The following is a 115,000-nucleotide window of genomic DNA, read 5'->3' as shown; positions in this document are numbered from 1 at the left end:
GAAATACACAAATTCTCTTATGAATATATAGTTTTGTATTTTTTATGTAAATGTCATATGTACATAACAAAGTTTGAGGGTATTTGTACAGATATGAAAAGTAAAACAATAAAAGTTTTTTTTCCCTTATACTTCTGTTGACTGTTGTCGTTTGTGGATATGCATGAATATGACTTTAAACAAAATAGGGTGTTTTTAGGGGTGTGAGGGGTTTCCCCAGGGAATGTGCTTTATCAGTATCATGCTTCTAAAACAGGGGTCTCAAACACGCGGCCCGCGGACCAATTGCGGCCCGCGAAACGTTATTTTGCGGCCCCCACCTTAATATGAAAGTTTGATGTTAGTGCGGCCCAATGAATGGCGCTTCACAGCGTTGTGTGTGGTGCTGAAGGAATCTACCAATCCCCCGGCGCCACTGTAAACAAAAGACGAGCCCAGTAGCTTCCGAAGCACTCCGCCGAAGGACCAAGCGACAATACAAGACTGTGGTGCACCGGACCCCAGCGCTGATACTCCGACAGAGAGTCGCTGGGCTAATCGGACGTGTAACGCGTTAGTCGTGATGTTAGCCCGTTCGGGGCTAATTGTGCTACCGTAACTGTAAACTCCACGGCGAGGTCCCCCTCGCCCCTCGCCCGTTGGCTCAAGACAGAGACAATTTTTGTTATTTGGGTGCAAAATGGCTCTTTCAACATTCTTGGTTGCTTACCCCTGCGTTATTGGAAAAGCAGCAAATGAGTGAAAGCGACAGAAACGTTGCCATGGAGACAAGGCTTTTCTTACGTGCCTGGCTGCAGTCACACCGCGACACCTGTCCGTCAGTAATAACAGTCCCCGATAACCTGGACCAATTCAAACCGTTATTTTTTTTTTATTATTGTTTAATTTGCATTACCTCCCTCAACGAACACTACATATATTTCTATATGACGCCGGATAACACTCCGGGAGGCGTCACTTTTTTGCACTCGCTATTATCCGCCGACCGCCGTGTCGCTGTAGGTAGGAAAAGCGGATATAACATTATTTTCCGTGTGTTGGCTCAATACAAATATATCCCACAATCCCAAACATATCTTCTTTCAAAGCCTGCAGTGAAGAAAAGGGTTCAAGATGTGCAAAGACAATTCCAGGAAAAGTGGGCGATGCAATATTTCTTTGTTGAGCACAGGGGCACCCCTACGTGTCTTTTTTGCACAATTTGAAACGTCATTATACAACTACACATGCTGAGGGGTATGCAATATTTTTTTAAAGAAATTTTTTCTTGTGGCCCAGCCTCACCCAGACTCTACATCCAGTGGCCCCGAGGTAAAGTGAGTTTGAGACCCCTGTTCTAAAAGCAGTGCACTACAAAGCATGACCATGGACTTGACTTCCTCATTTTGATTAGGAAAAAAAAAAAAAAAAAAAAAAAAAAGACGTCCATTCATCCATCCATTTTATACTGCTTGTCCCTACAATTGGGCGGAAGGCAGGGTACACCTGGGTACACCAAATAAGTCGCAATTAGCACAAATGTTTTATTTGTTTTTGTTTTGTAGGTTCATGTGTTTTATATAGTTGAATAATGTAGCTGATCAATTTGAATTTGTTATTATTTATTGACTTAAAAAAATATATATTGTTTTTTTTTATTTCAGGCTATTACATCTCTTATTTTACAGACTAAAAAACAATGTTAATGAGGTTAGTATTTGTTTTACTTCTATTTTATTCAATGTTAATAAGGATGCATTGGTTGATTGGCAACACTAAATTGGCCCTAGTGTGTGAATGTGAGTGTGAATGTTGTCTGTCTATCTGTGTTGGCCCTGCGATGAGGTGGCGACTTGTCCAGGGTGTACCCCGCCTTCCGCCCGATTGTAGCTGAGATAGGCGCCAGCGCCCCCTGCATCCCCAAAAGGGAATAAGCGGTAGAAAATGGATGGATGGATGTTGCGCAACCCCCTCAACCCCGAAAGGGACGAGCGGTAGAAAATGGATAGATGGATGGATGTTACGCAGAGGTGCACTTAAAACAATTGTATAAACAACCAATATTATTTATAGTAGCGGCAGCAAGTGTGTGTGGACACAAATGATGTTCCAAATGAAGATAAGATGACTGGTGGTATTAATGTTAGTCATGATGAAGGTTTCAGGTAAGATGGAGCCGACAGTATCCCAGCTGACTTGGGTATAGCATCGACTGGTCACATAACACACTAACTAGGGCTGGATGATTCTGGCAAAAATTATGATTAATTATTAATTAATTTGAAAACATGAATATTTATTGTACCACCAAAACTTAACTTTAAATATAGTTAAAAAATAGACTGGGTATAAATTAGTAACGAATAAACCACAAGATGTAAAAATAATAATAGCAATAACAATACATTTAAATAACAATAGCAATATAAAAAAAAAAAAACATTCTGTTTATCTATATTAACTGTTTTATATTCTTTTTTTTTTACCTTTTGAACTTATTTTACCACCAAAGACTTTTTCTGTAAAATAAAATGTTATCAAATATTTGTTAATTAAAAGCAAAAATCCTCACATTTATTGGTGCAATACAACTTTGGACAATTTTGACCAGTATTTTTAGATTCAAGCATAACATTTGTGTAAATGTAACAATAAGTGCTTTAAGTTTACTATGCTTGTGTAAAGTATGTTTTGTTAATTGTTATTTTGTTAGCGCAGTCCGACCGGATGTGGTACACCGCGCTATTATTGTGAAGGGGGGAAGTTTGCTGTTCTGTTGTTCTTAGCTTGACAATTAAAAAGGCGACTCCCTGGAAGCTGTTAATAAAAAAAGAGAGCACCTCTCAAGTTGCGAGTGCTGTTTGTACATTGATGTTATGTCCATGATTTCCTTCACAACACAACGGATGATATGTGTTGTGTATGTATGATTGGTTGTGCATTGATGTTACATCCATGATGTCGTTCACAACAACACAATAGACAACATGTGTTGTGTGTGTATGATTGTTTGTACATTGATGTTACATCCATGATGTCGTTCACAACACAAAAGATGAGATATATTTTGTGTGTATGATTGTATGTACATTGGTGTTACATCCATGATCAACACAACAGATGAGATGTGTTGTGTGTGTATAATTTTTTGTACATTAATGCTACATTTGTTATGATCCACGCAGCGGATCATAATCTGTTTAGGTTTTTCGGGTCACGTATGTTTTTCTGTTAGTCTTGGACTCCTTTTGCTCCTGTTCATGCACCTGAGTTTGTTACCATAGCAACTTATTACTTTCACTTGCCGCTTGTGCTCCCGACGCACACCTGTTTGTCATCACTGACATTATTATTTAAGCCTGCCTTTGCCGGTCTGTCGGTCTGGCTTCTTTGTTTTTGCATCACACGACTGCCACATAAGTTTATTCTTGTCTTCCTGCCCCTGCTAAGTATCACAGTCTGTGCTAAGTATTAGCCTTAGCTTCCGGTGCGCTCGGCACCTCATCAAGTCGGGTTGTTTTCTGTTTTTGTACCAGTATTGTTATTTTATAATTAAATCAAGTTGCTACCTGAAAGTCGTGTCCGGTTTTCGTCCTTTGCATCCTGGTAGAACAAAAATCCCGCATCATCATGCGACCCGCTCGTGACAACATCCATGATGTCGTTCATAACAACACAACAGACGAGATGTGTTGTGTGTTTGTGATTGTTTGTACATTGATGTTACATCCATGATGTCGTTCACAACACAATAGATGACATGTGTTGTGTGTGTATGATTGTATGTATATGTATGTTACATCCATGATCACCACAACAAATGAGATGTATTATGTGTGTATGATTGTTTGTACATTAATGTTACATCCATGATGTCGCTCATAACAACACAACAGATGAGATGTGTTGTGTGTGTATGATTGTTTGTACGTTGATGTTACATCCATGATGTCGTTAACAACACAACAGACGAGATGTGTTGTGTGTGTGTGATTGTTTGTACGTTGATGTTACACCCATGATGTCGTTCACAACATATGAGATGTGTTGTGTGTATGATTGTTTGTACGTTGATGTTACATCCATGATGTCGTTCACAACAGATGAGATGTGTTGTGTTATGATTGTTTATACGTTGATTTTACATCCATGATGTTGTTCACAACAGATGAGATGAGTTGTGTGTTTGATTGTTTGTACATTGATGTTACATCCATGTCGTTCACAACAACACAACAGAGGATGTGTTGTGTGTGTATGATTGTTTGTACATTGACCTTACATCCATGATGTCGTCCACAACAATACAACAGATTAGATGTGTTTTGTGTGTATAATTGTTTGTACAATGATGTACATCCGTGATGTTGTTCACAACAACACAACAGAAGACTTATTGTGTGTGTATGATTGTTTGTATATTGACGTTACATCAATGATGTCGTCCACAACAATACAACAGATTAAATGTGTTGTGTGTGTATGATTGTTTGTACAATGATGTTGCATCCATGATGTTGTTCACAACAACACAACAGATGACATGAGTTGTGTGTGTATGATTGTTTGTACATTGATGTTACATCCATGTTGTCGTTCACAACAACACAACATCAATCAATCAATGTTTACTTATATAGCCCTAAATCACAAGTATCTCATAACGCTGCACAAGCCACAACGACATTCTCGGCTCAGATCCCACATCAAGGCAAGAAATAACTCAACCCAATGGGATAACAATGAGAAATCCTGGAGTGGACCGCAGATGTGTGGACCCCTTAAGTGCCAGAGGTGGGTAGAGTAGCCAGAAATTGTACTCAAGTAAGAGTACTGTTACTTTAGAGATTTATTACTCAAGTAAAAGTAAGGAGTAGTCACCCAAATATTTACTTGAGTAAAAGTAAAAAGTATGTTGTTAAAAAACTACTCAAGTACTGAGTAACTGATGAGTAACCTTATTACGGCAACAAATAATGCACAAAAACATAAAAACAGCAATGAGCAAATTCAGAGCCAGGAATATCTCTTAAGCAACTAAAACAATAATATATATTAAATAATAGTACATTAAAATAAAATAAAAAAATGGCCCATTGAGCCACAATAACTTAACAGCACCATAGCCTCAGTAGGCATTCATTGATTTGATTGATGGATTAAAACTTGTATTAGTAGATTGCACAGTACAGTACATATTCCGTACAATTGACCACTAAATGGTAACACCCCAATAAGTTTTTCAACGTTTATCAATTACTTAGTAAAGACCAAGTTGAGGTGATCTACCTCATATATACATATACATACACACACATATCATTTATACACACACATATCATTTATACACACACAAATCATTTATACACACACAAATCATATATATATACATACATTTATATATACAGTATATCATTTATTTTGCCGTTTTTGTTCACATGTTGAAGGTGTTTTAATGAATATACATGCATGTTTAACATATAGATTCCCATCTTTCATGAAGACAACAATATAAGTTAGTGTATTACCTGATTCTGATGACTTGCAATGATTGGAATCAGACGTCCACGTTTTCAATTGGAGGAGAAAAAAAGTTCCTCTTTTCTGTCTAATACTACATGAAAGTCGTTGGTTTTTGGCATCTTATCTGTCCAGCTTCCATATTCGTTTTTATACACTTTACAAGAAATACATTGGCGGCAAACTCCGTAGTTTGCTAGCTTGTTTGCACTGGCTTTCGGAGACTCTTATTTTGTTAGCGCAGGCGCGATGGAGCGGCACTTTTATTGTGAAGACAGGAACTGTGCGATCAGTCTTTAGGCTTTTGACGGGAAGTACGGTTGAAATAAAATGTGTCCTTTTTCCTTTAGACTTTTGATTAATTGATTGAAACTTTTATTATTAGATTGCACAGTACAGTTCATATTCCGTGCAATTGACCACTAAATGGTAACACCCCAATACGTTTTTCAACTTGTTTAAGTCGGGTCATGTGACCGCCTGGCTCTGTTTGATTGGTCCAACGTCACCAGTGACTGCATGTGATTGGTGAAACGCAGGCATGCATAGATTCTACTTTGAAGCTCTGTCATTACCAAAACAAACATTAATAGATCGATAAAAAAATGTAGCGAGCTGAATAAATGGAACGGAGTAAAAGTAGCGTTTCTTCTCTATAAATATACTCAAGTAAAAGTAAAAGTATGTTGCAGAAAAACTACTCGTAGAAGTACAATTCATCCCAAAAGTTACTCAAGTAAATGTAACGGAGTAAATGTAGCGCGTTACTACCCACCTCTGTTAAGTGCACAGGAAGCCAGTGCAGGTGAGCCAGTGATCCAACTTTCTTCTTCTTGTCAAAAGTCTAGCAGCCGCATTTTGTACCAACCGTAATCTTTTAATGCTAGACATCGGGAGACCCGAAAATAATACGTTACAGCAATCGAGACGAGACGTAACGAACGCATGAGCAATGATCTCAGCGTCGCTAGTGGACAAAATGGAACACATTTTAGCGATATCACGGAGATGAAATAAAGTCTCATATCTGTCTAATTCTGTGATCAATTGTTTCTCTTTTATTGCTCCTAAGGAACCCTTAGGAGCAATAAATAAGCTAAAAAGAGACAAGACATCACTGAGACAAAGGAGGTTGAGTTGAGAAAACCATTTGAGCAATATTTGAGAAGTGGGATACACAGAAGAGAGCTCATGTATGTATGCCATTGATCTCAATTATGTCTCATTTATTTTAAAGGATAATAAAAAGATAAATAAATGAGATGTATGAGCAATAAAAGAAATCTCATGTATGTCTTGATTATTTCTCTTAACTCAAATTTGAGAATCATGAGAACAAATTGAGAGTGCAATTTAAATATTCAACATCTGACTTAATTAGAAATAACACTAAACAAATACTCAAATATTGAAAGGTGTATCACTTTATTTGGCTACACAAAAATACAAAATATAATATAAAAATAGATTAAATACAAAAATTAGGACATACATAATGTACATATTGACATTCACAATACTTAAAACAACATAGAAAACAATATACAAAAAATAAAACAAATACAAAATAAATGAATTTGACCTTAAGTACTCACTTTGTTATTGTGAAAAAGTCAGGTGTAGTTTTTTGACTCCTTGTTGAGCAAACCATGTACCTTAGTTAAAAAAACACTTGACTTCATCTCAGTAAAAGAACACTTGACTTCATCTCACTAAGAGGGTGAGTAAATGACCAAATTTCCATTTTTGAAATATTCCAAGCAAAAACTGAAATACATTTATAAAATTGTAACCGTGCTGTCTGGAACTGCTCTACATACAAAAAATAATCACACATTGAAAACCAGGGATACTTAACATTTTTACCTTGGGGCACGACCAACTTTTCCAGTACACAGGGGTCTAGGGCCAACTGAAATATAAACACTGAATTAGTCATCTTACACTAAAGTGTATTACAACCGAGTACCATTGCTGCTCATATGGACGGACCACAGCTAAGAAACAGATATTTATTGACGGCTTCCAAGGGGTACTCGCAGCCAAACAGTGGGCCCCAGCTCTATGATTAAGAAACACTGTTGTAAATAGAACAGCTTCCTGCGATAACAATATAATATTTGGTACACAAATGATCATTGAAACATTTTGAAATTGGTTACAAAAGCTACTAATATACCTGATTATGTAAGCAGTAACATACTGCGTCATTTCCGGTTGCATTATTTTTTTTATTTGGAAAAAACTTTGCACTGTGAAGGGATATTAGCCGCTAGCTTGTTAATGAGGTTGCATCAATGCCAAATTTGCTTGACACAGCACACCTCAATATGCATTATCACAGAATAACGTGGTACTAAAAGCTACATCATAGGGCAATTTTTTACAATATATACTGCGCAAACCTAGACCAAACTATTTAACATGTTTACCAAGGAAACATCCTACCACAGGATGAACTTGACAGGTACAAGGGCCTACTTAAAACCGGCTCTGGCCCGACATTTGTTTACCAAAGCTTTATTGAACTTGGCCTCAATATTGTCCCAATCAGGAAGGGTACCGCATCGCAGGACATACGCTGCAAGGCAAGAACATAATAATCAGCCATTCGTAATTTTGTCCCACATCAGTTTTTACAGGTATCAAATCTATGCAATGCAATGCAATAACAATAATAATGCAAATTCAAATGTATTGCTTTTTAATGCAATTTTTTTGGTACTTAAAAAAATGTAATGCCCATGTGCGACTGTATATAGTTTTTTTTTTTTTAGTATAGTAAAAAGCTTACAATTATCTGTATACATAGTTGCAAGCATCAGACAAGTTAATTAGTTAAAAAGTTTACATTAACTGTTACTATCTAGTGTATTAGAATTGGCTTACAAAGCTGTTTAATTGGAGAATGTATTTTTATTTATTTATTTTTGTTGAGTAGCATCTGGTGTTTTGACTGTGTGCATGGCCGTAGACAATCGCTAATTAAAAGGTTCCGACTATCAAAAATATTAAAAGGAGAACTGCATTTAAACCCTCTAAACAAACATCCCATTCTGCATCAGATGATCAATATAATATACCCGTTAGCCATTTATTTAGTTGTGTCTGTTTGAAACATGCTGTAAGTATATATACATTCTCTGAAAATATGACTTATAATAGCCACAAACTGGAGGATACCATTTTTAATCAGGATACAATTTGCTTTAAAATAGTTCAAAGGTTTTATGGAATAATAAACGAACATCATACCAGGATTGCAAATTATGCATGTGTTTGGAAATGGATCATCGATTTAAACATTTTAGAAAAATACAGAACAATATTGGTAAAAATGCCAATAAGATGCATTTGAAAAAAGGCTATGGCAATTAAACATATTGAATTTATTGTATTTTACACCTTCTCTGTTGTTTAAAATGTTTATAGTAAATAACAAGTATGTATCAAGTGTCCGGCAGCTGAAGGAACATGTATTCATTTATTGTGGGAATGTCAGAGAATAAAAGAGTTGTGGTCTAATGAGAAAATTGCCTTGTTTGTCCATCCTAGGCTAGCGTAGATCACTTGAGGCACTTGCATCACAACAGTTGCTAATGTTAGGCAAGTTAGCTCATATGTGTTGAAGTGGAGATGATTGAAATAAACGACTCAGTGTATGAAAAAAGCTCAGCTTCTCCATTATCCTGACATGGTGTCACAGTTAAGGACTACATGCCTACAGTAACCAAAGAGTGGAAAAGTTTATGCCCCCGGAGCAGTTTCATTTTGCTTTATTGAAGCAGTGCTTTTGTCGTGTTCCCACCTTACATTACCTCTTGTATGCAGTTTGACAGCCGCAGTTAAAAAAAGAAACACACAGACGGACTAAAAATTTCGATGACCGTAACCCTCTTAAGTTAATTTTCATTTACCGTTTGACATATTGATTGTCCGCCATGTCCTACAATCATATTCAATTTTTTAAATGCCTCTGGGCAATGCATTTAATGCTTTTTATTGCCGTTTAAAGCCTTAATTTACGCAAAATCATTAATACACACAACCACACTTCAAGTTGATGGACATAACACTATATTGCTCATCATAACGCTAGTTTTTAGTCAATCACAAATTGTAATTATGTAACATTCAGTTATGCTTCCAGTGAACTGTAATCGATAATGGATCAACATTTCTCATATTGAACTTCTATTTAATTATTGTTACCCAAATTTGGCCTGAAAACACCCTCAGTTTGGGAAAACTTACTTAGGATTCCTTCAACTTTTTTCCGGTCAAGGATGCGCTTTCGTGTTCCTGCAGGTTTGTTTCCAGGGCGACCAAAAGGAACACTCCTCTACTGTAAAAAAAGAGGTCAAAAAGTGCGTGGAATAAACGCATACATTTGGGTTTTGAAGCATGTCTCATGGCAGCAAGGCGGAACGATGATATGAATACGCCGCTCTCAGGAAAGAGCTCTTGCTGGTCCGATTGTTGAGGAGGGCCGTCGCTGTATTTGTCTCCAACGAGGTCACAGAGAGTTTGAAGTACTCTGACTTGGCCCGGATCTGAAAGGGAAAAAATAGCACAAACAATACCAGAATGACAAAATAATGTGTTCAAGGCCCAATCACAAGTTTAAGTAAACAAAACAATTACATCATGAATGAATTGGCATTAGGTACTTACCTATTTTCAAGAGGACTTCTTCGATTCGTTGCTTTTCTCGCCGGATTTTTTCCAACTCCTCCCTACATCCATCACATGGCGTCCATGATTTTTCTGCCTGTGGTTGATAACAGATAGTGTCCTCAACAGATGGGTTGTCTGCATCTTTCCTGCCTGGTGCCAGGAAAGCTGCGTTATTATTCTCAGGTGGATTCATCCGGCTAGGTGGCAACCTTTTGTGTATGCCGGGTGAAGGACCAGAGGTGTTGTGGACATTTGGTGATGGGCCAGCGTTGTTGAAGTCGTGTGGGGATGGGCGGGGTGTACAGCCTCCATAGTGATCAACCTTCGGTGGTGAGGCCATTGGTTGATGGGCAGGATGCATGGTCTTCGTAGGGAAATGGACCTTTGATGTTGAGACCATATGGCAGGGGTGTCCAAACTTTTTCCACTGAGGGCCGCACACTGAAAAATCAAAGCAAGCGGGGGCCATTTTCATATTTTAAAAAAGTCCCCCGTCACTTGATAGATTCAACGCTGTAATATTATCATGATCAGACAGTGGGTTCTGATCTACTGTAATAGTGTCAGACCCTGATGTTGAATGTGATGGCTCACTGGCTTCCAACATATTTAAAAAGGACTCCTGTGGAGTTTGGCAGCCTTTTGGTGACTGAGTCTGATCTTTACCTAAAATATATTCAACAGTTGCCCTATAAAATTTACCATCTGACCACTTTGCTAAAACAGAATCTTGACAAAATGTCTGCTCCTGTAAAGATTTTGCCGGAATAACCGTCCTCCCATCTGACGAATGCCAAAAAATCTGAAAGAAAGAGTGCAAAAGATAAAGTGTTTAAAAGAGTTTGTTTGAGTATAAAAAAATGGACTGGTATTTGTCATCTCATTTAGACAACAATGTTATGATTATTCCCTCTCCCCATCCCTATTTGCATTTTAAAGCAGATGCAGTAGGATGAGCTTGCCCATCGCTGTCTTAGAGGTGTATGGCCTCATTACAATTAGGGTACTGTTACCTAACTTCCTTGGGGCGACTTTCCCAAAGTGGCATTCTCAGCTGTTCATTAAATGCTACACAAACTAATAAAGTCCTTTTTCCAGTTTGTTAGCTACATGTACTGCAATTTGGCTTAAACGTAGTCTGCTTTGCCACACATACATAGAGACTTACCAGATTGCTCAATTGGGGGAGGATTATTATGCAGGTCCTTCATTTTCTTTGTGGGAACTCTTAACCTCTTTCTTGTAGTTGTTTCCTTTTGGTCCATGCTGTAAATGAAAAAATACATTTTGGATCACAAACTGAGGATAGGTTGATTGGCAACATTAAATTGACGCGGTGAATGTTGTCTGACGATCTAAATTGACTAGTCCATGGTGTACCCCGCCTTTCGCCCAAGCGGAACTGGGATTGGACATAGCACCCCCACGACACGAAAGGGAAAAGCAGTAGAAAATATATGGATGGAACTATAATATAAATGGAAATTATTTACATATATGGGGTCACTCCATATGGATGTTAACTTTTAGGGTGAATCATATTTAACTTCTGTTAAAATCAAGTAAACAAAATGATTGTTTAGGATCGTTCTGGCTATAGTAATTTTTTTTTTAAACCCAGAAAGTTTAATTCTTATTTTAATTCGTATCTATTTTGAGGTGCGGTGGGCTTGATGGCACCTTTATATAATGGGGTACATATTAAGAAAGTTATAATATTTTTAACAAAAAAGGTCATGAATATAATCTCAAGCCCCAATGACTTTGTATTGAAGAGGTTGACCATAATTAGTGCATTTTGACCCGGTTAAAACAATCATAAGTTTTTAAACATGTATCACAGGAAAACTATTCTTATATCATGTTGCTAGTCTTAACAAGACCGGTCTGATAATACCGGTTTCATTTAATGAATGTTTAACATTTTACACACATACCTACTTTATTTTCCTAAACATATGCAGTTTATACAATCGATAGCTTAATACAAAACATACTCGGCCACTGCCAGCGAGTAAGTAAATATACTGCTGCTTTCAAAATGGTGGGGCAAATTGGTTAATCATTGAATACTTTTGGATGTAATCTCTTATTTATTGCAAATAGCCAGCCTTACCAATAAAATGCAACCCGGACCTCCTTTGTCGATTGTCACTTTACCTACAACAGCATTATAAAACATTTTTAAGTTAAGCCCCCCAAATTAATATGCACTGTGGAATCCAATTGTGAAGGTCATTATGTATTCTAACATAACTTGTTGGGCAGACGCCATTAGCGTTACCGCAGCCTGCTAAATGACCACTCCGTTGTCACAACAGTTAAATATTTTCATTTCACAACATTACATGGTTGACCAACTAAAAAATATTAGCATACTTACCTATCCAAGTGTCATGTCGCAAGCGTTGCGGCCATCGTTTGCAAAAACTTTCCCGCTTCTTCTTCTCTTTCTTCTTGGCTTTTTTCTTCTTCCTCGTTTTAGTTTAAGGTATGCGCACAGACAACGTTCAAATGTTACGCCACCTACTGTTTCCCAACCTCTTCTTCTTCTGACGTTAACTGATGGCAAACACGCGTCATGTCCGCCGCCGTCTGATAGAAAGCGTAAATTTTCTAAATTGCCTTCCTTTGAAAGTTACTCATAGCCAAAAATGGCTATTTTCAGATGGTCATATAAGGAGAAAATCAACTTTATCTAAATTCTGATATGTGGATCTCAACAACACTCTCGCGAGATTTGGCACGGCGCCCCATGAATCTGTCCAATCATATTTGCTCTACCTGAAAAACACGCATGCGCATTTAGTGGGTGGATGTGACTTGAACAAACAATTCGGCACTGAAGGAAGAACAACTGCAAGTAATTAATACCTTTTATTGTTTTTGTTTTGGTATTTAAATTACTTTAACACACACGAGTTAGTATTTATATAAACTACTGTAACAACACTGATTTACGGAAATATAGCTTTAAATGCCGCATTCAACGGCACAACCACCTTGCTAGAAGCTATGTTAGTTACCTCCACCGAGGCATCTCAAGTGATAAGCTACACTTCATACATCCCATTGTGAAATAACAATGATAGAAATAAATGTTTAGATAACATTTGAAGTTGAACAATATAAATTACTGAACATACACTGCTTCAACATAATATAGAGTTTTACATTTACAAGAAGTTCCACTGTATATTCCAGCAACCTTTGTCTGTATTTACATAGTATTGGAGGGTCGAAATGACAAAATGAAAACCTGGAAAACGATGGAGAATAACTGGTAAAGAAGTCGACTCAAATAAATGATCAAGAAGGACTGTAAAGTTGGTGAGTAGACTGGCATAGTTGTGGTGCATTAAACTGGCAGCAGATATAATATATGATATTTTATTTTTCTTCCTGCTGTCATCCCATCCTGCAACCACCTATGTGAATGTGGAGACTGATGAGCAATGGCTAAGTAAGTTATATGTATATGCGTGTTCTTTGTTTTAGTGAATTAGTTCTGATTGAGATTTACAGACCAGATAGAAGGATAAAAAGCTGTCCACAGTTTGTCAGGAACAAGCATAGAAATATTGCTTTCTTTTACTCTGATTACAGTAGCACGTATGAAGAATGAAACTTGAAATATAAGTAATCTCAGCATGTGTAATTAATGTTTTTTGAACCTTTCACCTTCAAGTTAAGGCTGGTAGGTAACATCAGGTCATGATTAAGGATGTAACAATACCAAAATTTCACGGTATGATATCGTCACAGTGTTAAAGCCACGGTAAGATACTGTTACAAAAATGTCAAAGTCCAAAAACATGCACCTGGGGATAGGTTGATTGGCAACACTAAAAAGTCCCTGGTGTGTGAATGTGAGTGTGAATGTTGTCTGTCTGTGTTGGCCCTGCGATGAGGTGGCGACTTGTCGAGGGTGTACCCTGCCTTCCGCCCGATTGTAGCTGAGATAGGCACCAGCGACCCCAAAGGGAATAAGCGGTAGAAAATGGATGGATGGATGGTGTTAAATGAAGTGGCAGGAATGTTTAGGATAAACACACTTACTCTAATTGAACAAGAACATAATGTTCATATGTTGTAATCATATTTATTATTATAAACAGGTATTTTATGTGCAAAGAAATGGTGCAGAATTCCAGAATTTCAAGTAACGCACAAAGACAAACAAAAAACAAAACTTTCAAATATGTGTCTTTAAACAGACATAAACAGTAAACTTGCAGTGTAACTAATGTAGAACAATAATGTTTCTTTTGCCAAGAAACTATACTGTGTTTGTCCGGTATGTTTTTTTTTAAATACAACTTGGTATTATTGTGGGTTTGATTACATTTTTAGCACATTCAACAATACTGCGATTATAATGCAAACAGTGATCATTTTGGTCACAGTAACGGTGATATGACATTTTGGTATTGTTACATCACTGCTGTTTAGTTTAGTGTTTTTTTTTTACTTTTAACTTCATAAAAAACTGTCATTTGCGATGGAAATGTTAGTATTAGATAGATTAGATTAGATTAGATAGTACTTTATTTATTCCGTCAGGAGAGTTCCTTCAGGAAAATTACAATTTTCAGCACAATCCCATTCAAGATCAGACAAACATTACAGGGAGACAGAACAGGATTAGTTTGTAGAATACTGATTCTTAAGAATTAACTAATAATTTGACTTTTAATCATGTAAATACCTCACAAATGGATATTGTCCCTTGCTGACGTCTTGGTTTCACATCAATGATATTTTCCAAACATAGGTTGTAACATATAACTCATTCTAATATATTACTCATATTCCCTAACTTATTGTATACATTGTGGTGTGAAGTGTCGGCAAATTTCTTATTTTGTGCATGTACACATTTCCTCTGGTGAGCTGCAACAGCTCTGGGTCGACTTGGAAATGGTCTGAATGAACGTGGCATGCTTTACCTTGCAGTATGCAGACTTTATTTAAGGTTAAACTAGCACGACAGTTATAGGCTCAGAAATATTTCACAGCAACAATTCCTTGGATCATCGAAGCACAAACGTTCCCGTCACTCCTGCACACTTCCACTTTTTCGCCCCTATATAATGTCCCCTGTTTGAACTTTGTTGTCCCACACTGCGCGGGTTATCATGGGAGATCGAGTTGACTTCTCAGATGAGCCCACTTAATATTGTCAGAAAAAACACACCCACTGGAGTTCTCGTTTGATAGCGTCACACATCACGGCATTATTGTGAGAATTTTGAAACCAAAATAACGTAATATTTACAATAATGTTGCATCCCTTGTCAAGGTCCTTTCTCATAGGTTTGGTTTGATGCTGTGTATTTACTAATGATTGGGATTAGCATCCACAACTTTGTTTTAATAGTGTGTGTTGTATTGTGATGAGTTACATTTAATACTGTGGATTATGTGTTACCACAAACACAGAAGATATGTAAACATGAACTACAATGCGATCAAGATGTGGGGAAAAAGTAAATGCATTCCATTAGCTGGATTTGTATAATGTGTTCAATTTATGTCAACTTGCTTCTTGTTTGCATGTTTTTGTCTTTTAAAAAAAATATATTTTAGTCTTTTGAGTTTTTTGGTTCCTCTTCTTTGTGTCAGGGGATAGCAGCAGAATAACACTGCAGGAGGCGGTGCCTCCTGAAGGAGCCCAAAACACTGCTCTTCAAATGGAACACATCCAACCTTCAGGTGTCCATGCAGGATGTACCACTCTGGAAAATCAAGCCTCTCCCTACCTGTCAGGTACACCCACCGTCTTCTGTGTCTGACTATTGTTTTGTTGTGAAATTTGTCACAAAGCAAATCCTGCTAAAATATGACAAACTTTTGAGTGTAAGAATGTGAGCGATATGCTGAGATGTTATACGTTTTGCCTTGTGACAAAATGTTATAAAAAACCTTTAATGATTTGTATTCTATTTTAATTTCAGCACATGAAAATATTTCTACTTCTGACTATCAAAGACAATGGAAAACCATTTTCCAGATCAGCCCTCACAGATCCTCCTGATGGCCTAACAACTAAACTAAATGTTGATGCTAAGTATGATTCATCTCAATCATTTGAGGAAGCTCTCCCTGATATAGGGGATTGGATGTACAATGACGGACATACGTTTAATGAAGGATTTGAAGATAGTTTGAGTGAGGAGTGTGCAGAAGAGTCAAATTTCAAGGACACAACAGACAAACCAATACACGACAATGCATCAGAAACCATAGCAGAGTGCCTTCTGATCATCATGGGTTATGTAAACTGTCATAAAGTCACTGATAAGGCCCTAAGCGATATGCTCAAAATGTTCAAGTTGCTTTATCCCGATAGTCTGAACACAGACTGCTTAAACAGTGAGCAGAAGTTCAAAAACTTTTTTTTATCCCACTCTGCATCATCGCTTATTATATTACATAAATCCTCCAGTACTTGTTTTGGGCCAATAGAAAGTAAACAAATAAAATGCCTGTTTTGTGGGACCAGTGTGTCAGAAGAAATATTCTCATCCTTTTTTTTTTAAAGTATGTACAGATTGATTTCTTCTTTACCATAGCACATTCATGTGCCAAATGGGCCCTCGTTCGTGAATTTAAACATGCAGGTTTTTCTTTGCTGCAAGATAGTGTAACATATGAGACATGGAATCATGTTATTCCCCTATTGAAAACCTCTGCCAGTACAGTAGTATCCTTGGATGACATATTGGGTAAAGTTGTTTTCCTTGACTTCACATCTATGCCTGACATTGTGTTTGCAGTTCATTGGCCCAACACACTTGAAAAGTTTTAAATAATTATGAACTGAACTGGCCTAAGAAGCCACAAATCAAATTTTTGATCATTGTTATAAATGCTCTGAAAATACACACTGATGTGATCTTGCCGTGGATGCTGTAAAAGTCTGTAAATATGTACTGTATATGGAGTATCATTGTTGATTATGTTTTTGCATTGTGTGTAATATTTCAGTGGCCAATTTATAAAATTTACTTGTTTAATAAAACCACTGTCTTTTTTCAATGAATACATAGGTCTACTATGCTACTGTATTTTAATATTAGTCCTTATGATGGTGGTTGGAGAGCTAAATATCTTCTGAAGTGGTACTTTGTTAAAAGAGTTTGAGAACCACTGCTCTAGAAAGTTCACAAATGTTAAAAGCTCTTAAAAAGTGTCTTGTGATCATATCAGTATTGTTTGGGTTCAGTTTTAAATCTCACAATTGTAGTCACTGAGTTACTGTACATGGCGTGCGGATAAGAAATCAACAAATTAAGTACAAAATTATTTAAATAAACCATTTAGATTACAGACCATATATCCATATTGCCTGAATTAATTATTTTCTCCAAATGTTGGCATGAGATAAACTGGAGTATGGTTGAGGTATAATTAAATTGTGTCAATTAAAATGCATTTTTGAAATTATTTTTCCTAAGACAGAAAACGGGTATATAACAACTCAAATAGTGAGCAGTGAGAGACAAAACCAAGTACATCTCTCACTCAGACATCATTGAGACATATTGAAACCAATACCCATTGATTGTCTTTTTGCCGAAATAGCAAAGAGACATCTGAGAACTCAAACAGTGAGTAGTGAGAAACAAAACCATGTGTATCTCTCACTGAGTTATTATTGAGACATATTGGAGACCAGCTCATTCATCTCTCATTTTGGTCTTAGTTGAAATCGGGAAAAGAGATAACTGTTAGACAACTTTGAGATCTCTCACAGTGCTCACTGCGAGCCTTATTTCTCAGGAGCTACATTTAACTACTTTGGTCTACATTAGTGCTCGTTTATGTCTAGGAGATATACATAAGACATACATGAGATCTCATCTTCAATTTTGCTTTGCTATGGGGAGGATGAATAACCGCTTTTTTGAATGCTAGGGCAACAGTGCCACAGGAAAGTGATATGTTTATAATATTTAGCACCGATGGTCCTAATATTACAAATAGTTCCTCGATAAGTGGAAGTGGGTCAAGTAAACATGTTGTTTGTTTTATCCCATTTACACGCCGCCGGAGTTCCTCTAATATTATTTCATCAAAAAGAAAGACACTATTTAACATATGGGATGATTTGTGTTTGTATGGATTGTTCTCGCTAGCGTTAGCTTTGTAGTTTAGTCGCTGTTTTACGTGGCCAAACCTTGACATCGATTGTTTAGTGTCAGGGGTAAATGGTAAATTATTCAACCTTTATTCACTTCACAATGACAACATTTCACCCACATTGAAGTCAATTTTCCTGATATTATTTTGCATTCATCAACAGATTCCGTTTTATTGGCCTGTGACTTTGTCCGCAGAAATCTTTTGACTTACGTTTTTCTTGAGTTTACTGAATATCGATTAGGCATACTAGCCCTTTGTCAACAAAAAAGTAGCAACCATGGTGAGATCCCAAATTTCTTGTATTCATGTTCTTTTTTTCACTAATTCGCTCCTAATCTGTTTCACTGTCGTAACCTCTGCAAGTTGTATGCACGTTGTGCGGCCCATTATCTTTTTTTTTGGTTATTATATTTTCATAATCGTGAGAAGCCATTATCGAAATCGAAACAAAAATTTGATGAATTGTCCAGCCCCAACACAAACATACTCACACTGACATTCACCTCCATTTGACATGTTTTCGGAAAATGGAAGAAACACTGTAAGTGAGACAGCCTAACCATTATTACACCATGTAATTAAAGATACAGCATATTTTAAGGTATGCTGGGGTTCATTAATTAAATCAATTGAATCAAGTAATTTGATTGGACAAAAATATTATGTTGCTTCGATGTATTGTTTAATGAAAATGGTCATTGTTTCCGCACGTCACTTTTAAAGCACACATGAGAGTGGTTTTCTGTGTGGGTATACACATTTTCTATTTTATTTAAACATTTTTACTAATGTACACAACGTTAGAAGTGCAATTCAGTGCAAGATAAAGTTAATGATGTGCATTTACTTAAAAAAAAAAAAAACTCCATCCATTCATCTTCTTCCACTTATCCGAGGTCGGGTCGCGGGGGCAGCAGCCTAAGCAGGGAATCCTAGACTTTCCTCTCCCCAGCCACTTTGTCCAGCTCTTCCCAGGGGGTCCCCAGGTGTTCCAATGTGTCCTGGGTCTTCCCCGTGGCCTCCTACCGTTTGGATGTGCCCTAAACACCTCCCTAGGGAGGCGCTCGGGTGGCATCCTGACCAGATGCCCGAACCACCTCATCTGGCTCCTCTCAATGTGGAGGAGCAGCGGCTTTACTTTGACCTCCCCCCGGATGGCAGAGCTTCTCACTCTATCTCTAAGGGAGAGCCCCGCCACCCGGCGGAGGAAACTCATTTCGGCCGCTTGTACCCGTGATCTTGTCCTTTCGGTCATAACCCAACGCTCAGGCCCATAGGTGATGATGGGAACGTAGATCGACCGGTAAATTGAAAGCTTTGCCTTTCGGCTCAGCTCCTTTTTCACCACAACGGATCGATGCAGCGTCCGCATTACTGAAGACGCCGCACCGATCGGCCTGTCGATCCCACAATCCACTCTTCCCTCACTCGTGAACAAGACTTCTAGGCGCTTGAACTCCTCCACTTGGGGCAGGGTCTCCTCCCCAACCCGGTAATGGCACTCCACCCTTTTCCGAGCAAGAACTATAGAGTGTGTTTTATCCAATTAGACGATTAAATTGAAAAATTCATCAATAAATTACTAAAATAATCGATATTTGCAGTCCTAATGTAGGCATTTTCTTCACATAGCCGACAATAAATGCCCACACTTTGGCAATACAATTATATTTACGTCATTAAAATACCTATAATTTCACAGGCAAAGTATAATTCAAGCCAATTTATTAAATGATTTAAGAAATACATACCAGTTATATTAGTTGTATTGTTTGGCTTCTAACTACATGTATTTGCTAGCATACATACACTTGATGAAATATATATATATATATATATATATATATATATATATATATATATATATATATATAAATAGTTACTGAAGTGTAAATGGTCAGGTTTAATTCTAAAGTATCACACACAGTCACACACAATCATCACACTAGTCTACAATATAATTACTTGTATTTGCTTTTAAGTAAATTTGCAAAATAATTTATAAAATGTCATCATTTTAGATCAATCTAACTCTGTTAGTCAATTAAATTGATAATTTCACTTAATAAAAAATAGAATAGAGTAGATGTTTATTGCCATTTGCACAGGTACTAGACAGTACTGTCACAACGAAATTCTTGTGCATTCCTCACTGAGTCAGTTTTTCCAAAAAACGTGAAATTATATATAAAATACAATATTAAGAGAAAAAAGAGTTCAACAAGTTGGAGTAAAATAAATAAGTTGTATTAACAGCTAAGGAAATGTAAACAAATTGTGGAGATGTTACACACCAGGGGCGTCGCCAGACAGATTTCACTGGGGCATGTGCCCCAGTGTTGATCTGCAGTTCCCCAGTAAAAATTTCACCAATAAAAAAAAACGCTTCAGAGTTTTAAGTCTACATAACATAGACAACAGCGCACATACTACTTAGTATGGTAATTGATTGCTACTGTATTCACGCCACGAAACAATGAGCACATGGCTGAATAATATGGTAATTTATTCACATGTCGATCGAGACTTCGGTTGAGAGAGAGAGAGAGAGAAAGAGAGAGAGAGAGAGAGAGAGGATGAGAATCACTGCTGAGGTAGGTAACGTTAGCCAACAACAATTTGTTAATTACATTATTTTGATTTTGATTTGACTCAAACTGTAACTCCTGGATGGATTTAAGAAAGTTATTCGCCCGCAGCAGGGAAGAAGCAGCAGGAATGAGAGATGTAAGTGAAGTCCTAGCTAGCTAGGCAACATCATTGTCTTAAGTTGATGCTAAGTTAGCTAACGTTATTCCTTGTATCAAGACAAACATATTCATTTGCTGTACGAGCTGTCGGGGGAATTTCCAATGAACATAAAACATAATGTTGGTTATTGTCTGCTGGTTCTGCATCAATGATGATTTGGAGTAAGCATGTGTGAGTTGAGTGCTTCTCAAATGGTTTATTTTCAGGAAGAAAAACATTTTTCCATATCATCAAGTCGTGAGCCAAATTTTTAAATCATTCAAGTTTATTTCACAGAAAAATAGCACAGTAGACTTGTCTTGTTGATCGGTGTGACTTTGACTAAAATAATCTTGTTTTGTCACCAGAAAAATGGCTACAGCTAAAGCATCTGGTTTTGTTTCCAGAAAAAATAGTAACATTTCTGTATTTGTTTTCAGAAAGATGGCTGAAAATATTGTTTTTTTTTTGCCCCATTTATATTTAAAAAAAATATTTTTCCATGTCTGTCCTGAGTCCTCCTCCAACTTGTTAGTCGGTTTGCCTTTTGCTATAATACTCACTAATAGTCACTAGAAAAATGACTAAAAATATCTGGTTTTGTTGCCACAGTTGGATTTTTTTTCTCCCTAAACTTTTTTTTTTTCATGCACACATCTGACTGCGACTTACTGAAAATGACACACAATCCACTTTTATGTCACGACCCACCAGTTGGGAACCACTGGTCAACTGTATAACAGTTACTGTAATATTTCTATGTCTGTCCAGAGTGTTTGACCACTTTGCAAAAATGAAAACGAGACGTTACAGTTTATTTCTCAGAAAATGATTCCCTGAACAGACACACAACAGTTGTTCATTTATTCTACTACTGTGGCTTTATTGTTGTGTGTATATTTTATAGGTTTGTGTATCTGAAATAGGATTAGCCACATTGCCATAAACGGAAATTTAATAATATAAAAGAACCCAAAGATGTAGGGGTGCTTTACTTTTTGTTTTAATTTTGTAGATGTTAAATTTGCAGATGATTACTGCAATATATATTTCAAAAAGATTCATTGCTCTTCCTTTTTGCTTTTACCAGTAGCAGTTTAGAAGTCTGGAGTAAAAAAGTGCACAAGTAGGTCAAATGCATTAGTTAATTTCGGGTGGTTAATCAAAGATCCATACAACATATTCTGATATGATTTCATAGTTTAAAGCACTATTTATGTATTTTTTATGATAAATAAGTGCTATAAATATTTTTGCTTGCACGCTTTGCACGCTCACATGAATTATTTGTGCCCCAGTACAGTAGTAGGTTTAGTGACGCCCCTGTTACACACTGTATTCAAGTAAATATATATTATACAAAAAAAAGTTAGCTAAATTTTGCAACTCAACGTGAAATCATTTTGTGTAAGTATATTATTTTATTCAATTCATCTCAAATATGAGATAGGCTTCAGTACCCCCTACAAACCCGAATGGGACAAGCGGTAGAAAATGGATGGTTAGATGGATGATAACATTGAACTCAACATGAATTTGCACTTCAAAAATGTTGTATATGATTGTTATTTACACACTTCAAAATCATACTTTGGTGTAACAATTGCTCTGAGAAAACACTGGAAGTAATGAGTCACAAAAGTCGTCATGCGTGATGTTTGTGCATTGAAACATTACATTACATAATTTAAAACATTTGTATGCTCGTACAACACTTAAAACCTTTAGTATATCAGTATGTGGAATTAAATGATGGAACAGATTAACCAAAGAAATCAAAGAAAGCACCAATATGATTCAGTTTAAGAGCCTTTTCAAAGTACAAGTGTTCACAAAGTACCCAGTGCAAGAATTATGATAAACATCTTGAACCCTTTGTTTTCCTTTTTTTATTGAGACAAACATTATTTATGTATTGAATGTTTGTAGGCTTACTATGGTATATTATTTATTTATTATATATTTATTCACTGTTCTGTTACAGGGAACACGGAAATTGGATAAAATTGCAATGGTATGGTATGCTTCTTCCTACTCCTTTTCGGACGTGCTGTAATGAAACAACTGGAATTGTGTGATGCATTACATTGTATCGTATGTATGTTCGAAATAAACTGAAACTGAACTGAAACTGAACGGACATTAATAAATGTGTCATTACGTCATTCGCTCGCACTGTTTGTCTTTTTGCGGCTGCCGTATGTCGTTTTTGCGACCGCCGTATGTCTGATGACAACAAACATGGCGTCCTCAATGTCACTTCTCGGACTGGGACGTTTATCCGTGCTCAATGTGGCTTCTAAGATGTTCCTGAGCCCCCTCAGGTAATATGAAACCGATAATTGGACGTTTTAGTTTATTTAATGTGTGCATTACCAAGAGTAGCTTTGTTGGAAGTGTTACGTTTATTCGATGGGGAACGCAGCACCCAGGCAATGTGGCTAGCATGTCAGCGGCTAACGGCAGACTCAAAACACGGTCAAGTCCTTCAAACAAAATGTTGTGAATGTATGTTGTGAGTGTAAATTAAACGTGTAGTTTCAATGATTGCGTCAATGACAAGGATGCGTCACACTTCACGACGTACTTCAAAGGCCTACTGAAATGAGATTTTCTTATTTAAACGGGGATGGCAGGTCAATTCTATGTGTCATACTTGATCATTTAGCGATATTGCCATATTTTTGCTGAAACGATTTAGTTGAGAACATCGACGATAAAGTTCGCAACTGGAGAAAAGCCCTACCTCTACCGGAAGTCGCAGACGATGACGTCACATGTTGATGGCTCCTCACATATTCACATTGATTTTAATGGGAGCCTCCAACAAAAACACCTATTCGGACCGAAAAAAACGACAATTTCCCCATTAATTTGAGCAAGGATGAAAGTTTTGTGTTTGAGGATATTGATAGCGACAGACTAGAAAAAAAAAAAAGTTACAAAAAAAAACGCGATTGCATTGCGACGGATTCATATGTTTTTAGAGACATTTACTAGGATAATTTTGGGAAATCCCTTATCTTTCTATTGTTTTGCTAGTGTTTTAGTGAGTTTAACAGTACCTGATAGTCGAAAGTGTACGTCCCCGGCCGGGTGTTGACGCGCAGTGTCACAGGGAAGTCGACGGCAGCTGTATGGGCGGCACAAGCTCAGCTGATATCCGGTAAGAAGCGACTTTTTAACCACAATTTTTTCACCGAAACCTGCTGGTTGACATTCGATTGGGATCCATGTCTGCTCTGATGCATAGTAAAGGTTTACCTCTGTTAATTTTAAACAAGGAATCACCGTGTGTTTGTGTGGCTAAAGGCTAAAGCTCCCCAACTCCGTCTTTCTACTTTTACTTCTCCAATATTAATTGAACAAATTGCAAAAGATTCAGCAACACAGATGTGCAATATAGTGTGTAATTATGCCGTTAAAGCAGACGACTTTTAGCTGTGTGTTTGCCCAGCGCTCATATTCCTAACAGCCCGTGACGTCAAGCGTACATGTCATCATTACGCGACGTTTTCAAGAAAAAAACTCCCGGGAAATTTAAAATTGCAATTTAGTAAACTAAAAAGGCCGTATTGGCATGTGTTGCAATGTTGATAGTTCATCATTGATATATAAACTATCACACTGCGTGGTCGGTAGTAGTGGGTTTCAGTAGGCCTTTAAAAGCTATGAGCGAGTCAACTAAGTAGCTGTAGACCAGACCTGGCCAACCCGTAGCTTGCGAGCCTCCTGCGGCTCTTTGGCTGGTTTCATGCGGCTCTTAAAGGCCTACTGAAACCCACTACTACCGACCACGCAGTCTGGTAGTTTATATATCAATGATGAAATATTAACATTGCAACACATGCCAATACGGCCTAAATTGCAATTTTAAATTTCCCTCTGAGTTTCTTGTTGAAAACGTTGCCGAATTATGACGCGTGCGCGTGACGTCACGGACTGTCAGGAAATATTAGCTCAGCACCACTGACGGCTAAAAGTCGTCTCTTTTCATCGCAGAATTACACAGTAATTTGGACATCTGTGTTGCTGAATCTTTTACAATTTGTTCAATTAATAATGGAGACTATAAAGAACAATGCTGTTGGTGGAAAGCGGTGCATTGCAGCAGCTTTTAGCACCGAGACACTGCCGGTGTTTCTTTGTTTTTAACACAGAGCGGTCAAGCGAACATGTTTCTCTACGTCAACCAGCATGTTTTTGGATGGGACAATTGTGATATATATCTTACCGAGACATCATTGGATTATTCGTCCTCCTGCAGTAGCTGTTTGAAAGGCAGCTGTGAGCTTGACTCCTCGGTTTCTCTCTGAGACACTGCGTGTTCACCGCAGCCATCCGACCTCGAGGTATGTCTTTACAATCTCACTAAAACATTATTAAAATAATAAGCAGATAAGGGGATATTCCAGAATTATCCTAGTAAATGTGTCTAATTACATCTGAAACGCTCACACTGCCGCCGCCCGGAGCCGTCGCTTTTGATTTTATTGTGTTACCTTGTTTTTTTTTTCTAGTCTTTCGCTATCAATATCATCATCCACGAATCTTTCATCCTCGTTCAAATTAATGGGCAACCTTGAGAACTCCGATTTCGGGGGGCGGAGGGCGTGGTCGGGAGGCGTGGTTGGGGGCATGGTTAAGAGGGGAGGAGTATATTTACAGCTGTTGTGTGCACAGTTGTGCACTGCACTCTCTAAAAGCCGTAGATGTTATTGTCACATATGCATGTTGATTTATTGATTGAAACTTTTATTAGTAGATTGCACAGTACAGTACATATTCCATACAATTGACCACTAAATGGTAACACCCGAATAAGTTTTTCAACTTGTTTAAGTCCACGTTAATCAATTCACGGTACAAATATATACTATCAGCATAATACAGTCATCACACAAGTTATTCATCATAGTATATACATTGAATTATTTACATTATTTACAATCCGGGGAGTGGGATGAGGACCTTTGGTTGATATCAGTAGTTCAGTCATTAACAATTACATCAACAGAGAAATGGACATTGAAACAGTGTAGGTCTTATGTACAGCGAGCAGAGAACATAGTGAGTTCAGATAGCATAAGAACAAGTATATACATTAGAAGTACATTCGATTATTTACATTAGGTTATTTACAATCCGGGGAGATTGGATGTGACAGGTAGTCCCTGGAAGGTGGTATGTATTTTGGGTTGAGAGTTTTCACCCAATCCCTGCAAACATAAACAAACATGTAATGTTGCTGTTACTGTTAGCCAAGTATCAATTAGCTTAGCTCTAACGTTATTGCTTAACTAACCTAAATGTTGGAGATTCCACCTCTGAAAAGGGATGCAGTCTTTTGACTATGTGTGCAGTGACCTTTCTGTGGCACTCTTCCGTCTGTGGCACCGACATCTTCCCCATTGCCGCTACGGTGAAGGGAGTACGCTGAGCACATCGCGGAGCCTGGCTAGCAGGTTGTAAATTGTCTATGAAAAAATACGCGGGCTAATTTGTTAGCTGCCTCAATGTTGGCGCGAAACACATTATTTATTGCATATATATTGTTTTACTTACCGGATTCAGACTGCAGTGCAGTCACCGAGGTGACAGAGGAAAAGGGAGAGGAGGATGGTCGGCGCAGCCCGTCGAAGACAGGACACGCATTTATTTGTACTCCATTAGCTCGGAGGTGCTTCATCATGTTCGACATGCACCCTCCTAAGCACGAAACTGTCCTGTCGCACGTGTTAAATTTCGCCGATATTTCATTTTTTTTAGTAAAATAAAGCCACACTTTCGACCGCTGACGCCCGCTACCCATGCTTGACTGACTCGCTCGGCTACATAGGCTCGGCTATGCTAACACTTCCGGCGGTGGGCGCTTCTTCGTTGGTGTTCAGCGGCTTCTTCTTCTGGTCGGCAGACTTATTCTTTTTTTCCGGTCGGGGGACTGGGTATCGAAACTAGGAATCGAAATTTAAACTTTTGAACGATTCCGGGAGAATCGGAAAGTTAGTCCCGGTTCCAATCGATACTCGATACTCGATACCCAACCCTAGTCAGGGGGGGGAAGTGCTTCAAATGAAATGGACCGAAACCCCCGTACCGAAACGGTTCAATACAAATACACGTACCGTTACACCCCTAATATATGTATATATATATATATATATATATATATATATATATATATACATATACATACATACAATGAAGAAAATAAGTATTTGAACACCTATTTTGCAAGTTCTTTCACTTAGAAATCATGGAGGTGTCTGAAATTTTCACAGTAGGTGCATGTCCACTGTATGAGAGGTAACCTAAAAAGAAAAATCCAGAAATCACAACCTATGATTTTTTTTAACAATTTGTTTGTGTGTTACAGCTGAAAATAAGGATTTGAACACCTGTCTATCAGTTAGAAATCTGACCCTCAAAGACCTGTTAGTCCGCCTTTAAAAGTCCTCCTCCACTCCACTGTATTATCCTGAATCAGATGCACCTGTGTGAGGTCGTTAGCTGCATAAAGACACCTGTCCACCCCATACAATCAGTAAGACCCAAACATTCAGCATGCCTATGAGCAAAGAGCTGTCCAAAGACACCAAAGACAAAATTGTACAACTCCACAAGGATGGAAGGGCTCTGGAGAAATTGCCAAGCAGCTTGATGAAAAAAGGTCCACTGTTGGAGCAATCATTAGAAAATGGAAGAAGCTAAACATGACGGTCAATCTCAATCGGAGTGGAGCCCCATGCAAGATATAACCTCGTGGGGTCTCAATGATGCTAAGAAAGGTGAGGAATCAGCCCAGGACCACGTGGCATGACTTGGTCAATGACCTGAAAAGAGCTGGGACCACGGTTTCCATGGTCACTGTTGGTAATACACTAAGACGTCATGGTTTGAAATCATGCATGGCACTGAAGGTTCCCCTGCTTAAACTAGCACATATTAAGGCCCATCTTAAGTTTGTCAATGACCATTTGGATGATCCAGAGGAGTCATGGAAGAAAGTTTTGTCGACAGATGAGACCAAAATTGACCTTTTTGGTCATAATTCCACTATGTGTTTTTAGAGGAAGAAGAAAGCTGTGTACAATCCCAAGAACACCAACCCTGCTGTGAAGCATGGGGCTGGTAGCATCATGCTTTGGGGATGTTTTTCTGCTCATTGCACAGGACGACTGTACTGTATTAAGGAGAGGATGACTGCAGCCATGTATTGTGAGATTTTGGCCAAAAACCTCCTTCCCTCAGTCAGATCATTGAAGATAAGTCGTGGCTGGATCTTCCAACATGACAATGACCCAAAGCACACAGCCAGGAAAACCAAGAAGTGGCTTCGTAAGAACCATATCAAAGTTCTGGAGTGGCCTAGCCAGTCTCTAGACCTAAATCCAATTGAAAATCTTTGGAGGGAGCTGAAAGTCCGTGTTACTCAGCGACAGCCCAGAAACCTGACTGACTAAAGAAGATCTGTGTGGAGGAGTGGGCGATAAATACCTCCTGCAGTCTGTGCCAACCTTGTGAAGAACTGTAGGAAATGTTTGACCTCTGTAATTGCAAACAAAGGCTTCTCTACCAAATATTAATGTTGGTGTTCAAATACTTATTTTCAGCTTTATCACACAAATAAATTGTTAAAAAAATCATAGATTCGTCATGCTATCAACATACTGGTCAGCTGTTTATAAGCTAAACGGCACTGGAAGCTCTTAGTACCTGTCTAGTGGTTTTTGTGTGCAGTGTTCTTGTGGTATACAATATCTAAAAGATACACTCAATACGTAAATATTATTCCCTCATTTACTGGACAAGCAAGTTGGCATCCTAATCGCCAGCAACCTTAAATGCTAACGTCAATGTAACAGACATTACCGCCTTTCCCCATTAACAAACCACATACATATCTAAACTTGTAAAATAAATTGCTGTCTGAGCGACGACTCTTTGGGTTTTGTTGGTTTGTGTTTTCAATGTGTTTTCCATTCTGTATATTTTCTACATCTATTATCCCACCGATTCTCGCTTTTAGTTCTTTCAAGTGACGTAAAAATGTTACAGTAAAGCTGTTACATTAGCCGTAACCCAGATGTTAAAATCACTATATAAACAATAGAGAATAGTATCATAAGATAGATATTTTTATGTTGTACGAAAAGTATACAAACAGATAATCAAAGGAACACTGTATTTTGTTCTTTGGGGAAATTGGACAAAGTGGTAAATGGTTGTACTTGTTTAGCGCTTTTCTACCCCTTTTTAAGACAAGTTGGACACTTTCTTTGGGAAGTACTGACAATTTCATGGAACTGTTGGAGGTCACTGCCAAAACTGTAAGATTTAAAATTACGTTATAATTAGTTGTTCTTTTTACATGAATGCAAATGATTTGGAAATGTTTTGTTATCAAATATTTTTGTTCATTTAATTTGATGTAAATCTTTTCTACTGAAATATCAATGGGGCCGTATGAAATCCAATTTTTTTAAATTACATGTATTACCCAATCTCTGTTTTACTTTTTACAATTTACCACCATAGTGTGCTTTTGTGTTATCAATTCAATGAAAAAATACCTTCTATTTATCAGTGCAATACATCTTTGGACATTTTGAACAGTATTTAATTTTGTTTTTAATTAAATGTTTTCTCAATTCCTGTTTTACTTTTAAAAGTGTACCAAATTGAACGCAAAAAATCCATACGTTATTAGTGCATTACATAATTTGACATTTTTTAATAGTATTTTAAGTCAAAGCATAATAATTTTGAAACTTAACTGTGCCAATGACAGCTTTAAGTACAAAGTGTTCATGTAAGATAGTTTTTTGAAACCTTTATTTTGTTAGCACAGTCAGACAGGATTTTGCGCGTAACTAGGCATGCAACAATTAAACGGGTTTATTATAAGTTTAAGTTACCAATGACGATGTTTAAGACACTACAATCCCTGGTATAGGTGGTGTCGTGCAAAAATATACAAGTGGATTAGATGTGTTGCAGGTTGTCATTGTCATGTTGGCTTTGTTGTTTGTCCACAGATTTAGCCATTGTTTTCAATTTCAGTTTTCGACATTGTTTCATTTGGCTGAAAAAAACAGTACAAACATTTACAAATTATAATGAATAGGTTGATTGTAGCTGAGATAGGCACTAGCGCCCCCCGCGACCGCAAAGGGATTAAGCGGTAGGAAATGGATGGATGGAAGTTGTTTTAACAGTTAAGTCAATTTAAACACATTCTGCAGAATTTATACACTATAGTAGAGTAAATACATAATAAAAAGAAAAGAGTGAGCTAAAATGTGGCAATTCTCTCTAATCCAGCATTAAAGTACTTCAAAATCGCAGACATATACTGCCTCTTCTTCACACAATCGTGTGTGTCTTGCTTATATGTATGTCATCACAACATCCGGTTTCGGCAGTGTTTTCGTTGTTCAAACGTTTTCTCCGGCGACCAAATTTTCGGTGCATCAATAGTGCGCAAATTATAGGCAATATTTCTCCATTCACACATTAGATTACTTTAATTAGTTTTTATGTAAATAAAAAAACAATTTTTAAGGTGTCAATTACATGTATGGGAACCCCTTATATCACTTGGTAATGTTACTGTCGTATTTGTGTAAATTCGCCCATTTGTTTACATTCCAAAGCTGGCGCTTGCGGTTAGCTGTTAGCATATCCTCCTATGGTGTCTAGTGTAGCATGTTTAGCTAGTCCTCGTCCTCCAGTACTTGTAGGAAACTTATTTTATTTTTTGCAATGGCTGCGAGGCTTACTGACTTAGAAGTGGCTTTCCAGTTGTCCTGTGCACATAGAACCAGACTACACACGCACGCACGCACACACACACACACACACAAGCAGACTAGCTGTTGCATGTTGTACTTTTATGATAGAACAGGTGTTTACAACCCATTCAAATTGTCTTTTGGCATCGACAAAATTACGTTTTGTAAATTTCCAGTGTATTCCCACGAATTCCTGTTAATTCCTCTATAGTTTATATCAAATATGTTGTGGCACAGGGGTTAGTGCATGTGCCTCACAATACGGAGGTCCTGAGTAGTCCTGGGTTCAATCCCGGGCTCGGGATCTTTCTGTGTGAAGTTTGCATGTTCTCACCGTGACTGCGTGGGTTCCCTCCGGGTACTCCGGCTTCCTCCCACCGCCAGAAACATGCACCTGGGGATAGGTTGATTGGCAACACTAAATGGTCTCTAGTGTGTGAATGTGAGTGTGAATGTTATCTGTCTATCTGTGTTGGCCCTGTGATAATGTGGCGACTTGTCCAGGGTGTACGCTGCCTTCCGCCCTATTGTAGCTGAGCACCCCTGGAGACCCCAAAAGGGACAAGCAATAGAAAATGGATGGATAGACGGATGGATGTTTTCTACATTGTACTGTAGCACATCCGTCGTTTTATTGCCATAGTGAGAAATGATTTCCCAAATACTTAAAACCCTTGGTTTTAATGCACTTTACTGACTATTTCCAATAGTATTAAGTAAGAGCTATAAAGGTGCGATGCACAAGGACAAAGACCCACACAGTCAGTCCTCGCTGGATAGTTGACTACAGCCAACGTGAACACGTCCTGTCATTAGGATGACAGCCGCACTCTGCCAGAAATTCACCAGACAGAACTAATAGGTGGCGGGGTTTTTTAGTTTTTTTTTCTGCAGCTTTTTCCCACCCACCGCTTTCTTCGAGACTACTCTGCTGCTTGTGTGCCGCGTCTTTCTGCTTTGTGTGTAACGCATATCTAATGGTTTTAGGTATACCAGCACATCAACACAGAGGCTGGCAGAGAAAGCAGGACAAGGCACGCAGCTTATTACGGTTGATGAGAAACTGGTAAGGATTCCTCCCTGTTACAACGTGACAAAACAATTTGATGTTTGTCTCGTCTCCACAAGGCTTTTATTTGGTGCCAAAGCAATTATGCTTTTGTGGAAAGAAGAAATTGTTGGACCCTCTTCTAGTCTGCTGCCACATTGACCTTGGAATCACTCAATTTGGAAACTGTGAAATGATGACAAACGCTATAATTATGCTCAAATGAATTTTTGCTAATGCGGCATGCTCAAGGTGAGGCAAAATGAAACTGACTGCAGTATTAAACACATTTGCAGATAGTTTTTTTAACAGTACATACAGGAAAAATGATAACCCTTAATTGAAAACAAGTCAAGGATGTGCTGTATTTCATAAAAATACAAAACCCAAAACCAATGAAGTTGGCATGTTGTGTAAATTAAAAAATACATGGGATTTTTCCGTCTAAAGTCGGAATTCCGTCTTTTTTAATCTCGGGGGGAAAAAATTTCGACCAATCAACTACGGCGTAATATTATTACGCCGTAGTTGATTGGTCGATATGTTCCTTGTTATGAATGATGACGTTATCACCGTCATTTTCCAAATGTAAACGATGTCGGTTCTCGAGAGAAAGGACGCTTCACGATTAAAAGAAATTGATAAACATGTCAAAAATAAGTTTCGATGGGACTGGATGGAAAGGGAAATCAGTGATACTGTTGGGAAGAAGGAAGTTATGACTTTGTTCGTCGTTTTATTCGGAAAATCGATCGTTCCGGAAAAGTTTTGTGCATGTGGTGTCATGATAATATTGACTATGGATCACGAGGTTTCAAGGCTTTGGAAGTACATGCGAAACGCCAAAAACATATAAAACAACTTGAAGCAAGGAAAACGAACTTTTCACTAGTTGGTACTTTTGGATGTCAACCGAAAGTGAGCAAACCTTACGGACTTCATCCTTTGTTTACATCGACAACTGTCGTAGACATCGAGAGGAAAGATCAATCAATCAATCAATCAATGTTTACTTATATAGCCCTAAATCACTAGTGTCTCAAAGGGCTGCACAAACCACCACGACATCCTCGGTAGGAAAACTCACACCCAGTGGGACATTGGTGACAATAATGACCCAGTGGGACGTCGGTGACAATGATGACTATGAGAACCTTAGAGAGGAGGAAAGCAATGGATGTCGAGCGGGTCTAACATGATACTGTGAAAGTTCAATCCACAATGGATACAACACAGTCGCGAGAGTCCAGTCCAAAGAGGATCCAAGACACAGCAGCGAGAGTCCCGTTCACAGCGGAGCCAGCAGGAAACCATCCCAAGCGTAGCAGCGAGAGTCCCGTTCACAGCGGAGCCAGCAGGAAACCATCCCAAGCGTAGGCGGACCAGCAGCGCAGAGATGTCCCCAGCCGATACACAGGCGAGCAGTACATGGCCACCGGATCGGACCGGACCCCCTCCACACGGGAGAGTGGGACATAGAAGAAAAAGAAAAGAAACGGCAGATCAACTGGTCTAAAAAGGGAGTCTATTTAAAGGCTAGAGTATACAAATGAGTTTTAAGATGAGACTTAAATGCTTCTACTGAGGTGGCATCGCGAACTGTTACCGGGAGGGCATTCCAGAGTACTGGAGCCCGAACGGAAAATGCTCTATAGCCCGCAGACTTTTTTTGGGCTTTGGGAATCACTAATAAGCCGGAGTCCTTTGAACGCAGATTTCTTGCCGGGACATATGGTACAATACAATCGGCAAGATAAGATGGAGCTAGACCGTGTAGTATTTTATACGTAAGTAGTAAAACCTTAAAGTCACATCTTAAGTGCACAGGAAGCCAGTGCAGGTGAGCCAGTACAGGCGTAATGTGATCAAACTTTCTTGTTCTTGTCAAAAGTCTAGCAGCCGCATTTTGTACCAACTGTAATCTTTTAATGCTAGACATGGGGAGACCCGAAAATAATACGTTACAGTAGTCGAGGCGAGACGTAACAAACGCATGGATAATGATCTCAGCGTCTTTAGTGGACAGAATGGAGCGAATTTTAGCGATATTACGGAGATGAAAGAAGGCCGTTTTAGTAACGCTTTTAATGTGTGCCTCAAAGGAGAGAGTTGGGTCGAAGATAACACCCAGATTCTTTACCGTGTCGCCTTGTTTAATTGTTTGGTTGTCAAATGTTAGAGTTGTATTATTAAATAGAGTTCGGTGTCTAGCAGGACCGATAATCAGCATTTCCGTTTTTTTGGCGTTGAGTTGCAAAAAGTTAGCGGACATCCATTGTTTAATTTCATTAAGACACGCCTCCAGCTGACTACAATCCGGCGTGTTGGTCAGCTTTAGGGGCATGTAGAGTTGGGTGTCATCAGCATAACAGTGAAAGCTAATACCGTATTTGCGTATGATGTCACCTAGCGGCAGCATGTAGATGCTGAAGAGTGCAGGGCCAAGGACCGAACCCTGGGGAACTCCACACGTTACCTTAACGTAGTCCGAGGTCACATTGTTATGGGAGACACACTGCATCCTATCAGTAAGATAAGAGTTAAACCAAGACAGGGCTAAGTCTGACATACCAATTCGTGTTTTGATACGTTCTAATAAAATATTATGATCGACGGTATCGAAAGCAGCGCTAAGATCGAGGAGCAGCAACATAGATGACGCATCAGAATCCATCGTTAGCAATAGATCATTAGTCATTTTTGCGAGGGCTGTCTCCGTGGAGTGATTTGCCCTGAAACCGGATTGAAAGGTTTCACATAGATTGTTAGACGCTAAGTGTTCATTTAACTGCTCCGCAACAATTTTTTCAAGGATTTTTGAAATAAAGGGAAGGTGAGACACCGGTCGGTAGTTTACCATGAGGTCAGGATCGAGGTTAGGTCTTTTAAGAAGAGGATGAATAACCGCTTTTTTGAATGCTAGGGGAACAGTGCCCGAGGAGAGTGATAAGTTTATAATATTTAGCACTGATGGACCTAATAATACAAAGAGCTCCTTGATCAGTTTCCCAGGAAGAGGGTCAAGTAAACATGTTGTCTGTTTTATTCCATTTACACGTTGTAACAATTCCTCTAATGTTATTTCCTCAAAACGAGAGAAAGTATTTTGGAGGGCAGTATCCGCCGTATATACAATCGTGTCAGTGTTAATAGAACCCCGTTGTAGCTGGGACGCATTGTCTTTAATCTCCTTTCTAATGACTTCAATTTTCTTACTAAAGAATTGCATAAAGTCATCAGCTGAGTGGGTTGAGCTACTGGAAGGAGTCCCTTGTTGGGTTAGCGATGCTACCGTACTAAACAAAAATTTAGGATCGTTTTTATTACGGTGGATGAGATTTGAGTAATATTTAGCTTTAGCTAAGGTAAGCATGCGTTTATAAGTTATTAAACCATCACTCCATGCTTGATGGTGCACCTCAAGTTTAGTCGTGCGCCATTTGCGTTCCAGCTTTCTACATAATAATTTCTGAGCTCTAGTGTCTTCTGTAAACCACGGGGTGCGCTTTTTTGGAGCCTTTTTTAACTTTAGCGGTGCTATGTTATCAATGGTTTCGCGCAGGGCGTCGTTAAAGTTGTTAGTGAGGTTATCAATAGAGCCCACATACTTTGGGAATGGTGCCATTACCGAGGGCAGTAGGTCAGCAAGAGTTGTCGTTGTGGCTGTATTAATGTTGCGGCTGCTATAGCAGTTATTATTATTATTAGTTTGACGAACATGCGTCTGAACCTCGAATTTTATAAGGTAATGATCAGACAATACTTTAGTATACGGGAGTATCGTAACTTTGGAAACGTTGATGCCCCTGACAAGCACTAGGTCTATCGTATTACCGTTGCGATGCGTGGGTTCATTTATTATTTGTGTGAGACCACAGCTATCAATTACAGTCTGGAGCGCTACGCACGGTGGGTCCGATGGGGTATTCATATGGATATTAAAGTCCCCCATTATGATTATATTATCGGCGTGTGTCACTAGATCAGCAACGAACTCTGAGAATTCATTAATAAAGTCCGAATAGGGCCCTGGGGGGCGGTAGATAACAGCCAGGTGTAGAGGCAGCGGTGTGACAGACCTCATAGTAAGCACCTCAAACGATTTATATTTATTATTTATGTTAGGACTAAGGTTAAAGTTTTCGTTGTATATTAGTGCAACCCCCCCACCCCTTTTGAGCGGACGGGCAATATGCGCATGTGTAAAGTTAGGAGGACATGCCTCATTTAGCGCAAAAAAGTCGTTTGGTTTAAGCCAGGTTTCGCTGAGACCGATGACGTTAAGATTGTTGTCTCTGATAATATCATTAACTAACAACGTTTTAGGAGACAATGATCTTATGTTTAAAAAACCTATATTATAGGTAGTGGGCTGTTTTAGGGAGTTTTTGATCAAATTATCCGTAGTAGCAATATTAATAATGTTGTGTTTATTATGCCCAGTGCATTTAGTATAGTTACGACCATATCTAGGAATTGATACGACAGGAATTTTCCGATTGTTTGATTGTTGCTTTGATAAACTGCACGCATCATGGTTAGCCACCTCAGTAACGGGGATTTTCCGATTGTTTGTTTGTTGCTTTGATAAACTGCACGCATCATAGTTAGCCACCTCAGTAAAACACATGTCCAACTCTGAAACACTCAAAGCAGAAAAAACTTGTTCTAATTTAACTGACTCCTTACCCAGACCAGTAGTCTCGCATTTTCCATCTAAATCCGTCCTCAGGGTGGAGGAAAGTGGTGTTCTGTGGGGATTAGCCTTCTGCTTTGTTTTTAGCCCCGCTCGGCATCCGCGTTTCCGATCACACCGCTGGCGTCTGCTCCGTAGACGGCCCCCGCTGCTACTATACTCCCCTGCTTCACAGGCCGCTGGATGTAGCCGCCGATGTATTCCCGTGCTAGTTAGCAAGTCTAGCACGCAAGTGTCTATCGGTCCAAAACGGCCCGATGTGTCCACATCCAGAAGTGTCTGGCGGTCGTACGTGATCACGGAGTGACCACGATGTGAGCCAGCCATTAAGTTTGTGGAATTGTCCGGTATTTCTGCCAAATGTTCCATCTTTAGCAGGAGCTCCTCGAGTGCGCAGCCCGTCCGGGCGCCGCCATCTTGGATAACAACATAAATGACCAGAGAAGTTTTGTGTAGGATAACAACATAAATGACCAGAGAAGTTTTGTGTAGGATAACAACATAAATGACCAGAGAAGACCGCAACATGTATGAACAGGTGCATGTCTTTGGAGGTGGGATCCACCCGAACAACTCACTTCAGTTGCAGACAGGGTAGTTAATAATGAGGTAAGCTAAAAAAATATTTGCTTGCGGAATACGCATGTTTGTTTTAAATATTAACCAATTATTGCTTTGCGAAATATAAATGGGTTTTCCCCCCCCAAAAAAGCCACGTGAAAATATATTATGAAATGACAGAAATTCAAAGAGTGGCATTATTGATTCCAGTTAACAATTTATTTGAAATAAATTTGCATATAATACTAGAGGCAGAAGTTGGCAGTGAAATCCAAAGAAGAAGCTACAAAAGCAGAGACCAAAAGGAAAATGCAGGCTGCTCAGAAATTTGCAAGGACAGCTCATGTTAGGGCTCTCCGAGCAAGTAAATGTGTGAAGTAGGGGTGTAACGGTACACAAAAATTTCGGTTCGGTACGGACGGCGTGGCGCAGTGGAAGAGTGGCCGTGCGCAACCCGAGGGTCACTGGTTCAAATCCCACCTAGAACCAACCTCGTCACGTCCGTTGTGTCCTGAGCAAGGCACTTCACCCTTGCTCCTGATGGGTGCTGGTTGGCGCCTTGCATGGCAGCTCCCTCCATCAGTGTGTGAATGTGTGTGTGAATGGGTAAATGTGGAAGTAGTGTCAAAGCGCTTGGAGTACCTTGAAGGTAGAAAAGCGCTATACAAGTACAACCCATTTATCATTTATTTATTACTTCGGTTTAGAGGTCACGGTTCGGTTCATTTCCGGTACAGTAAGAAAACAACAAAATATAAATTTTTTGGGTTATATATTTACCAAATTTGTAAACAATGGCTTTATCCTTTTAACATTGGGAACACTATAATAATTCTACCCACATTAATCAACATTAAACTGCCTCAAGTTGTTGCTTTGGTTAAACAAAATGACAAAACCTTTCTTCTAAATATAAAAAGTGCAACATTAAACAGTTTCAAGTCAACTCATCATGCTTAATTTATTAAAGCATTTGGGAAGCCTGTAGTTGACTTTCATTATACACACACACACGTGCACACACACACACACGCACGCACGCACACACAGCAAAATGAGCTAACGTAACGCTAAAAGCTAATAAGCGTTCACCTCAACCCAGAACTATGAGAGAGCTGAGCTGCAGTTTAAGTTTCTAAAAAGTCAACGGGCTCCTAGTGATGTTTGTAATAGTTGTGACTGGGAGGTGTTTTTTATAATTTGGGGAGTGTACGATGTCAGCTGCTCACCTGCTAAACACATATCTGCTCATCTCGATGCCGGAGCACTGACAACATGCGCTCTGAATACGCACTGCTGATTGGCTGTTACATCTCTCTGAATACGCACTGCTGATTGGCTTTGTATGTAACCAATCAGATGGTTGTGTGGGTGGGACAATGCTGGGTGCTCACTGCTCAGAGGCAGCTGCAGAGCAGCTTGTTAAGATTTAAGTTTACAAACTCGTTCGATACACCCTAGTACCAAACCAAAACCCCCGTACCGAAAAGGTTCAATACAAATACACGTACCGTTACACCCCTAGTGGGAAGTGAACTGAAGTAATGTGGTGATACTGTAAATCAACTGTAGATAATAACACTGATCAATGTGACACCTGTGGATGTGAAATGAACACAAGATGTAAATATTAGTGACTAAATACTGTTGGGACTGAACCATATACAGTGATTCATTAGGATAATTGAGGTATGTATGTTCTAATAATTATGTTTTCATGTCTTTAAACACTAAAATATTTTCTTCAAATGGTGCTGTCTTTGTTAATTTTAGCATGTTAGATTGGTGAAAAACCAGGAGCTTCGGGGGGCGTTGCCCCCCTTTTAGCAACCCACCAGGGCACCGCCCTGGACCTGGCTGGGGGCCTTCGTCCCCCATACCCCCGGAAATGTTTTCAGTCTTTTTCATTGTGGTCAAATCACATGCCTGATGAAAACAGAATACAATGATTGCAAATCCTTTTCAACCTATATTCAATTGAATAGAATGAAAAGACAAGATACTAACCGTTCGAACTGAAAAACTAAATTTTTTGCAAATATTTGCTAATTTGGAATTTCCTGACTGCAACATGTTTAAAAAAGGTGGCAAAAAAGACAGAGAAAGTTGCTCATCAAACACCTATTTAGAACATCCCACAGGTGAACAGGCTAATTGGGAACAGGTGGGTTCCATGATTGGGTATAAAAGCAGCTTCCAGGAAATGCTCAGTCATTCACAAACAAGAATGGGGCAAGGGTCACCACTTTGTGAACAAATGTTTGAGCAAATTGTTGAACAGTTTAAGAACATTTCTCAATGAGCTATTGCAAGGAATTTAGAGATTTCATCATCTACGGAACGTAATATCAAAAGTTCCAGAGAATCTGGAGAAATCATTGCATGTAAGCCCTAATATTACAGAACTTGGATCCCTCAGGCGGTACTGCATCAAAAAAATGACATCAGTGTGTAAAGAATATCACCACATGGGCTCAGGAACACTTCAGAAAACCACTGTCAGTAACTACAGTTTGTCGCTACATCTGTAAGTGCAAGTTAAAACTATACTATGCAAAGCGAAAGCCATTTATCAACAACACCCAAAAACGTAGCCGGCTTTGCTGTTCCCGAGCTCATCTAAAAGCCAAAAGTTCAAAAACCAGCATCTGTGATGGTTTGGGGGTGCATTACTGCCCAAGGCATGGGTAACTTCCACATCTGTGAAGGCACCATTAATGTTGAAAGGTGCCATCCTAGCCAAATTATCATGTATGCTCCTGCTTATTTAAGCAAGACAATGCCAAACCAGCGTGGCTTCATACTAAAAAACTGCGGGTACTAGACTGGCCTGCTTGTAGTCCAGACCTGTCTTCTATTGAAAATGTGTGGTGCAATAAAAAACCTAAAATACCACAGCGGAGAGCCTGGACTGTTAAACAACTTAAGCTGTACATCAAGCAAGAATGGGAAAGATTTCCACTGAAAAAAGCTTCAAAAATTGGTCTCCTCAGTTCCCAAATGTGTTGTTAAAAGGAAAGGTGAAGTAACAGTTGTAAAAATGCCCCCGTGTCAACATTTTTGCAATGTGTTGCTGCCATTAAATCCTAAACTAATGATTGTTTGCCAAATAAGTTTCTCAGTTCGAACATTAAATTTCTCGTTTTTGCAGTCTACTCAATTGAATACAGGGATGGGAATTTTCCGCGGACCCGCGAATTCCGCCGATTTTTGCGCCGCCGGTCATTTATATAATATTATGCCAATGTGTGAAGGTACCAGATTGGCTAGCTCTACAATCAGATGACGACATCAACCAATGAGGTTGCACCCGTCGTTTGCCGACAATATCTAGTCCCTGATCCTCAATTATTGTGAGCGTTTCTGAACTCGTATTCTTATAATAATATATTATATAATTCGTTGTAATAGAAGAGAACAAGATGGCGCCGGTGTGTCTGGTTCGCCGCTTGCCTCTGAGCACTACTGTCTGTTTTGTGGTTATTTTGACGTGTGTTTTGAGGACCATCGACTCACTTCTAGTGTATGAACCCCAGGAGTTGTTGAGGATAGGGGAGTCAGTACGGTCATGTGAACTTTACAATGCAAGAGACTCGGATTCATTTTTCCGTGCTAATGCTAACCTACCCGAGTGCTTCCGTCGGGTGGACACAACGCTGCCCAGGAAGCGGAAACGCCAAAGAGTGCGATCCGGCCGACTGGTAAAAGTAATAGCTTGGTTGGCACTTCCTGACGCGGTGAAGATCTCTGCACTTCCCCTGGAGTACAGCAACTGTTTTGGTCGCTATTTGTCGCGGCGGGCGCTTCGACTGGTCGGCGGGACAGCGGGAGTATCTCTGCGCACTGCGCCCTCTTCGCTCATCTCACCGGGGCTCAGATGGCGTGTCCCTGGCTAATCTTCGGCCTCAGTGCTTATATTGCAAAGACATTGTGAACTATGGATCTCGGGGAAAGGTGGCACTCTTTGACCACGCAAAATCGACAAGGCATCTAAGTAAATTGAGTTCACGGAGAAGTAATTTTTCACTGGGATCTGCCTTCAAGCTGAAGTCAAACATCGTCACAAATGCAGCCTCAAATCAACACCTCCGACTCGGCTCCACTCACACCAATCTATGACAGATGAGTCCATTCAGAGGTACAATACACGATCTTATGTGTTTCAAAATTTTTATATTTTGAATTCTGGTTAATCCATTTGTAGGCCTATTTTCGTCTAGAATCCAAAAGTGTGCAAGAATTTGATATGTGTAAACTTGTATACATACATTTCATAACATGATACATTTTTATGAAATATTTCCTAATAAATGTGAACATTTGGTCAGGAGAATATTGTTACATTTTGACTCAAAATAGCAGGAAATGCATCCTAAGCTAACATAGCTCTGTGGCCTTCCACAAAGCGGTGTTTTAGGATTAAAACATTTTCAGCTGATTTTGTAAATCTTCATTCCCATCCCTGTGAATATAAGTTGAAAAGCATTTGCAAATCTTTGTATTCTGTTTTTATTTACGAATTACACAATGTGGCAACTTTACTGGATTTGGGTTTTGTAAATACACCCCTCACATTTGTTACCATTTTCTATTCTCAAGGGACAATACTCATCCAAAGAGGTTCATTAGGTCTTCAAAAAATTATGCAATTTTGTTATATTTTTTATAGCCAGACATGTTTATTTCCATACCTGGCGGTTTCGCCACAACTGTTGCCTTCCTCAGAGGTTGCCATGTGATGTTCCTCTGAGGAAGGCAACGGGTACAGAAAAAACACAGGATTGGCTATAAGAATAACAACATCGGACAGTACTCAGTGTTTTCCATAGGTTTACAGCTTTTAGGGCATGTGGGCACAAACATGCGCACTTTGTAAAACATTTAAAAGCTATCAGTAAATGGCTTCCGGTTGTATCTGACCCTATAATAAACATAACATGCGGTGTGTATACAATAGAGGTGGGAAAAGTGATAGATTCTCCGATGCATTATGATTCCATTCAATCAATGGACAAATGTACAGATGTCGATGTTGATTATTGACATGTGAACTATTCAAGATTATTATTGTCAAATGCTTACAAATTGTGTGTGTGTGTGTGTGTGTGTGTGTGTGTGAGAGCTTTTGACTATGTATAATAACTAGGGCTATCAAATTATACATTTTTTAATCAGACTCAAACTATTATTTGATCGCATAAATACAATTTGCTAAAAGAAAATACTCCAATATTTGGATACAAACACACTTTGGTAGTCAGAATGTCATACAGGAACATCTTTCAAATGTTTTACTGATTTGCAAGTCATGATTTGCTCAAAACTTTGTGACAGTAAGTATAGTAAGAATTAAGTGCGCATTCTAAAAGTTTTTGCAGTAATATTGCAAACAAGGTACAGTTACTAATCAATATTGTAGTAAACACACTTATAAACACCTTAACATAGTGCACCGTTTATATTTGCATTTACTCCTCCTTAGTTTAAACAGTTGTTGAAACAAGACAGCAAGGTGGTACGTGTGCCTCACAATTTTTGTGCATGATGTAATAACTAAGATGACATATCAAAACAACACTAAATTAAAGTGCACTTTTTGTGCGAACATTATTAAATTCTGGTTGTTGACTAATGTTTTCGTATGGTGTGGATCTGGAAATGGTTGCTTTGACATTTTGTGGGTGTGGCACCGAACGGAGATGTTGACATGCAGAGTTTCAAGCACTTTTTTTTTTTCTCTAGCAGGTGACTTTTCAAATGCTACAAATTAGCAGTAGGGTCTACTTTTTGTGATAACGCTTTTGCCGCATACTTGTTCAACATCTTCCCGCTTGAAGCCAAACCACCGCCAGACGATGGACCCCGTGCTGTTTTTCTTAGGAATTAATTTTTGCTTCATTTGTTACCAGATTCGCAACTTCTTTCTCTCGTATTACCACTCACACCACTCCGATAGCAACACAGCTAATGTTACCCATGCTGCTACCCCTCTGCTCAACGAAGGCGTATGACACGACAGTATGTGACGTATGTAAGAAGGTGCGCTTGTTTTACGTCTCTGTGAGAAGGAGAGACAAGGAAGAGGGAATAAAGCCTGTAGTGTAATGCCCGCAGCTAAAAGCAACTGCCTGAGAACGTATACTCGAATATCACGATATAGTCATTTTGTATATCGCACAGAGACAAACCCGCGATATATCGAGTATATTTGATATATCACCCAGCCCTACCTTGAAGGTAGAAAAGCGCTATGCAAGTATAACCCATTTACCATTTAGTAAATAAAATGGAGGGATGGATGAAACAAACAAGCTTGTTTAACTTTTTCAGATGATCTCCGGCCGTTCAATCAATCACAACTGGACTGCTTGGTTTGTCTTGGAAGAGGTTTCGCCGTTCATCCTTGTAGGCTTCATCAGTTCATGCTCATAGACTTAGATTGGTTAGATCTGGTCCAGCAGTTGGCGCCAAAACCCCAAATGACTTGGGGAGCACGGCGTGGCGAAGTTGGTAGAGTAAGGGTTAGTGGTTCAATCCCCACCTTCTACCATCCTAGTCACGTCCGTTGTGTCCTTGGGCAAGACAATTCACCCTTGCTCCTGATGGGTCCTGGTGAGCGCCTTGCATGGCAGCTCCCGCTGTCAGTGTGTGAATGGGCGAATGTGGAAATACTGTCAAAGCGCTTTGGGCTCCTTAAAAAGAGGTAGAAAAGCGCTATACAAGTACAACCCATTTACCATTTACCACTTGGGGAACTTTGGCAAAACCTCTTCCAAAACAAACCAGGCAGTCCAGTTGCGATCGATTGAACGGCCTGAGATGAAAATGACCTTGATGAATGAAAACCTTCGTAGAACTTTCTCAGATGACTATGATGATCTCTTTTTTTGGTACAATGCGACCCCAGCTCCTTGTGATTACTTACAGATGTCCAATGTTCTTCAGCGATCAAAAACATTTTTACATTGAGCCCATAGTTGCTCTTGTTTGTGTTGTACAGTTGGTTTATCCTTGCTGTAATTATCCTTCTCCAAGGTATCAGATTAGGTATCAGCAGTGGTGATATGAATGGCATCTTCTTGCAGGACTTGTTCTTTACAGATGTTCAGTGTTTTACATGCGGTGGCTGTCCGTTTAGTAAAGGCATATGTTGAATTTAACTGCGGTACTTTTGTTCACAACATCAATGCAGGTAAACTGCCAGCATACTTTCGATGAGTTATTCATGCTAGTGGCACCATCCTCAAGCACATGATTTAAATTTTGCCTGTCTTTGCTTTTAAATGGACACAAGTTAAGTAGCATAGTTACAGTATAGATAAATATTCTTGAATGAATTTGTCATCTTTGTTGTGAGTTAGCACTTGCTGAAAAAATAACTCAAGCGGAATTTAAAAGTTAATGGCTAAAGTAGAGCTGATTAGTCCACTAATTATTAAGATAGTATCAAAATAGTTGCAGCCCTAGTTATTAACTTGCAAATTAAGATTTTTAAGATGCTACAATCCCTGATATCACGTCAACATCTGTGCTTTTTATTCGGCTTGTGGACAACAGATAGTTATCAGTTTTGTAGAAGTACTTTGGGAACCGTTCATTGTAGTATGAGACAAATGTTCTTGTTTTTTTTTGCATTTCATACACATTAATTCAGTTTTGGCAACTTTCCACCTTTAATAGTAGAAGTTTTTTGGCCAATTCCGTGATTCCATCTGCCACGCTAACACAAAGATAAAACATTACCCAAACAATCCACGCTTACCAAACTGTGTCAGGTCAACCAAACCCATCACATGTTTTTCATAAACCGCTCCTTCACTTAAGTTTGAACATGGAACAGATGATTTCCGACAGTAAAAATAGAGTTGGAGAACAGCAACAGATTCTGTTCATCATTCCGGTTGCGCTGTAGGGGCGATAGCAGAGAACTAGGGACTTTGGTTGGAGTGGGAGTCTGTGGACTTATTTTTTGGGGTTTGTTGGGACGGAGAGCTAGAAAAGGGGGGTGCTGTGCCGTGCTGTGTGTGTGGGCAGCGTCATTGTGCTTTTTTTTTTTCCCGCAGCAAAGCTGACCGTACTGGCAGACAAATCTTTGGCTGGGTGAAGTGTCTGTCTCTGTCCTCTCAGTAGGGGCTACTGAGAGCAACAGCCGTGAGGAGGAAAAAAATGGGCCTAAAAAAATGAAGAAGAGGGGGCTTTGATGGTAAAAGAAAAGAAGAAAAAAAAAAGATTGTTAGACACCACAAGATTTACAATAACAGACAGTGGCCACTTCAGTGTTGTCGGCCATAGACGTTCCTTTGTGGACCAGCTGTTGCTAGCGACAGTGTGGAGAACTCCCAACGCTCACTCAGACAGGCCCAGAAAAGAGGACCTACAGCGGTCCCTGTTTCACATGGAAGAGGCCAGTGAGAGCACTCTCCCTTTTTTGCATTCAATCAGGGTTTCCCGCAGTGCTTTGTTGTTAAGGCGCCGCCTAAACTAAAGTCTTAACAAACTGCTCCGCTTCGTTTTGCATCTTTCTCTGTCAGTACTCTCTGCAGAACCCAGCATTGTCCCACCCACAGAACCATCTGATTGGTTACACGCAGAGCGGTAACAGCCAATCAGCAGTGCGTATTCAGAGCGCATGTAACAGCCAATCAGCAGTGCGTATTCAGAGTGCATGTAACAGCCAATCAGCAGTGCGTATTCAGAGCGCATGTAACAGCCAATCAGCAGTGCGTATTCAGAGTGCATGTAACAGCCAATCAGCAGTTCGTATTCAGAGCGCATGGAGTCTGTGCTACAGCGTCGTGATGAGCAGATAGGTGTTTAGCAGGTAAGCATCAAGCAGCGGACTCTTCCCAAATTATAATAAACACCTCCCAGTCAGCTTACTTGTAACATCACTATGAGCTCGTTGAAATTCTAGAAACATAAACGGCAGCTCAGCTCGCTCGCTGTCCTTGAGATGAAGGCTAATTAGTTTCTAGCCTAACGTTAGCTCATTTTGCGGTGTTTGTGCGTGTGTGTGTTACGGACAGCAAAGCTCTGTCTGTCAGTTATTTCACTTTACCTTTTTATGTGTTGATTAAGCTGTGTTGCAGCAGCAAAAAAGGTCTTATGTTTAATGAAGAGTTTCTGTCTCTGATAGTTGATGATGTAATGTAACTGCATCATAAAGCCTACATGAACTCCATGGTGTCCGGGGATGAATAGTCTCTCCTATTGCTATTGTACTATTTTTTCAGCTATAGTTACATTAATCAGTAATGTAGCAGCCTAGTTTTGAATGGCAGGGTCCCTGATATCACATGTTGATAAAAATATAAAATTTACTTTATAAAAATCAACTACAGGCTTCCCAAATGCTGTAATAAATTAAGCATGATGAGTTGAGCATATGTCAGCATGTGGCATAACAATAACATACTTAGTACCGTATTTTTCGGAGTATAAGTCGCACCTGCCGAAAATGCATAATAAAGAAGGGAAAAAACATACATAAGTCGCACTGGAGTATAAGTCGTATTTTTTGGGGAAATGTATTTGATAAAACCCAACACCAAGAATAGACATTTGAAAGGCAATTTAAAATAAATAAACAATAGTGAACAACAGGCTGAATAAGTGTACGTTATATGACGCATAAATAACCAACTGAAAACGTGCCTGGCATGTTAACGTAACATATTATGGTAAGAGTCATTAGAGTCATTCAAATAACTATAACATATAGAACATGCTATACTTTTACCAAACAATCTGTCACTCCTAATCGCTAAATCCCATGAAATCTTATAAGTCTAGTCTCTTATGTGAATGAGCTAAATAATATTATTTGATATTTTACGGTAATGTGTTAATAATTTCACACATAAGTCACTCCTGAGTATAAGTCGCACCCCTGACCAAACTATGAAAAAAACTGCAACTTATTGTCCAAAAAATACTGTATCTCAGGTAACTGGTACTGTTTTGTTTTTACTTTATGGAAAAAATATATAGGTATATATCGTATCAAATGGAGCGGAAAACACAACAAAAATGTTAGTCTTCTTTACGCGACAAAGACTTCACCTCAGTCCGTAGTCTATTGCCCCCCAGGCTATTTGGTGGCAGCGACGAGGTAGAGACGTGATTGCGACCGGTCGAGTTACACCGATCCTTACACCCACCCAGCCCCTACCCCAGTCTGTCCGCCAGAAAGACACCACCTTAACTAACACATTTTCTGGGGGAAACACTGTACGTGTAAAAAACTTCCTCGTCGGACCAATCAAACCAAATATGTTTGAGAAGTTATGTCATAATGAGCAGACTGACGAGAAGGTGTGGTGTGTCGCCAACATTTCTGAATAACCTCATTTAGATGAGGTTGCATTTTGGCCCGGGAAAACAATCTTTTTGAATTGCCGCCAAATGTCTCGTGACATTCAGTATCTTGCTCATTGATTTAGTCTGACCAAAATAATGCAAAGCTTGCATCTGCACTTTGTCTAATGCTCATCTCCATTACAGACGGGGTGTGGGTGGGGCTTCTTTGCTTAAGATTTACCACAGCTCAAAGACTATTTAAGTTTGAAATTTTCAATGAACAAAAACTAATGCCAAATATGTTTCTATTCTACATGCTGCAAGAAGAAAAAGCATACAGTATTAGGTAGGGGTGTAACGGTACACAAAAATTTCGGTTCGGTACGTACCTCGGTTTAGAGGTCACAGTTCGGTTCATTTTCAGTACAGAAAGAAAACAACAAAATATAATTTTTTTGGTTATTTATTTACCAAATTTGTAAACAATGGCTTTATCCTTTTAACATTATATTATTTAACATAATTCTGCCACGTTAACCCACAATAAACTGCCTCAAGTTGTTGCTTTGATTAAATAAAATGACAAAACATTCCGCCCGATTGTAGCTGAGATAGGCGCCAGCGCCCCCCGCGACCCCGAAAGGGAATAAGCGGTAGAAAATGGATGGATGGAACATTTCTTCTACAGATAAAAAGGGCAACATTAAACAGTTTCAAGTCAACTCATCAGGCTTAATTTATTACAGCATTGGGGAAGCCTGTAGTTGACTTTTATTATGTAAATGTTATATTTTTATCAACATGTGATAGCATGGATCCTGCCATTCAAAACTAGGCTGCTACATTACTAATGGTTAATGTAACTATAGCTGAAAAAATAGTACAACAGAAATAGGAGAGACTATTCATCCCAGTACACCATGGAGTTCAATGAAATAACAGCCAGACAGGGCTTTGCTGCCCCTAACACGCACGCACGCACACACACACACACACACACGCTCACACACACACAGAAAAATGAGCTAACGTTACGCTAAAAGCTTATTAGCCTTCACCTCAAGCCAGAACTGCGAGCAAGCTAAGCTGCAGTTTAAGTTTCGAGAAAGTTAACGGGCTCATAGTGATGTTTAGAAACTAGTTGACTTGGAAGTGTTTGGTATAATTTCGGGGGAATCCGCTGCTCTCCTGCTAAACAAATATCTGCTCGACGCTGAAGCATTGACTCCATGCGCTCTGAATACGCACTGCTGATTGGCTTTGTATGTAACCAATCAGATGGTTGTTTGGGTGGTACAAATGCTTGCTGCTGAGACAGAAGCAGAAAGCAGAGCAGCTTGTAAAGACTTACAAACTCGTTCGGTACGCCCGCGTGCCGAACCGAAACCCCCGTACCGAAACGGTTCAATAGAAATACACATACCGTTACACCACTAGTATTAGGTAGGGCTGCAACTCAAGACTCTATTAATAGTTGACTCATCATTGACTATCTTAACGATTAGTTAACTAATCGGATTATAAAGGGTACACATTTTGAAGGGCTTTTATCAAGCCTTCGAGTTTTAAGTTCAGCTCGATATTTTGCTGGTTAGCCCATCTTAAAATACAGATGACTACTGTAATTCCTAGGCAATAGGGCACACCTGTTTTTAAGCCATAGCAACCTGATTTTTTGACACATTTTATGTTGGACATGTATTGGGCGCATGCGTCTATTAGCAGCAGGTGTACACATTGCAACATGAAATGTTTACACAATGTTAATTCACACATTTGACAGAAGACAGTGCCTTTTTAGATGTTGGAGTTGAGGAGACTCAGGGTTGTTTTGTCCCGCAGTGTGGGGGCAGCCCCAATCACTTTGCCCGTCAGCGGGTAGAACTAGGGTAGTGCAGCCAAATGGACAGCAAGGAGGAAGTGTTAGTTGTCATGCCAATGGCATAGTCTGTGGTTTTAATGTTAATGAGCTTTATTTGTTCATGCCTGTCTCTGATTGCTGGGTTGCATATGATGTCATGTCCGTTTTTTTTTCTTCGCGGCTTAATTTACATGATGGTCAAGCAGCTCGAGTGTAGCATTGAAACAAGTGAGTGTGAGTGTTTAGTTTTAACAGAAAATGCGATAATGCTGTTCTGTTTTTGGGTCTTTCTATCGTTCAAATAGACACAGTGTTGGCGTTAACGCCCTTCTTGTGTCTTTTTACGCATTGTAATCAGAAAGGGCTTGCAATTCCAGATGCCCGCAAGTCCCCCGACGCAGATTTAAAACATTTTTTTGTTCCCTGCTTTGTTTGTTTTTCTCATATGATCGATTATCGCCTTCCACCTGTGTTTACCATGAATTGATTAACGTGGATCCCGACTTAAAGAAGTTAATAACCTATTCGGGTGTTACCATTTAGTGGTCAATTGTACGGAATATGTACTGAACTGTGCAATCTACTAATAAAAGTATCAATCAATCAATCAAAGTTTTTTTGTGTTTATATTTTCTGGATGAAATTTCCGTCCCCGTTTTTTGCATTTTTATTGGTCGTAAATTTTGATTCGCCGAAAGTTTTATCCATGACAAATACCGCCTCATTTTGCACTCCAACAACTATATCACGAGGGTCTGTCAAAAGAAAAGCTTCATGGTAAACACTAAGGTGACTGTAAAGTCAACCTTTTTAACTTCATCCTATGCCATGTATCCAGTAAATGACTTGTTTTGGTCTTTGTGAGTCCATGGAAAATTCACTTTTATCACCCGCTGAAGGTTCATTGTTCGAGGATGGAGACAGGCTAGGTGTTAGCGTCAAGCTAAACAGCACCCGACCAGACTCCTCTGAATATGTTCCTTTTGAAGTGTTAATGTGCGAGGAGTGTTCAAAAGTAGTCTCTTGGAAAAGTGGCTGACAAGTTAGCAAGTGTCACTCGCATCGCTGACAGTGATGTCATTACCATCATAGTTTACTAAAGCAGAGATGCCTACTGCATTATGATAAACGCGCATGCGTCGCCAGGCTCTGCTTTTTATCGATAGACTTATCAGATTTAATTTCTTATTATCTTTAACAAGGGTGTCAAAAATGTGGCCTGGAGGCCATTTGCGGCCCGCAGCTAATGTTTTAAAGGCCCATGGCACATTGTGAAAATACTATGAAAATATACAAAACCATAATAAAAGTGGAACTAAAAAAGCTTACAGGTGAAATTTAATTGAGAAAAAGTTGCAATGTTGACTAATAAAACAAAGCTGTTTTTTTTCTTTAAAACTGTCATTTCTCTCCCCAAATTTTTTTTAATCGAAATCAATGTTTTTATGTATTTTTGACCTATGCAAGGCTCCCATTACTTCACATCAAATATTCCACTTTGAAAAATATTTTTTGTGGAAGATTATGCATATTTTGTGTATTTGCCATAAAAACAGTGTTTACTTTGACTAAAAAGGCAGAAAACAAACAAACACAACAACAACAAAAAATTGACGGATAGATCTGAAGTTGATGTAAAATCTAGAGATTTAAGTGTTAAATAAATAGTGTATGTATGCCCTGGCACTTGATTATCATAATTTCATGACCCAAGCAAAAAACTTTGTACACTTTTGTACTGAAATAAATACACTCACAACTTATCAAATACGATTATAGAAAAAACTACCGGCAGCAGTAATGTTAAGATCAATTAGCTAATTAATTTAAAACCTCTTCTCACTCCTGCGCTTACCAAAGGCATGCGGTAAAAGTAAGCATGCGCTAATTATTTTAAAACCTCTTCTCACTTTGGCACTTACCAAAGGCATGCAGTAAAAATTTGAGTGTGATGTAAGGATACCATCATGAAAAGCACAATTAATAAAAACGTTATCATGGTTATTATTTTCAGCATTGAAGGCTTAGAATAACCTACAATCGAATATTCAACTTAAAACTCTTGTTACATTAAATTAGTTTAAAGTTTCTGTGAAAGGATTGCAGTCTACATTGTTTGTATGCACATGTGTCATATGAGCAAGTTTTAATGTTGTAAATGTGATGTTTTATGTGTTTACTGTTTTTAATGTAACCTTGCTGCTGCCCTGTTGGTCAGGTCTCCCTTGGAAAAGAGATCTTTGATCTCAATAGGATTTTACCTGGTTAAATAAAGGCTAAATGAAAAATAAATGAAAAATGGTCTTACCTTTACTTATAAATGAAATCCATGCCAGCTCCTTCTGATCAAAATCATCGATAACTTGTTTATCTTTCTTCAGTTTTAAAAGTCTCTCTGTCTCGATGGAGATCTTCCTTTATTACCTCCTGCCATGATTGAAAGTCCAGTTTAGAAAACTGCTATAAGACCGCTGCTATCAGTTAGCTCGGGTGCGGGCGATGACAGAGTTTTCCTCGAACAACTCCCCCCCCCGTTCTGCTCCGTGAGTGTTCTCTTTATCCCACCGTTGCCAACATGAATGTTATTGTATAAATAATACACTGGGTATTTAGGACTGGAACATGCTTTATTTCAGCCCGGTTGTTTACAAAGCCAGCAAAGGTCCGTCGTGCACCCGCCGCGTCATATCTGTCCCAGCACAATCCCGTCACTCATTTAACTTCTTCTGCAGCCGAATAGTCGCAAGAAGGATCACTAGCGCCCTCTACCACCAGGAGGCGGGAGTCATTTAATGACTAATATTTAACAGATGCAGCTATGGTATTGTGACTGTCTCAAGCCGTCGTTTTGCTGGTTCCCAGGACCATCAAGGAAGGACATGGCTTTAGCAGTTTGACTTTGTTTATTTTTCAATAAAACATCAGTCCAGGTCGCTCTTCCGCTCATCCTCTCCGTTCGCTCGCCGCCATCTTGGGCAGGGCACGCTGCCTGTCTGTCGGACCATCGGCTCCATAGGTATATTAATAAAACATAGCTGCTTACTGTTCTTTTTAGCATACCGGTATTCAATAGCTAGGACCTTAAATCCTACTGAATAGCTATCAATCTTCTTCCCTTTATGCGATTTCAAATTATTGAAATCAGCCTCCTCCATTTTGAAAATGATGACAGGGGAAATGTCACTCGTGACGTCACAAATTTGACCAGGCGGTAATACTAAGCATGCGCTAATTATTTCGCGAAGCGAGTTTGACCCGACAGTAATTCAAGGCAGGCGCATACTATATGCCCAGCGGCAATTCAAGGAAATACGGTAAGTAACGTTTATGACAACCTTTTTCCAAAACACAATATAGAATGTGAGATACAACAGGATAATGCATACATTTAGAATTTGTTTTCAAAACGCCTACAAAAAAGTGGAACCCCAAAAATTTACTGACTGCCCGGTCCGCCAGCGCCTGCAGTATCTGGCACCACTGGCGGGCCTCCTCGAACTGCTAGTGGCTGTTCGCTGCCAGCATATCTGCGAGAGCCGTCAGGGGGTCGTCCTCTCCCGTCTCCGGTGGTCCAGCCAAGTTGGGCGCCAAATTGTGGAGGTCTTGCTCCTCCGGGTTCTTCAGACCACCAAGAATGGACATGACAGCCTCGTTTATCGTTGTGAACAATAATTTATTTTTCAATAAACAGTTCTTTTCAGCCATCATTTTGTCGCAGTTATTCTGCTGCCTTTAACAGAGAGACTTAGACTTAGACTTAGACTTAGACTTCCTTTTTATTGTCATTCAAATTTGAACTTTACAGTTTAAATAAGAATGAAATTTCATTGCATTAGCTCATGGTAGTGCAGGATAAAAAAAAGCAATAAGGTGCAGATAAATATATAGATTACTGTACAGATAAATATATTGCACTGTTGCATATGCATCCAGGTTTATGGATGTATGTTATATTGTCTTTTTATTCCAGCGAGTTAATCCATTTTGGGGGGAATTGAGGGGATAGTTATGATGCGTTCAAGAGTCTTACGGCCTGAAGAGAAGAAGCTGTTACAGAACCTGGAGGTTCTTCTTCGGAGGCTGCGGAACCTCTTCTTAGAGTCCAGCAGTGAAAACAGTCCTTGGTGGGGGTGAGAGGAGTCTTTGCAGATTTTCTGAGCCCTGGTCAGGCAGCGTTTTTTTGCGATCTCCTGAAATGGAGGAAGAGGAGTCCTGATAATCTTTTCCGCCGTCCTCACCACTCTCTGGAGAGACTTCCAGTCTGAGACATTGCAGGCTCCAGTCCAGACAGAGATGCTGTTGGTCAGTAGGCTCTCTTTTGTGCCTCTGTAGAATTTGGTTAGAATGGGGGGAGGTAGCTGTGCTCTTTTCATCCAACGCAAAAAGAAACTTGGTGCTGCTTACCATCTCCACCGTTGTGCCGTTGATGAAGAGTGGAGCGTGGCTGGACTGGTGCTTCCTGAAGTCAACGTTGATCTCCTATGTCTTGTCGACGTTCAGATCCAGGTTGTTGGTTCTGCACCAGTTAACCAAATGTTTCACCTCCTCCCTGTAGTCCATGTCGTTGTTGTCACGGATGAGGCCCATTACTGTCGTGTCGTCCGCATACTTCACAATGTGGTTTGTAGTGGACCTGGCGCAGCAGCCCTGGGTCATCAATGTGAACAGCAGCGGACTCAGGACGCAACCCTGGGTTGAGCCGGTGCTCAGGGAGATGGCACTGGAGGTGTTGTTGCCCACTCTCACAGACTGGGGTCTGTCTGTAAGGAAGTTGCATAGGGTGGGTACTGAATCCAAGGGAGGCCATTTTTTTCACCAAATGCTGCGGGATGATTGTGTTGAATGCTGAGCTGAAGTCCAGAAACAAAATCTGCACGTGTGTGTCCTTTCCTTCCAGATGTTCTAAGTTTAGGTAGAGTGCAGAGGAGAAGGCGTCCTCTGTGGAGCGGTTTGGGTGATAAGCGAACTGGTATGGGTCAAATGTGGGGGGGGAGTCTTTACCAGCCTCTCTAAGCGCTTCATTATGATGGGGATGAGTACCACGGGGCGATAATCATTGAGGGAGGAGATTGTGGGTTTTTTTGGCACTGGAATGATTATGGCCGTCTTAAAACTTGATGGTACCAAAGCCTGGGTCAGCGAGATGTTGAAGATGTCTGTGAGAACCCCCGCCAGCTGGTCTGCACACCCTTCAAGCACCTTGCCCGGAATCAGGTCCCGGTGCTTTCGGGGGGTTCACTCCCCTCAGGGTTTTCAGGAAATCCGCTGTGTCCAGGTTGAGCGGCTGCTCATCAGGGCAAGGGATGGATTTTCTCGCCGAAGTGGTGTTAAGTGCCTCAAACCTCGCAAAGTAGTTGTTTAGGTCATTTAGGAAGCTGATACTGTTGTTACAGGGACGGGGCACGGCTTCATAGTCCGTGATGACCTGTATGCCCTGCCACATTCGTCTAGTGTTTGTAGGGTTCTCGAATAAGTCCTACACTTTCTGACTGTGAGCACGCTTTGCAACCTTAATGGCCCGGTTCAGGTTAGCGCTGGCTGTTTTTAATGCTACCATGTCGCCAGACTTAAACGCCTTGTTCCGAGCCTTTAGCATTGCACGTACCTCACTGTTCATCCAGGATTTCTCGTTGGCCCGTTTGGGGATGTTCTTGATCCAACTAACATACTCCATGCACTTCTGAATGTATGCGGACACAGACTCTGCATACTCCTCCACACGTGTTGGGATTATCGGTGACGGCTTCTTTGAACATGTCTCTCGGCTTCTTTGAACATGTCCCAGTCTGTGGTTTCAAAGCAGTCTTGTATGCTTCCATTGCTCCCTCTGGCCAGGTCCTCACCTGCTTCACTGTAGCTTGCTTCCTGGTCAGCAGGGGCTTGTATGCAAGAATTAGCATCACAGATAGATGATCTGAGGAGTCAAGGTGGGGGCGGTGCGGCTTTAAACGCGTGTTTAATATTGCTGAACACCATGTCCAATGTGCTTCCACCCCTGGTTGCAAAATTCACATATTGATGGAAATGAGAAAACACAGTTTTCATGTTAGCTTGGTTAAAATCCCCTGCCACCATGAAAACTCCCTCTGGATGTGTAGATTGCAGTTCATTGATGGACCAGTACAAAGCATTCAAAGCTTCTTTGGTGTTAGCACTGGGGGGATTTGTACACTGCTGTGAAGATCATAGCACTGAATTCTCGGGGTAAAAAAAATGGCCTGCATTTTACAGTTAATATTTCTACATCGGGAGAGCAGTGACATGAGACTATCTTCCCGTTGTTGCACCAGTTGTAATTGATGTATATACAAACACCACCTCCTCGGGATTTACCAGTGAGAGTGCTGCTCCTGTCCGACCGAAAAATAGTTAGCCCTTCGATGCTAACTGCCTCGTCCAGAACGGATGGTTTCAGCCACGTTTCTGTGAGAAATACATCGCAGCAGTCTCTCATCTCGCGTCTTGCATATAAATCCAGCTTCAGGTAGTCCAGTTTGTTCTCCAGGGAGCGGACATTTGAAAGCAGGAAGGAAGGGAGCAGTGTTCTGTGAGGATTAGCCTTTAGCTTTGTTGTTAGCCCCGCTCGGCATCCCCGCTTCTGCTTCCGATCACACTGCTTATGTCTCCTCTTGTCTACGGTCCCCTCTGGTACTAGGCTCCGCTGCTTCACAGGCCGCTGGATGTAGCCGGCTTAGTATTCCGAGGCTAGCGAGGAGGTCCAAGAGCGACAGGTAATTAGATAAACGCGTCAAGCTGGGCCATCTCCGCACCTGTCCTTGATCTCAAAGCCGGTCCTGGCACTTCGCTTCAGGTCCGAAGGGCAACCTCCAAACCCAGACTCGTCCATCAGATTGCCTGATGGAAAAGCGTGATTCATCACTCCAGAGAACATGTCTACACAGCTCTAGACTCCAGTGGCGACATGCTTTACACCACTGCATCCGACGCTTTGCACTAGACTTGGTGATGTATGGCTTAGATGCAGCTGATCGGCCATGGAAACCCATTCCATGGAGCTCTCTGTGTATTGTATGTGGGCTAAATGGAAGGTCACATGAAGTTTGGAGCTCTGTAACAACTGACTGTGCAGAAAGTCGACAACCTCTTTGCACTATGCGCTTCAGGTTCTGCTGACCCCTCTCTGTCAGTTTACGTGGCCTACCACTTTGTGGCTGAGTTGCTGTTGTTCCCAAACTCTTCCATTTTCTTATAATATTTAGGAGCGAGGAAATTTCACTACTAGATTTGTTGTACATCCTATGACAGTTCCACACTGGAAATCATTGAGCTGCTGAGAGCGGCCCATTTTTTCCACAAATGTTTGTAGTAACAGTCTCCATGCCTAAGTGCTTGATTTATACACCTGTTGCCAGGCCAAGTGATTAGGACACCTGATTCTGTTCATTTGGATAGGTGGCCAAATACTTTTGGCAATATAGTGTATATAGGGCGGCAGGCTCATCTTGCTAGGGGTGTGTTAAAGGTGCCCTTATGTCATAAAAACTTTAAACTTTAAAAAGCAAAATAGTGAAACAAATGGTTTGTACTTGAAAGAGTACTGAAAATAAAAACGAAAATATAAAAAGTAGCTTTTGCATAATAGGGGACCTATTTAATGTATGAAATGATATGAATATAAATGCTATGTTTTGTCAGTTAATGTATTTTTTTGTTCAAGGGAAATATTCAGCGCATTAAATGACACAAGCATAAAATGACCTTTAATCCCGCAACACTTTCGTACTAAAAGTGCATTCTAAAAGTTAACATTTCATTCAGCACATTTTCTAAAGCCCCTGAATTTGAGAAGTAGCCAAAAAAAAGACCTGCGTGATGGCGCCCCATTGCCCAGGGCTGTTCCCTAGACTGCCCATGCCGACCTGCTTTTGTTTGTAATTACTGTTTGATTAAGCATGCTGGGCAGCTCCCAGCGTCCGGCTGGCAGGCCACTGATACACGGCTTTACACGGAATGTCTGCGACCTTCCTCCCTCCCTCACTTGCAGGCCAGCATTCCGCTTTCATTTCTCGCACCTCTTGGCTGAGATATTTTGCGGCGTTAGCCTCAGAAAATGTGTAAACTGTGCGGTAATTCAATGACACCTAAATATGTCTGAGCGTCCACGATGGATTTACATGTGTGGCAAGCGCGCCCTCTCTCCCCACATAAAGACAACACCATAATCTTAAAGTGCTTGTGAAGCCTTGTTATAGAGTTCTCTAAAGGCACTTGGGTTTTACAAGACAGAGTAGACGGGTTATTGCAGGGAATTGAGAGGGGAAGCAAAGAAGACAGACACTGAAGCATGAAACTAGTTGGCCTGTTTGATGCTTAGCACGATGAGTCTTCTAATTGGGAAATATTTAGTTTCTTTTACATTTAGAGCACATTTTTTTGCAGCGCATCTGGACTAAAGATGTTAAGTTTCTATTCTGTAGGTGGTGAAGTCGAAAGGCAGGTTGATGTTGTCTACCCAACCCAAATCAGAATGACACATCCCACCGTTGTCAATCAAAATAAATCCTTTAAAGAAACATTCTGTGGTAGATTAAATATTTGACAAGCAAACTTCGCAGATAACATCAAACTAAACTGATCTGATTGTGACAAAGCACACCATTTTCAAAAACACAACTTTCTTGGCGCCAAGTCCATGCCTTCTTGTTATGAAATACATGACAGCTCCAAGATCCATCCAATTACCACCGTCCTAATTGTGTCACAATCAATCACGCGTTTGCTTAGTTCGTATGGAGTTGGAAAGTTTTGGACGGTGCCGTTATTGCCTCTGCCAGCAAGGTTATGTTCTCATGGTTGTTCGATTGGCTGTCAGCAGCTACTCAAAAACCTTAGAATCATTGGACAAGATGTAGTCCAACGATGTGGTGTGGTGGTTTGTGTAACTTCATGGATCACAAATAAGGGACACTTATGTGTTTCCCACAGAGGTCCATATATTTTTCTTGTCACAATATACTGTTTTGCTGTGTTTTGCAATTGTTGTTGCTTATTATATTACCACAATGTTACAAAAACAGTACACCTGAAGGTAAAATGTTACCTTCCTGTCTCGCAAAAAAAAATATATGAATATTTTTTCTTTGTAACGGCTCTAAATTGGCTTGTGCAGGACCACTACAAGTAAATTAATGTCTGGGAAACACTGCACTTGATCAATCTGATAGTACCCAACGCAACGACCATAAACACTCAACATTTTATCTAGGGTTACGTTCATTTAAGAAAGAAGTTGTTCATTCAGAATTTTTAAAACTCATATTTGACAACTGTAATACATATTGGAGTGCAGAGGGTACATTTATTTTATTTATTTTTTTAATGTTATGTATAATTTATTATTAAGTATTTGCTTAACACAGCAACAACAGAACCAATGTGGTAGTGATAAGAAGCAAACTGTTCAAGCTGATCCTTTCTATGTAAACAACAGTAAGGCACACATTTTAACACTTTAAAGCGCATGTAGAGATAGATGCCGAACACTCCTAAATATTTGGAATCCACTACCATCATTCTGTAGAGTTAATTACAACTACACCAGGAGGCTGCATACAGCTACAGCTGTTAAAGCCTTTAACGTTTTTGTACCCGGCGCTAATTGGAGACCCCAGTAGTTATTTTGTGTTACCACATATAGGAGACTCGGACTTCATAGTGTTTACAGTGTATGACCACTCCCTGATTTGACCATAAAATGCATGGTATTCAGATTTAGAAATCATGCACTGTTATGTGGTTACATCTTGCCTCTGAAACTCTTAATAGAAATAATGGAAATGTCTCAATCTGTTTAACAAAAACATGTACACCTAGGGTTCTCAACCTTTTTTTTTTTTTACCTCAGGGCTTAACTTTTCCAGAACATAGGGGACCAGGGCCCACTCAAATATTAACATTGAATGAGTAAACATGATCTTATTTGTACGTATATTCAATTATTAAAAATAACAGGTGTAAACCTTGCCAAACGATATGAAACCATATAATAAAGGATGATTATTTGTTTAACACATAAACCTAAAACCAGCACAACAAAATGCTGAACAAGGCACAGGTCAGGTTGATTACAAAAGTAAATACTGATCAAATATATTACAAAAGAAGAGACTTATTAAATATTTTCATGAAAAATATATTTGCACACAATTATGCAGTGCTATAATGAATTATAATTAAGAAATAATAATAATAATAAATGTTATTAATGTCTCTGAAATAAACTAGCAAAACAATTACATTACAAATATCTGTCAATCTGTGTTGGCCCTGCGATAAGATGGCGACTTGTGGTCCCCAACCACCGGGCTGCGGGCCGTGGCTCGATTGGTACCGGGCCGCAGAATAATATTTTATAAAAAAAAAAAAAAAAAAGTTTTTATTTTTTTATTTTTTTATTAAATCAACATAAAAAAAACACAATATACACTTACAAATAGTGCACCAACCACAAAAAACTCCCTTTTTCATGACAAAAACGTCCCTTTTTCATGACAAAGAAGAAGAAAAAAAAAAGGACACCCCCCCCAGGCCGCGGGACAAATTATTAAGCGTTGACCGGTCCGCGGACACAAAAAGGTTGGGGACCACAATGCAGCTGAGATAGGTTCCAGCACCCTTCGCAACCCCAAAAGGGACAAGCAGTAGAAAAATGGATGGATGGATGAAAACACAGCCTTACAAATTCCAAATTAAAACATCAAAGAGATTTGAACTTAATTTTCCGCTCAAGAAACTTCTCCATGACTTCTGCTCCAGATTCTGCTTGTTTGACTTTATTTGCATCACTTAATCAACTTACTGACTCATTACTTCAGGTAGTGGTTTTACAGTGCATTGCAAATGAGTACAGCTGAGGTCCATATAGACCACAACTGATAAAACTAATATTTTTTTCACAGCCCTACTGTTAAAAAACACTGAAATACCAAAACTCTATGGCTAAGACTAAGATAATCATTACTATTAATCAGAATGGTGTATTATCTTTATACATTGTTTTGTTAGATCTATGCAGTTTTTTGGCGGTAAGTATACCGTGGACCTAGGTCTTGTAGCAATAAAAACAATTGCAAAAACTAAAAGAAAATGTGCTTTCTTGACGGAAATCTGCTATAAAACACAAGCTTTCTGAAGGTGGTCTATATTTAGCCCCAGCAGTATAAGTCTGCAGTACTTTGGGGTGTATATTCTCTAAGCCTGTCTAGCCTGAGACATCGAGCACGTTCGCAACAACAGACTCAACCCCACCTCGCTCCCACCCGAGACCAGTGAAGTGTGTTTTGTCTGGTCGCCCCCTCGGGTGGACGTGAAAAAGAAAAAAATCTCAGCTGTCTTTGTTAGACAAGAGGCTTTAATGCATCATTCGCTTTATAGTATTTCATTCATTAACACTCACTTCCATAGAGACTAAGCCTCTGAGAGAAGTCCTTAGCCCGTCAGTGACGGCTAGTTTTAGGAAGTCTCAAGCTGCTAAGTGTTGTGTTTGCAGAGCGAATAAAAAGCTTTGCGCTACTTCTGTTTACTTATTATTCACTGGATAGAAGCTCTGTTTGCACCTGGTAATACTGGTTATAGTCTGTCTGAGTAAACGTGAAACCTTGTGTTCTTCCCTTTGTTGACTATCATTGAATAAAAAGACTCTTCTTGGAAAGGAAAAATCCACCAAAGAGTAATGAAATGTATCACTGCTAAATCTGTTGGAGAGGACTGTGTTCTAAAGACAGGCAGGATTAATAGAGGACAAAGTCGTAATAGCTGGTGCCATTTAGAGTTTGGTTTCAGGTATTTAGACACATGAAGCAATCATTCTAAAAGACATTTGTGCGCTAATGATCATGCGCCATCGCTGTGCCTTTTATTGGTTGGAGTCCACTGTTAACCGGTTGAAATGTATCTCTGTACTTTGAAGAAGATATTTGAATCTGTGTTGTTTTAGTAAAGACGGATGCTTCAAAGTAGTCTTGGCAGAGACTGTCCCAAAGGACATTTGAACCAAGCGTGTAAGAGATGCTACACAGCACACAGGGTATTCACAAAGGACCTCATCTGTTCGGCTCCTCCATCCTCGTCGGTATGCGTAACGTGAGATTCGAGATGACCCTCGCGCCAGCTGTTTCTCGTTCTATCAGGCCAGACCACTCCCACGCATGAGCAAGCAACCCAATATTTGTTTCTATTAGAAACGCCCCCCAATGTCCAATCAGTAATCGGTACGCTTTTTACGCTTCAAAGATGTCGCGAAGGTGGGAACCGGCGGAGGTTGATGAGTGAGGATCGAGGTCTGGGTGCAGCATGGACACCGGGGGGGTTAAGGGTGATGTGTTTGGCCTTTCAACACATGCTGACTCAACATGATTCAGTTCGACTGAACCCCCGACTTCTCCTGGCTGCCAAGCTTCTTAGTCGTGCGGATGTTTTTACTACGATAGCCTGACCGTACTAGTGTCATACAAGCGGTCATGGTGTCTGCCAATAGGTGAGATGAGTTTTGTCAAGGAAGGGTTCCTTGGTTTTAGAACCATGCAGATCAAGCTTTAAAAATAGCATGTTATTGTCCGTGGTGGGAGGTGGAATTTGTTCAGGTTTTAATACATTTGCTCATAACAATTTTTCCCTTAGGAGTAGGACATAATGGTAACAGCAATAATCTGTTTCACAGTCAAACTGTCACCGTCATAAAACCCTCTTTGACTGTACAAACAAAGTCGGAATTTCTACATTTGCACAATTGTAAAAATATGTCAACCGCAGTTGATATTACAACTTTAAACAATGAAACATATTCTTGAATTATAGGTATTGTCCAGTGGCTCACGTCAGGCGTGTCATTTTATTCTGACATTTTTAATATCATGTCATTGTAGAAAGCGGCAACCGAGGTAAAACGTTAATCAATACGTGCACTCAACCTTCCAAAACAACAATATCAAAGAGATAAACCTATGTTGGTTACGCAACAAAAAGTTTGAAAATAACCAAAGAAAAAACTAATCTATTAAAGAGGAACTGCACTTTTTGTGAATTTTGGCCGCCAACAATACTCCATTAACATCTAGTGACATAGATATTAACCAAATAATATTGATATTGTTATAATAAGCCTAAGGCAGACAATCACAGAGAGGACTTTGTCACATGGTGGAGGACTGGTCGAGGACTTTGTCACATGGTGTGGAATGAACCACCTCCAGCTCAATGTGACGAAGACCAAGGAGCTGGTTGTGGACCTGGGAAGGATGAGGAGTACTCTGGCGACCCCTGTTTCCATCAGGGAGGTCGATGTGGACATGGTTGAGGATTATAAATACCCCGGGGTACACATCGACAACAAGCTGAATGGGTCAAAACACACTGAGGCCCTCTACAAGTAGGGACAGAGCCGCCTCTACTTCCTCAGGAGGCTAGGATCCTTCAACGTCTGTACAAAGATGTTGAAGATGTTCTACGAGTCGGTGGTGGCAAACGCTTTCTTGTACACCGTGGCCTGCTGGGGCAGCGGGCTGAGAGTGAGGGACGCAAACAGACTGGACAAGTTGGTAAAGAAGGCCAGTAACGTGGTGGGAGTGGAGCTGGACTCTCTGGCGGTGGTGTCAGAGAGGAGAAGTCTAGCAAAACTCCTGGCCATTATGGACATCACCTCCCACCCACTACACTCGGACCTTGCGGAGAGAATGAGCACGTTCAGTGGAAGGCTCAGACTCCCAAAATATAACACGGAACGACACAGGAGGTCCTTCATACCGACAGCCATCAGACTGTATAATGCATATGTTCCTTCTTGACTGCACTTAAATGTAGAATATATGTAGAATATATTTATATTATTCATATATATTATATATATAATATATGTCATATATTATTTATTATTATTGTTTATTGTGAGCAAACTGTGGTGCTGAATTTCCCCTAGCTTATGCTGCTATATTTACATATTGAGCCAGTGAGCTGCTGCATCACCTCCTGAGTTGGTGAAAGTGAATTATTGATCATAAATCATGCCTCTCACATGGATGTGGCCATAAAAAAAGTTGGTCAACTTTGACATTCATTTAATATGCTCGTTTGCGGCCACCTTTTCTTTTCCTTTTACCTTCAGGTGGTTTATGATTAATTTATTATCTAAATGGGAAACCATGCACATCCCATTAGTCCACATCACAATGAGAGCAGACCTTGTACAATAAGTGATTGCGTTATTACATTGATGTTTGCATTTCTTGTTTAGCACTTAGCAATAGTGCTACTTGTCGCTTGGTGTTGAACAGCTTCTAAAACTATCCTGCTTATGTTCAGGCTGGAAAATATGAGGTCGTTGAAAACTGGCAGGTTAAAAACAATATAAGATTAATCGTAATAACCTTTTTGGCCATATCGCCTAGCCCTGGGTCCCACTCTAATTGTGTTCCTATAATTGTATTAATAAATGAAGTCATCTGTATCAGAATGAATGTTGATCCAAACATTCCCTTATAATGTGTAGTAGTAATAGTAACGTTGTGCACGTCCACCATTTGGCTCCATCGTATGCAGATGATTTTGTAATAATTGAGCCGTCAAGGAGCAACGCAAGAACAGATGTGAATTTTCTTTTTATGGTTTGTTTTAGGACTAAAATAATCCTCTTTTCCCAAATAGCCGCGGTGGGAGTATCAAGTGGTTGGGATAGAGAGACAGAGCTAAGCGAATGAACAGTAACGTATGACGCTCCTAGTTCTCGGCAACACTCTGCCAAAACTCAGTGAGGTCCTTCGGCATTAGCTGCTAGTCGGTTCCCCCCACGCATTTTTCTACTTTCATCCAACTTGGCTGCTCGTAAATCTCAAAAGAATTGTCTAGTGCGTTCTCTTGGATGTCTTGGCTTAAAAAATACTTTTAAACCACTTTTCTTTCCATCTACGCTCACCTAAAAAAATTCTTAAAATGTCCCTTCCTTTTTTTTTAAAAAATAGATCTGCAAATGATATCAGCAAGAATGTTAAGAGCAGATTTGATATCACAGAGGAGGTAAAACTGGGTTTAAATTTCCACTGTATGTAAACTGTGGGAAATACACTAGAGGAAATATGAATGTTCTTGTGTAAATCTGTCACACAATGTGGACATGATGTTGGCTTGTTGTACATTTACTTTGCCTTGGGTCAGCCCTCTAATCTAAGTCTTCATTTGTTTTAAGCAGATCTAAAAGTCAGACATTAACGGCAGATCGGGCATAACCAGTCAGGATTAAGTAGCCACTGAGGTCACCCAAGTCCAAAATAACAAAATGTTTGTTTGGTGTAAAATGAGCTAAACAAAATCTTGGATTTCATGGAACCTTAATAGAATGTAATAAATTATTTTAAAAAAAATCCCACTTGTGTTATTTTGTATAAACCTGCAGCTAAAAAGTCACTCCACCGATGCAAACTGCTGCTTGTTTTTGTGTGTGAGCAGTGTTTATGCAACTGGTCCTATACACTCGGGTGCCATCTTTTAGTATTGTGGTGGACCCAGGAGCCCCACAGCGACAGGTCCCCTGTGCTCTTTATTTGGCACGCAGCCCGGAGGTGTCAGAAATACCGACACGCTTTCACGTGACGGAGACTTTAGCACCCGTGTAACCCCCCCTCTCTCTCTTAAGCCCCATATTCTGTCTGCGCAGCCAGGTATTGTCGGGCCCGTTAAAAGGCCTTGTGAATAGTGTCAAACTTGATAGTTCTCATTTTGCTTCCTGTACGTGGCGAAGAAGAAAAAAGTGCCCACCGTGCTGGTTTTCCTTTTGTCAGGGGCGCTGCCTAGTCCTCCTGGGAACACACCACATTCCAGCCACAATCGTTCCCTTTGTGAATCCCTGTATTGTGGCCTGGTCTGCCAGGCCGATAACCCTGTGAGTGTTCAGTCTCATGTATGCAGGCATCGTCTAAGTCTAGACTGCTACTTATGCTAACAGTGGCGGATAATGAGCTAGGAGTGTTTGCAGTGCTTGTGTTTTGACATATCCTACCACCTTTGGATTCAAATACATAGTAGTAGACTTTCTCCTAAATCTGTCCTGACCTTAGAAAAAGATTTTGAGTTGTTAGCTGAATGCTAAAAATAATTTGAATTCTGTTGGACTTCAGAACATTTGGTACAATGTTGAAATTCAAGCATAAACACTGCTGATGTTGTGTGGCAGAAGGTTTTCTGGTCTTGTTTTGAAAATAAAATGTGCACTATTTATGGTGTGCATGTTGGGATGTAAAGATTACTGGTACAATGATAAACCGCGCTAGAATTCCCGACATTACCGCATTTTGGGAAACTCATGGTGATAGTGCTCATACTGCTGTGCCGAGAGGCGCAGCTCCGGTGCTAATCACTAACTTGCATAAATGCTACGGTTAATACAGTACAAGCCACATTCCCGTCTTTCCTCATTACAAATGTCATACCCTAATCTAAGCTTGTGCTAAACCAGTGCGTCTCAATTATTTTCTGTTATGTCCCGCTTGGAAAAAGAAAATATTTTATGTATATAATTTGTCTATAAAATTGTTATAACTATACTTCTGCATAACATTATAAGCCTAATAACGTTAAAGGAAACGACACACCAATCTTAGGACAGAGAATTATGGGAACAGAATTTTGGAATATCTCCGAGTTCATTCAATAAGCTCTGTGGATTAATGTAAGGAGTTTTACATCGGTTTTACGCCAAACTGTTAACCAGTTTGGAGTGTACCAATGCAGCGTGAAGAGGTTTGTGTACGCTTTATTCTTTCCCTTGTAATAATATACAGTACCTGCTTAATTCTCTTTCATCTCATTCATATTTTGCTCAGGAGACATTCTCCATATCCTTAGCTACTTTCTTAAATACCGTATATTACCAAATAGCAGCCTGGGCGTTTATTTCACAAAATCATTTTTGGAGACGGGCGTTTAAAAGAAGCAGGCGGTTATTTGCACAAGGCTTTTATTTATTTTTGCACCAGCCTGCACCAGGCCATTATTTGTTTACAATGGTTACTGACCAGTATTTTTTTTGTATAAAAAACTTTAAATGTAAAAGCTATTGTAAACATACAAACAAAAATACAAGACTATCAAAAGACAAGAGATCAACAAGGCCTCAACATGGCAGTAATGCAACAATTGTCAAATAGAATACTATTAATGAAAATAGTAGCCCGGGCAATTTATTTCACAAAATCATTTTTGGAGACGGGCGTTTAAAAGAAGCAGGCGGTTATTTGCACAAGGCTTTTATTTATATTAAAATAAAGGTAATGACTCTGTTCCGGTTGAGTGAACGCTTGTGCGTGCTGCTGCCGCTACTCATCGGCTTTATCTCTTGCCTTAAGTTGTTTTCAGTGCTATTGAAGTTCCTTTTTGACTCAATAGGCACTGGCACATGCTCACTTTTACTGCACTTTTAACTGATTGTCTTGTCATGGTAATCTGAGAAATTCCTCACCCGCTGATCATTGGAGTTTGGCGAACGACGCCACTTCTCGTTTGCCGCCACAATGTGGATGACCGGATCAAGTGTTTGGATCCCACTGATGTGGATTTTTTTGACCCACGTCATTTTTCCGGTGACTGCTCTTCTCCAATATTCTGCTGCCGACCTCCTGCGACTCCGTTCTGGGCTGTTTCGTCCCCAGCCAGTGACACTTCACCTCCATCCGGACATAGCCTCCAGCCTAAACAAAGATACATCCACCGTGGGTCCCGCAGAAATCACCATCTCAGTAACAACACGCCAATAAAATCAATTTGTTCCAATCCTCGTCGCCCGCCACGTAACATTGGTTGGAGAGTCGATCGCAAAGTCGGCTAGGTCGGCTGACCCAAAACACCAAAATGACAGCGTTCACGCAAACTTCGATCTTCTTAACATCCGCTCACTCACAAGCAAAGGACATCTCGTCCAGGATCTCCTGGCTGACCATAAACTGGACTTCATCTGCCTAACAGAAACATGGCAACACCTCAATGATTACACAGACCTTAATAGCGCGACTCCTCCCGGGTTTATTTACACTTCCAAACTTCGCGCCACTGGTCGTGGAGGAGGTCTTGCGATGATCTATCGCGAGAAGTGGAAAATCTCACCGGTGCCCTCTACTGCCTTCTCCTCCTTTGAAAGCACAGTTTTGCAGCTATCTGGACCTACTCCCACAATCATTGCTGCTGTCTACCGACCACCAAAATACAACATAGCTTTTATTAGTGATTTTTCTGCTTTTATTGCTCATCTCTCTTCACTTTCCCCTAATATTGTACTGCTGGGGGATTTTAATTTTCACATGGACAACACCAACAGTACAATCGCCAGTGACTTTTCATCCTGTCTTCAAAGTTTTGGTTTGCAGCAGTACATCAACTACCCTACCCACTGTAAAGGACACGCGTTTGATCTGGTTTGCTGTTCAGGTGTAAATGTTGTTAATGCCACTTCCAATTCACTACCTTACTCCGATCACCTGCTAGTATCTTTTACTATCAAATTACGTTTTTCTACCGTTACCTTTCCCCGCAATATTTGTTTTCGCAAAATCAAGGACATCAACTCTCACACTCTTTCCTCCGCCAGTGACTCTCTTTCCTCTCCCGATGAACTGGTCACCTACTCCAACAATAATCTTCATCATCTACTGGACATGCTCTGGAAAAAATCAGAAGCGTCTCTTTCACCAACTCTGCACCCTGGTTTACTCCCACACTCCGCAAGTTAAAAACAAAGAGACACCAACTTGAACGTCTTTACAAAAAAACTGGTCTCACTGTACACAAGGACATGTGCATCCAACACCTTCAACACTACAAAGACTGCCTAAACAACACCAAATCATCCTACTACACAACTTTAATCAGTTCTAATGAAGGCAACTCCAAGACATTTTTTTTTTCTTGGCAAAATTTAAAATCCTCCGCACTCACTTCCCTCTCATATGGCCTCAACTTCTTTTTGTTGTTCCCTTATGCAATTTTTTATTTCCAAAATCACCCAGATTCACCAACAACTTCCTTCTTCTTCTCAACCCCAGTTCACCACCCCTGCCTCCCCCATCCATTCATTTTCTAGTTTTTCACTGCCTTCTCAGTTGGACATCACTGCACTTATCTATGGTCTTTTACATCCCATCCCTACTGCTTTGGTTAAAGTCTGCCTCGCCTCACTGATACACCTCATCACCAAGATCATCCATTCTTCTCTCACTACTGGAATGGTTCCCTCTGCTTTCAAAACAGCGGCCATAACACAAATTTTGAGAAAAACAGGCTCAGATCAAAATAATTTTAATAATTTTCGTCCAATTTCAAATCTGCCATTCATCTAAAAAATTCTTGAAAAAACTGTCTCCTCCCAACTTCACTCCCACCTACAGTTAAATAACCTATATGAACAATTCCAGTCTGGTTTCCGCCCCCTGCACAGCACTGAAACAGCACTAGTAAAAATCACAAACGATCTCCTCGGCAGCAGATTCTGGTCTTCTCACTATCCTACTCCTCTTAGATCTCGCTGCAGCCTTTGACACCATTTCACACACTGTCCTCCTCCATAGATTGCACAGTATTGGCATCACAAGCACACCCCTTCACTGGTTTAGATCATATCTCTCCGACCGCACTCAGTTTGTTCAACTCCGTTCATTTAAATCCCCCCCGTCTCCCGTTTCCTCTGGTGTCCCCCAGGGATCTGTTCTCGGTCCCCTGCTTTTCATCATTTACATTATTTCCCTTGGCAATATTTTCCATAAATTTAGAATACACTTTCACTGTTAGGCTGATGACACCCAGCTCTACATTTCAACCAAACCAACTGCCTCTCTTTCTCCTTCCTGTCCACCATGGGTGCCTGAGCTTTCAGCCGCTCAGCCCCACATCTTTGGAACTCATTACCACCAGACCGTCGCAACTTGGACTCATTACCCCTCTTCAAGTCAAGACTCAAAACACACCTATTCCGGACTGCCTATTCTTTGTAATCATGCTATCTTATCTATCTTTGTTGTAGTTATTGTTGTTTTTATCCAATTTGATTTTATTGTTTTGATTTTGTATGGTGTCCTTGAGTGCCCAGAAAGGCGCCTTATAAATAAAATGTATTATTATTATTATTATTATTATTATTATTTGGTTACAATGGTTACTGTCCAGTATTTTTTTTGTATAAAAACTTTAAATGTAAAAGCTATTGTAAACATACAAACAAAAAAACAAGACCATCAAAAGACAAGAGATCAAGAAGGCCTCAACATGGCAGTAGTGCAACAATTGTCAAATAGAATACCAATACTGAAAATAACTAAAGTTTTTAAATAAAGCAGCCTACCGGGAAAAATAAAATTATTGTACCAAGTACTCAAGTATAAAACCCACCATCAAAACAGAACAATAATAGTGTCACTTAAATACAATGAAGGCTACAGTATTCCAAGTTTTAAATAAAGCAGCATATAGGGAAAATAAAATTATGGTACCAAGTACTCTATAAAACCATCAAAACAATAATACTGCAGCAAACACAACCCCAAATGCAACTCAAACCCACTCATCATCCTCCTCCTCCTCCCCTTCTATCTCCTTTTCCTCCCTTTCCTCTCCCTCACCCCCCTCATCATCACCCTCCTCTTCAATCACAGGTTTATTGAAGAACTGCTGTTCCTCATCACTCTCCTCTTCCTTAACCACAGCAGCACCCTGCTTTCTAGCCCTCAACAGCATCCCTCTGCCTGCCTGACATGGCTGTCCCTCCTTGAGGCAGTAAATGAGCTGGTCCTCACTCCCATCAGCTGCCACCGTCAGCCCACACACCTTGTAGGATACCAGAAAGCAACAATCAGCTATGGCTACTGTTTGCAACACATGCACATACACACAGCCAGCCAGCCTACCTTGAATGATTTGATCAGAGTGTCCCGATCCAGAGCATGCCAGGCTCCAAGTACCCAGTCGACTAGGAGGCGGCGGGAAGGGGCTCTCAGGTTCCCTGACTTAGTGTAGGTCTTGTCTTTATCAGCAGCCATCCAGTTATCATAGTAATCACGGAGCTGCGCTTTGAAAGGGCCATTCCACACAACATCGGGAGCCTGCAGGTACTTTGTGCAGCCATTGTAAGGTTGTAGCCCCTTTTGAGCTCTGCCTTCGTGGCCTCGTTGATATGGCATCGGTACGAGTCCCATGCAAGTAGCCTCGGTCCAAAGTCAAATTTCCCCACTGCCCTCTGGAGCCAATCCTTTGTCAGGTCATCATTAAACCAGCCATTCTTGGAGGAAGCTATGATTACCCCGGGGATGCTCTGCATAGCCTTTACATCATGGACAGCACCTTTAAACACAATGTCAGGCTTCAGCTTTGTCCCGTCTGCTTTGGTTGCAAGAGCCTCCGCAACCCTAGCCTTCTCGTGGTGGTTTTGAGGCAGATGGAGCGGGCACTCCTCTCATTGACCGTACTAAAACCAACCATGTCAAACCAGACGGCTGTTTCATCCATGGCGATGATATTCTTGGGCTGGATTTTCTTGGCCTCTATCTGTTTAGTAGAGAAAACGAGGAAGTTGACAATCTTCTCGACGGGAGCGTCCTGCTGTGCAACAGTGGTTTTCCTCCTGAGGGTAAAGTTGTTCCGTCGCAGGAATCGATTAAGCCAGGCACTTGTTGCACCAAACACCACCCTGGTGTCTCTCGTGTCACTCGTGGTGGCATACAACTCCTTGGCTTTAATGCGGATCATTTTGCGGGGCACACGATGGTTCAGTTCACGAACGTGATGTATCCACTGACACAAATTAGCATCAAGCTCGTAGCTCACTTTCTTCCAACCTCCGCCAGATAAGCGAGCCCGTTTTCCATCGATTGCCGACTGAGATAGTAGTTCTCACTTTTTTTGTTTCCATTCGCGTTCACGTTTTGGGTCAACGTTAAACTGCCTGGCCGCTGCCAAACCAGAATTCTTCTCCGCATACTTCACAACCGTTAGCTTGAACTTTAAGTCAAACTTTCTGTTCTTCTTCCCCCTTAAAGTATTCCCATCCATCAGTTGAAGACGGCTATTTGGACATGAGCTATTATTAGGAAGAGGCGTTTAATTCACAAAATGGGTTCTGACCCCGGGCGGCTATTAGGGCATTGGCGGTTATTTGCCCAAGGGCGTTTATTTGGTAATATACGGTACATATAGTTTTTTCTCCAATCCATTCACTTCAAAATCTAACATTCTTTTAAAGGCCTACTGAAATGAGATTTTCTTATTTAAATGGGGATAGCAGGTCCATTCTATGTGTCGTACTTGATCATTTCGTGATATTGCCATATTTTTGCTGAAAGGATTTAGTAGAGAACATCCACGATAAAGTTCGCAACTTTCGGTGTTAGGAGAAAAGCCCTGCCTCTACCGGAAGTCGCAGATTATGACGTCACAAGTGTGGGGGCTCCTTACATATTCACATTGATTTTAATGAGAGCCTCCAACAAAAAGTGCTATTCGGACCGAGAAAACGACAATTTCCCCATTAATTTGAGCGAGGATGAAAGATTCGTGTTTGAGGATATTGATAGTGACGGACAAGAAATAAAAAAAAAATGCGATTGCATTGGGACGGATTCTGTTGTTTTTAAACACATTTACCAGGATAATTCTGGGAAATCTCTTTTCTTTCTATTGTGTTGCTAGTGTTTTAGTGAGTTTAATATTACCTGATATTCGTAGGTGTGTCTCCTCGGGTTTCTTGACGCTAATGTCTCAGGGTAGTCGACGGCAGCTATGGACGGCACAAGCTCAGCTTTTCTCCGGTAAGAAGCGACTTTTTAACCACAATTTTCTCACCGAAACCTGCTGGTTGACATTCCGTCGTGATTCATGTTCGCTTGACCGCGCTCTGATCCATAGTAAAGTTTCACCTCCAGGAATTTTAAACAAGGAATCACCGTGCGTTTGTGTGGCTAAAGGCTAAAGCTTCCCAACTCCATCTTTCTACCTTGCCTTCTCCAATATTAATTGAACAAATTGCAAAAGATTCAGCAACACAGATCTCCAAAATACTGTGTAATTATGCCGTTAAAGCAGACGACTTTTAGCTGTGTGTGTGCGCAGCCCTCATACTTCCTAAAAACCTGTGACGTCTTGCGTACACGTCATCACTACAGGACGTTTTCAAGACGAAACTCCCGGGAAATTTAAAATTGCAATTTAGTAAATAAAAAGGCCGTATTGGCATGTGTTGCAATGTTAATATTTTATCATTGATATATAAACTATCAGACTGCGTGGTGGGTAGTAGTGGGTTTCAGTAGGCTTTTAATTTGTAAAGCAAATTTTTTCCAATGATTGACTACGTTTTTATTGAATGGTATCTGCTTCTGGGTTATATCCCGCGAGTTTAGACTAGACAATGTGCGTTACAAAGAGTCCCTCCTTGTCGGCACACAACGGATTTTTCAAAAACTGAACAAGATCGTCTTAAGGTATTTTCATGGGTTGTAGAATGCTTTTTTTTTTTAGCCTAACTATCTGAGAAATGGGACTAATTTAGTGCATGGACACTTACTGACTAATGGATGTGTAGATCCATACACAGAGGTGTTTACGAACTCACTTTTATGAAGTATGCAACTTTCATTTTGCCTTAATGGAACAACTTAAAACCTTTACAAATTAAAACAGAAAACGATGAGCATATCTAAACAAAAATAATGGTTAATATATTTCATTGCGCGTATGGGTACTTTTTGAGCACATTTAACAACAACTTGATGATAATGATAACATGATATTTTGGTCACGATAGCTGTGATATAAAATCTTCCAATCGTTTCTTCCATATTTACGTAATTTTTGTGTGAATTATTTTTTTGGTGTGATATTGATGCTGATGATAAGTGTGTGTCGGGTGTGTGAATGCTGAGAATCAAGCATGCTAAAAATATTACTATTCTAGTAGGGCTGGGGGATATAGCGAGTTTGTAAAATATAGCGATAAATTATTAAACACAATGAGAATTAAGAAAATATTGTAATATCGATTTAATTTTTTTCATGTTAAAATGTTGTGTTCCTCATTCTCCCCCGCAATACTCGTGGGCTATTAAAACCCTCCCTTTCCCCCTTCCAAGCGGTGCTTGTTGTCCCCCCCCCCCACTGCACTGAACCACAACAACAACACACAAACAAATATGGAGCCTGACTGTGCCACCACCAGCTATGTAGGTTAACTACATTTACCAGTATATTGGCAGTAATCTTCGCCACATTTTAAAGTCCCAACGATGGTCACACACACTAGGTGTGGTGAAATATGTCCTCTGTATTTGACCCATCCCCATAAGCAGTGAGTAGCAGCGTGCGCTGCGCTCGGGAAAGTGGCGATTTCTGTAGCTTAGGTATTTTTACACCAATGTAGCGGTTAGCTAAGCTACATACTGCAAAAGAAGCGAGAGGGAGAAGAGAAAGAGAACTGAACTAGTGCAACTCCACGGGCAGGGGACAACATATACGGCGGGAAAGATCAATGATTCATTGGTTTACGTATAAGAACATCCATGATTGGTTGGTTTACTATGATGAGTCCCGATTGGTTAGGACTCGGGCAAAACATTATGGAAGAGGCAAGATAGGGCAGGTAATCGAACCAGGAAGAGAAATCACTACAAACATCCCAAATGACAATGAGAGTTGGAGAAGAGAATTTTCAAGCGAAATGTACAATGAAGAAAGGAGGATCATAGCCGCACAATTAAGTAAATTCACTTACTTTGCGCGGACCACTTCTACTCGGACCACAGAACTGTACGACTGGGAGTTAAAAAAGTGCCTGCCTGCCTGTCTGAAAATATATATTTTATCTGAGCTTGATACATGTTGTATTATTTGCATAGCTATGTTATGTATTTTATGTAACAGTAATATTTTTCCATTTTATTTGTTCTGTATTTCTGTGCTGCTTTAAACAGTTTATTTTCTGTGCTGTGCGCCCAGCCCTACTATTCTATTACTACATGAAAAAGCTATGTTTTTTTCTTATTGCATGTCTATCAAAGCTCACAATATAGCAGCATTCAGGGCTCATTTTCACTAACTGGGTTAATAAAAGTGCCACTGACTGTTTACAGTACAGTTGTCATTCACTTCAATTTCAGTGAATCTCGTTAGAAAAATGAATATCTTTATATGTATACTTTCACCGAAAAATATTTCGAATATGGAAATTCTTCCATATCAGCCAGCCCTACTATTCTATTACAGCATGAAAAAGCTATGTTTTTTTCGTATTGCATCTACGCTGAGTATTAAATATTGACGATTTATCCCCAAAAATTTGTTTTGTCCATCAAAGATCACAATATAGCAGCATTAAGGGGATCAAACATATCTTATTGTATTATATATGCATTGTATCTTTGGTTTGCTATGATAGGCTGTGACCAGTGACGTGCAGTCAGGGGCTACGCCTCACCTGCCATCATGGAAAGAAAAAAATGTAAAAAGAAAAAAAAAATTATATTGTTATATGTATTCAGTGATTATACTATAAGGTTATTTTCCATTTAACTTCACCAATTTTAAATTATTTTTTATTCAAAATCGCTTAATTTTCACATTTGCCTTTCAAATACTGAGATTTACTTGCGGTGAGTCACAGCCAGCTGAGCCTCCCATGGATTGCGCAATGACTCGGCTAACTGCTGTCTGCTGTGCAGTGAGACGGTATTGCTATATGAACTATATTATACATTTCCATAGTTTAGTTAGCTGATGTATATAATGTACAGTGTATTTTGTCAACAACTGTATGTGTGTAACGTATTTCTTGTGCTGGGCAATCATAAAACTGCTGCGAAGACGTACAATGTGAGGCTCCTGTTCTCCGGCCTTCTGGTGGTAGAGGGCGCTAATAATCCCAGAGATCATTCTTGCACTACTCGGCTAGGCCGAAGCCGGTATGTTTTAAAGTTCTCGTTTGCCTGCATATCGTAAAAACAACCGTCCAACATTTCACAACTCGAGAGAGAGTGTGTCGATGATGAGATATTAAGCCGAGTTAGTAAGTCTATCTGTTTGCTGATAGTAGCTACTACCCGTACCCATGTATTTTCTATGGGCGGTTAGCATCGGGTTTTAATCCCGTTTTCTCCAATGTTTCTGATCCAATTGAATTTATATTTATGTCGAGTATTTATTTTGGGTTACTTAAATATGGTGACTGAGTATTGTGGCGTTTTAAGACCATCTGCATTTTTTATGCTCCAGTAACGACAATGAATGAACACGGCCGCTGGAGCGCGGTTACACCTGTCATAGTGACAACACTGTGTTACACCTGTCATAGTGACAACACTGTGTACTGTCGTGTTCGTTATTTTCTACATGCATGTGATTATTTATATTGTGAATGTTTGCAGTATTATCGCTAATAATGATAATAATAAGTGTATTTATTTATACTATGCTATACTAGCTAAAGTACCTGCTACATTAAGTTAAATTACCAAATATTGTCACACACACACTAGGTGTGGTGAGATTTGTCCTCTGCACTTGTTCACCCCCTGGGAGGTGAGGGGAGCAGTGAGCAGCAGCGGCCGGGAATCATTTTTGGTGATTTAACCCCCAATTCCAACCCTTGATGCTGAGTGCCAAGCAGGGAAGAATGCTGGTATGAGCTTTTAAACATAACCCGTTAACTGCTGCCAAATGGTGAATAAGATGCTCTATAGGGTTCATATGTTTATAAATCTGACTGAGATGAAGTCAGTGCCTCACCAGCCATGAACCTCACCGCACGTCACTGGTTGTGACATATTCTTGTTGGCACTCCAGCTCCTTGACTGTTTCTCATCACGCACTTGCAACTTCTGAGGCAAACCATGTCTGCTTGTCAATTTTGTTCAATATAAGTCAGTGCACAAAGATTTGTTCGCAAACTTACTGTCAGTAAAGGTCTCTTGGTGCTTGAAATAAGGCTGTCCTGTTTTCCACCTACATTACTTGGATCCTGCCAAAGGCAGCATTTTAAACTAGGTTTGCTTTTTTGATTAATAAATAAAATAAAAGATTTTAAAGAAAAACATGGGTGTCTTAATTCTCATGTGTTTTTTTTTGTCCCATCAGCCTTCAGCCGCTCTCCCTTCGGGTGTAGAGAACACGTTTTTCTCTTCTCGGCAAAACGCAGGAATTGTTAAGGTTAAGTAGATAGGGCAGACGGAAATAATTACCAAGCACTTGTGAATTTTTCCCCTTTTTGTCCCTCTTCTCCTCTCAACAATCCTTTCAATGTGCAGATCTTGTTTATGATTACATTGAGTCGGCTCTCGCCTCGGAGCATGGCCAAAGACGTTTAGCAGTTGGACCTGTAATTTAAAAGGCTTAAATGGCGATGGAAGCTCCTTTGCCACAGCATAGACGGGCTTTTGTGTGTGGAGTTCATGCAAAGCGACCCCCTCCTCCTTCTCTTCTCTACAAATCAACCGGCGGACGACAGACAATGAGGAAAATTTGATTCTTTGAAGTTGTAATGGCCATTGAAACGTGTAAAATTCTTGAATTGAAAGGAAAGGCCTCAGTCTTTGGGTGGCTGCTGCCGGCGTGCTGGGAGGTTCGTCTGGGTTTTGTCGCCCACTTCCCATCGCTGGTTTGTTAATTCCCTGAAGAATTGTACCCAATCCTTGGTAGGAGCTTGAAGGGGAACCAGTTATTTAGGAATATAACCCCTCATAGCCACAACAGTGGCTTACTTTCTCTTGCTGTAGATTAGGCCTCAGCCTAAAGATGACATCCCAAATGTTTCCAAAAATATTTAGATTTTTTATATAACCCTTTTTCCCCTTACTTTTTAAATCAATAAAATAAAATGACAGAGATAATTTAAAACAAGTTTTGCTTTTTAACCTAAAACTAATAGATTGAAAGTAAACATGGCATCAACACCACATTTTACTCTTAGCAGTTTATGTTTAATGTTCTTTTTAGAACAGATATAAATTGCACTTTGTATTGAATCATTTTCTAAAAACACAAAATGAGGAGCTTACTCTGGTGGACCAAATTTCTGTCTTGAATGAAATACTTCTGTAAACAAAATAGATAATAAACTCCAACAAAAGATTATTTAAGTACAGAATTAGATATTGGGCACTGAATAAAAACATTTTGTAAACAAAATGTAGCATTGCACATTGAATGCAAATACATAATAAACTCATTGAAATTAATGGGATTGAAATTTTAAATCTTCAGCCATGAATAAAAATGTTTTTTAAACAAAAATGTTGCATTTTATGCAAATAAGTCATAACCTCTGAAATAGAGATTAATGAAGAGTAAATGTCAATCTTCCGTCTTGAATAGAACACTTATGTAAACAAAAACATATTGCCCACTATGAAAATAAATAATAAACACCAACATTCCCTCAAACGTAAATCTTCTGTCTTGAATGAAATAGTTACGGAAACAAATATGCAGCATTGCACATTGTACACATTAGTGTTCTTGTTCGCCTTGTAAAGAGTTTAATTTCCGCCTGCTCGGCTAGATGCAGCAATAAGTTTGTTGTGCTGCAGTCTTTTTTTAATCCAGGTTTGCAGCGTGCAGTCACTTAGTCTGTTACTGTTGTCGCAAATCCAAATCACTGACAACACTATTCTTTTCTTTGTAACAAACTTTTTTGTTTTCTGTTGGTATTTGGTTGGTATATTTTTTCTATGTGTTTAAATCTCGGCTAAGGTAAAATGACAGAGGGGATTGAGCAAAAGGAGAAAAACATCTATTTTTTAATTTTTTAAATAGTCTGCAACAAAAAACTCAAGTTAATGGATGAAATCAATTTATCGCACAGGCCTAGTGTGGATTAATGACTGTATTTTGTTAATATCACATTTTGTTCGTGGACATTTATCTGCACACAGCAATTGTAGAACGTTACTTGACCACATTGAATTGCATTGACAAAATCCCTTAAATTATTTGAGGACGGTATCACACAACAGTGAACAGTATACAGTCCTACTCCGGTTTTTGTTCTTACAAATATGGAAACCCTACTTAACAAAGACATTAGTTCTGATTTGATCTCCTCTGAAATTCACCCCAAGGCCCTCTTTCAAACAGCACTTGAAATGACATGATTGGATTTAGCGCTGGGCGATATATCAATATACTCGATATATCGCGGGTTTGTCTCTGTGCGATATAGAAAATGACTATATCGTGATATTCGAGTATACGTTCTCACGCAGTTGCTTTTAGCTGCTGACATTACATTACAGGCTCTCCTCGCTCTTTCTTGTCTCCCCTTCTCACAGACAGACAAACGCACCTTCTTGCATACGTCACATACGTATACGCCCTCGCGGAGCAGAGAGGGAGCAGCATGGATAATGTTAGCTGTGATGCTACCGCAGCCGTGCGAGTGGTAATACGAGAGAGAGAAAGTGCGAATCTGAAAACAAATGAAGGAAGAATTAATCCCCCCAAAAAACAGCAGGGGGTCAATCGTCTGGCGGTGGTTTGGCTTCAAGTGGGAATATGTCGAACAGACAACCATAATTTGTCAAGTGTGGGGCAAAAGCGTTGCTATAAAAAGTAGCATTACTGCTAATGTGTAGCATCATTTGAAGAGTGCATACTTCACATATCAACATCTCTATTCGGTGCCACACGCCCACACCATCAAAGTGCCGAGGCAAACATTTCCAGATCAACACCGTATGAAATAGGGATTTTTTTAGTTGTGATTTCTTTCTCTGCACGAAAGTTTCAAATGAGCATATATTAATTCAGTATGAAGAAGAATGTTTAAATGTAGACACATAAAATCATCATACTGCTGTGATTATATGTTAATTTAAGGCTAAGGCAAAATATTGAGATGTATATCATGTATCGCAATATGGCCTTAAAATATCGAGATATTAAAAAAAAACCATATCACCAAGCCCTAATTGGATTTTATTTTTGTCAAACTCTACGTCTTGTTTCTATTTGTTGACAAATCTGACAGTTAATTTGGTCATAGCTTGACAACGTGCATTTTGATGAGTAAACACGGGTGCCATTGAAATGTTTGGGGACATGTCTTTTTAAATAAAATTAAATTTATCCATCCATCCATCCATCTTCTTCCACTTCTCCGAGGTCGGGTCGCGGGGGCAGCAGCCTAAGCAGGGAAGCCCAGACTTCCCTCTCCCCAGCCACTTCATTTAGCTCTTCCCAGGAGATCCCGAAGCGTTCCCAGGCCAGCCGGGAGACAAAGTCTTCCCGACGTGTCCTGGGTCTTCCCCGTGGCCTCCTACCTGTTGGACGTGCCCTAAACACCTCCCTAGGGAGGCGTTTGGGTGGCATCCTAAAGAGATGCCCGAACAACCTCATCTGGCTCCTCTCGATCTGGAGGAGCAGCGGCTTTACTTTGAGTTCCTCCTGGATGGCAGAGCTTCTCACCCTATCTCTAAGGGAGAGCCCCACCACACGGCGGAGGAAACTCATTTCGGCCGCTTGTACACGTGATCTTATCTTTTCGGTCATGACCATAGGTGAAGATGGGAACGTAGTTCGACCGGTAAATTAAGAGCTTTGCTTTCCGGCTCAACTCTTTCTTCACCACAACGGATCGGTACAACGTCCGCATTACTGAAGACGCAGCACCGATCTGCCTGTCGATCTCACGATCCACTCTTCCCTCACTCGTGAACAAGACTCCTAGGTACTTGAAATCCTCCACTTGGGGCAGGGTCTTCTCCCCAACCCGGAGATGGCATTCCACCCTTTTCCTTTTTAAATTGAATTTAATTTAATTTAAAGTGTGTGTTTTTTAAAAAAAGTGAAGAATGCACACACAGCTTGCAAAACCAGAAGTGAGGCATGTTGTTAAATGTTTTTACTATTTTTACTCTCAACTTCTTGCTTTGTCACTACAGTAAAATGAAAATGTTACGGTATATTTGCAACAGTTTGACCAAGAAACGGATTATTGCTATCTTCCATTGTAAAAAGTTCAGAATTCTGAACACATTTTAGACCGACAAGCATCCTGGATTATTATTTATGCATGTAGTCCCACTTGATTTGTAATTTGTGTCTAAAAAGCCTGAAATCCAAGAAAAACGATTTGACCTTGGTAGGAGTCTGCACTGTGCTTTGTCTTAAAGGAACTCAATCCATCCCGAAGGACAGAAAGCAAATTACATTTCCCAAATGTTGTTGGAAAGATACATGCTCGCTCTTAAAAAACGGACATTTACATGCTACATTTAAATATATGGTCACATCAGAATCAATAAAACTTAACTCTAACCTTTTATTTTGGCCCCCGTATAAAAAGTAAAAAAATAAATAAATCTTGGCTGATGGATGCAAAGATTGCATAATTTACGACGTGGGTATTTGCTTTGTTGTATGTTTCTGGCATGTGTTCCTGCGGCCTCTTGGAACACCTGCAGGCTAACCCTCTCGCATGACCCTCCATGCAAGTCTTGCATACTCAAATGTTAGCTCTTCAGATGCTGCTTTTACTTAGAAGTAGCATCTGAAGAGTATTTTTTTTTACATTTTTTTATGGACACAAGTACCAAATCGATTCTTCTGAAATGGTAATACAGTAGTGCCTTGGCACTGAAAAATATACAAAACACACATTTTGTTTAAAAACAATACATTTTTATTTTTTAAGGTTTTCACAAATTAATTGGTAAATTCACCCAGATAGCATAAAACCCACAAAATATTGGTCGTAATTATCACAGCTCAGCACTTTTATTGTGAAGGCTGGGCGTGTGCTTCAGTGGGTCTTTCCGGCATTTGTGTTTTGAACAGAGACAAGACTAGAGCGATTTTGGGGAAATAAACTGATTGCAATTTTTCTCTCCAACTTTGCCATTTGTTTTGCAAATTTTATATTTTAAACACATAAATCCATTTAACTGTGAAAATGCTGAGTGCAGGAAGACATGTTACTTTTAAACTGTCAATCAACTTATTGTTGTCTCAAGGCGCCACACAGAAACAATATGCAGTAATTTACTTTTAAAAATGTTTGTATTTTTGCAGACCGACTCAGCGCTTTTTTCTGCATCATGCTCTTAAACTGAAGAAATAACCGATACAAACAATACAGTGTTTATAATGTAAATATTGCATAATATACTGTATTATAATAATGCAAGTAACCATTTAAAAGGATATCAACTTTTATTTCTCATTACTGTAGAATTACTATTGGGAAGATTAATATTTTTTAGTTATCCTAAATAAATACACAAACAAAAAAAATAAAATGGACTCACATCTCTGTAAGCAAAAAATTATAGTTCTTGTTTGCCTTGTAAAGAGTTTAATTTCCTCCACCCTGCTGGATGTTGCAATAAGTTTGTTGTGCTGCTGTCTTTTTTTAACCAAACTTTGCAGCGTGCAGTCGCAGTAAGCAAAAATTTAACTTTAACAAATATTAAACGTCTTAAAGTACATTTATTTTCCCAGTTGGAAAAGCTACACCAGGTTGTATTTTTGTTGCGATCACAGCATTCTTGCTCGTTTGTCCATATTGATGGGCTCATATTTCCCATTCAGGTTGAAGCTGATATATTTCCACAACGGGACATTTGGCTTTGGAATTATATTTTTTTCCTTGTAATTTTAGTTACTTTGCGCAATATTTCAATTGCGGATCGCGAAGAGCAAGGCTATTTGTACGTGCTTTCTGTGTGTGTGTGTGTGTGTGTGTGTGTGTGTGTGTGTGTGTGTGTGTGTGTGTGTGTGTGTGTGTGTGTGTGTGTGTGTGTGTGTGTGTGTGTGTGTGTGTGCGTACGTGGGGTGTGTGTGTTTGCCAGCCAGCCAAGATAAAGGATGTGAATTACTAAGAAAGAGGACTCACTCCATTCAGTTAATTCTACAGTTAAACATTTTCAGGAGCTGGGAACGTTGCAGAGTGAGGCTTATTCCTCCTTGCTTGAAGCTAAGAAAACCAACACACACTGACATAGCAATTTATTAATGCTGGCAAAGAATTTTGATTGAATTTTCATTTATTGTTTGATTGATTGACTTATTGACTAACAAACAGTACATGCCAAGTTACAATTAAAATATTTTCCAAAAAGCAAATGGTGCTTGTTAATAACGTACACAAACTTGCTGTTTCCTTGAACTCTTTGAACTAGCCACAAGGCAAAAAAGGCGAGACTCAACAATTATGATAGGTGAACATGTCTGCCACTCAAATGCCTGTGAAAGCGGAGAAAGAAACCTTTCACCGCCTCTGACGGTTATTTATTGCACTAATTAAAACCTCAATGTGGATTAGCCATAGACGAGACTGTGGTCAGATAAATAGTACCTGCCTGTTGTCTTTTCCTCACATGGAACTTTCCCAACATCAGCATCTCCTAAAGGAATTAATAAAGTACTATCTATCTATCTATCTATCTATCTATCTATCTATCTATCTGTCTCTCTCTCTCTCTCTCCCTCTCTCTCTATCTCTCCATCCATCCATCCATCCATCCATCCATCTATCTACTCTAATCTATCTAATCTATCATCCGCTCCCCTTGTAACATCTGGAGGAATACCGCCAGGCTGAGGAGCAGCTTCTGTCTAGAAGCTGTGAAACTTCTGAACGCAAATGGTGTTCTGTTGCAATGCATGCTAATCTCTTCCCTTAACTTGCACACGACGTCCAACTTACTTGAACTGGCCTGTTATTTGGCTTGGTTTCCCGTCATTGTTTTTACGTTCTATTTGCACTACACCAGTTGTTGTCAACCTTTTTTCAGTGAATTTACCATGAATTGATTAACGTGGACCCCGACTTAAACAAGTTGAAAAACTTATTCGGGTGTTACCATTTAGTGGTCAATTGTACGGAATATGTACTGTACTGTGCAATCTACTAATAAAAGTATCAATCAATCAATCAAAAATGATGAACCCCCTGTGAACATTTTTTTAATTCAAGTACCCCCTAATCAGAGCAAAGCATTTTTGGTTGAAAAAAAGAGATACAAAAGTAAAATACAGCACTATGTCATCAGTTTCTGATTTATTAAATTGTATAACAGTGCAACATATTTTCTCATTTGTAGTGGTCTTTCTTGAACTAGTTGGAAAAAAAGATATAAAAATAACTAAAAACTTGTTGAAAAATAAACAAGTGATTCATTTATAAATACAGATTTCTACACATAGAAGTAATCATCAACTTAAAGTGCCCTCTTTGGGGATTGTAATAGAGTCAACACTGAATATTGCATCGTTGCATTTCTTTTCACAGTTTATGAACTTACATTCATATTTTGTTGAAGTATTATTCAATTGATATATTTATAAAGGATTTTTGAATTGTTGCTATTTTTAGAATATTTAAAACTAAATCTCACATACCCCTTGGCATTCCTTCAAGTACCCCCAGGGGTACGCATACCCCCATTTGAGAACCACTGCACTACACCATCACACTCTTGTCTGTTTTTTTCTTCTATTCAATTTACAACCTATTCCTGTAAATTCTATTCTATTCTATTTTAATTTATATGTACATACCATTGTTCTTGTGGTACTTTTTGAACAAAATTTCATGCCATCCCATTTGAATCTTTAAATCCTACAAGACCTTCAGTAACACTCTGAATTTTGAGGTTTATGATTGTAGCTGAGATAGGCACCAGCGCCCTCCGCGACCCCAAAGGGAATAAGCGGTAAAAAATGGATGGATGGATGGAATCCACTTGCTCGCATTAACCGTCATTGGTGCATAATGAGGAGGGTTTATATTGTGACGTGCGCTGGTTGAACCGAAATGTGTGTGCAGTGGTTGATCTGATGACTGATGTTGTTGGCGCATTGAGATCGACAATGACATCTCAAAAGAGCCTCAGACTTTGTGTCGCTGTCTTGATTGTTGCATTAATGTGGCAAAGCATTCATTTATCACAGAAAAAACTACTATTATTTTTTGGTACCCATCTCTTACGAAATGTTAGTTAACTCTTCCAAATACCAATCACGTGTTTGTTGTCTGCATGTATAAAATCCAGATAGCTATATAGAAAGGACCGTTAATTCCACGGTTTATCTTAAAGTTGATTCTTTCTGTGTTCCCAGGACATCAGTGCTGTGACTGGAGTGCCAGAAGAGCATATAAAAACACGCAAAGTTCACATCTTTGTGCCCGCCAAAACCGCCATGCAGTCCGGAGTCAACACCACCAAGAAGTGGAAGATGGATTTTGACACCAGAGAGCGTTGGGAGAATCCGCTGATGGGCTGGGCCTCAACGTAAGAGCCTCTTCAAACATACACCATGTGCACAATTACCAGAAGGGTTTTTGAGGATTCCTTTTATTATGTAACAACTTCAGTACACAGTCTGAATGCTAATAAAGCTTATTTCCGCTGTCGATCTGTTTTGCAGCGCCGATCCCCTATCCAACATGTTGCTCAGTTTCTCTTCCAAAGGAGATGCCATTGCCTTTGCGGAGAAAAATGGTAAGACAGAAACCCCAATACCATTTTGTAAAAATGTCATTAGAACATTTATGTCACAAATATTAATTGCATACAGTTTTTTAAAATAACCTTTACACTAAGAAGTCAAAGAACAAACATTAGCAACACGTGAGCTACAGTGTGCTGAAGAAAAATCCAATTGACAGTTGTAGCTGACTGACGCATTGTTGTCACAGCCCTAATGCTTTATTTCAAGATGTGTGTCGAAGCCTTTTTTTAAGCTGTTCTCTGTAAAGTGGTGGGTATATATATTGTATACACAGGGCTTGGTCCGTGAGAAAGGAGGTTGTCCTCCATGATGTGATGAATAACTCTAAAAGCGCGTATGGGAGCTTTGTTGCTCATAACAAGGCCGCTAGAAAGGCTGTTTCATGAAATGGAGGACCTTTAAGTTTGGTTTGGGTCAACATCTTATTGTGCAGTGAAACGTTAGACTTTTAAGAAGGGGTGCATGATAATTATTGGACCAATAACCAATAACAATATTGGGCCGATATAAGGAATATCGACGTCACACCAATAAATCAAATAACATTGAAAACTAGCTCCAAAAACTGATTAAAAAAAAAAATGCTACAGTGACATAAAACTGATATTACAATATATATTGTACGACATAAAAATGCCCATTGTACAATATAATTATTTCTTGTTTATATTTTAAATTTGCGTTTGGGGCTGCAGCTGATGTAACTGTGGCAACATTGCTGCTTTGTAGTAGTATTTTTATGTTACTAGGAAAAACTTACGACGGGAGCTGGCGCTAGCATGTTTGTCAACGTTGCACAGACATAAAGCAAAATAAACCACCAAAACCCAAAGAGGAATTGGTGCCAAAAAGAGGGACCGGGGACTCTTTTGTTTGAATTTGAAAGTAATTAAACTAACCAAACAATGATCTATAAAACATGCCGCTAACAAGTCGTTGGTATCGACCTGAACATGTGCATTCTTTTCTATCACTTGAAGACACGATATGAAGAACAGTACAGAGACAGGGTCAAAATATTAACCTTACCTCTAAACTACAAAGTGATGAAAATATTGACACACACCACAATCCTAACAGAGTTGTTGTCCCTAGGCATCGTCTATTACAAGCAGTCCTGAAGACACCGAGAAATTACAGATTTCATCTCTAAATTCATGTGTCCAGACATGACCTCAAATACACAGTTGGAAAAAAGGGCTGGCACTACAAATTATGTTTGTGTTTTATACATAAAAGAATGGATAAGAGAAATTGTCATTCATTTCATGTGTGTATTAGTGCTGTAAAAATTTATGAATTTACTAATGTGATTATTCACAAAATATTATCGTATTAATCATGTACAGACTTTGATTAATCATGCAATTTATTTTGACTGTACAAGCTCTTTTACTTAAACCGCTATACAGTCAGTAATCCAATCAATGCATTCGTCAGTAAAAAAAGGAGTAAGAAGACTCCGACTGGTGTGCTCGCTGGCAAATGTCACTCCCAAAATACATCCTGAAAGATGAAACTTTAGATGAAACTGTTACTTTTGTGCAAATAAATGACATGCATTCAAGTAAAGCATTTAAAACTGATATTGGGTAACTGGCAATAAAATAGTTTTTGCGTACAAATATTGTGGTATTTTCTTCAGCAAATTTTAATTATGCAAACAAGTAATCATCTTTGATAAAATATGATTAATCCAAATTCCAAAATGTGAAAAATCTAATTAAAAATAATTGGTTGACAGCCCAATTAAAAAAAATTGTATATTATGACATATTATCGGAATATAATATTACTTATATCGGTATATATATTTTTGTCCATATCGCACAACACTACGGTGAGGAAAGATTACCGTTATCATAGGAGGTTATAAATGTCCCACAGTGTAAAGAAACATGGTGTCGATCGTGTGGGACTCCATTACAGGAAGACATCTGCATGCCATTTGCACCAAATTCCCTGCAAACAGTTCGCGAGGAAGGAAAAATAACTAGCTTCAACACATCAAACCTCACCACGCTGGTCCCCGAACACCCATGAGGACATTTGGTCGCTAAAGAAGCTGCCTGAAGCCAGTCGCCAAGAAAGGCAGTTGGTCGTTTAGTCCGAAAAGTGCAAACTGCCCAACAATGTTCAAAGATCTACAACTTCCTCATTGAAAGGATGGTGTGAAAGCCAGTCCACCACCATTGCTGAAGACTTGACTGTTGTTTTCCAGACTGTGAAGCACATATATAAACCGTACTCACTAAATTTTATAACAAAAACATATTTTTCCATATATTAGTCCTACCGGACTAAAAGACGCACAAATATACTTATTTACACAGAAGGATTTTGTAAAAATGTATTTACATACCTTAATCGTTTCCAAACGATGTCTGTAACGGATGTCTAAAACAGATGATCAGTTGTTCAATCAATCAATCAATCAATCAATCAATCAATCAATTAAAGTTAACTTATATAGCCCTTAATCACAAATGTTTCAAAGGGCTGCAGAAGCCACAACGTCATCCTCAACTCAAACGCCACATCAATCTGATCAAATAAAACAGTAGTCATTGTCATGGACCCACTAGCTGTGGAAGCTGGCTATCCAATCAGCTAAACAGACTCAATAACTCTACAGTGACGTTTTGATGAATTTACATTATTAATACTAACAAAGAGACGAGTAATCGTGTTAGCATATTAGCTACTGCAGACAACGCTAGCTTCATTACATTACGATAGCGTGTACAAATATGCATGAAAACACTCCTACGGACATCCCACATGGGATGTCTGTAGGAACATTGCTTGGCGTCATTGATGAAGAATCCATATAAGTATGAACGCTATGGACAGCACTTGTACTTCTGGTTGAAAGCTCAGTCCAAACAGAAGGGCACTGCAGCACCTGCAGTGAGCAAACTTGTCCAAAAAGATGGCACAAACAATAACACACAGTTTCAGTGTCTTTCCTTGTTTTTCTAAAAAAAAAAAAACTATTTGCATTATGGCCGTTAGCGAACAAAACTCCATTAATTAGCTGCACCGTATTCTTAGCCGCAGGGTTTAAAGCGTAATAAAAAAGTAGAGGCTAATAGTCCAGAATTTACGGAACTTCCAAACCTTTGCTATTTTCCAGGTGTATGTTTGCTGGTAAAATGTGACGTGATTGTCACAGTCCCGCACATACTGATGGAAGAAAATACATCTACACGTTGTCAAATCCACCTTTGTTTGAATATTTCCTACCTCGAAGCAGTGATGGCGTTAACACACTTTTTGTCATTTCATGCATTAAAATCAGAAATGATGCGAATTTCCGGAAGTTCGCGCACGTCCTTGGACACAGATTAAAAAATAAAAATAAAAATACCGCCCGGTTTGCTTTTTTTTTTTTTTTTTTTTTAATTGGTTATCACTTCTTGCTAGTGTTTATTTTGTTTATATTTGCCGGGTCGAATTGTTAATTATTGGTTGACTTCAAAGTAATGAACTTTCCGATACAATTTCTTAAATTTTGATTCACCAAAAGTTTTATCCATCACAAATACTGCATTTCCGGTATTATAGCTGCCGCGTGTTATTGTTTTTGTCATGGCGAGCAATAAACCCGAGAAAATTAAAAGGGGCTTCAGGAGCCACTTTTCAGCAAATGGCTCACTTAGGACGATGTCGTAAGTGAGCCACGACAATGATGTGCACCCGGTCGTAAAGGTGTTTACGACCGGGTGCACTGATTTTCGCAATCCAGCCTCACCAGGCACCAAGAAACATCATGTTACACCTTTCCTGCTTGTCTGCTCCCACACCGTGGTCGAGGACCGCAGGGGATACTATACGTTCCCTCCGGGCCTGATGTATTTTTGCGGGTAACACTTTACCGCAGTGGCTCCCTACAGTTCCGCTCTTTGGTCAGAACGACGAGGCCGTCGATTTGTTAGAACTCTTTATTTATGTTTTCCACAAAGCCAACCGGCAACAATGTCAACCATGCTATTAACACTCCTGACCTGAACATGCTAGCGTTCCCTCTTCTTACTTGCCCACTCACTTACACACGTCACTCACCCCACATTCCGCCATTGTTAAAGGGGAACACACAGCTTATGGCCAATACAAAGCCAGAGATGAAATGCTAGAGGCATTGAGTGCCACTGTGTTAAATGACATTGAAACTAACTTGTAAAATTGCATGTATTCCCTGGCACACGAATATCATCATTTCATGACCAAAGCAAAACACTTTTTACACTTTTATACTGAAATAAATACACCTACAACTTATTAAATAAGAATATAGAAAAAAGCACCCGCAGAAGTAAAGTTTAGATCCATGAAGGAAAGAAGAAACTGAGTGAATGTTTATTACTGAATACATTTACATATGCATAAAAATTTGTTGGTTTTTTTTTGTATTATTTTTTTCATGATTTAAGTAACGTTTATGACAACTTTTTTCCAAAACACAATATAGAATGTGGGATACAACAGGATAATCCATACATTTATCGTTTGTTTTCAAAACAGTTACAAAAAATGGGACTCCAAAAATTTACTGTGGGACCCCATTTTTTTTACCTCATTTTGAAAATTCCTAGCACCAACACTGTGCACCAAGTGTGCACAAACTAATAAGTTTATTCTACATTTAAAAAATAATAGACATAAATAAGTTATCGGCCTGAAAATGTTTTTGGTGCATCCCTACTTTTAAGTGTGACAGAGTTCATTAAGAAATCCAAGTTAAAACGGCCTGAAAGCATCTGGGAAAGATTTGTTGAAAGGAGCGTCATCTGTTTATCACTTGCTTAGACTCAGACAACACACAGCCTGCCCACGTCCACCCAGTGCCTTGGAAGTGGTCCATACGCCACGCTCCCGCCGCCATCACTTACACGGATGTTTGCTCCCCAGGTTGGAGCTACGATATCACAGAGAAACGCACCTCCAAGCCTCGCGTCAAATCCTACGGAGCCAACTTCTCCTGGAATAAGAGGACCAGAAGGTCCGCTAAGTAAACTCAAGACTCATCTGTTAGTCGCCGCGGCGGACCTGTACTATTCTTGTCAATAAATGCTTAATCACACATTTAAACCAAAACTTTGCAGTCATTATCGCTTTCATTTTTCAAACACGCACCTCATTATCGACTTCCTAATGCTGTGCACTTGATTCATGAAGTGTCTGCAGTGTGCGGATGCTTGTGCAATAAAGAGGGACATATTATTACAATCACAACCTGGTGGGATAAATATGTGTTGGACAATCCCAGAGGTCTTTTTCCATCTGGAACTTCCCTTCCTTTGAGGATGGCTAAAACTTGATGACCACATAGCGAGTTTATTTCCCAGCTTCTCGTGGTCACTTTGAATATAACATGGGGACGGTGTGGTGCGGTTGGGACAGTGGCCGTGTCAGCAACTTGAGGGTTCCTGGTTCGATCCCCACTTACTACCAACCTTGTCACGTCCGTTGTGTCCTTGAGCAAGAAATTTCACCCTTGGTTAGGGCCTTGTATGGCAGCTCCCGCCACCAGTGTGAGAACGTGTGTGTCAATGGGTGAATGTGGAAATACTGTCAAAGTGCTTTGAGTAGCTTGAAGGTAGAAAAGCGCTATACAAGTATAACCCATTTACATTGCGCAACAGAGTAATCTATACAATGTCAACTGGTATATGCAATATTCGAGCAACAAAGACATCATATATTGTCAGATATGCTCGAAGGAATTATACACTGTACCCTAAAAGTTGCAGTTCAACAGCAATTTTCTAGAAATATTTTTTTTGCTGATCTTTCATGCAAGATATTTTGCTAGTCTTCAGCTCAGGGAGCCTCTAAAAAGGGGGAGTCCAAAGTGTAACACACAGTTAGTTTGTTATTGTAGAACTCAAACTAGATGAATTAAAGAACCCCCATACATTTCTCTGGTACTTCAAATTTGTTGCCATTTACAAACATCTCCGGCTGTCAAATCTTGTTTTGTAAACTCAGCTATACTATAGGCTCCACAAATATTTGGACAGTGACTGTTTTTTTTTTTTATTAGATTGTCTTTACACTATACACCATTCCCAATGAATTAGAAATTAATCAATCAGACTTTCAACTTGAAGAACTGTGACAAAATATTGTAAGGAATTACAATAACAGCTAACAACTATTACCAACATTTTAACACTGAAAAGAAAATTATTTGCAGTAAAACAAACCCATGGACACCAATAAAATATGTGTATTCAACACATGTACATATTTACAATTCAATTCAGACCCCTTTAAATTTTTCACTCTTGGGTTTCATTGCAGTCATTTGCTGAAATCATAAAAGTTCATTTTATTTCTCATTAATGTACACTCAGCACCCAAACAGAAATGTAGAACTTTAGCAAATGTATTAAAAAAATAAAAATCAATGTTTACATAAGTACTTACAGTTTCTGCTCAATACTTAGTTGAATCCGCAGCCATAAACTTGGCATACCTATCTTTGGACAGTTTGGCCCATTCCTCTTTGCAGCAGCACCTCCATCAGGTCGAATGGGAAGTGTTGATTTTCAACCAAGATGTCTCCATACATTGCTGCATTTATCTTTCCCTCTATCCCAGTGGTTTCCAAATATTTTCTGTTATGCTCCTCTGAGGAAAAAGAAAATATTTTGCGCGCCCCCCACTCTTCACTGTGAAAATAAATAGTATAATTTGTCCATAAAATTGTTATAGCTATAACTCTGTCTAAGGTTGTAAGCTTATTAACAATAGGGAAACAACACACCGGTTTTCCTTGTCTCCCACCGTGGTTATAGTGAAGCCAAGTGCTACATACACTTCATCATATTCTGGTAAGGCAAAAAAAAAAAAACAGGGTACCCGAGGTCACATGTGTCCGCACCGCATCACCCCAAGGGGGCCGACCCTCTATTTGAGAAAGATTACTCTCTCTTGACTAGTCTCCCAGTTCCTGTGCTAAAAACCATCTCCACAGCATGATGCTGCCACCACTGTGCTATACTGTAGGGATGGTATTGGCCTGATAATGAGCGGTGCCTGGTTTCCTCCAAACATGACGACTGGCATTTACGACAAAGACTTCAATCTTTGTCTCATCAGACCAGATAATTGTGTTTTTCACAGTCTGAAGGTCTTTCAGGTGCATTTTGGCAAAGTTTTTCTAAGAAATGGCTTCAGTCTGGCCATGACACCATACAGTTCTGATTAGTGGATTGCTGCAGAGATGGTTATCCTTCTGGAAGGTTATCCTCGCTCCACAGAGGAATGCTGTAGCTCTGACAGAGTGACCATCACGTTCTTGGTCACCTACTTGACTAGACTAAGATGAATGCAGCAATGTACAAAGACATCCTGGATGAAAACTAGGGGTGTGGGAAAAAATCGATTCGAATTCGAATCGCGATTCTCATTTTTGAAAAATCTATTATTTTTTATTTATTTATTTTTTAATTAATCAATCCAACAAAACAATACACAGCAATACCATAACGATGCGATCCAATTTCAAAACCAAACCTGACCCAGCAACTCTCAGAACTGCAATAAACAGAGCAATTGAGAGGAGACACAAACACAACACAGAACACACCAAAAGTAGTGAAACAAAAATGAATATTATCAACAACAGTATCAATATTAGTTATAATTTCAACATAGCAGTGATTAAAAATCCCTCATTGACATTATCATTAGACATTTATAAAAAAATTTAAAAAAAAAGAACAATAGTGTCACAGTGGCTTACACTTGCATCGCATCTCATAAGCTTGACAACACACTGTGTCCAATATTTTCACAAAGATAAAATAAGTCATATTTTTGGTTCATTTAATAGTTAAAACACATTTACATTATTGCAATTAGTTGATAAAACTGTCCTTTACAATTATAAAAACTTTTTACAAAAATCTACTACTCTGCTTGCATGTCTGCAGACTGTGGTAGATCCTGCTGAAATCCTATATATATAATGAGTAGAGAATCGTTTTGAATCGGGAAAAAATTGTTTTTGAATCGTCCAAGCTAGCTCTTGGGACGTGGAACGTCACGTCACTGGGGGGGAAAGAGCCTGAGCTAGTGCGCGAAGTCGAGAAATTCCGGCTGGATATAGTCGGACTCACTTCGACGCACAGCAAGGGCTCTGGAACCACTTCTCTCGAGAGGGATTGGACCCTCTTCCACTCTGGCGTTGCCGGCAGTGAGAGGCGACGGGCTGGGGTGGCAATTCTTGTTTCCCCCTGGCTCAAAGCCTGTACGTTGGAGTTCAACCCGGTGGACGAAAGGGTAGCCTCCCTCCGCCTTCGGGTGGGGGGACGGGTCCTGATTGTTGTTTGTGCTTATGCACCAAACAGCAGTTCAGAGTACCCACCCTTTTTGGGAACACTCGAGGGAGTACTGGAAAGTGCTCCCCCGGGTGATTCCCTTGTCCTACTGGGAGACTTCAACGCTCACGTTGGCAACAACAGTGAAACCTGGAGAGGCGTGATTGGGAAGAATGGCCGCCCGGATCTGAACCCGAGTGGTGTTTTGTTATTGGACTTTTGTGCTCGTCACAGTTTGTCGATAACAAACACCATGTTCAAACATAAGGGTGTCCATATGTGCACTTGGCACCAGGACACCCTAGGCCGCAGTTCTATGATCGACTTTGTAGTTGTGTCATCGGATTTGCGGCCTCATGTTTTGGACACTCGGGTGAAGAGAGGGGCGGAGCTTTCTACCGATCACCACCTGGTGGTGAGTTGGCCGCGATGGTGGGGGAGGATGCCGGACAGACCTGGGAGGCCCAAACGCATTGTGAGGGTCTGCTGGGAACGTCTGGCAGAGTCTCCTGTCAGACAAAGTTTCAATTCCCACCTCCGGAAGAACTTTGAACATGTCACGAGGGAGGTGCTGGACATTGAGTCCGAGTGGACCATGTTCCGCACCTCTATTGTCGAGGCGGCAGATCGGAGCTGTGGCCGCAAGGTAGTTGGTGCCTGTCGGGGCGGCAATCCTAAAACCCCTTGGTGGACACCAGCGGTGAGGGATGCCGTCAAGCTGAAGAAGGAGTCCTATCTGGTCCTTTTGGCTCATAGGACTCCGGAGGCAGTGGACAGGTACCGACAGGCCAAGCGGTGTGCAGCTTCAGCGGTCGCGGAGGCAAAAACTCGGACATGGGAAGAGTTCGGGGAAGCCATGGAAAACGACTTCCGGACGGCTTCGAAGCGATTCTGGACCACCGCCCGCCGCCTCAGGAAGGGGAAGCAGTGCACTATCAACACCGTGTATGGTGCGGATGGTGTTCTGCTGACCTCGACTGCGGATGTTGTGGATAGGTGGAAGGAATACTTCGAAGACCTCCTCAATCCCACCAACACGTCTTCCTATGAGGAAGCAGTGCCTGGGGAATCTGTGGTGGACTCTCCTATTTCTGGGGCTGAGGTCGCTGAGGTAGTTAAAAAGCTCCTTGGTGGCAAGGCCCCAGGGGTGGACGAGATCCGCCCGGAGTTCCTTAAGGCTCTGGATGCTGTGGGGCTGTCTTGGTTGACAAGACTTTGCAGCATCGCGTGGACATCGGGGGCGGTACCTCTGGATTGGCAGACCGGGGTGGTGGTTCCTCTCTTTAAGAAGGGGGACCGGAGGGTGTGTTCCAACTATCGTGGGATCACACTCCTCAGCCTTCCCGGTAAGGTTTATTCAGGTGTACTGGAGAGGAGGCTACGTCGGATAGTCGAACCTCGGATTCAGGAGGAACAGTGTGGTTTTCGTCCTGGTCGTGGAACTGTGGACCAGCTCTTTACTCTCGGCAGGGTTCTTGAGGGTGCATGGGAGTTTGCCCAACCAGTCTACATGTGCTTTGTGGACTTGGAGAAGGCATTCGACCGTGTCCCTCGGGAAGTCCTGTGGGGAGTGCTCAGAGAGTATGGGGTATCGGACTGTCTTATTGTGGCGGTCCGTTCCCTGTACGATCAGTGCCAGAGCTTGGTTCGTATTGCCGGCAGTAAGTCGAACACATTTCCAGTGAGGGTTGGACTCCGCCAAGGCTGTCCTTTGTCACCGATTCTGTTCATAACTTTTATGGACAGAATTTCTAGGCGCAGTCAAGGCGTTGAGGGGTTCCGGTTTGGTAACCGCAGGATTAGGTCTCTGCTTTTTGCAGATGATGTGGTCCTGATGGCTTCATCTGACCGGGATCTTCAGCTCTCGCTGGATCGGTTCGCAGCCGAGTGTGAAGCGACCGGAATGAGAATCAGCACCTCCAAGTCCGAGTCCATGGTTCTCGCCCGGAAAAGGGTGGAGTGCCATCTCCGGGTTGGGGAGGAGACCCCGCCCCAAGTGGAGGAGTTCAAGTACCTAGGAGTCTTGTTCACGAGTGAGGGAATAGTGGATCGTGAGATCGACAGGCGGATCGGTGCGGCGTCTTCAGTAATGCGGACGTTGTACCGATCCGTTGTGGTGAAGAAGGAGCTGAGCCGGAAGGCAAAGCTCTCAATTTACCGGTCGATCTACGTTCCCATCCTCACCTATGGTCATGAGCTTTGGGTCATGACCGAAAGGATAAGATCACGGGTACAAGCGGCCGAAATGAGTTTCCTCCGCCGTGTGGCGGGGCTCTCCCTTAGAGATAGGGTGAGAAGCTCTGCCATCCGGGAGGGACTCAAAGTAAAGCCGCTGCTCCTCCACATCGAGAGGAGCCAGATGAGGTGGTTCGGGCATCTGGTCAGGATGCCACCCGAACGCCTCCCTAGGGAGGTGTTTAGGGCACGTCCAACCGGTAGGAGGCCACGGGGAAGACCCAGGACACGTTGGGAAGACTATGTCTCCCGGCTGGCCTGGGAACGCCTCGGGATCCCCCGGGAAGAGCTAGACGAAGTGGCTAGGGAGAGGGAAGTCTGGGTTTCCCTGCTTAGGCTGTTGCCCCCGCGACCCGACCTCGGATAAGCGGAAGATGATGGATGGATGGATGGACTGATGGAATCGTGTTGAATTGAAAAAAAAAAAAGATTTTGAATCGAATCGTGACCCTAAGAATCGATATTGAATCGAATCGTGGGACACCCAAAGATTCACAGCCCTAATGAAATCAACATTTTCCAAACTGCCCAGAGATAGGTGTGCCATGTTTGTGGCATTTTGTTCAAAAATACTGTTCAAAAAAGAAGTGTAATTGCTGCCAAAGGTTCATCAGCAAAGTATTGAGCAAAGAGTCTGAATACTTATGTACACATGATTTTAGAGTTTTTATTTTATTACATTTGCAAACATTTCTACATGCCTGTTTTTTCTGGGTGCAGAGTGGGTACATAATGAGAGATAATAAACTTCTTTGATTTGAGCAAATGGCTGCAATGAAACAAAGAGTGAAACATTTAAAGGGCTCTGAATACTTTCCATAGCCACTGTATGTTAGTTGAATCACAGAAAATGGAATGAATTTTCTCCAGTGTCACCACTCTGTGATTTTACACAATGACCAAAGGCTAGCATGAAAATGACTAGAAAAGCCCACACTGTGTCAATTCAACAGAGTTTTTTTTTTTGCTTTATTTTACTCGTTTTTATACGATGGTTAACGTCATACTTGCATGACAGTTAAGAATGTCCAAATGTTTCCAACAGTGCATTTGTTACCCAGAAGAAAAAAGTATTTTTTATAGTATTGAGCTAGAAGGTTGTGCAACGTTTAATAGGTGCTAAAAATAGGATAGCTATGATGTTAATCGAAGCATTTGCTCGTGTTTTCGGGAAAGGAATGAACCAAGCGGTCGCTTAGTTTCGCTAATGTGGGGAAGTGGTCAAGCCGGAGAACGATTAAAACGGGGTCTCACATTCTGCGGCGGATCTGGCTGCCAGGTCTTGTTTGTGGTCTTTGTGTTCAGTAAACAGTGTTGTTACTCTGCGCCCGGTCTCGCTCTGCGTGACTGCACTGACGTTCACATACCAGCCGTGGGTGCCTAATTGGTATAGCCCTTCGTTAATTAACGCACTGCATTGCAAATCTTTTGCTCACTATTTATTTTGTTCTATCGCCAGGCGCATCAAAGGCGCCGATCTAATGTGAGTGTAATGGTGCGATGGGGTCAGCGGGCCGTGAATGACAGCATGTGTTGCGTTTAGCCTTTGAAATGCACTTGGCGATAAGCTGCAGAGGGAAAAAAACACTTTTAGGCCAAGTTTGTATCGTAAAAGTTGAAAGCGTTCTATACATGCACGAATGTACGCTCGGTGAGAGGCTTTGTATAAAATCCTCATTAACCATGCCATGGTGTTCACCAATACTCAAAAGGAGGTCATAGTTCATATTAAATTACTATATTGGCCTCATTAGTACACAAGGACATGTTGAAGAATTTAAACCAGCCGATATTTATATCCGTAATGTAAATTAAAATCCATTATTAGGGGGCCCTGATCCAACCAATCTTTGGTCCAATATCAGCAGAATCGGCTCATATCGGCTTGCATCTAAAATCTTCCATGTAAACTCTGATATAAACAGTCCTTAATACGTTCAATAAACACACACGTTTGGTCTGGTTTTCTATTTTAGTAATTTACACAAGTTAAATTACTAAAATGTATGCTGCTGGGCTTTTGAGGAGCTAGCAGCTACACAACAGCTAAGCACACAATTGCAAAAAATGAATCCAGATAAAAATGTTAATGAAAGAAAAATGAGAAAGAGAGAGTGCAAAAAATATTTCACTCACAGGGGTAAACTAAACGTACAAAATAATCAGGTTAATAATAATAATAATAATAATAATGATACAACACAACATCATTACTGGAGTAACAGTACCGTATTTTCCGCGCTATAAGCCGCCCCGTGTTATAAGCCGCACCTTCAATGAATGGCATATTTAAAAACTTTGTAAACCTATAAGCCGCACCGGGTCATAAGCCGCGCCCACGCTGCGCTAAAGGGAATGTCAAAAAAACAGTCGGATAGGTCAGTCAAACTTTACTAATACAAACCAGTGTGCGAATGTGCAATCACAACAATAGTAACACTCAAAATATTGCAGAGCAATAGCAACATCAATAACTCAACTTTGCTCGAACGTTAATGTCACAGCACACAAAATAAACATTTAAAGCTCACCTTCAGAAGTTATTCCTCATCCATAAATCCCTCGAATTTTTCTTCTTCGGTGTCTGAATTAAAAAATTGGGTGAATACGGCATCCAAAATGGCGGGCTCCGTCTCGTCGAAGTCATCAGAGTCAGTGTCGCTGTTGCTGTCCGGCAGTTCCATGAATTTTTGCCTTCCTGGACGGATCTTTTTTCAGCTATCTTGTTTTTACAATATGCGTGGAAAGTAGCCAGCTTTTCTTGAAAGTCTTTTGGCAGTTGCTGTGAAATAGTAGTCCGCGTGCGGATGGAGAGATTGCGTCTTTTCATGAACCGGAAACACCAAGAAGCACCACCTTTAAAATCATCCAAGTGAAGTTCGCTTGCTGGCGCTGTTGCCTTCATTGGAATAGTGATGGTACTGACACTTCTGCTTGCTGCTCTCTGCTCAACTACCCACTGTTCCAGTTTGTCCTCCAACTGTTGCCATCTTGCTTTGTTCCCTCAAACTCTGTGTTGTCTTCTTTACTTGGCGCAGGTCATCTTGTTGCTTCCTCCACCTAAGCACCATTGATTCATTTATGTTCAATTCTCTCGCTGCTGCTTTATTTCCGTGTTCTTCTGCGTGACTTATTTCCTTGAGTTTGAATTCTGCGTTGTACGCGTGTCTTTTAGTAGGAGCGATTTTGTGGTCGTCTTTACAGAAACACACAAATGAAATGAATCGGATTAGCCGCGCGCTTCTTCTTCTACGGGGGCGGGTGCTTACCTTGGCGGTTGCGTACCATAGAAAAAGAAGCGCTTCCTCTTTCCAGGTGGGCGGGCGCTTACCTTGGCGGTTGCTTACCGTAGAAGAAGAAGCGCTTCCTCTTCTACGGGGATAAAAGATGGCGGCTGTTTGCCATAGTTGCGAAACCTAAACTCTATGAAAATAAATATTTATATTAATACATATATAAGGCGCACCGGGTTATAAGCCGCACTGTCATCTTTTGAGAACATTTTTGGTTTTTAGGTGCGGCTTATAGCGCGGAAAATACGGTAAAAGGATTAAAAAATTAGTAAAAAGGATTGATGACGTGAAAGCTAGACATACGTAAAAGTAACAAACGTGTTCGCATCATTCGAATTACTGTTTCATGAGCTGAACTTAAAGGCCTACTGAAATGACATTTTCTTATTTAAATGGGGATAGCAGGTCTCTTCTATGTGTCATACTTGATCATTTCGCGATGTTGCCATATTTTTGCTGAAAGGATTTAGTAGAGAACATCGACGATAAAGTTTGCAACTTTTGGTCGCTAATAAAAAAACCTTGCCTGAAGTACCAGACGATGTGCGCGTGACGTCATGGGTTGTAGGGCTCCTCACATCCTCACATTGTTTATAATCATAGCCACCAGCACCAAGAGCGATTGGGACCGAGAAAGCGACGAGTTCCCCATTATTTGAGCGAGGATGAAAGATTCGTGGATGAGGAAAGTTAGAGTGAAGCACTAGAAAGAGAAAAAAAAGGCGACGGCAGTGTTATTAGACACATTTACTAGAATAATTCTGGAAAATCCCTAATCTGCTTATTGTGTTACTAGTGTTTTAGTGAGATTATAAAGTCATACCTAAAAGTCGGAGGGCTGCGGTGACCGCCAGTGTCTCTGATGGAAGCCATGGAGGAGCCAAGAAAGTCACAGCTGCCCTTTTGACAGCTGCTGCAGGAGGACGCAAACTCCGCTCAAGTCTCCGGTAAGAGCCGACTTAATATCACAATTTTCTCATCCAAAAACTTGCTGGTTGACATGTGGTAGAGAAACATGTTCGCTTGACCGCTCTGCTCCATAGTAAAGCTTCACAACAAACAAAGAAACACCGGCTGTGTTTGTTTTGCTAACGGCAGCTACAATCCACCGCTTTCCACCAACAACATTCATTTTTATAGTCTCCGTTATTAATTGAACAAATTGCAAAAGATTCAGCAACACAGATGCCCAAAATACTGTGTAATTATGCGATGAAAAGAGACAACCTTTAGCCGTGAGTGGTGCTGGGCTGAAATGTCAGCTCCAACCAATAACGCCATAAGCACGCGTCAACATAAGCGTCATCATTCCGCGACAATTTCAACAGGATACCTCGCAGGAAATTTAAAATTGCAATTTAGTAAACTAAACCGGCTGTATTGGCATATGTCGCAATGTTAATATTTCATCATTGATATATAAACTATCAGGCTGCGTGGTCGGTAGTATAGGGTTTCAGTAATCCTTTACTGAATTATTGCGACCACTAGGTGTCACCAAAACAACTATTACCACTCCACTTCAACTTAAAGACAGCATAAGTCCATTTCAGACGGTTAATAATAAATAGGTTAGTGTTTCTTGACACCTACCATTGATTTCTGTTTAACTAATTTCATTTGATCAAACCTTTTCTACAGGGGTGTAACGGTTTTGTAGATCCTGAGGTATTTCGGTTTTAAGGTCCTCACAATAATGCTGTGATGGTATCAAACAAAAACTTGGCGAGTAGTTTTTTTCTGGCGCTTTAGCGTTGGCCGGTTTTTTAAAAATAAATTAAATCTCCCAAAGTGCACCGCGGGTTAGGCAAGGTGGAAGCCTGGAACACTGCAAGCGGGAAGTGACGTGGGTTTGTTACAGATTATACAAATTGTTTTATTTGGACATTTCATCAAAATCTGTCCAGAACCTTTTGAGTTATGTTGCTAACAAACAAACCCGGGCAGAAACATAAGCTCTTTGGCGGAGGGAAGAAAGCAAACCAAAGCGCAGCACTTTCGTCTCACACCGGCCCCGTCGAATCGCACGGACAAAAAACTGTACATCGCAGGAAATACGAATGAACACTTCTTGATGGGTCCTCAATCATCTATCCAGTTGTCAGAAAGTGAAAGTTGAAAGACACTAATTGTTTTACACATTGCTACTTTTAAGGCACTCACTGTACATATTTGCTTGAAACAGTAAATGTTTCCGCACAATTCTTTACACTTCAAAATACATGTTTGTTGTCATAAATATGACTAGAATATTTGAGCATTATAAGTTTGTTTATCTGAATGTGAGTGTGAATGTTGTCTGTCTATCTGTGTTGGCCCTGCGATGAGGTGGCGACTTGTCCAGGGTGTACGCAGCCTTCTGCCCGATTGTAGCTGAGATAGGCACCAGCGCCCCCCGCGACATACAGTGTTAATACATTTTCTATGTGAAATATATTTATTAAAAAAATTATGATTATCCTTATTACCATTTTAAAGAAAAAAAATATAAATCAACTAACAACAAAGAATAACTTTATAGATATTGTTTTTAGTTTGTTTTTTAGGCTTGTACTTCTTTTATTTCATAGTTAAAAAAGTGTATAATACAAGTTAATATTTTAGGTTTTAGAGATAGTTTTCTTCATTTTGAATTTAATTCTTTAGAAATTAAAGTGTTAATTGTTAATGTTTTTCTTTAGATTTTCTGGATATTTTTTTTCAGCCAAATTTTCACATTTTGTACTTCTCTGATGTAGTGTTTTTTTTTACTGATGAAAAATGACCTCAGAGTGTTATAAATATAATTATATATTAAATAAAAAAAATAAAACGTTTTTTAAATGTTATTTTTAATATTTTTCTTACAATTTCTTAAAAAATGTCTATACCCATCTTTATTAACATAAAATAAAGAAAATATAGATCAACTGACAACAAAGAATCACTTTATTAACATTGTTTTTAGGTTTGTATTTCTTTTATTCTGGAGCTAAAAAGTCTGCATAATAGCAGTTAATGTTTTTAGAGATGTTTTTCATCATTTTATATAACTCAATTATTTAGAAATGAAAATATTTTTACATTTTCTAGAGATTTCATTTCAGTCAAATATTTTCACATTTTGTATTTCTCAATGGTAATTAAAAAAAAAAGATTTTAAACAACCCTCTATTATAGTCTTTGAATTAACTTTTTTACATTACATGTATCCCAAAAAATAAAATCATTTAATGCATTGTATTTAACTATAAACATTTGTTTTGACAGACAAACCATTTGAGACTAAACAATGCAATTAAATAAATTCAAATTGACTAGCAACAATAACTCGAGAGCACAATGTATAAGACACTTGAACCTACAAAACAAAAATGAATATTGTATATATTGTTTATTATAGTTATATTCCTACTTTTATAACATGTCTAACCTTTTACAAAATAATAAAAATAGGTATGATTCCTGCTGTTTAGGTATCAGATCAATATTGGTATCGGCCAATACAAGCGCCAATATCGGGAGTGAAAAAGTTGTACGTGGACACCCCAAATTCTCACTATGTCTGAAGTTATTCAAAATGTTTAGAACTAAACAAATGTCTTATATCAAAAGGTAAAAATGTCCTACAAAACAGCGGGCGACCGCGCATGTTCTTCACTACTGTGGCTTGCTGGGTAATGGAATTCTTATGTTACCTAGCTCATAACATCTCATTACATATCTGCCTTAGGCCAGATAGAAGGCCTTACTGACCACAACCCGTGATCTGATTTGCTATAGCAACTGTCTGTCAAATATTTGTGTCGGTTCACTTACAGTGCACAGACGCCATCATTGTTGATTCTGAAGGCCTCGGGCAGATTTGGTACAGCATGGCAACATAAGCGAGCTAAATTCTGATTGGATGAAAACTATAACCTAAAAACAACAGCGCTGGAAGGAGCCTAATATAACATTAAGAGAATATGAATACGTTTAGATATTTAGGGAAAGTACATTCAAAATTACTTTTGACTATAATTATGATCATGATTTCTGGTTATGTTAGGCCAGCAGAAAAGGCCTTGCTGGCCCTGACGGCACACCACCATAATTATTGATATTTATGTGACCTCCAAAATAAGGACCAGAAAAAATATATATTAATGTAACCTTCCTCTGATTATAATCTCTCAGAAATTAAATGTCAACACAAGCATGGAAACCAATCAATGTAAATACAATTATAAAATCACATTGAACATTAAACAATAAACTAAAAAATGAAGGTGGAAAAATAAAGTGCAGGTTTAGTTCCAGGAAGTTACAGCTGTGCTCTGAAGGGCGAGCATGGCTAAGGTGGTGTGGTATTACCAGTATTGGTGGGGACGAGCGCCTTGCATCATTTACAGACCACATTGGTCTGACTACAGTCCTTTTGAAAATATCCCAAAAACGCCATTCTCTTGGACGGTTTGTCTTAGAAGACGTTTGGCCTCGTATCCGAGTCAGCTTCATCAGATACTTTCTACTGGTTGTGGTGACTTTTCCTGTTTGATCCATTCTCTTCTCACTCCATACAAAAAAGCAACCGCCGGACAACGAGATGGTGCCACCAAACTTGATAGATAATACTGTTACCTGTTTTTAATATATATATATATATATATATATATATATATATATATATATATATACCTGTTTTTAATATATATATATATATATATATATATATATATTAAAAACAGGTAACAGTATCAATATACAGCCTCACAATACGAAGGTCCTGGGATCGTTCCTGCGCTCGGATCTTTCTGTGTGGAGTTTACATGTTCTCCTCGTGACTGCGTGGGTTCCCTCCGTGTACTGCAGCTTCCTCCCACCTCCAAAGACATGCACCTGGGGATAGGTTGATTGGCAACCTGTGAATGTGAGTGTGAATGTTGTCTGGCTATCTGTGTTGGCCCTGCGATGAGGTGGCGACTTGTCCAGGGTGTACGCCGTCTACCGCCTGAATGCAGCTGGGATAGGCTCCATCACCCCTTGTTAATGCCTAGTCATATTTTGCAACAGCTAAGTGTTGGCCATGCGTAGACTTTGAAGGTTGGAATATAACGAGAAGCCATAACACTCTTCTTATCTCAAATGTTCTAGGCTAAGAAGAACAAATAAGGGTATTCGTTCCGGTAGATGGGGGCGGGGTAGATTTTGAAGAAAGACAGCGCTTCCGTAGTATGGTCAGATCAACTAGGGCGATGCGATTTGAATGTGCTGTGCATAGATTTGGTCTCCCAAAGCTTTGGTAATAAAATATCAAAATGAGCTACTCTGTCTGGGATTGATTTAAAACCAGTTTATGTGTCATCAAAAGAACCTGGGGGGGGTGCCCGGTGGAAGACCGGGTCGGAACAGAACAATTTGGGGGCTCGTCCGGGATGACACGCTGAGAATTGGACTTCTCTTACAATCTTCCGGACAGACTCACTTGGCCAACACATAAATCAAGGTAAGCAGAGCCTTTTTCAAAAATCTGCATTAGGAGTCTGTACTGAAGTCTGTAAGTCAAAACAGTGCTGATTTTGATGGATTGGTTGCATTTTTGCCTTGTCCGCCATTACATAAGGAGTGTGACAGACAGGAACGTGATGTCGGCTGGGAGACTGTGATGAATCGTTGCTGTTTGATGATGAATTGGTTGTACTGTTGTCGACAATGAAATTAATAAGTTGAGTTTAAAAAAAATAAAATAAAAAGAGAATGTTTCTTGAAAGGGGTAAGAGGGAGTTTTCAACACTCGTAAAGTAATGAACTCAAGCATTTGGTAATTTAAGGAAAGTGACAAATGAAGGTATTCGTAAATGGTATTTGTGAGTCAGCGTATGCTGTTGGTGGTGATTCGCTGCAAGTTTGTTTGTTTGTTTGTTTGGTCGGTTGGTTGTTAACTCCTAAAGCTGAAATACATTTGTATTTTATGGTTGTTCTTATAATACCTAGTTCAGAAATCATATGAGTGAATGATCCATCCATTTATTTATCTTCCTACGCTTATCGGAGGTCGGATCGCGGGGGCAGCAGCCGAAGCAGGAAAGCCCAGTGACTTCGCTGCCACCGGGCCATTTAGTGTAGGTCAGAGTGAATGATAAATGTTGTTGGTTATGATTAAGGTTTGATCTCATACAGCTGTGCTTCTGGGTGAAACATTTGAGATAAGAGTTGTCTTGGAAACAAGGACGTCTAAGAGGGCAGAAAATTGCAATTTAGTAAACTAAAAAGGCCGTATTGGCATGTGTTTCAATGTTAATATTTCATCATTTATATATAAACTACCAGAATGCGTGGTGGGTAGTAGTGGGTTTCAGTAAGCCTTTAAGTAAACAGACAGCAAGATGACCACAAAGACTAATTGAAAAAATAAATATAACCTTTACAACCGGTTGCTTTGAATAGTGTTGAATAATGATTACAAATAAAAGCCTAGATTAATAACTATTATAAGAGTTGATATGTATAGCATGATAAAGTGATATAAAATAATTTAAATGTTCATACGTAGAGGAAGAAAAAAAAGAAAAACGCTCTTCGAGTGTTTGCCTTTTCTCTTGGAATGTGCACTCGAGCACACACACAGCCTTGGGTGGGTGTGTGTGTGTGTGTGTGTGTGGCGCATTGGAAGTGGAAATTTGAAAATGAATGTATTACGTGTAAGTTAAAGTCGGTTTAAAAAATTTTTAGACAGCTGCAGTACACCATACATCTGGGTGCTGAGCTAAGATAAGATAATGGCATAAGATAAAATATATAAGGAGGCATGGCAATCACAACAGCTATCAGTTAGCTTTAGACGTTTGATAGTATAATGCGTAATAAACGAATAAAAAATGAATGCATGGCTTTATTTTGTTGAAATATTGCGCACGACGGGAAGTCAGAGTGCACAACTAACAGATGGACACAAATGATAGTCTGATTATCTTATAGATAATCTTTAGTTGATTCAACATTTATTTGTCTTTTAATGGGACAATTAATGCTGTAGTTTTAAACGTGATATGCAGACTTGGACTAAGCAAGAGGACAACGACAAGGCTGTGACAGAGTAACAAGGAAACAACTCCTTAATTTACAAATCACTGAAGCAAAAATGTCAAAAGAACCGAAAGGTCAAAAATCAGCTAAAGTATATTCAGCAATGGGTGACCTTCCTTTTGAGTTCCAGCAGGCGGAGAAAAGAATCCTCAAAAGACGTGAGACCAGACAGATGGACTCGGGTGGTGGACAACGCGTTGCTTCAAGGCCAGTCCGGGGTGGAAACTGTTTCGCCAGTGACCAACCTGGTCACTGGGTTCAAGACTGTCCCGGCATTTCCGATCGGGAAAGGTCCCGTCATGCCACCAGACAAACACGAAGGCGTGGTGGAGGGCGCCCACAGCAGAAGCCCCAGCAGGAAATACAGACAGGCCTCATGCTGGACATAAGTGTCAATGGACAATGTTATCAGTTCGTGATTGACACTGGTGCCACCGACTCATCTCTGAATGCAGAGGTACCAAAGAAACTGTGTGCTTCCCTTTTGAAGGTCGAAGGCTTCGCTGAGGTCACAAGAATGTTACCTGTCACCAAACCACTTCCTGGACACACACTGAAGCACCCTTTTGAGGTCGATCTGCACACAACGTGCATGCTTGGTAATGACCTGCTTTTCAAACTGTATTCTGACATTCAATATCGCACAGAAGGGACCCTTCTGGTGTTACCTGACGGTACGGCCACCAAGCTGCGACATCACCACCAGGGCTCCTCCATGAGCATGAGCTCATACCACAGCCTGGAGCACCAAAAATGGCTGGCGCCTGCTGAGTACCCCAGCTCCTGCTGCAACTGTTCTAACAGTGAAAACCCTGCCTGACTGAGCTGTTTCCGTGTGTACCACCACCCGACCTGCTATATGTTATGATCACAAGTAGACGACTCATACCAGGAGGCCTTTTGACTCCTTTATATATATATATATATATATATATATATATATATATATATATATATATATATATATATATATATATGTTGGAACTCAAGGTGTGGTTGCTCATGTTGACATATCTTTGCAACAACTAGCATAGTATAAGATGGACACAAATGCTTTCCCACATTGTTCCCTTGCTCTCTGTCCCGCCTACGAAAACCAAAGACTTGGGTCCAATAATGAAACAGGGCGTAGCTGCCGATGATTGAACCGACACACAAATACCACATTTTCAAATGTTTCAGTAGTCTGTTAAACACATAGCTATGGGCTGCACTTTCGACACCCCGGTTGTAGGCTACAAGGAGTTAGCAGCTACACAACAGCAGAGCTAAAACTACACATGACATTTAAGCATATCAAATAATTATAGTTGCTTATTACATGCACAAAGTCGCCAAGACAGAAGTCTGATAGAAAGTATTCAGTAACAAACGTGTCCGCATCATTCAACTTTCTACAACATGAGCTTGATTTAACGAATAAATGTGGCCACCAGGTGTGGTAGAATGTCAAAGTACTATTGCTAAAGCATCCGCCATAAGGTTAGTGTTTTTCTAGCATTTGTGTCAATATAAATATAAGCATATTTTGTCGCTTTCAACATATTGAATAATTTACTTGACTATTAGCTAAACTTTTTCTTGGATGTTTCTGAAAGTGATAGTATTACAAACACAGTCCCTTTGTCAGAAACAGAAGGGGGGGGAGTTGAGGGTGGATTCAGACTCCTTACAACAAAATTGACAAATCATCCGACTCTGACAATTTCCATAGTTTTAACATTTTCCAGTTAAAAACATAAAGTCAAGTTTAGAAGTGGTAATAAAATCATTGACTAAAAATGCTTTGTTATTCAGAGACCTGACATTCAACAGACCCATCCCTTTTGGTGTTATTGACAGGCTTTGATGTTTGCTTTGATTAGGAGAGTATAGAAATGAGATTGTTTAGGTTAGCAGGGTGGCTAAGTTTCCCAATGTTCACTGTCTTGGTAGTCACAACAGGAATGTAGAAGGTGCCATAATTTGATGTAGGCATGACTGTGGTCAGGTCCACTTCCCCCTTACGGCAAACCCAGTAAGGGGGAAGTGTAGTAGTTTTTTCAGTGGGTAAAAAGTTGTAACTAAATTTAATTTGAAAATAACAATTTTGCACGTCGATAGTGGTTAATTTGGAATATGGAGGAGGTGAGGTAACATCTGTGTAAAGTTTGTGATTTGATTGATATGATCAATCAGGTACAAGGGAAAAGGTACTTGCTGACTTGCGTTGATAATTACAGTGGTTGGCCAGAAGCAACCACAACCTAAAAAGAGGATGCAAAATCAGAAATTAAATGGCTTGTTAATAACCTAATAGCCCGACATTGTTTCCCCAAAAAAAGATTAGGTCAGACAACGGCACCCATTTAAAAAAATGCTCACTTAGCCTTGGTCGAAAAGGCTCTCGGACTAAGACACTGGTTCAGTTCTGTGTACCATCCTCAGTCCCAAGGTAAGGTCGAGAGAATGAACAAGAATCCAAACAAATTGGCTAAAATCTGTGCACAGACCAAATTGAAGTGGGTTGACGCGTTACCACTGGCTTCAATGACCATGTGTGACTCAAACGAGAGAGTTGGGTTGAAGATAATACCCAGATTCTTTCCCGAGTCGCCTTGTGTAATTGTTTGGTTGTCAAATGTTAAGTTGGTATTATTAAACTGTTGTCGGTGTCTAGCAGGACCGATAATCAGCATTTCCGTTTTCTTCGGGTTTAGTTGCAAAAAGTTTGTTGTGATCCGGTTCCCGGATCACATCTCTAGTCTTTATTTGAGTCCTTTTTGTGTATTTTCTTATTATTTCTGGACTCTGCCGATCCTTTTGTTTTGAGCACTTCCTAGTTTGTATTCATCACCAAGGCGACTTCATTTGTTCCACCTGCACTGGCGCACACCTGTCTTTGTTTTAGTATCTAAGCCCGCTTGCTACCTGAGTTCTTACTGGATCTTTTGTTTGGTCTATGCAACAGTTGCGTTGGTATTTCTTCTTTGTATTTACTCTGCTAAGTCTCATCTTAGCTTCGCGTGCGCTCTGCACGTCGTTCCCTAGTGGACTTTGAACTCGACTCTTGCTAACTCTTGTGCATTTAGCTTCCCGTGTGTTGGCACGTCTTTGCTTTACCTTTTGTCAAGTTTTATTTTGTATTTTGTATATTAAACAAGCTCCTACCTTCTATCCTGCCTTGTCTGAAGTCCTGTAGCATCCGGGGGTGACAACTCGCGCATCAAAATGCGTCCAAAACGCAACAAAGTTAGCGGACATCCATTGTTTAATTTCATTAAGACACGCCTCCAGCTGACTACAATCCGGCGTGTTGGTCAGCATTAGGGGCATGTAAAGTTGGGTGTCATCAGCATAACAGAGAAAGCCAACACTGTATTTGCGTATGATGTCACCTAGCAGCAGCATGTAGATGCTGAAGAGTGCAGGGCCAAGGACTGTACACTGGGGAACTCCACACGTTACCTTAACATAGTCAGATGTCACATTGTTATGGGAGACGCACTGCATCATATCAGTAAGATAAGAGTTAAACCAACAAAAGGAAGACTAAGTCTGTGTTGTGTTCACTACTGCATTGAGTTAATCGTACAGTTGTTTCAGTTACATTGTACAGCCTCTAGATGGCGGAGTGAGTCAGACGGAGGGATGCGGGAAGGTGAGGAGAGAAGAAGAATGTGATGTGATGTGATGTGATGTAGAAAATACAAGGACGGAATAAAGATGCTGACTGGAAAGTAATGCGTGTTGGTTACTACTACACACCCAACATAACAAGTGGCGACGAGGATAAAGAAATAGAGGAATGGCTTTACTCGGTTTACAACCGCCCTCCGCGTTCCTGGAGTGCCCGGGAGAGCCGAAGATTACGTTCGAAGATTGGAGGAAGCTATTCGACAACAACCTGCTAGCAATCGGAGGTCAAGAATTTTCCGCGGGGAGGAAAAGAGCCCTGCTGATTCACTGTCTGGGAACAGAAGGACAAAGGTTGTACAATACCTTGCCGCTTACTGAGGATACCTACAGTGGTAGCTTACTGGCTTTGCAAACATTCTTCACCCCGAAAGTCAACGTGGTCGCGGAGAGGTACCGTTTTCGGCAGCGCGCTCAAGCTATGGGTGAGTCAACGGATCTTTATGTGGCAGCGCTGCGTGAGCTAGTGAAAACGTGCAATTTCAGTGCAATGGAAGATGAAATGATACGTGATCAGATAGTGGAGAAAACGTGTGTGCCTCAAATACGTGAAAGACTGTTGTTGGAACCCGAGCTAAATCTTGACAAGGCACTTACACTAACCAGACGAATCGAAATTGCCGTTGCTGATGCAAAAACGTTTACTGAGAGTGGAACGAAGCTAGTCTCTGCAGTCTACAGACAGGGAAATAAGAAGGCAGGACACCCCAAAGACAAGTATAAGCACAAAGGGGGAAAACGGAATGATGCCATTCAACAATGTTACAGATGTGGTTATGCTGATCACCTTGCTAACGATCAGTCATGCCCAGCTAAATAAGTTAAATGCAAAACATGTGGGAAGATAGGCCACTATTCCAGAGTGTGCAAATCCTCCAGTCAATGAAGTGAGTTTGCCTGAAGTGACTGTCCTCAATGTTGGCAAGAAGACTGATATGCAAGGGAAACTAATTGGAACTTTTACTCTGGCTACATCACCTACAAGTACACATCCAAATGACATGTTAGTTGACACAGGATCTGCTGTTTCAATACTACCCGAAAAACTGTACAGAGAAAACTTCAGCACAAGTAAACTAAGCCCACCTACAGTAAAACTGTTGACATACTCAAGACAGAAGCTAAAAGTGTTTGGATGTCTTAAAGCGACAGTAACATACCAACAGAGGACTGCAACTGGATTTTTCAACATTGTTAAGTCCGGTACACCCCTCATTGGGCTAGATCTATTTGAAGACCTCAACATAGAGATTAAAGGAGGAAAGTTGGTGGAACCAACAGTGGACTGAGCCATTCTTTCACGGTTACCTAAGCTTCCCGAAACTACAACCACTTTGGACATTGGACATGCCTAAGGTTTTGTACATAAGGTGCAGATACGCACAGATGTTAAACCAGTGCAACAAAAACTCAGGCGCCTGCCGCTTTCAGTATGTGATACCGTCACGGCAGAGCTGAATGAACTGGAAAAGCAGGGAATCATAGAGGGAGTAGATTCATCCAAATGGGTTTCCCCTATTGTTGTCACTCGGAGGAAGAACGAGAAAATCCGCATGTGTGTGGATATGAGAGAACCTAACAAGGCAGTGGTCCCTGACAGCCATCCATTACCACTGATCGAGGATGTACTAGCTGAGCTGCGTGGGTCAAAGATGTATTCTACCTTGGATCTGAAAAGCGCCTACCATCAACTGGAACTGCATGAGGAGAGCAGAGATCTCCCTGCTTTCATTACACATGAAGGATTGTACAGATACCGCAGGGTTCCTTATGGACTAAGTTCAGCTCCTGCAGCATTCCAGAAAATGATGACAAAAATACTCAGTGGATTAAAAGGGGTTAAGTGTTACCTAGATGATGTCATAATATATGGGCCCTCACAGGAAGAACATGATGCTAACTTGGAAGCTGTAATGAACCGTATTCAGGAAGCGGGTCTGCAGCTCAACAAGGAAAAATGTCTCTTCCATCGGACTACACTGACATTCCTGGGCCACAGACTCTCACCTGAAGGCTTACAGCCAAGCGATGGCCATGTGACTGCAATCCTGAATGCACCTGGTCCTACCGATGCAGCCACCCTGCGCTCATTCCTGGGTTTAAGTGCATGGTAGAGCAAATTTATACCTAACTACGCCAGCCTGGTCGAGCCAATGAGAGCTCTGTTGCGGAGGAATACAATATTCAAGTGGAATGATGCAGCACAAAAGAGCTATGATCAAGTCAAAAACATGGTTGTCAACAGCCCAGCACTGACACTGTTTAACCCAAACAAACAAACAGTGGTCTCGACTGACGCTTCTGATTATGGACTTGGAGCTGTTTTGACACAGGTTAATGAGGCAGGAGAGGAAGATACAATCGCTTTTGCCTCCCGCAGTTTATCAGATGCTGAAAGAAAGTACTCGATAGTTGAAAAAGAGGCTCTTGCATGCGTCTGGGCTGCTGAAAAGTGGCGTGTGTGGCTCTGGGGAAGGAAGTTCCTGTTACGCACTGACCATCAAGCTCTAACTACACTCCTGACTACCAAGGGAAATAATCGGGCTGGACTTCGGGTTGCCCGGTGGTCTGCTCGCTTAATGGAGTTCGACTATGAGGTCCAGTACAGAGCTGGAACACTGAACAGCATCGCCGACTGCTTATCCAGACTACCACTTCCTGCGACAAATGAGGATTATACTGAGACTGTGGAGTCAGTCGCAACAATACTGGACGACATTCAAGCAGTCACTCAAGCGGACTTCAAAGCGGAGAGTAACTTGTGCCCTGTGCTGACCAAACTTCGCGCACAGCTACAAAGGCCTTGGCCAAGACAAAAAAAAGTGCTTGACCATGACCTACAGCCATACTACCTGATACATGAAGAACTGGCAATTTTGGAGGAGTGCGTGGTCAGAGGCACTCACCGCCTCGTGGTTCCAGAATCACTACAGAAAAGGCTTATAGACATTGCACACGAGACTCATCAGGGCATTGTCAGAACAAAACAACGCCTCAGAGAACTATACTGGTGGCCTAAAATGGACGCACAAGTTGAATCACTCATCAAAGACTGTACTACGTGTCGACAAAATGACAAGTCAGTAACTACCTACAATGCTCCACTCCAACCTGTGCCTTTGCCTGATGCCGCATGGGAAAAAGTGTCAATCGACATCGTTGGTCCTTTTGAATCTGCACCAAGAGACTGCAGATATGCTGTAACGCTTGTGGACTACTTCAGTAAATGGCCGGAAGTAGCTTTTGTGGCACAGATTGATACTGCAACAGTCATCCAGTTCCTCATAGCAATTTTTTCACGGGAAGGTAATCCAAAAGAGTTAGTGAGTGACAATGGTACTCAGTTCACATCAGCTGAATTCGAAAATTTCCTAAAACAAAGAGGAATTGTACACCTGAAATCATCTCTATATTATCCCCGTGCACATGGAGAAGTTGAATGGTTTAACAAAGTGCTCAAAGACTGCCTCCAGACTGCTTCTATACAAGGGACACCCTGGAAGCCATTCACAAAGTCCTTTCTTATGGATTACAGAGCTACTTCACATTCAACCACTGGAGTGAGCCCCTCACAACTGCTTCATGGAAGACAAATGAGAACCAAACTCCAAATCATGGATATGACTCCTGTCCACGCAAATGAGAATGAGGTGCGTGAACGAGTTAAAAAGATACAGGAATACACAAAACAGTACACCGACAGCAAGAGGAGTGCAAAGAAGACTGTGGTGATCAGGTAAGGATTCGTAAGCCGTGGAAGGTAAAGAAAGGAGAACAAAAGTTCACAAAGCCAAGAACTGTGGTGTGGAAGAAAAGCCCATACACCTACCTGTTGGATGATGGTAGAGTCTGGAATGCATCACACCTTTCTGTACTACCACAAGTGACCACTATGGACAATGACACTGTACAGATTAAACCTGAACAAGAAACAAATGTGAACAGTAGACCCGAGAGGTGTAGGCAACCGCCTAACTGGACTAAGGACTATGTCATGTACTAAAGAAGTTGCATAAACATGCATGTTGCTAGTTGTTAAAGAAAATAAATAATGCATGCATGAAAATGTTTGGTATGCAGTTTACATTCAGTTAAATGCTGCTGTAATGGTTGATTGGTTGTCATTTTATTACTTTCAAAATATTATAGGCATGGTGTTACTTGAATCCAATTACAAAAGCAACTGTAAGTTTTGTTATGAAGGTATTCTCTTTTATTGAAAGGGGGAGATGTTGTGTTCACTACTGCATTGAGTTAATCGTACAGTTGTTTCAGTTACATTGTACAGCCTCTAGATGGCGGAGTGAGTCAGACGGAGGGATGCGGGAAGGTGAGGAGAGAAGAAGAATGTGATGTGATGTGATGTAGAAAATACAAGGACGGAATAAAGATGCCGACTGGAAAGTAACGCGTGTTGGTTACTACTACACACCCAACATAACAGTCTGACATACCAATACATTTTTTGATACACTCTAATAAAATATTATGATCGACAGTATCGAAAGCAGCGCTAAGATCAAGAAGCAGCAACATAGATGACGCATCAGAATTCCTCGTTAGCAATAGATCATTAGTCATTTTTGCGAGTGTTGTCTCCCTAGAGTGATTTGCCCTGAAACCGGATTGAAAGGTTTCACAGAGACTGTTAGACGCTAAGTGTTCATTTAGCTGCTATGCAACAATTTTTTGGAGGATTTTCGAAATAAAGGGAAAGTGAGACACCGGTCGGTAGTTTACCATGAGGTTATGATCGAGGTTAGGTCTTTTCAGCAGAGGATGAATAACCGCTATTTTGAATGCTAGGGGAACAGTGCCAGAGGAAAGTGATACGTTTATAATATTTAGCACTAAGGGACCTAATAATACAAAGAGCTCCTTGAAAAGTTTCCCAGGAAGTGGGTTAAGTAAACATGTGGTTTGTTTTATCCAAATTACACCCCGTAACAATTCTTCTAATGTTATTTCATCAAAAAGAGAGCGACTATTTAGGAGGGCAGTATCCGTCGTATATACAGTTGTATCTGTCTTAATAGAACCCAGTTATAGCTGGGATGCGTTGTCTTTAATCTCCTTTCTGATGAGTTCAATTTTCTTCTTAAAAAAATTCATGAAGTCATCTGCCGAGTGGGTGGAGATACTGGGAGGAGTCCCTTGTTGGGTTAGCAATGCTACTGTACTAAACACAAATTTAGGATCGTTTTTGTTGAGGCGGGTGAGATTTGAGTAATATTTAGCTTTAGCTAAATTAATCCATCCATCCATTTTTCTACTGCTTATTCCCTTTTGGGGTTGCGGGGGGCGCTGGCGCCTATCTCAGCTACAATTGGGCGGAAGGCGGAGTACACCCTGGACGAGTCGCCACCTCATCGCAGGGCCAACACAGATAGACAGACGACATTCACACTAACATTCACACACTAGGGCCAATCAACCTATCCCCAGGTGCATGTCTTTGGAAGTGGGAGGAAGCCGGAGTACCCGGAGGGACCCACGCATTCACAGGGAGAACATGCTTACTCCACGCGAAAAAATCCCGAGCCTGGGATTGAACCCAGGACTGCAGGACCTTTGTATTGTGAGGTAGACGCACTAACCCCTCTCCCACCGTGAAGCCCTAGCTAAG

At 40.2% G+C, this 115,000-nt stretch overlaps 3 protein-coding genes and 1 long non-coding RNA gene across 9 annotated transcripts in view; 3 read left to right on the top strand and 1 right to left on the bottom strand.

The window, feature by feature from the left end:
• The window catches only part of fsta (follistatin a), a 15,667-nt gene extending 15,538 nt beyond the window's left edge, over positions 1 to 129 (top strand). For all 5 annotated transcript variants that reach the window (XM_061906184.1, XM_061906183.1, XM_061906187.1 and 2 more), the window contains one exon: positions 1 to 129. This exon is cut by the window's left edge. The gene's annotated coding sequence lies outside the window, so the exon portion shown is untranslated.
• A 9,517-nt stretch (positions 130 to 9,646) lies between these two features.
• On the bottom strand, positions 9,647 to 11,444 carry LOC133555693 (uncharacterized). The gene is made up of 3 exons (XM_061905013.1): positions 11,345 to 11,444; positions 10,174 to 10,978; positions 9,647 to 10,052 (listed from the first exon to the last, which is right to left on the bottom strand). Exons 2-3 carry the CDS (start codon positions 10,649 to 10,651, stop codon positions 9,754 to 9,756), a joined length of 777 nt encoding a protein of 258 aa, XP_061760997.1. The 5' UTR covers positions 10,652 to 10,978; positions 11,345 to 11,444; the 3' UTR covers positions 9,647 to 9,753.
• Positions 11,445 to 12,797: 1,353 nt separating this feature from the next.
• Positions 12,798 to 17,165, top strand: LOC133555692 (uncharacterized). Its single transcript, XR_009807375.1, has 5 exons — positions 12,798 to 13,039; positions 13,405 to 13,506; positions 13,621 to 13,639; positions 15,802 to 15,945; positions 16,134 to 17,165. It is a non-coding gene; the product is annotated as an uncharacterized LOC133555692 (long non-coding RNA).
• Positions 17,166 to 23,234: 6,069 nt separating this feature from the next.
• On the top strand, positions 23,235 to 89,891 carry ndufs4 (NADH:ubiquinone oxidoreductase subunit S4). Of its 2 annotated transcripts, none has more exons than XM_061906181.1 (5): positions 23,235 to 23,378; positions 31,836 to 31,914; positions 84,402 to 84,574; positions 84,711 to 84,784; positions 89,706 to 89,891. In XM_061906181.1, the coding sequence occupies exons 1-5, from the start codon at positions 23,284 to 23,286 to the stop codon at positions 89,807 to 89,809; spliced, it is 525 nt and encodes a 174-aa protein (XP_061762165.1). In that variant the 5' UTR covers positions 23,235 to 23,283; the 3' UTR covers positions 89,810 to 89,891. The 2 variants fall into 2 exon arrangements, with proteins under 2 accessions (XP_061762165.1, XP_061762166.1); XM_061906182.1 differs by lacking the exon at positions 89,706 to 89,891 and adding an exon at positions 85,890 to 86,048.
• The last annotated feature ends 25,109 nt before the right edge of the window (positions 89,892 to 115,000 follow it).

The sequence above is a fragment of the Nerophis ophidion genome, linkage group LG07 (genome assembly GCF_033978795.1).
Source record: "Nerophis ophidion isolate RoL-2023_Sa linkage group LG07, RoL_Noph_v1.0, whole genome shotgun sequence".
Taxonomy (NCBI): domain Eukaryota; kingdom Metazoa; phylum Chordata; class Actinopteri; order Syngnathiformes; family Syngnathidae; genus Nerophis; species Nerophis ophidion.
The sequence above is the reverse complement of the archived record's forward strand: the minus strand, read 5'-3'. Positions and strand labels throughout refer to the sequence as shown.

Coding starts and splice junctions, on each gene's coding strand:
- ndufs4 (XM_061906181.1), top strand. CDS start 23,284: ATGACAACAAACATGGCGTCCTCAATGTCACTTCTCGGACTGGGACGT. Junction 31,915..84,401: donor TTACGGTTGATGAGAAACTG/GTAAGGATTCCT, acceptor CTGTGTTCCCAG/GACATCAGTGCTGTGACTGG. Junction 84,785..89,705: donor TGCCTTTGCGGAGAAAAATG/GTAAGACAGAAA, acceptor TTTGCTCCCCAG/GTTGGAGCTACGATATCACA.
- LOC133555693 (XM_061905013.1), bottom strand. CDS start 10,651: ATGAAAATGGCCCCCGCTTGCTTTGATTTTTCAGTGTGCGGCCCTCAG. Junction 10,053..10,173: donor AGAAGTCCTCTTGAAAATAG/GTAAGTACCTAA, acceptor TTTCCCTTTCAG/ATCCGGGCCAAGTCAGAGTA.